The sequence below is a fragment of the Brachionichthys hirsutus genome, unplaced genomic scaffold (genome assembly GCF_040956055.1).
Source record: "Brachionichthys hirsutus isolate HB-005 unplaced genomic scaffold, CSIRO-AGI_Bhir_v1 contig_289, whole genome shotgun sequence".
NCBI classification, from domain to species: Eukaryota; Metazoa; Chordata; class Actinopteri; order Lophiiformes; family Brachionichthyidae; genus Brachionichthys; species Brachionichthys hirsutus.
In genome coordinates, this window is record NW_027180510.1 from 1 (window position 1) to 108708 (window position 108708).

The 108708-nt window shown below is 43.3% G+C and overlaps 6 protein-coding genes and 1 pseudogene across 8 annotated transcripts; 4 read left to right on the forward strand and 3 right to left on the reverse strand.

Moving 5' to 3' along the window:
* Window positions 1-9445: 9445 nt before the first annotated feature.
* On the reverse strand, window positions 9446-12158 carry LOC137915730 (histamine H3 receptor-like). The gene is made up of 3 exons (XM_068758849.1): window positions 11924-12158; window positions 11439-11605; window positions 9446-10186 (listed from the first exon to the last, which is right to left on the reverse strand). The coding sequence occupies exons 1-3, from the start codon at window positions 12156-12158 to the stop codon at window positions 9446-9448; spliced, it is 1143 nt and encodes a 380-aa protein (XP_068614950.1).
* A 270-nt stretch (window positions 12159-12428) lies between these two features.
* Window positions 12429-29286, forward strand: LOC137915726 (oxysterol-binding protein-related protein 2-like). Its single transcript, XM_068758844.1, has 19 exons — window positions 12429-12493; window positions 19396-19533; window positions 19617-19645; window positions 19896-19994; window positions 20069-20147; window positions 20219-20375; window positions 20587-20694; window positions 23900-24021; window positions 25548-25623; window positions 26383-26517; window positions 26604-26701; window positions 26788-26970; window positions 27055-27162; window positions 27387-27476; window positions 27628-27754; window positions 27845-27961; window positions 28038-28161; window positions 28255-28345; window positions 29184-29286. Exons 1-19 carry the CDS (start codon window positions 12429-12431, stop codon window positions 29284-29286), a joined length of 2049 nt encoding a protein of 682 aa, XP_068614945.1.
* A 1404-nt stretch (window positions 29287-30690) lies between these two features.
* On the reverse strand, window positions 30691-36066 carry LOC137915729 (tetratricopeptide repeat protein 39C-like). Its single transcript, XM_068758848.1, has 14 exons — window positions 35846-36066; window positions 34917-34965; window positions 34221-34349; window positions 34005-34119; window positions 33554-33932; window positions 33016-33184; window positions 32816-32909; window positions 32626-32733; window positions 32442-32551; window positions 32238-32361; window positions 32065-32162; window positions 31861-31965; window positions 31735-31773; window positions 30691-31386 (listed from the first exon to the last, which is right to left on the reverse strand). The coding sequence occupies exons 1-14, from the start codon at window positions 35986-35988 to the stop codon at window positions 31297-31299; spliced, it is 1752 nt and encodes a 583-aa protein (XP_068614949.1). The 5' UTR covers window positions 35989-36066; the 3' UTR covers window positions 30691-31296.
* Window positions 36067-38207: 2141 nt separating this feature from the next.
* LOC137915725 (laminin subunit alpha-3-like) lies at window positions 38208-90260 on the reverse strand. The gene is made up of 77 exons (XM_068758843.1): window positions 89997-90260; window positions 89359-89511; window positions 81067-81184; window positions 80339-80457; window positions 80081-80251; window positions 79612-79712; window positions 78811-78926; window positions 77994-78112; window positions 77482-77572; window positions 66133-66264; window positions 65124-65174; window positions 64945-64992; window positions 63965-64099; window positions 63164-63298; window positions 62916-62968; window positions 62427-62526; window positions 61670-61722; window positions 61490-61595; window positions 61308-61407; window positions 61057-61213; window positions 60336-60474; window positions 60213-60215; window positions 59973-60115; window positions 59722-59825; window positions 58944-59100; window positions 58592-58755; window positions 58362-58470; window positions 58176-58273; window positions 57467-57647; window positions 57191-57317; window positions 56809-56957; window positions 56226-56341; window positions 55848-56059; window positions 55303-55507; window positions 54799-54943; window positions 54563-54703; window positions 54186-54347; window positions 53629-53730; window positions 53445-53528; window positions 52899-53129; window positions 50511-50624; window positions 49923-50041; window positions 49751-49831; window positions 49564-49664; window positions 49390-49443; window positions 49144-49295; window positions 48848-48958; window positions 48634-48745; window positions 48336-48503; window positions 48035-48231; window positions 47800-47916; window positions 47358-47512; window positions 47088-47229; window positions 46860-46959; window positions 46655-46771; window positions 46401-46571; window positions 46161-46312; window positions 45884-46078; window positions 45653-45801; window positions 45384-45546; window positions 45157-45284; window positions 44806-44950; window positions 44595-44690; window positions 44348-44502; window positions 44122-44239; window positions 43881-44021; window positions 43663-43793; window positions 43381-43515; window positions 43170-43290; window positions 40814-40941; window positions 40486-40666; window positions 40219-40377; window positions 39954-40119; window positions 39373-39527; window positions 39033-39126; window positions 38809-38928; window positions 38208-38353 (listed from the first exon to the last, which is right to left on the reverse strand). Exons 1-77 carry the CDS (start codon window positions 90258-90260, stop codon window positions 38208-38210), a joined length of 10083 nt encoding a protein of 3360 aa, XP_068614944.1.
* Window positions 90261-91176: 916 nt separating this feature from the next.
* On the forward strand, window positions 91177-98096 carry LOC137915727 (vacuolar protein sorting-associated protein 4B-like). Of its 3 annotated transcripts, none has more exons than XM_068758845.1 (13): window positions 91177-91324; window positions 92153-92264; window positions 92964-93064; window positions 94370-94481; window positions 94689-94833; window positions 94923-94981; window positions 95087-95206; window positions 95350-95506; window positions 95593-95741; window positions 96617-96698; window positions 96783-97002; window positions 97112-97252; window positions 97340-98096. In XM_068758845.1, exons 1-13 carry the CDS (start codon window positions 91304-91306, stop codon window positions 97439-97441), a joined length of 1521 nt encoding a protein of 506 aa, XP_068614946.1. In that variant the 5' UTR covers window positions 91177-91303; the 3' UTR covers window positions 97442-98096. The 3 variants fall into 3 exon arrangements, with proteins under 3 accessions (XP_068614946.1, XP_068614948.1, XP_068614947.1); XM_068758847.1 differs by having other exon boundaries at window positions 91299-91324; window positions 92964-93125; window positions 94374-94481; XM_068758846.1 differs by lacking the exons at window positions 91177-91324; window positions 92153-92264; window positions 92964-93064 and adding an exon at window positions 93435-93580.
* Window positions 98097-99592: 1496 nt separating this feature from the next.
* Window positions 99593-102416, forward strand: LOC137915732 (3-dehydrosphinganine reductase). Its single transcript, XM_068758851.1, has 10 exons — window positions 99593-99733; window positions 100152-100241; window positions 100440-100496; window positions 100603-100668; window positions 100760-100855; window positions 101047-101238; window positions 101742-101825; window positions 101927-102010; window positions 102119-102220; window positions 102297-102416. Exons 1-10 carry the CDS (start codon window positions 99623-99625, stop codon window positions 102414-102416), a joined length of 1002 nt encoding a protein of 333 aa, XP_068614952.1. The 5' UTR covers window positions 99593-99622.
* A 2712-nt stretch (window positions 102417-105128) lies between these two features.
* Window positions 105129-105876, forward strand: LOC137915731 (apoptosis regulator Bcl-2 pseudogene; annotated as a pseudogene).
* The last annotated feature ends 2832 nt before the right edge of the window (window positions 105877-108708 follow it).

Below are 108708 nucleotides of genomic sequence, written 5' to 3' on the forward strand. Positions count from 1 at the left end.
CCTGCAACTAAAGTGTTTCTCGACTTTTGTTTCCTGCGCTGTATTGTTGCAGAATATTTAATGCGTTTGATGCCGGATAAGCAAAGTTCCATCAGACATGTCAGTCCACCCTCGTGGATTTTGTTAGCGGTGATTAGCTTTTTGGTTGGTTCGGAAGTATTTCTAAGGAACGTTGTCTCTGTGGTCCCGTCTTTGAAAATTAGTAAAGCTTTGGAAATAATCCAAAGCCGATTGCTCTCGATCAGCACAAATATTTGACGTGTTTGAAGCTGAAAAGCTCATTTCTTTTCTAAAACTGACGAAGTTCATTCTTAGGATAAACAAAAGACGATGATTGCGAATTGAATTTCAAGGCGTGGCGCTTCGGTGTCCTTCGTATTGGAAGATGAGTGATTTCTCCAATACCCTTTTAAATAAAGGAAAAAGAAAATGATGTTTGTTGTATGTGATCATAATGTTTCCCCCGCTTTTTTTTGTGTGTGTGTGTGTGTCTTTGCAGAACCACACGTTGACTCAGCACAGCAGCTAACGTGGCAAAGATCAGCGAGAACAAGGATCACATGACGCGGAGAATAATGCCTAACCGCCAATTACTGTCAGTGCAGTTTCCCCACTGACCGGCTTGCAATGAGCTTTCAATTCAGTCACACCACAAGGAACCGTGCCACAGAACGAAAAAAGCAAAGCAAAGAAAAATAAAAGAAACAGGGGGAGAGCGCATAAAAGAACGCCTCTCCGTTCTTCACTAACCATTATCTCAGAATGAAAGGAAAGCCAACTTCTTTGTACATAGACTTCTTCGTGTGTTGCTTACCTACTACAGCTATATCGCAAAAATCTTATACAGTATTTGCCAATGTACAGTTTGAAATGTTTGTCCATGAACAAGAGGGAACAAAGATCAATCAATGACAATGTCAATCAGAGCAGATGGGGACCCCACCAGCTGTGTGAAGGAGAAACGGGGCGCCGCTGGGAGCGCGGCAAGCTGTAGGAGCCGGCAAGTGTTGTCAGGAGGACTCTTTTCATCAGCGCGGCTCCTACGGCGCGGCGCATCAGGCCGTACCCTGACATGGTCAATCATTATTTAGAAGAGCTCGCTTCGCCCACGTAAGCTGGGTTCTCGCGCGTCCGTGGCAAACACGGTCGCCCGAGGAGAACGGTTGTGTGTGAGACTGTTCTGCACCGCCTCTGCTGGAGTTCAGATGAGGGGTGGTGGGGGGATGGGGGGGGGGGGGAAGAAACAAGCGACAGAGAACAGAAAAACAGGACAGGATGCTGATACATGCAAACTCAGTGACACAGATTTGGAAAAGGCTAGTTCCTCTGGTTGGCTCGTGAACAGAGGCGTGAAGCTCCCATGTGGCTCTCAGAGCGTGGGGGGGGGGGGTCTCCGGCCCACTGACTCAACCTGTACATTTCTGTTGTTAATGTTTACTGCTCGTTGAAGCCTGGAGATTACTGGAATATTTTTGTCTTTATATTTAGCTTTCTTTTTTTCCTCTTGCAGTGTTGGAATTAATCCATTAAATTTTTTTGGGGGTGGGGGAGGGGGGTTACGATGATGCCTGAATACACTTTCAGTCCGTCTCGGGGTTAAACCGTAGTTGAACTCCATCCCTGGCTCTCCTGGAGAGTGCCCGAGTACCCCTCTCTTGTCGCTTTGCGGCTGTCCCATTGCTCTCTGCTCAAGCTGGAAGCCACTGCGGCGCCACACAAAACTTTACAACTATTCTGTCATGTAAATGTTTTGCATTCATTGAACCTGAGATGCACTTTTGTATAAAACTTTTAATGTTTTGACATTTTGATTGAGAATTGTTCGTACACAGTTTACAGGAAATCACCACCTCCTGCAGCGAAAAGGACATTTAACTGATGTTATTCAAATGTATTGTACAAATATGGAGTTCTGTATTTGGCAGACCTCGGGTTTTTTTGTGTTGCACATGTGATGGAAATATTAAATACTGTATGAGAACATGGCTTCACTGTCTCGTCATTGTTCTGTTTGTGTGCAGGTGTGTGCATAATGGATACCGGGTGGGGGGGGGGGGGGGGGGGGCACACACACGACCAATTAACCCATCAGACAAGATCAATGACGGCAGAAACACAATCATCAAAAGCTTACACCGCTTTTTTTTTCTTTTCTTCTGTGCATCAAATTGGGTCCTATTTTTCTCCCTCGCTAACAAACATCTGAGCATCTTCAGGGAGGTCTGTGTTATTAATGACTCCATTACCCATCACCCTGTGCGGTCCCCATTCTGCACACCCTTGTGCTCGGTCTATTTAGGGAGCCTCCAGCGCTCCGAGAGACTGAGGAAGAGATCCTTCTGCCATTGTGGAACGGGACAAATCCCGTGCAACAACATCTGTCCGTCCACACAAATGATTCATCAGCGGTGACACGAGAGCAGCGCAACATTTGTCGAAGCCTTCGGTTTTGTTTTAAAATGCCTCAGCCCTGCAGATCATCTCACTGTAACTGGGTTAAACTGCAAGGAGCAAATGATGGCAGATACTGTGTTTTATTACACTTATAAATATCACTTATCTGTGTATATTTCAAATATGCAAGAATATTGCTGCATGTACTTGTTTCATCCATTCTGCACAGTGTGTATGAAAACATAAATGAATTCCCTGTGGGTGTTACTATAGAGATGCCAATTTGTCTCTGATAATGATTTTAAAGTAAATCAGGTTCTTATTAAATTTTACTTGTTTCAATCAAATGTGCATGTCGTTGGCTCAGATTAGCTTTTATTACATTACTTTTAACATGAATCGGTTGAAGAACGCATACGGGGCCTTTCCCCTCCAAGTCAGCGATGGTACGGTCCAACGTTAACTGTCATTCTGAATGCAAGCTGGGCATCCATTAAACAACTTTGCTAGCATCTCCCTGTGCCAGGCACTTTTAATAAGCTTCAAGGGCATTAGAACGGGTCCAGAACTTTGCTTTGCCAGAGATGGACTGGCCCACATCATCCATTACATTAAATTGGGTGGCGGCCTCCAGCTCATATTTATGATTTAATTAAATTCACTTGTGAGGCGTATCAGAAGCACTGCGGCCTCCCTTTTAACGCCAGCCTAAGCAGCAATACACACGCGCACGCACACACACACATGCATGCAGCTACACATATGAGTGCATACCCAATCGCTCTGACAGTCGCCCAAGTGTGAGACATTGTGGGCGCTTTGGCAGGGGCTTTCTCAAGGGCTCATTTAAAGCAATATAATTACACGCCCCCCCCCCCCCCCCCCCCCAAGTAAGTTCTTCCATCAGAAAGGAGCAGAATGGATGGCATTTTCTGAGCGAACCCAGCCAGGCTCATCCTCTCAGGTGTCGTCATCGGAACATCAACTCAATGCAAGTTCTGCGATCGGAGGCTGGCCAGCTCTTCGGCGGGAGCGGACGGTCACGCCAGATGTTTGGGAGTAAGTGGGAACACTCTTCTTCCTCTTCAGGAAGTTTCAGGAAGTTTCCTCTAAAGGAAAAGAGGCGCAGACTGTCTGACTTCCCGAGGACCTGCTGAACCTGCGTTGTGTATCGCTAACCTAGAAGTCACAACGCAATGTAAGTGTGCATCCAGCCTTCGTCCTTCGTGTCCCCCCCCCGTCCCCCCCCCCTTGCCGTAACTCATCTTTGGTGCAAAATTTAGTTTGGTGAAAACTCCACATTGTTAGCCGTGCATTGCTCCCACTGAAGGAGACCGCAGAGACCTCTTATGGCATTCAATATGTGCGCCCAAGCATGAGATCCAGATCCATTTGGCTGGGAGATCCACTGGGAGTGTCTGTGGGTAACCCAATCTCTCACACCGGCACTCCACAGCCCGAGCCATCTTTTCACTTTAGAACTGTGTCAGCAAAATGGACGCCTTAACCTCAGAATGCAGAACCGCCGCAGCGTCTATGGATCGAGGACAAATGCGGTTTATTTGTCTTTTGTGTATGTCCTTTTGGACACATTCTTATTCTGCGGTGGTTTTAGGAGTAAGAATGGCAATAAAACAGTAAAAAGGCCATATCTTAAATTGTCTTGCACAGAGGAAAGTTACTTTAAGGGCATTTCCTTACGAATGTAAAAAGGAGCTGTGTATATTATTTTTAACCCTTTTAGACCCTTCCATCTCTAGGAACAAAACTAGAATGCGTGTAAAGTAGTTTAGAAAATGTAATCATTCACAGTTGGATTATTATTTGTTTCTCTATTCATATTTTAAGCCGCTTTCCCAGCTCAGGGTCACATGGGACTGCTAGGCCTATCCCAGCAGGGCACACCCTGGACAAGGCATGAATCTATAACCAGGCTAACACACAAACAGAGAAATAAGAAACAGATTCACGCTCTTCCTTTCTATACGGCCCCTCATAATGATGCCCTCTGCCTGCCGAGCCGAGGGCTGAAGGTGAGTACACCCCTCCAGTCATCTCCCTCTGCCTCGCCAAGACAAACACTTGAAGTTAGAAATAAAGGCACCAGATTCTTTTTTTTTGTTTTTTTCTTGGACGGGATGGAACAGGGTTTTCAAACATGTATTAAACACCAGGCAATAAAATATAAACCAGCTGGTGTCAAATTCACTACGACTCTCCAGGCTCCACAGCCAGTGTGGCCGGCGTGATGATACAAATACAAGCGCAAGGGAAGAGACTAAAAAAGAGGAGAAGAAATATCAATAATGCAGCAACACCGTATCCAGTAAAAGTGAAACACACACACTGGCTGCAAAAGGAAGCGAGCACAACACATTCTGGGTCCTTTGTTTTTAGGTGCCAAAACATGAAACTGTGGCCGAAACGCCTTGAGTGTATTTTATATCCTAACATCAGTTTAATGACTTTAGTTTTATGTTTTACAATCAGCTGAAATATGCACATCTGAGAAATGACTTTCTTCTTCGCTGGGCATCTGCCATTTATTTATTTAATGAACATGTGGTCCTGCAACGCTCACGTTCGTTGTGAGAAATCTGCCCACGCCGGGCCAAAGGAGAAGATGAAGAGGGATTGTTGTTGCGTTATTTCATTCAAATCATTAACTTCCAGATTGCTCATTAAATAATGTCTGTTTTAGGTTCATTTTCTTCTCATTGGTAATTAACTGAAAACCCGCTCCATAATGGAGCCCCATGAGAGAAGGTGGTTCCCCGCTACCTTCCGTCTCCTCCTTTTTTCCCAGTTCATTCCCGCTCTTTTTTTTTATTTTAAGGGCTCTTACCCCTCCACCACCCCTCTTTTCCCCTTTGCATCCCTTGTATTGTAAATAGCTCACAATAGCATGACAAAAGTCTACGCTCGTGTTCCCCCCCCCGCCTCTTTTCTCTGTTTTCCCGTCTATTTGCTATTGTCTCCCCGCTATCGTGTGTTTGTCTCCATCACGCATTCTTTATTCTGTTTCTCCTCCGCGTCAGAAATGCAAAAGTTAATTAAATATGGGACGAGATGGAGCAGCATCTCTTTAAACCATCATGTCATTAAAATGGCATCCCTGGGAGATCAGCTTAAAAGGAGTCAGAGAACAATGTCTTCTCCGTCAGATATTTATGGGCCTGGTTATGTAAACATGTTCCCTTTATTCTCTATGTATATTTCATGTAATTATCACTTTTTGTAGCATCCCGCCCGCCCCCCCTGAGATTTGTACAGGCAAGAAGTTACCAGAGGAAAGTCATTACTATTGTTAGTGCTTCTATAAAACGGCACCCAGAAAAAGGCGGCATTCGATTCCTGCTAAAGCCTTTTATCTTCAACATATAAACATTAGCATTGTCTAGTTACTGTGAATCTACAGCTGAGACTAAACACTCGATTCATTTAGGAAACAGGGGGCACCTGGGTTTCAGGAGAAGGGGGTCAAGTATCAATCGCTACTCATCTGTTTTGCACAGGCGGGACTAGATCGTGCTCCAGCGCTATGCCACGTTGCACTCTTTCAATTGAGCGTAATGTCGAATGTGCCCCCCTCCCCTCCGACCCCTCCCTTTCCTGCGCACCCGTCTCCCAGCTTCTTGGCCATCACAGAGGGAGATGTTATTGCATGGCATGATGAAACTCTACATGTCAAGGTGCATTTCATTCAGACAAAAGGCTCTTCAGCATCACACACACCTACACACACACAGGACCTGGGCTCCCACATGCATAACTTAATGTCCCCCTTCTACTTATTGTTCTTTGCTGTGGGGTCGAAGTGTCTCTGAGTAATCTAACTCGCCCTGTCTTAGGGGACGATATAGGGTCTGCTATGAGTTCTGTCATTACTGTTTTACCCACCACAGCCAGACCACTCAACCACCACTGAACCTGCCATATTGCTATCCCAACCTGACCCCCCCACCCCCCCAGATGCAGCAAACCTGAGTGAACCACATAGTTTCCAAAGTCGACAGCAATAACCACTGCAGAATTGCTTTTAATCAACGTCTGAAATGAGGGTGACTTGAAGCGTCGCCCCATGCTGATTAAATGTAATTGTTTAATTGCCAAGTGCTGGGAACTCATCCTAAGAGGATTCCAATGGAATTATTTAAGCTCCAGTCAGGAAGTACACGGCAGGAAAAGACAGAGGGAAGAACGGAAGGGGGGGGGGGGCACAAGCAAAAAATATTTTGTTTTTCTTTTGGAGTTTGTCTCTCATTAATTATTGACTGTGGTTTACATTTGATTCGCTGAGAATGTGAACAGCGACTTCAGAGGAGGCCACAGCTTTGACCTCTCGCTGCAGAAAGACTGAAGTGATTCGCGCTTGTCTGACGGTTCACTTTTAAATTCCAGATGTTAGTGCGGTGTGTTGGTCATCGTTGTGTGGCAAAGACTACTGGCACGTGAAAACGCCGTCGTCTTCTGTTGCCTGCCCAAAGCCAAAACTTCAGCTCATTCATCTGCGACGCAGGTTTGAGGTGTTGCCCAGCTTCAAAACAAGATGCTTGAGCATTAAGTCATTTTTTTACAAAGTGTTGAGGACTGGGGGGGCTCAAAGAGTTTGACTATTAGAAGTCTCTCATGGGGGAGTTATATATATCTCCTCTTTCCCACTGACTGAATCATTGCTAATGGGACTCTATAAACTTAAGAAGCACAGGTGCACTCTCTTTAGGTTCACAACTTTTTAGATACATTACTTTGGGGGTCACAGACACAGACGTCCACACCCACTAGAACCACATTCGCTTGCTAGAATTAGCAGTTGAAGGATGCGTGCACCTTTGCGTGCACACATAATTGAAACCCTCATTTGTATTTTGCATGCCTCCATCCCTCCTTGACCAATTTAAGATGGCACGATTCCCAATACAGGCCCCATCTGTTAGCCAGTCAGTTTGGCACACGGGCCATGACATTTCAATCTATCAACAAAATCAATAGCAGTAGTCCTCCCTTAACTGCACACAGCGCAAGCGCTCCTCGCTGTCGCATTTAGATACACAGGGAGTAAACCGGCGCTTGCTATTCTGCTGATGAATGTTGTTCTGTCACACCTTGGGAAATGTGCCTGCATCCCTCTGGTCAAGACGTGTGTATCTGTACCCCATCTCACCCCGACACACACACACACCACCATGCCTTGGGCAGAGAGGGGCTGAGGGGAGAGCACAGGCCTGTTCCCTGCAGCTGTGGCCTTATTCCCAGCACCTGACCCGGGGGGGGGCCAGATGTGCGCACAAGCAAAAGCACCAATGTGAGCAATGTGAGTCCCCAGTGGGACCCAGGCACCTGCAAACAGAACCCCACTATCTAACATGATGGCGTAATTACATGTCTAATAAGTATACATCTGGAAAGAACTCGTTTAATCTATCAAATCAAACCTGCCCAGACTGGGGAACAATATAAAAAGGGTATTGCACTCTCAGCATTTCATCTGCACATCAAACAAAAGCCACTTGGAGCTGACCCAGTTTGCCATCAGGTTTAAAGACGGAACCAACAAGGCACAATTTTGCCATTTCAAAAGCATTTCATGTCGCAACATGAACTAAAATAATTTATTTTATGATTTGCACAAAGATCAGTAAGCATTTCAATTCATTTGCAAAATTAGATTTTACTTGTATTTACTTACAATAGGTACAAAAAGTAGTTATTATTATTGTTGTTGTTGATGTTGTTATTCTTGTTATGCCGTCATTATGCAGTAGCCTTACTCCGAAACAAGAGGACAACCTGTAAGCTACGGTAATAGACCTTCTGTAATAAGGCTTCACGAGCAAAAAAATAAATAGAAAATAAATATGCAGTAACATATGAAACATTTGCTAAAGTACAGAATAGACTTTTCACATTCTGCAAGTACACATAACACTATAGGCGACAATTAAAAGACTCACAGACAGACATCGATCCAGTTCAATAGAGCTTTGATTATAAGGTTTACGTTCCTCCGGGACAAAAATATCGCATGCATTTAGAAGCAATAAATGAACACAGTAAATGTGACCGTGGCCTGTCTCAAAGTCTGTCTTCATCCAAAGCTGACGCAAAGCTCCAACTCCAGCATTGCGCGTGCAAGAAGCTGCGCAGGTGAATGGTGACACCTATTGGCGGATAGGTATAAATACATGTACTGGTGATATTGCAAACAGGCTATAAACAGACCCGTTCCCTCTAACAAATCTGTATATCACATGTAATGCTAATAATCAGTCAATATGTGATAAATGTCAAAAAATAAATGTTTAGTGTTGATTGCGTTGCTTTACTCTAGTACAGTGAATCAACACTTAGATGACAACTGTGCAAAGAATGTACTCACTGAGTGTAAATATACAATCCATTATGAATTCGCCATTGAACTATGGATAAAACATTCCATTTTACAAACATTAATGCTTAATGGCACTTCATAGGCGTGTTTCATCAACGCCTTTCTGCGATATCAGCTGCTAAACACCCAAACAGCAGAAGGTGACAGCGCTCTGTGTCACTTCAGCTGAAGGAAAACTCACTTTGAGGTCGAGGATAAATATAAACCCTATATAGTCATGTTTCATTTGAATTTTCTGTGAATGCAAAGATACATTCAGGATGGAAGTCACAACTGGTTGATGTAATTGTTGCATCATCTCTGCATGGATTTGTCAAGCTGCCTATTTTACCCTCTCAACATGGTAAACGTTTAATAGCATGTCTATTACGTTAATCATCTTTTTATACTATTTAATCAAAGAGGTGACTTAAGTTCACTCCCTATAATAAATATGCAATACACAGTTTAGATGTGAACCGACTTCCAGCTGATGACACTATTCATATACTGTGCAGTACAAATACAACCAAACACCGAGAAGCAAAACTGTTATAATTAGTATTATTATGGTCTCTGTGAGATTGTGAAGCGAGAGTCGATCTTAATCTGCTGATACATGCAGCCTTAGTTTTTGGCACATTGTTTTAACCCCATCTAGCCATGGGTATATTTGCTTTGTTACTGGCAGTAGCGAAGCACAGATGATGGCGGGGGGGTGGTGTGACGCCTTGGGCAGAGGATCTTGCTGAAGGCTCTGCGGAAGCTGCTGTGACAAAGCGGGTACAACAATGGGTTAATGGCAGAGTTGAGCCACAGGAGCCAGAAGGTGACCTCGTACCAGTGGCGCTGGATGCACCGCCCTTTGCAGGCGGCGCGGATGATCATCAGCAGGGTGTACGGCGCCCAGCAGATGGCAAACACGCACACGATGATGGACAGGGACTTTGCAACTTTCCTGTCCCTGGACAGACGGCTGGGCTGCGCGGCCCTGCGGGTTGAGGGGTGCACTTTGCCCAAACTGGGAGAGGAGACGCTGGAGGGAATGGAGGCTCTGGTAGTCAGCTTTATCCCCAGAGGGACCCCTTCCCCCCCCTGCGCGGAGGCCGGTTCGCCCAGCTGGAGGTGCAGCTGGGACTCCCTGCTGCGGCGCCTTCTCCTCCGTATGTTGAGGTAAATGCTGAGGTTGAAGAAAGCCACCGAGATGAAGGGGGAGACGAACTCCAGCATGGAGGCACTCAGCAGGAAGTACCAAGAGTAGTAGAACTCCGCGAAGCACTCGTCCTTTGGCACGCGGCTCGTGCCCACCACGACATCCCAGAATATGATAGCCGGGCCGTACAGGATGAAGGCGAGCACCCAGACAGCGATCATCTTAATTACGGCGCGGTGCGTCATGCTCTGTCTGGCTCGGTAACTGACCTGCGGTGGTAGATGAGGAGACACGATATGGGTTTAATGTCATTTGAAGTGTGATCACTGCGTAATTACGCAAAAGAACAAAGGTGGAAGCTGCGTTCATAGAAAGACATGCAGCATCCTCAAACCCAGCAAAGATCTCCTTGAATTAATCACAGCGGCGCATTGAATACGAAGGAAAGCTTTCAATCAGCTGCCATGATTTTATTTAAACCACCATATATCTATATCTGTCCGGTGAAACGGCGCGTGAGACCCTCCAATCCCGGGGACACTGACGAGCTCATCAATTTTTACATGACAATCATGAATCTGGATATTAGCGCATGATTCCGATCTGACATTTGGAATTATCTTTTTAAATTCTTATAGATTCCTCCCTGGAGTTTCGTCGTGGTTTGCTCTGTATAATAACAAGAAGCGCGCAAATGGCTATATTTTCCCTCCAGTTCGTATTTCTGTCAATGCGCTGTTGTGTCAAACGTCAGAGTTCAACCTGACTTCATCTTTTCTTTTAAAAGGAACCCATTTTCAGCAGCCACATGACGAGCCTTTGTCTTTATTTGCTGCCAGTGGCCTGTCTCTGAAATGATAGAGCTCTCCTGGCTGGGAGGACCATTGCGCAGCAGCGGAGGATCTCTGCGATCAAAGTCTCTCTCTCTCTCCCCCCCCCCCCCCCCATTGGTCATGCAGAGAAACCCAGAAGAAGGTCAGATGGTCACACCAGCAGCAGAGGTCGTGTTAGATCAATTCCAAGAGATGCACAAAGTAGAGGCTTTGTTTCAGAAAAATAAATTATATCTCGACTCGAGGGATAAATTATTGATAAAGGATGATGATTACTATAGTTGTTGTCTGTGTGTTTTCTGACACCCAGTCTCTGCCAAATTCTAAAAGTGTCTTTTTTCATCTTCACCGTGGATATAATTAGGCATGGCACTGAGCCTTAAAGGTCAGGAATGATTAACCTCCAGCAGATGGGCATATTTGGGGAAAAATGGAGTGCCTCTGCACTACCAATGACTCGGGAGACTCACCAGTCACAGCAACATGCACGCAGTATCCACTGCCACAGACAACAAGCAAAGAATATATGTGTGGAAATGACTCTCCAAATTTGAACGTTACAATTTAAAAGTCTATATCCAGTGCATGCATAGAGTAACTTCACACAGCGTTAGACTTTCAGGATTAGTCATCTGCATGTGAGTCGATCAGAAATGCACTGATGCGAAGCGCAAGATGTTTCACTCACGGCTCTTGTCACAGACAGGAAGCGATCATAACTGATGAGGACGATGTTGAAGACGGATGCGGAACAGAGCAGGTAGTCCGTGACCAGCCACAGCTTGCACAGCCCTCGGCCCAGAGTCCACCTGCCTGTGAGGATGTAAGGGATGTAGACCGGGATGCAGAAAGCACCTGCAACAAACAGGTGTTGAAATGAAGCACACACCAAGTCATACGCAGCAAACGTCAGCGTCTTCTAAAAGCGTTCAGATATTGTATGACGTGAGCAGATATATCCATTCATAGAGGCAGGTGTATAAATAGAATACAAATAAGGTGATATATGATAATGAGTGAATGAATATTATTATTATATTATATTAAACTTAATATCAGATGTATCCGCATACAAACAGTAACATCTGCGACATTGAATTATGTTCTCTTATTATAGTGTCTGTAAAAAAAAACAATTCAATTAAAAAGAAATAAAGTGAAAGACTCACTCACCTACAAGAAAATCTGATATTGCCAAATTAAGGAAGTAATAATTGCACTGTCTCCTCAAACTCTTGTCCACTTTAAAAGCCAAAATGACCAGCGCGTTGCCAGAAACTATCACTGCGACCAAAGTCACCATCAGTACCATCAAAACGACAGACGTGGGTCCGGAAAACGCGAAGCTGCTCTGGATTTTACTGAAAGAGTAACGAGAGGAGTTCGAATCAGTTTCCTCCGCCGACATGGTCCTGATACATGAGCTGATCGATTCAGCCGCTAAATCCACAAAAGCAACAGGTGCGAAAGGGTTTTGCATCCATCAACCCTCATATCACCAAAAAAAAAAAAGCGCGTCGCAAGAGAGCGCGCAGCGACGCACCAAACCGAGTGGACGCTTCATGACTTCTGGCCAGCGGTACCTGAGGGACAGCTTTGCTGCTGATATCAGTGAGATTTATTGGGTTGATTGTGTTTTACTTATTTATTGTTTGTTTGTTTTTGTTTTTATGGCACAATGAGCGTGCACGCTGGAAACATCAAACGGAACCCGCCGTGTCCCATGCGTAAAAACAAGGCAAAGTAATCGCAGCGTGACGTCATAAAATGAGATAAATCATCTTGAAGTGTTGTTATTTTGTTTATTTTGTTTCTTTATGCTTTTTTTTAGAATTCTTATTCCTAATTGACTCTGGACGATAAACGGTCCACCAGTAACATTATTTTCATGTTAAATCACTATATTACAACCGGATCATTTTATTACTATTCTGTAATATTCCATCCTAATACAAGGTACATATCAACTTATAACAAAGTTTTAAAGTGAAACTTTTCCATCAGACTAACTCAAAGCTGCAGCAAACTGTTTTATTGTTATAGCACTGTGTCATTCCATTATAACATATAACTGTAAATGTTTTAGAACATAAAGATGATTTATTTTCTTGTGCGTCATAATTATGTGTCTGCATTGTGTCCAATAGTAAATCTTACTGCAACTATACTTTCAGCTTGTCCCGTGAAGGGTCGCTACAGCAAACCAACGTCCTCCACTTCACCCTGTCTCAGTTCCTCCCTCACCACATCCATGTATCTTCTCCTGGGTCGACCTCTAGCCCTGTTCCCTGGCAGTTCCATCCTCAGCATCCTTTCGACCGATATTGCCACTTTGGAAAATAAATTGTTTTTTTTTTTTAGTTAACTCCCTTCTCCTCTCCCCTCCACAATGAATGCTCCTTAAACTGGAATGACTGACATGCAGAAAGTCAGCAGCATTAAATGGAGGCCACACATGCCAGAGATTCTCTCAGCTCTCATCGACCGTGATTAAGACTTTTACCAAATGTTAATTAATGTCCGGTGCGTGACACTTTGCTCCGTGTACCTGCTGAGCTGTTAAGTGTGTGCATATATAACCCTCCTTCTGGGCACCCAGTGGAAGCTTTAGGTCTTATTTGCCTTCTGATAGCATCCTGCCAGTCCCCCAGCTGTGGTCCGAGAGAAATGAGAAACCCCGCAGAACAATATAAAGTGACTGAAGGGGCAAAGCTTGGATTACAGTTATTTTCTCACAAATGGAACCACCGCTGTCACTTTCTGCTTGTCACACTTTAGTTGCCAGATGGGAGGTACCCGAACTGCAACAGCAAGTATGAGAGTTCAAACACATTTAGACTGCTTAGCAGTGTTGTGCAAATGAAGCTTAAATAAGTATTCATTAATGTATTGCATATCCCTTTTTGTTCCCCTTTTAGGTAAAACAGAATATCTAGTTAGTTACAGGCTGTAAAAAATGGCAGCGATGATTTAAGTAGAATAAAATATCTGTTTGCTGCAAATGTTATTGAGTCCAGTGCTGAACGCTCTGGTGCCTTTAGCAACTTGTTTAAAAAAAAAAAAATCTATTACCGAGCATTAAGAGTGTTAAATATAAAACAAAGATCAAACAGCAAAGGTATCTCTGTATGGATCATTGCTGTCTAAAGGTCATGTCGTAAAGGAGCCTGCGGTAACATACAAAGCACAGCGATGAACTGCAGCCACAGATCAAAGGGCTAATTTATATGATCTAATTGGAATTATGATTTGCTTTTTGTCAAATATTCTAAGCTGCAGCGTGCATTGCATATTAAAGCAGTACGAGCACGATTCAGGGAAGCAAATTAGTTTCAGCAGGTGCATTGATGCTGGATTTTTGGAAATAAGGGTGCAATGATTCATCTGAAAATGGAGGGCACTCAGAAACAAAGCAGGGCACAGTCGACACAGACGATCCCGAGAGGCTCTAGTGCTGCCGATTACACAGTGGCCTGCTGTGGCTCGCTGTTACTCTTGTACTCGAGTGTTTGTGTGTGTGTGGATGTTGGGATGGACTCCCGATGCTATCATATTGTGACATCGTTCCTATATCAAGTAGTCACAGCTCAAATTGAGGAAAAAATGAATAGTGCATGCCCCAATTTTCCAGAGGGAGTCTTTGTAAGAAGGTTATGGGTTTTGTAAGAGGAAACCTTATCATAGAACTTTAGATTCTCTTCATATAAGGTGGATGTTACATTTAATCAAATGCTGCATAATATATATATATTATGTTGTATCGTCTTCACAATATTCTCAAGTCCTGACATTCAAATGATACTTTAGCTTTTCAGTTAGGAAGAATATTCCTTTGTATATTTATTCCACACTTTATTTCTCATTGTCTGAGGTTGTCATGGAGGATATCAGATATTATTATATTATTAGATAAATAATGTATCACCACTTTTAGTACCTCTATGATGCAAAGCCTACACCTTTTCACCAGCACCCAGTCAGATGCATGTTTCACCATTCTTTTTAAGTCTCAGCAGAATCATCAGCCACCACCACCGATGGGGAGGAAGTCTCAACAGTGAACACCAAAGACTTCCTGATGGTAATGTGAAAGAATTTTCCTTCAATAAACCGACTCGTTGAACTTTATTCAGATGAGTGTAATATAATGTGCCGAGGCTGATCTGTCTCTGGCTGAAGACAAGCTGACTCAAAGGGCTGATGAAGCAGACGGCGCTTACGAATGCAGCACACAGCACAGGTTTAGTTGTTAGAAATTAGTTTTGTTCATCGTTAATCCTCAATTAGACTGTAGTAATGCCGCTTAAGACATCACCCGTTCTCCCGAGGCCTTCCTGTCAAAGCTGCTAGCTGGGATTTCTTCACTGGCAGAACTTCAATTCAAACAGGGAGGATAAAACACCTGAAACATGCAAGTCAAAGAACATTGCACTTGTCTGATAAAGCTTTAACATTTGGTGATTGTGAGAATGAAGGGTGTTCCACTTGTCCAAGAGTAGGATCCTATTCCTATTATAAAAGAAGATTAAAAAAACGGTGGCACCTCCTGTAACAGTCGCCAGCGAGACGGCCCCATGTTGGTGTATCATAGGATGGGCCTAGAACTGTTCTAAAAACTCAGCCTGAGCCGTCGTTTCAAACACGACAGCCTCCATCACCATTGAAATAGTTTACATTCTAGCTGGCAATAATTAATGAGAGGATGGAACTCATAGTGTGCTTGCCAGAGCGGCTTGTGAGATGAAGGGTCCTGGCATTTACCTTATGCTCCTCATCCACGGGAACTCATTGAAATGCAGTGGGTGTGCCTTTCTTCGTGGCAGCATTCTGGCATGTTAAATTTTTCATTTCATTTTCAAAAGCTCCAAGCTGGTTAATCCTCTCTTGTTTGAAAATATATTGAGATGGGAAATATTGCGCAAGTTTGAAAAGCTAAAATGACGAGAATTTAACCATGCTTCAGCCATAAGAAAATTAAATTGTTGTCTCTGTTTTCAGCTTGTAAAAATTAAGGCTGTTACGTTAAATAACAGAATGGCAAATAAAATGTGCGATAAAGTTTTAATGACATGCAGATATTGCCTTTTAAATATATTTATTTCTGATGGGATCTTTTGAAAGATCCCATCAGAAATAAGTTCTTAAGAACTGGGTGGACTCCCAGTTCCCTCACAAAGTACAAGATAATAGAGGCAGAAAGATCCCATCAGATTCCTGCTTCCAGTTGTCTTTTTCGATACTTCCCTTATTGTAAATAAGCAAGAATGCATTACATTACTTCAAATTTTTTCTCAAAAAGGGGCGCAGACAAATAATTTAGGGTAATGCATTGCAAAATAGTGTCACGGCTATCCTTCAACATCAAGGAAGATTTAAGACAATTATTTTAGCGCAATATTCCTCCTGTGAATGCAAACAAGATCCTCACACACGTCTGTGCCCTGTGAAAATAATAGCTATAAACGACCCGCTGGGGTTCATTCAAAGAAGAGAGGACGCATTTGAGTGCATTTCAGGAAACAATGCAGGAGATGTGTGCCTTTAAAGTGAAAGTTTCCGATGTGAATCATTTGTAGAGTTTAAGGTAATTGTGACAATTTGGGCTCATTTCCATGTATCATACAAAAAGACGCACCAGCTTTTATTTGCACTGTGCATTTCTTAAAAGTGGAGCACGGCGCTATACCACAATGAGCTCCTTCCATGCAGATCTCTGGACGGGGTGCGATCTAAGCTTGACTGAATCGGCCGTGATGCACCTGTTTGGGGCGAGGCGTCCTGCACATCCTGTGTCTTCCTTATTAGTCGAGTTTGGTGACACAAAGCTCCTTCCAACTTCCGCCTGTCTCATCAACCAAGGTAATTGCTTACACCTGTGTGAATGTGCCTAACAATCAACGCCCCATTTAGTACCCAGTTATGACATGAGGCGTGTGTCTCGGTAAATTGCTTGCTAAAGCAATGGTCATGTGCCTGTGCAGATTGTGTTAGCATTCTTCTCGTTATCTCCCGTCAGACCACATTTCAATTCTGTCTGATTCAGAAATGCTGCACTTACCTATCTTTACAGTATTTATTTTTATTATTGGTTACATCGGAACTACAGAGATACCCAAAAAAGCACAACTGGTGACTTGTTAGCTGTGCCTCCATGACATACATCAAGAAGAAGCGGAGTCTAAATTAATCCATCTCACTGCATCTTTATTTTTTTTAAAGATGATGGGTTCAGAGGAGATCTGCTTCCTTTGTGACGAGTCACAGTTGTAGTGAAATGAGCCTCTCCTATTCAGATTGCTCTCTGCAAAGGGAATACATGGTGTACTTCTTTCCCCTACCTTCCTTTCACTCAACGCCTCTCTCCATGTCCCTAAAATATGCCTTTGGGGGATTCTATCTCCTGGTTCCTTTTGAAGCAGTGGCCTCTCTCTGCCTCTATTATCTTGTACTTTGTGAGGGATTATGCTCTGGAGCACACAGAGTCCACCCAGTCGCTTAAGAACTGTGACAGCTTACGATAATTGCCATGCTAATTGGACAGAACTATCCCACTGTGCTACTTCCCCTCGCCAGGCTTGATTTGATGAATACGGCTTGATTAATGTTACCATAACCAAGCCGCTATAATTTATTATGTCACTGACGGTAATGGCTGACTGATATATGCTGACAACTATAATAAATAGGCTGTTGTTTTTGAAACCGGCCAATGAAAAGGTGCGACTGAGATATTGGACCAGCGCGAGGAGCAATATAACTACCTATAACACCTTTATGATCTTATAATGCATTTATTAAATAATGACAGTGGATCTTTTCTGTTGGGGACCTGTATGAAGAGTATGGCGATATGTGCTGCTCATCCTCCACAACGTTCAACAATATAATTTACGTCTATATTCATATCAGGACAATGTTGTTTTGACACTGCAAACCTGTCAAATCTGCATTTTTTAGTGGAGCAGTTTGTCTTTGCTTGGCGTTATTGACATGATTTCTGAGCCTTGTTACCTTGTGGTGATGGATTCTGCAGATATTCTGACAGATGCAGCTGGGCTATAGGGACATGCGTGTCATTCTTTCTCGTGTTGCTCAGTGCATATAGGATAGCACTGATTGAATGACTTATTTTCCAGGTGATAAATTCTGCTATCCAAACCACAATGCTGTGCATTGCATGCATGTGATTTTGATTTTTCCACATTGGAGCCGTATTCTTTTTTTGGGGGGGGGGGTGTCTTGTGTCTTAATCAACCCATGGCAGCTCTGCTGTGCATCAACCTTGCTTGTGATAAAGGTTCCTGGTCATCAGCCGCTAAAATAAACACTTGTGTTTTTGCAGGTGACACAGTCACACGTCTGCAACCAGAACTGACCATATCTTTAACGTGTTTGCAGCTGCAGTTCTCCTCATAGAACAGCAGAGCTCAAAATATCCAAGATGAATGAAGTAAGGAGAAAATCATGTTGGAGGGTTGAAATATGGCCTCACCCAAATTTACTAATATTATTCTTTGTATCTTGAGTGCAACAGAACAATTAGGCTCTGACGAGTAACTAGATGGGAGATTCATTTACATTAATATATTTAATCATAATATATCCAAATATAATAATCATGGATGAAATCATTATTTTTTTATTGTAGTCGAGCTAAAGCAGTAAATGTGTCTACATTAAAATGTTTTACGGTTATAATAATCATTCATTATTACTACTATTCAGATAGGAGGAGGGCCATAATAGCATCATGTCCACTATTTGGTGGACGCCAAATGGAAACGGGAAGCATAAAATCAACCCTCCTCTGACTTCTATTCATAAATCAAAACTATTGATAAGAGAGAAGAAGAAAAAGCATATCAAGGTTGAAAAAGCGAGTGGATTTATGGTGAAGGCAACGCGGTGCGCTCGTGCGTAATTACGCACAGCTGATACGGTCTTCACGCAGCGAAAATCTACGTTGCGCACAAAACAAAATGTTTTTACGCATCTGATAGACGCCATTGTAATCGGAGTTCCAGGACTCTCGCGGGACCACAGTACACACATCCTTTGCTTGTTGATTTTATCTGTAGATTATTTATTTTTACACTATTGTGCACTTTGAGATTTGCTTTCAAATGTAAAGTGCGTTTAAAATAAAATGTATTATTATGATGTTGCTCAAAGTTGTCCAAGGGACTGCTCAGGGAGTTTGTGTGTTTGCTCAGACGCATGAAAAATTAGAGGGAACATTGGTTGAAGGTGCTTTAATAATACCGTTACAATATTTTCGAATGATTATTTTGTCATATTTGAGGGGCGTCCGCGCGTTTTGCATCCAGCAGCCAGCTGGTCCTGCGGAAACACCTGTTAACCAGCTGTCGGGTCACGTGACGGACACGGCTGTCAGCTGATTGACGCGCCCGAATGACCACTTCGGTGTGTGTGTGTGTGTGTGTGTGTGTGTTGCGTGTCTCAGCTCTGGCTCCGTGTATAACACGCTGTCGCCTCGGGTGCGCCGTTTTGATCATTTTAATGCTTTTCCTTCGGGTTTTAAGCTAAAAGACGGAGACCACGTTTTCATTGGTTCTTTTATTTTTATTTAACTCATTATTCGACAGTAAAAAAAAAAAAAAAAAGTGTCTCCTTGTTTTGGGCAGGGATTTACCGTTGGGCGTCCCTGGGTCCGGTGGTGATGGAGGAAAAGCTTCTCACATCCAGAGGCTGCTTCAGTCGAGGACCGAGCAAAGCGGTTCTCTCAATATCAACTGCAAATGTAAATGGAGAAATGAAAACTGGTGCTAAAAGGCGATAAAGGTGGGGAGCTTAACGTTCCTCTCTGTTCCTGCACCCTTCATCTGGCCTGTTGCTTTGCCCTCAGGGATGCTGTGCATGGAGGAGTTACTCAAGGTTGGAGCTGACGTTACTCTGATGGCTTCCGTTTGTCTTCAGCCAAAGAAATGTACCTTGAAGGAACTTCTTTTGCAGGCTGGAGCTAATGCGAACGTGCAGAATGATGCAGGTGACACTCCTCTACCTTTTTGGACAGCTTCATCTTTGCCAAACTAATATCAAAGACTTTTTATCTCAGTTAATTTTGGACGTGATGACAATCGATGCTCAAATTTGTCTTGTTCTTCTTCTCTTTGGGCCCCCTAAGGAGATTGTTCTGTTGATGCCTCTTCCAACGTAATCAATGGAACAGCTCCAATCCCTAAAGATGTGGCGGACGATGATGAAATCATTACCATGCTGGAGGGTATGAAATGGTTGGAGCCCCTCCCCTCTTCATAGTACTGTAAGGTATTTGCACTAGTGCTCAAACAGTGTTAGGATTGTGCAGCTGCAGAGAGGAGAGGCAAAAAGAGGAGAAGCTTCTGGATGCAACCAGAGAGGGAGACATTTTTTGTATGTGTTCTGGCATAGGTTTCTTTTGCAGTTGGATGCATTAAAGAGGTATCTGTGTAACTATATGATCTCCAGCTCTGTGGAAAAAGATGCTCCAGATATTCACTGCAGGGACTCGGCGGGCAAAGCGCCATTACACTGCGCAGTCTACAGAGGGCAGGAGCAGTGCGTTGTGAAGCTGCTGAAGTCTGGAGCCGGCGTCACAGTTAAAAAACAACAGTTTGCGTTTGAAGTAAAATATAATTTTGTCGATGCATCAGTTTTATCTGGTAATTGTGTTCCTCTGTTTTTCATGTGTTTTGCAACGCTGTCTTAAGAGATGCTCTGGCAGGAGTCTTCTTCTGAAATTGTCTTGCTTAAATGATTTAGGAATCACAATTCAATTTTAGAAATGACAAATGCAAATGTCTACACCTGCACTGTTGTTGTTGTTGTTTTTTAAGCCCTGCCAGCCCCCTCTGCGACTGAAAGCAAAGGAGACCAGTGAGCTTTCTAGTGAAGCCAGCGCTGCTCTCCGTCTGTGCCTCGAAATGCTGTCTAAACAAGAAGAGGTAGGCAAGCAGCATCTTTCCTCATTAAGCCTGTACCAGCATGCAATGTTTTCACGCCATCCAATTTAGACACGTCATGCTCATAATGAAAACTTGACCTAGAAAACAGAATATCTCGTGTATTTGAGTCATCGTTGTAGACTTTGTGATTCAAGACATTCTTGCAAAGGTGTGTTTTTTTTTTTAAATCTTTTTGTAAGCCAGGTTCATTTTCACTCATGAATATTATTACTTCCCACACCATCGTCCACATGCTTTGCTCCCAATAAATTACACAAACTGTCCCCGGGGGCTTTGCCGTGTCCTTGGACGTCCAGTGGGACCGTGCGGTTAATCAGTCTGCAGGAAGGACACAAGATCTGCTTTTATGCTTAGGTCTGCATTCAGCTCTCAGATCAGTATATAGACTCGCACAGATGCCGTCAGAGAAGGAGCCACACACTCCTGCTCGGGGGGGGGGGGGGGGGGGGGGCAGCGCATCGAGCGAGGGAACAGAAGTGTGTGCATATTAGAGATGCAAGCGTTCACCCTCACACAGTGAAAACACACGCTGGCAGGCACGCTTCCACATGCCGGAGCATCCGAGCTAGAGAAAGAGGAGACCGAGGCAGCACTCTCTTCCAGTGTCTGCACAGGTACGAGACAAATACTTGTTCTTCTGTCTTCTTGTATCTTGTTTGGTAATACTTTGGTGGGTTTGCCGCGTCCCCTGATGATGTATTTGAAGTTTCAGCTGTGATTTAGTCTCGTGTTCGGCGTCTTGTGAATATGATGTGAAGGCTGATCTAAAATAGTGGGGTTGCAGGAGCCTGTCCCAGCTCGCTACAGGGCGAGAGGCGGTCTACACCCCGTCTGTGTCGCCAGCTCAATTCTGTGAAAGTCAGAAAAAAAAAAAAAAAATTAAATTTGTGGGTCGAACCATTTCCGTTTCATGTTCCATTAGACTGCAGCTTGTTAAGGAAAAGGAGATGCTAAACTAGTGTCTCACTTTTTGTCTCATTACAAATGAATTTTTAGTTGTTTTATGTCACGACACACCAAAAAAATATCTATCCTCATCATAACAGAAGCTGAAGAGAAACAATTTGATGAGATATTATATAAGAGAAGAAAATGTCTCAACAAGCATGTTTAGATCCACTGGTCACATCCTAATCTTGTGCTACTACAAGTACTAATGGGATTATATTTAACCCGGTGCTGAGATTGGCTCCATCAGACAGTATTAACTCTAATTCCACAATCATTAATTCCCTCCATGTCCAATCCCAGATGCCTCTATTTGCAGTTTACGTACTTTAAATCTAGTATCTTTTTAGTGGTAATAGGTTGTCCAGACGAGATGTGAAATAGTACTGCAGCAATTACAGTGTTCAGCATAACAGTATATACATTAGCCCTGACCCGGTTCAGCAGCTGCTACAGAACTGTAATATTCCCGGCTAGGTTGCCTCATTTATACAGTCGATGCAGCCCGATATGACTGCATGTTGGTGACACGGCATTTAGTGCACGACAGAAACTCCCCAGCAGGTTCTGACGGTGACACATTTCTAGGCCCAACTGAGGCAGCAGGCTTCCACACCTGTCAAGAAAACAAATGGAGGCTAACGGCATGAAACCACTTAGTGATGACAGGCGGATAAACAGGTCTGTCAGTCTCTTTTGCTCTGATAGCAGGAGAATGTCATCATGGTAAAAAAAAATAAAGTCCTCCATGTAAGAAAGCAGGCTTGGGAATCGGAGGGAACACGCAGTCGGGTTTCACCTTTACTTCAACGCAGCATGGATAACTGGGCATTGCTAAATGTTCATCGTCCCTGCACGGACTGACTTCTTTGAGGGGTCAAGTGAGAGCTATAGATACGAGGAGGATTTTAGAGGAGGGTATATGTGTGTGGATGGGAATAGTGGGAATATTATTATGTATTTGAATGCTGCTTTTCTGCCCAAGTACTTGTCGCGCTTGGATGATAAATATGGATTGAGTATATTCTGTGGAACCCTAATAAGCCTCCTTCTGAGTGTTGCTTCCCTTCCAGCAGGGAAAACGCGTTTCGGAACATTGTTCTACTTTTTGGGGGGGTATTGGCCAAGGAGACGCGTCCCTCCCAGGCATCGGCAACTGCTACCTCACACAGCCTCGGCAGCAGGTCTCAAAATAGCAGCGCTCCTTCTCAGGCGAGGGGAAGCAGCGAGCGCCAAAGTGCTCGCCATGAATGAGCTGTTAATCAAAACGGCTGACAAACACACTGAGCTCGCTCACTAATCACCACACATGAAAGACACACAGCATTTTATCTGCTTCTTTAACATGCATTGTTTGCATTGTTACATTGCCTTTCATGTTGTTGCATTGCCCATCTTCTGTGCTGTTGGTGGAGAACATCCTAACAGCAGCAGACGGTGGTAAACACCATTCTGGTCTGGCTTGCCCCACAGTCCCCTGGCTCGGGTTGCTCTGGAGCGACACTCAATCCTGGGCTACGACGCTCTCTGAGACTGGGGTGTTTGGTTCCAGGGGGGGGGGGGGGGGCAGGTTTAGAACAATGACCTGCTATTAGAACCACAAAGAAATGCATCCTATCGCAGCAGCAGATTGCTGCGTCAGATTTTGGTTATTCAGAGCTATGACTTTGTACAGTGTTGTCATAACAGCATGATTTATACTTGAGACATACTTGTCAAATGTCCTTTGTTTTATAACTTAAGTCTTTCCTATTTTGTGCAGTCTTTCTCAATCATTGAATAATTTATATTCTGCTTTGCTATCTGCTAGAGACTCTATAATCTACTCGGCGTGTGTGTGTGTGTGTGTGTGTGTGTGTGTGTGTGTGTGTGTGTGTGTGTGTGTGTGTGTGTAGGTGTGTGTGCGCGTGTGTGTGACAGTAATCGTAGTGTCACTGATGGGGCTGTGTAGGGGAGGAGCGCCGTCCAGTCGGTGTTGAGCAAACAGTGCTGAATGAAAAGAAGCCTCTCATTGGAACACAATCCCCAGGTGGGAGGGAGGAGGGGGGCAGGTGGAGAGGAACTGGAGTGCTTATTTGTGGACAGATTAGTGTTCCGGCGGCAGCTTTTCGAAACCGGGCGTGCATTTGTGAGCGTTGACCCGAGGACTCTTGGCATGACCTGGCGTCTTCACTTGTCTTCATCCCTCAGATTCGTGGTCTGATCGGTCTCTGAGCGACTTCCTGTCTGTGGCCAGGACGAGGGGAGAGATACCCAGCTTCTCTGCCATCCTAGCACACACGGGGGGCCTTCCGGAATGTCAGGGGAGGGTGACCATGGCAACCAACTGCCACAGTACAATGGAGTCAAGACGCACAGGTGGGACATGCTCCACTTAAGATGTCACGTTCTTTTGCTGCCTTAAACAAAAGGGAAAAACAGCGCTTGTCTATTTGATCTATTCTACTCTTCAGCATGTGTTTCCATTCAATCTAATCTGTAGGACTCGACTGCACGTAACTATTCATTCTGCGGGTTTCCATATAAATTGTACAATTGGCTATACAAGTGTGTGTGTGATGGCAGATTTGTAGATCTTCTCCAGCAAGATGATTGTCCAGTAAGAGCTGGAGAAACAGGATACTGCCTTTCTACTCCGATCTGTTTTTGTTGCCGGGTGTTTCTGTTGAGCACCACAACCCATAGACTGTTGTATCCTCCGTGACAGATCAACTCTCTGAGAGAACAATCAACATGCAGTGTTGTGTTTGGGGGGGGGCGGGGGGGGGACTACCTTTTGATTTCCATGGATGCTGATTTTGACTTGGCCTCACTTCCGTAATCCAACAAGTGAACCATGAATAATTTAGCGTGTCATGGCTCAGAGTGGAGTTGGAAGACGGGACCAGTTGGCCGGCTAGCTCTGTGTGTAAGTGTGTGTGTGTGTGTGTGTGTGTGTGTGTGTGTTGTGCATTAAAGATGTATGAGGTGGTGTTTATTTGGAATTACTCCTGTCATTCAAATACATCTCCCTGGGTGCATGTCGACAGGAGTAAGTGTAAATGTACCTCATTTGTTGCCTTTCAAATGCACCACTCTACAATAAATTTCTTTCTAAATGTCTTTCGATTAAGACCACAAGAATTCAAAATATATATTTTCCTTATGTATTTTCCTTACGGCAGCCATTAATAGTGTTGGTTTTAGGTCATGCGTGTTCATACGTATGGGTTTGCTTCCCTTTTACTAGCCTGTGTTGAACAATGCAGTTTTTTTTTCCACATTGCATTTCAGAAAACTCAATCACAAAAATGAGGATTTCTTTCTCATCTGGGGGGGAAAAATGTGTGATTTGTCGAACGAGCAGAAACTAGAGTTGTACGTTTTGAGGCAGTGTTTGATGGAGCTGGCCCAAATTATATTTGGCTGTACATCACTGTTATCCTCATCCTACAGACATGGCAGCCCCCACCGCCGCCTGTGTTTATTTAGCTGAAGTGTAATGGCTTTTATTTGAGCGGTTGCCGCAGCAGTCTGTTTTAAACAAGGACACCATCTGCCTTCAGCCAGCATACCTGTAAAACGGTCCACACTGCAGTCGTCGTCAGGACAGGATGGACTCAGCCCTGATCAGAAGTAGTAGAAATATCATCGGTCACGATTAGTCTGTGCAAATATATAATTTGTCATTTAAGGTTTTGTGCATTGCTTAATATGTAACTAACTCTCAAACAGACTTGAAAGCCAGCACATCTGCACATGCAGATGTGCTGGCTTTCATTGCATGTGATCAGCTGGAAGCTCGTTACAAACAATCAAATTACTTTAACATGGATTATTTATATTTATGGACGTCACTAGAAATCCCCTTCAATAATCTAACGAGTGTTTCTGTCTTTACACAGAACGTGTTTACCGGCTCCTATGTTCTCCAGGAATGACGTCAGCATCTGGAGCATCCTGAAGAAATGCATCGGCATGGTGAGAACGGAAATCATTCTGACTTAGGAGGAGAACTGCTGAGTTAAGTCTAAACTAAATTCAGCAGTCTGTTAATGAATATCCTTAATTTCAGTGGGACAGGCTGAAATGCTGTCAAACAAGTCAATATGGATATTTTATGGTATAGTTAAAGATGGAGCAAATAATTTTAGCATCTCCCTTTTGCTAGTGTTTGGTGTATTGCAAAGAAAAGAAAATTCCGTATGCAGAATATTTTACGTCAGCGGATTTTACTTCAGTATCTCCAACTTCTGAAACATGCATATTTTATGCATGAGCCACGGCAAAATATCTTTATGATCATTGAATCCTCCGGACAACAGGATCAGATCGAGTCCTTCTAGGTTCTTCTCTCATTCCGGGAGGAAGCGCTAATAAATCCTTATCGCCATCAAAGCTGTCTTAAAATATTAATTCATCTTCTGAACAGCTTTGTCTGCTACCGGGTCACGGGTCGTGCTGGAGCCTATCCCAGCGGTCAACGGGCGAAAGGCGGGATCACCCTGGACAAGCCGCCAGTTTAATGCAGGGCCTAAAATATATATTTGTTTTGTCTCATCAAACATCTAACAACACTATTGTTTTTTTTTTCTTGCACTATGTAAGCCCCTTAGAAAGCTGGTATTTAACTCTACAGTATTGGATGGCATCAGATTTCATTGCTGTGCCTTTCTGAGTTGCTCAATAAGTCTCATCATTCTCCCACGCTGCATTCTTGGTCTCCTGCATCTTTTCCAGGAGCTGTCAAAGATCGCCATGCCTGTCATATTTAACGAGCCACTGAGTTTCCTCCAGCGCTTAACGGAATACATGGAGCACACCCACCTCATCCACCAGGCCAACGCCACAACCGACTCCGTGGAGAGGATGAAGGTATCCCTGCTTTGCCTTTTTTTTTAAATCACAGCATAGACTCAGTAGCTGAATTACAGTCATCGTAATAAGTCCGTGTTCTGTAGTGTGTCGCAGCATTTGCTGTGTCAGCTGTAGCATCACAGTGGGAGAGAACTGGCAAACCATTCAACCCACTACTGGGGGAGACCTATGAGCTCATCAGGTAAGTTTTTTGCATTTGGTGGAGACTTTTTTTCCAATTTTGGTGGGCTTTCCTGCAATCCTAAACATGTCCCTCCTCTCTATCAGAGAAGATTTGGGCTTTAGGTGGATGTCGGAGCAAGTTAGTCACCATCCTCCTGTCAGTGCCTTTCAAGCTGAGGGCATCGGGGAGGATTTTGTATTCCATGGTTCCATCTACCCCAAAGTCAAGTTTTGGGGGAAGAGCATAGAAGCTGAGCCCAAGGGAGTCATCACCCTGGAGCTGCCCAAGTAGGCGTATAATCCCGTGATTGGGATTGGGATTTTACTCCTGGGAAGTTTGCATCATCTTATGTCACTTGTCTGTCTCTCCAGATATAATGAAGCCTACACCTGGACAAACCCCACCTGCTGCGTCCACAATATTATTGTCGGCCAGCTTTGGATCGAGCAGTACGGCAACGTGGAAGTGATCAATCACAGGTAATAGGATTCCCCTTCTCTTTGTGTGGAGAGAAAGTGCCCCCCCCCTCCTCCTTTTTTTTTTTTTTTTGTTGTGCTCTGCAGTAAAGTGCTGGTCTATTTAGATTCACCTTATTGATCATAGAAGCAGAACTGAGAACAGTTTCTATTAGAATGGAAGGACAGGATGAATCATGCTTTACGGCCTCATATCAAAGAGAATTTGTGTGATTGTCGTGTGGTAGGACTGGAGAAAGGTGCAGCATGACGTTCAAGCCCTGTGGCCTCTTTGGGAAAGAGCTGCATAAGGTAGAGGGATACATCGTAGATAAAAGGTACAGTGATCTTTTAATTGGCAATGATTTGGCATGATCTGATGTTTAGTGCTTGCAAAGTAATGCAAATCCTCTGTAATAACTAACATAATGTAAATGGTTGAATTGTAATATAAAAAGCTGCCATGTTTTCTGCTTTTTGTGGTTGCAGTAAAAAGAAGCTCTGTGCAATATATGGTAAATGGACTGAATGCCTCTACACGGTGGATTCAGCCGCGTTTGACACCCACAAAAAGACGGATAGGAAGAATTCAGATGAAAAAAAGGGTAATAAACAGGTAAATGATTCAAACTCTTCTTCTCTCCTTCCTTTTGCTCCATGGTAACCTGGTATGTGTGTGTGTGTGTGTATGTGTGTGTGGTCTTAGAGCAGTATGGATGAGGAGCCAGAGGAGGTTCCTCTACCGGATGCTGAGACCGTCCAGGTCATCCCAGGGAGCGAGCTGATCTGGAAGATAACGCCTCGACCAGACAACTCGGCAAAGGTGCGATGGGAGGTGGAGGTGACGGGTTTGTTGCTCTGCCTGAGAGCTGGAATGATAATAAGATTCTCCCTGGCAGTTCTATGCATTCTCCACGTTTGCCCTGCATCTGAATGAGCTGGAGAAGAGCATGGAGGGAGCCATTCCCTCGACGGACAGCCGTCTCAGGCCTGACATTCACGCTATGGAGAATGGAGACATGGGTACAGTCTATCAATTTAATTTATGGAGCTATTATACCTTAAAACCCATCTCTGGTGGGATTCGGGGTTCTTTATCCGTGCCCTTCTTTGTAGAATTGGCAAGTGCGGAAAAGAAGAGACTCGAGGAAAAACAGAGAACAGCCCGGAAAAACCGAACCAAATCGACAGGCGAATGGAAAACAAGGTTAGTCTCTGAATCCTGTGGTTTCTGAATCGCTGTTTTAATAATCACCTCACTATTATCTTGCAAATGCATTCAGACAAGACGCCAGCTCTCATGTGGCTGCTGGTGACTGATGCTGAATATCTAGTTTGAGCAGTGAATTTGAACTGAGCCAAATGGACAAAAAATATTAAGACACATCTCTCAATCGCTGGATTTGGGTGCGAGCTTGACATCACAGGCGCGACGCCACCACCAGATTCTGGGGCCGTGAAAAGCAGGTTCTGTGGGGAGATGAATTGTGTGCTCCTGTCTGGCAGTCTGACGGACCAGTTTGGGTTGGGCAGGTGCCAGGAGAACGTTACCGACCTGACTGCATTGTGCAAACTGTAGCTGCAATGTTAGCTGGAGGAAGGATCGTGGTATGAAGTTGTTTTTGATACGCTTTTAGTTCCACTGAAGGGAAATGTTTTTAACAGTTCTGTACTTCCAAAACGATGCTCTTTGGGCGCAGTTTGGGGAAAGGCCTTTTCTTTTCCAGCGTGACCGTGTGCCAGTGCACAAAGTAAAAACGTGGGTTTGGCGACGTCAGACACATTTGAGATGGACTGGAGTGGAGATTGCGAGCTGGGCTTTCTGGCCCAACAATTCAAACACCTCACAGAAGAGTTGGAGCTACAAACGGGCCAACGCCATATTAATGACTTTAGGATGGGCTGTCATAAAGGTCTCCTTAGGTCTAAGGGATAGATGTCCTAATACTTTAGTTCACGCGTGGCATGTGATGTCCGGGTGTTTTTCGTCTTGTTTCTCAAATGCTCTAGTTTTGACATATTAAATACTTGTTGACATTTTGCAGGTGGTTCCAGCAAGGACCCAATCCCCACAATAAAGCTCAGGACTGGCTCAGCCTGAAAGGTTACTGGGACAGGAACTACACTCACCTACCTAATATCTACTGATAGAAATGCACCCGGAGACCTACTTTTAGCACTTTTTGCACTTGATCTGCTGTACTGGGGTTTGTGCTGGGGCTCCCACACAAGAATCAATCAGTGTCTTATTGGCAATAAAACAGTTCGTGAATCCAGAGATGTATAATCAATAGACGCGTGAACAACAAAGCACAAACATGTTTTTGCTTATTTTGCTTATTTACTGTGGTGCGTGACCATTTAAGTATGGTATAGGCATGCTTTTAGAAGACTAGAATGTATTTTAGAAAAACTAAATGTAGTGTTTTAAACAGCAGCCTTGTTTTTCTGGTTGGTAGTTTGTCCATCATTCCTGTTGCACGTTTTACTCAGCAGCTTCATCAGAGGCACCAGAACAAACCCGCTGCAACGGGGTGCATGATTAACATTTATTTTTTCTACTCATAGTCGTGATTTAATGTGGTGCAAATAGTATTAAAATAGGTCAAATCTGGACGTATTTAAAATCTGCTCCTTGGATTGGATGGATGTCTTGTTTCTCTGCAATGATAATGGAAAGTAAAATGCTAAATCTGGCATGAATCACGGCCAATACTCCAATGAGTTTTGGCTTTTCACAGTAAAAGACGTCCCTGACTGTCTTGTATGGACGTAATCGGAGACTAACAGCATTGCACACACATCAAGTCCAGCGGACTTTGATACAGTAGTACTTTTTTCTAACTATACTAAAGCAGGGATCCTGACTCTGCACTGATTGGTGTGTGTGTCTGTGTGTGTATAAATAGCTACAACTCTTGTGCTGTTGATGTAACGCATGTGCATCTATGCAAACTTTACCTCCATCACAATCAATCATTGACTTTTCTCATGTTTTGGACCGCCGCTTCACGTTTTAGTATTTTCCTGGATAAATGCAGTTTTTTTCTGTCATCACTCTTTTGGGTAACACGTTTTTTTTTTATTGTTGCTTAATAAAAGCTTAATGTTTGTTGAACTTTTGCAGTTTGCTTTAATTGTGAGAACATGTGTGCATCAATTGGCTGTGATGGATGACCGCATTCCAAACATGCATTGGAATCTATTTTTACTTTGGCCATGTCTGATGTATATCTTTTATAGTAAAACAATCTGTTGGCTTTTTCTATTGAAGTGATTTGCAATGAGATATTATTACTATTCCTCATCAGAATGAATGCATTGATCTTTAAATTGAGTCATGCTTAGCTTTGACGAATGCGCCCAGCTAACAGCTGATTATGTACACACTGAGGGTTTTATTTGGCTCCTGCCATTTATGTAATTGAGGTGAAAACTCTTCCACTGCTGCGCCATTAGCGCTCAGTTTTGTGCAATCAGATTTGTTGCGCAACGCAGTGAACATTCATCTCGCATACCTCCAATATGACTTCAAATCAGATTAGAACATTTAGAACATTCATTTTATTACCTTTAAATGATATAAATAACTGGTTTACAGCAAGGTAGCACTGTGTGCACAGACCGCTCTGTTGGCACAGCGAAAGCTGCGAGACGTATTTACACCGATAACGGTTTTAAACAAAAAAGGGACTATGCATTTAAAAAAAATAAAAACAGTTTGGTTCTCATGCCAATGAATTAGCACATTCTGAACACAAATGTCGACAACAGACAGTGATAAAAAATAAAACAAGCTCCAAATCTTAGACCGTCATACATTTTAATTGCTTCATCGATGAATCCTTGATTAGTGCCTTTATTCTACCGGACGAGACTTTTTCTCCCGAGAGGAAAAGCTGCTCCTCTGTGGAAGCAACATGATTGATGCTTTTCAAAATGAATCGTGTAACCAAAACTCCAGTTTGTTTTTAAGTAACAGAAGTCACAAAACTCTAAACTGTTCTCCTGTAGATTGTTCAATATTGTGCATGATTATAATGGTACAACAGTTTAGATAAAAAAAATCTAACAAAACCGTGTAACATTAGTACCAAAATGGCGGTGCAGCTGCATCAGACTTCCCTTGCAGCTTCTTGTAAGTGTCCAGATAAAATATCAGGGCTGGTCTTCGGTCTTCATGGAGGCGAGCGCAGAATGAATGCGAACATGGAGCCTGTTTTCAAAGTCGTAGCCGGCGTAGTCCTCCTGAAATAGATCAGAAAAATAGTCACCAAAATGCTTCATTTAGTTTGCAGTCGAACGCATCCATCAGACTAATATTCAGACTTTGCCGAGCCGAGCAGCAGGTTCGTCAGAATAAGTGTTCGTATGCTGGCTTTTACAAGACCTCAAAAAGTTTAAAAGTGGAAACAAGATTGGTTTTGAAAATGAAATAAAGCAACAGTTTTAGTTTTTTTACAGGGAAGTCAATAATAAAGCATTTGAGAGGAGGCCCGGTAACGGCTACAGATCATATTAAGTCAATGAAAACAAGGATAAAATACAAATCTTAAAATGTCAGGCAGAAAAATGTAATAAAGGAGCACACGGTACCTTCGCCTGGAGCATTAGAGTTTTCCCATTCCCAACAGACTGGAAAAGACAGAATAAAAATATTTAGACTTTGTGACTCCATCTCTCTCTCTCTCTCTCTCTCTCTATCAACACACAAAAACTTGCCTCTGGGTTATTCAGCAGCACACACCCCAGCTCATAGCAGGCGTACGGCTGCACGTAGGAGTTGCTCAGGCAGCCCACCTCGTCTCTAACAGCCAGCTGGAAATACTGCAAAAAAATAATAACACAACAGACGTCCATCAGCTGTACAGCTACCAGGCGACGGCGGTGCATTTTAAAGTTACTATGAGACACGGAAGCAAGTACCTGAACGGCATCTTTGGTATTTTGAAGACATTTGTTAATGGCACCGAGCAGCAGATTTTTTAGACCAACACACGAGGCATCATGAATCCCCTGCAAGACTAAAAACAAAACAAAGATAAAAGTAGCCCCATTTAGACAACACAGCGTTCTGTAGATTGGCGAACTAAATCTACCTTGTATCATCGTCTGCAGCTTGGCGGCGGAGCTGTTGGCCAGAGCTTTCCACAGATACAGAATTTCAATCACAGACAGGATGCAGAGCTCTTTGCACAGACTGGCGCTCTTCAGCTTCTCCGCCTGACAAAACGAGCACACGCTTTCTGTAACCATGCCGATCCGTTCCCGCGACAGAACATCGCATCTGGATGCAGACTCACCCTCTTCATGGAAAATATCTCGATCTGGTTATTCTTGCGTTTAAAAAGTCTTTGTACGTCCTTGAAGACAGAAGTCGCCCCCTCCAGGTCACCTGCGGATCCTTGGCAAACTGTGCAACATGCAAATACGAATGAGGAATCAATGGCGACGCTCACAAAGCCGTGTTCGTTCGCAGTCACCTACCTCCATTTAAATAGGCGTAGTAGCACTGGGACCAGCGAGACTCGGTCTTCAGGCGCTCAAAAGCTCTGTAAGCTTCCGTGTAGTTCAGTTCGATCATGCTGCACCAACCTAAAACAAAAAAGAATAGTCAAATCACGGTGCAGACAGGAGCCGAGGAGGATGGGACCAAATATTAGCAGGAACTTGATACCTATTTCATATAAACACACGTGCTGAATCTCCCTCTGGTCCGAGGCCAGATCTAAGGCAACATGGAAGGACATCAAGGCACTGCTGATCTGGCACTGGACAGGGAATAATACGGAATAATGATCTCCGGGACAACAGGCCACGTACTCTAGTACTAGGTAGTAATATATAGTAGTACTAGGTATGTAATATATAGTTTACCTCAAGGCGTTGAACTCTGCCTTTAAAAAACATGAAGAGGGAGGAGTTTGGGTAGATGGCCTCTCTTTTTTTAAGAATGGATTTGGCTTCGAGGAGGCCCGCCTGCGTGTCCGTGCCATTCAGAGCGAAGAAGGGCTGCACTACTGTGTGATACCACAAGAGGGCCAAGCTGTGAGAGAAGCGTGGAGACGAGTCAGAGGGGCTTTCCTCGACAGCAAAATGTATATAAAAAAATAAACAGAAAGTTTAAATGGCCTTCAAGTACTTTTATTTTCTATATTTGCCTGAACTTACACGTGTTGCGTATTTAAGCAATTCCAAATGGACCGAGAGACGCCGTCATTTCCCAGTAATGAAAATCAAAGTAGCTTTCGGTCAGTATTTAGCATTTACTGACAGAATGCGGAGTTTACCTCACATGGAGAACACATGGAGATTGCACTTATTACTCCGTAATATCGTCTAAAACTGAACGAGTCGGCTCGGGTTTGGCTACGACCAGAATGCAGATACGCAAAGTACTCCCACTCATACTCACGTTGCTAAGGGGGCCTTCATGTCCTTACTCTCACTGGCGTACGCGAGCGCCGACAGGCCTTGCAGGCGGTCGCCAGGAAAGCCCAGCAGGTTGACTATCTTCAGGAGGTGCGGCGGCACCATGGAGATGCAGAGGTGGAACAGGCCGTAGCCGAAGCTGACCGAACCCTTCAGCCGATCCAGAGCCTCCGGGCTGATGCCTCGCAGTCTCCGGGATGGGCTCGAGCGGCGCGAAGACGAGCGACTGTGGTGGGACAGAGGCGACGCCTCTGGCTGCTCCAACGCCCTCCTGCTGCCCTCCTGCATGTGTGATATGTCGCCGTAACACTTGTTGTACATCTTCCAGGCTTTACGAAGGATCCAGCCTCCTTTGATGTACGCTGCCGGGAGATGAAACAGGGATCAGCCAAGCGTAGTGTGTATCCTTTGTAGTATTTAAAAACTTCCCTTACATGACAGCTCCTGTTTGATGAAGGACAGCACTGCAAGGTAAACCTGGCAGTCCGCGATGATGATCTGCCGCTGCAGCCGGTCCAGCACGGCCACGCCCGTCCTCTGTGACTCCATCTGAGCGCACAAACGCCTCGCACTTACAGCCTGGCGCGGCTAGCAGACGCTTTGGGAGGCTAACGACACCGAAGGTCATGAAACGCTAGAAAGTTACTCACGTTCCTCTTGATCTTGTTTTTAATGGTTTCAATGACGCTGGCGTTTTCACTCTCACACAGCTTCTCTGTCGCTCTGAGATCCTCGAAGGCCATTTGCATTTTCTCTTCTTCAAACGTCATCATGGCGTTCTGCAAAAAAAGGGGTTAGCACGATGGATGAATCTGTTGCTCACACGCAAACCGCTCCACGATAAGGGGGGCTCCCTTTTAAAGGAATAACCCCTCCCTCCCTCTCTCCCTCCCTCCCGGCGCTGCAGCCAAAACGGTATGTAAATGATACAGAAGTGTGTTAAATTAACTTTTATTAAGCTTTAGTTTTTTGTACTATTTACACCTTTATGTGTTATCTGTTGTTTAGATACTCGTAGTTACATATTAATACCACTGTAGGCATGTAAACGGGCTTCTATCACTTATCCGGTGCGTAGGAACGGATTCATCTAGTTTCCATTATTTCTTATGGGAAATACAGTTTTGGTTTTCACAGTACTGCAAAACGTCTTTGCGCTGTTCATACTTTCCGCTGACAGTTGGCTCTAGAGGCTTTAGACAAAGGAACGCAATGTCGAATCCAGAGCGGCAAACTGCTCCCAGTGAAAGCAAACCCTGACTCGAGAGCTCATCGGCCGGTCAGACCCGTTTCTGAGACGTGCCTGGCTTTGCGTCAGATTTCGATTCATTTCCCTTTTGACTCACCAGAAAACTCACAAAACTGGCCCCGAAACTCATTAAAGGGCTGTGGTTCCTGAAAGAGAAGAGAGAGAGTGTGAACAAGTCACATGTCTAGAGGGCTCTTTTGTAGCTTTGTGTTAAGGGTGGTAAAAAAAAAGAAAAATGTGTTAAATCCAGTTTCATGCAGTATGACAGGAAGGTGAGGCACAAGAGAACAGTTACAGCATTCAGGTTAGAATAAAGACGTTTCAGTGGTTACAGACATTTATTACATGCTGGGGGAGGGGAGGGGGAGGGGGGGGGGGGGTGATTTAAAACACCAAATCCAAGTCACAAGTTCATTCTCCCTGTTTTTTTTTTTTTTTTGTCTTTCACTTCCCTTCGTTTGCTCTCTGCTGAGACAATCATCACAGGATAACACCCAGAGCTTTCGCACAATTAGTGGAAGAGGTGACCTTTAGTTTTCACCGGGGGTTCGGGCCCCACGTGGGGGTTTGCCGGCTCCCTTCCCGTGGCATCAACACAAAGCCAGACGAAAGCCAACCTTTCCAAGAGATAATCAGCCCTTATAATGGAGTCACGGCGTGGCTGATGGGTGTGCATAAAGCCTTTGCCCACCAGCGAGAGGAATACGATGGGAATGTGTGGATTGGAGCAGGAGTTCCAAACCTGTTCAACTTGCGTCACTCCATGTTACTTTTTCCTCATTCCATTTGAATGAGATGTATATTATTTATTTATTTTAAATAAAGCCATAAAATCCCACATACATTCAAATAAATATTTTAAAGCAAAGCAGTCTTTGTTTATTTCACCTTTCCTATCCTGCCAACAAAATATTGAATGATATTGATCATTCACCACAAACAAAGAGCAACATTAGGCTCGACTCAAACCATGTTGCGTTTGCGTCTCATTCAGCTTGGGGACTCGACCGTATGTACCACACGTACCTGTACGCCCTGAACAGCTCGTCGCTCTCCTTGAATCCGTTGTTGAGCAGCATATTGATTCCTTTCAGCGCCAGCTCTGCGTCGTTGACGCGGTCCGTGTTATCCTCCACGCATCCCGGCGTCGGTTCAATCGGGTCCGCCATTGATCTCGCCCGAATACCGGAGGCGAGGAACCGTAGGAGGCGACAGTGAACGCGAGGCGTCTGTAATTAGTCAACCGATGTCGCAGTTTTTTTGAGCAAGCGTAATCATATTCACAGTCTGAGACGCGGGGAGCGAGAGGCGGGCAAACATGAGTGTTGATGCGGGAGCACGGGTCGATTCTCGCGTCTTCCTTATTCCGCCGACAGGAAATGTGATGCGTTCAAGCACTGTCAGAAATATTAACTTCTTCAAAGCTTCCATGAAGATGATGATTGGTAGTAAAAGTAGTAGTAGTAGTAGTACACCAAATTAAACAGGCCTTTGTCACATAATAGTCAAAACATGAAATGTAAATTAAAAAAATATTATGACACTGACATTGGAAATTAATTTGTCACAAATCATTCGTGATGCTTTTGGCTACATTAGGAGCTGTCCAGTGCTGATCCTGAAGGGGAACTTCAGCACTGGACAGCTCCACTGGACATATGGCGTCAAGTACCGGTATCATTCGTGATACTTTTTAATGAAGTGAAACATCTTCAAAATCCTTAGCTATAATAAAATATTTATTCCAGCTGTTCTTTGAAACCTGTACTTCTCACACTTGTCGTGCTCCTTCTTCTTGGTATTAGTCATCAGATGTTTTGCCACATCAATTACGGCTGCATAAAGATTTGCCAACCAACATTATATCCGGTTGATTAACTGGCAGCTGTTTGTCAGTCTGGAATTTGAATCATTCTCCAGCAATGATAAGTCGCCGTGAATCAGCCATTATCTCAATCTGACATTGATACATGCCTTCATGTCATCCTCTTCAGCATCATTGGCTTTGTGCTTATTTTTTTCCCCTCAATGAGCATTGGATCTTTATCTGTGTAATATTTCAAATTAAAAAACTGTCAGCTATAATAAAATAAAATAAAATAAATTAAAAAACAAGATGCGTGATTATAGTATCAAAATGTCTTAAACATCCATGTGGGGAGGCACACAGAATAACAAATTAGTATTAAATGCAAGACATATTCCAAAAATATTAATTATATTATATTTGTTTAATTATCCAATCAAGTTAGTTTGCTGAGTTTTCCCATAATTAATCCCAAATATCTGGCAAAATGTCTTAATAGATAAAATAATGTGAGTTGTCACCATCATCACAAGACATATTTATGGTGCTGAGAAGTATTTACAAACAGCATGAATTGAACAGATTACAAAAGGGTTTACAACTCTGTGGTCACAAGATAGGAATGCATGTAAAAAAAAAAAATGTCCAAGTATGAATATTTGTTCTCCTATTCCGCATATTTCTATAGATATACATAACATGGAAGTAAACACTTGCTTGGGGAATTTAAATCCGTTTATAAAATACTTTTTTGTCAGTGTTTTTTATTTCAACTTTTTGGTAGCGTGGGCTAAATGGTCCCAAATTTTCCAATGCTGCAAAAAATTCAGTAGGTGTTATATTCTGATATTGCTCAACTCATTTCTGACAGCGCCACGGAATATCCTCATGAACACGACAGGAATGCAAGTGATATGTAGTAGGAAAAAAAAAAAAAGATTTCATAGCCTGTTTGAAGGTTCTCTACAATTAAATCAGTCAAAAATCCAGATTTCTGCTTGCTGGCATCTAAAAATAAATATAAAATGGCTGGACGACCCCTGAAATGTAACTGGACTGAGCACCATAGGTGTAAACAAAATAATTCAAGAATACATTTTCAGTCCAACGAACAAAACAAACAAAAAAATTCAACAAATAATGTAGAGCGCCCTAAAAGCACCATCAAAAAAAAAAAGAAGCATCACTTGTTTTCTTAAAGTGCTGGGCTGCTCAGACTGCAGCCCTGGCCAATCAGAAACACGTTTAGTAGCATTTGATTGGTTGAGAGAAAATTATTGAACCGTTACATCACACTGCGGAAGCTTCTGAGTAAATATGAATTTTGTGAATTGGTGGCGCGACGCAAGATTTTACCTCAAAATAAATACAGAAATGTAAAAACCAAGCAGCAAATATCACGAGCTTGTAAGCCGCTGCTCATTTCTCTATTGTACACACACACACACACACACACACACTCGTCATTATATACACATTCTGTCACGCAAACACATTCTCTGTCCCGGTAGCGGATTGCACATGGTTGACGGTGGGCGTGGTCCCAAGGAATTGCTCAATGTCGACGCAGCGAAACGTTGCTCAGCCCGGACACTCCCTGAGGTTGACCGGACCGAACACACCGGACAGCTTGTCGAACGAGATCGGTTCGCCGTTGATCCTCGTGTCCTGGATGCAGCCCACGAAGGATGACGTGACGGGAAGTCTCTGCTGCTGCGCTGCCGCATCTGCAGGGAGACGAACATGCACAAAAAAATACACAACAGTTATTGATATGACAGACAACCAAAGTGGGCAAGATAAAGAACATTCCCCGCGTCAATGTCGCGGAAAAGACGTGACTTTCAGGATCAGCACTGGACAGCTACATATATTGCCGACTCCCTATGGAGCTGTCCAGTGCTGATCCTGAGCGCATATGTTGCCGGGGTCAACATGCCAGCACATGCTGGAAAAAACAAAAAAGTTCAAATAACTTGCAATAGTCACCGCCAGCAGATTATTCATTTCCTGACTGCAGCGTGTTGCTATTGTTATTGCCATGTTGCTGAATTTTTCCGTTTGATCAGTTCACTACTTAAGTTACAAACATTACATATTACAGTCCTGCTCCAGTGAGCAGGACTGTTGGTTCACACTTGGATGAACACGCTCAATGTCAGATTAACAAGTTCACACTCACCAGGAATGCCGGCCACATACAGGGAGTTTTTGGTCAGCGTTGGAGTGGACAACGGCGGTCCAATCTTGTAGTTGTCTACTGTATCCACGTGCAGTTGCACGACATTTTTCCTCTTGATTACTGGAAGACAGTGATTTAATTCAAAAACCTGGTGTTCTGATTGGCTCTTTAAGAGATTTTTCTGAATTTGGTCTTTCATGAACCCGCTTTGTGTTGCATTGTACCTGAAATCTTATGAAACATTCCATCACATAAAGATGTTTTTGGCTTCACCGACACCATGAATTCCCCTTTGCCATTGTTTACTCGTGCCACCATCTGTAAACCACATCCAAATATATGTGCTTTTATTCTCATGTACACGGAAAAGCACCAATTCAGCATGTAGATTAAATACACAATCCTGTTCTGCTATTTTAAGGCTCTGACAACAACCAAATAGAGAGTAACGTCTAACTAATTTAGTATATGTTTATTCAAATTCACTGAATCTGATTTTTGTTTTGTTTTATATAAACTTAAAGTTTTGGCGAGAGCAGGAAACTAGAACGGATCGGGCCTCACTTCTCCTCTGAGCATGTAGACACTCAGATAGTGGCCCATCGAAGGCCCGTGCCGGCTCCTGCTGGAGTCGCTGACGTGCAGCAGGAGTCCAGTCGGGTTCCGTGGACGGACACTGAACAGCAGCTCAAAGCTGGAGCCGACAACAAAGGAGTCATCTGAAATACAGACAACAGGATACCATCATGGGGCCGTCGGAAATGTAAAGAAAATGAAACAGCCGTGAAAATGATAAACCAAGAAAGATTTTCTTAAGGTCTCATCATTTCTTAGCAGGAACTGACGTCTAATTAATTTCCCAGGAAATGTCTTTTGAAAGGTTTATTTAATTTAGAACTAATTACAGGTTAATTAATTCTCTGATATTACAGAGAAGCTTGAGATGCTGCTCTGTGATTAATTAGTTCCAATTAAATATCTGATGTGTCATTTTAGAGGAGGCTTCACTCTGTTGCACAGAAGACGTAACAGAGAGAGGTCAAAGGACATAAAAAAAAAAAAACACGACAATGATTGTTGGCTTTTCAAGTTTGCAGACAGAACAGATCAAAACAGTCATTAGAAATGCTTGAGCTTGTACTCACTGACAATGACATGCCCTCCGTCCCCTGAGAAATAAGCCCCTCTCTGGGTCTGCCCCTCAAAGCAGGGCCCGGCGCCGTGGTTTGAGGTCGGATTCAACATCGGCGCTCCATTCATTTTGAAATGGCGGATGCATCCAGACACGCTTTGCTTTGGAAGGCCCTTTGACTAAAAGTAGAAGAAATAAGAAATGACAGTACGTTCAAACTATAGAGTTGGAATTATTTGTGTTCAGCCTTTATTCCATTTCATTTTTTCTTCTTCTACCTTTAACTCCTTGTGGAAGGACTCTGGGGCACTGCCGAGGTACACAGGTGACATAAAGTGCTGCATAGATGTCAACTCAGCGTTTGTCAGCTGACCGTCCAGTGCTCTGATCCCATCCACAACCAATCGGAACTTCTTCTTTTCCAGACTGAACATAATCTGCAACAGTCATGTACATAAAGAAGGATAACGTGTTTTGCTCTGGCAGTAGCATTTAAATACAATTTTAATCAAATACAATTTAAATGTGAGTATGAGTCCACTGACCGAGTGCCACTTTCCGTCATTGTACTTCTCCCTGTTGAAGATCTCCTTCTGTTTGCCCACAGACATTCTGATCCTTCCTTTGGATATGTGTAAAGCGAGGTGCGAGCGCCCTCCTCTGGTGGCAGCGAAGAACAGCAGGCCCTCAGCAGCTCTGGTTCTGATATCCAGAGAGAAGTGGGGCCTGCAGGGGATACAACTTCCTCTTCAGTAACGTTGGCTCTGCTATAACTGTGGGATTATTTTAGTGATTTAAGAACTCATTGTTTGCTTTAACACTATTCTGAGCATTCAGGTCTATTTTGAAATGCTGCAACGTCTAGTGGCTCACCTGGGCTGCAGGACCTGCAGTGGAAGGCCAAAGGTCAGGCTGCTGGGGCCGCCCATGCGGTAAGCGTTCTGAACCAGGGCTGGTAACACGCACACTGATGATGCACTGTCATTTATGGCCTGCATCGCCTAAAACAACACAAACATGAACAAACACTCAACAGGAAGAACTATGCTGGCTCTCTGTTGTTCCGTCTTTGGAAGTGGATCTTCTAGTAGAGGAAGTGCAGAAGTAATGACATCTCAACGTGAACAAAAATACTGTGCGTGTACTAAAGGAAGGCTGAACAAATGGATGACACAAAAATCCAAGTTCGTCATCAAATGGGGGGAAATGTGGCTGCGATTTGAGCTTTAGGATCTCAGTCAATCTGCTTGTTTAAGGGTTGTAGAATAATCAATCAATGGTTTGGTGAGGAAACAGAAAAACTTTAACTTAAATGAACCTGTTTAAATTGACTGTTTTGGGCAAAACTCAAATAATTCAATTGTACTATAATGGAAGATGAATGGGAAAACATCAGCTGTCAGTCACAAGGCTGGAACTGAAATGTTTACTTCTGATTTCACCATGGCCTCACATTACAGCACGGTGGTTATGATTTCATAGCTAGTGGGTTTAAGCAGCGGTTCCACCTGACGGCGCAGTGGCACAACATGAGACATAAGATGCTCGATTTCAGCTACAGTTCATGTTGGGTGTTTGAACTTTGCGTTGAGCTCTTTTTATGCACCGTGCAGGAAAGTGGCTGCGTGTTTTTACCCTCAGGCCATCAGCAGTAACAGGAGTGAACTTGTAAGGGAAGCGCAGAGATTATAAAAACACAGCTCGCGGATATGAGGGCTGGCTTAAAGTGAAATCAATCACATGACACACCGATGTTACGTAATGCAGCACGACGCCACTAAGTTCACTGCGCCTTTCCTTGTGGCGTTTGCACAGTAGTCTCAGCAGGTTATAACACTTTTATGACCACATGCAGCAGCTGATATTTAAGCCATCTATTTTGTGTTAAAGCACATAGAATGGGATGAATAATTCTGGACTCCTTTAGTCAGATGTTTATGATGGGCATGCAAGATCTACAGTGATCTGAAGGAATGGTGTGATCATGCTTTTGAGGTGAAAGAACGGAAACGCGTGAAAAACCAACACATCCCGTCAGGAAAGGCTTTAAAACATCTCAATGGCTTCCTAATTTATTATAATTCAGCTCCGTGCTACTCTACTTTGTTAAGGCAAGCAGCCCAGACGTGAAAATAACATCTCACAGGACTTTTGCTGGATCACAACAGGGAGTTTTAATGCAACACAATTTATCATGTTTCCCTCTGTGTTAATCAAAGGTGAATATAAAACAATGTACAAGGTCAGAAAGTCAGATACAGACCTTTGATGTTTATTGGTCATTAACCATGACTGTATTTTTTATTTAATAGTGAGCTCGACGTGTTATTCATCATTGCATGATGTCATGTGATGAGTGTTTCCATTAGGTGCCAAAGTGACGAGTTAGCAGACACATGCTTGGAAATGACGATGGGAAAGTGGTTCATTGAAAGAAAGAAAAGAGACGTGGTTGATTTCAAGCTTGTTATTCACAACATTTGGTTTGTACTTACTGGATTACAACAGACAGACACACAATGCATTTAGTAAATATTGTGATTACTGTGAATGATCATGCAAATGTTTTTTTTTTTTTATTAAAGTACACTGCAGTTGAACTTGCGCTTAAACAACACAGCATTATGGTGCTTATATTAGATTCTTGTCAGCATCAGCGGATCTTAGGGCTCCTTTCGTCTTCATCTCTGGAAATAAGGCAGCAAAATAAAATGTGAACAGCATCAACACAAAATAAACTAATGTGTAATTACAGTGTAATTACTATTTCATGCTCAAAAACTGTTACGTCGCTGTTGTTTCACAAGATAAAAGTACGTATGACAATCATTAACTCACCGTTTTCATAATGTACGTGCTAGTTTTGAACCTGACAAACAAAGGGTTCATCTGCTGAGAGTTTTTGCTCATTGAAAACGGAATTTTTTGAAGTGAGCCTGATTTGTGACATCATTTTATATATATATATATATATATATATATATATATATATTTTGTAGTCAATTCTTGTATAAAAATAGAACTTTTATCGGCACAATTATATAGAACAGTTGGACTTTGGAAATGAAAAATTGTGTCTTCACCATTTGTGGAGGTTTAAATGATGGAGAAGGAGAAGATGTTATTCTAAGGATTTTAACAGGCTCACTGACTTTGTTACAGCGGGGTTATCCATCTTATTACATGTCTGTGGGTTACGTTATGCGTGATGTGCAGCGCCAACACTCACTTTCTTAACGGCGCGGTCCAGCATCAGCTGAGCCAGACTGTCGGCGGAGCACACGTCGAGTAGGACGTCTCCAGTCGCGTGGAAGTTGCTGAGGTCCTCGGCCTTGTAGAGATTCTCAGGCCTACAAACATGGAGGAACATGAACACCGTAGCTTACATTGAAATCCTCCAGCTACGTGAGGCACACAGCAGAGCGCGAGGCCGATCGTACCGTCTCGTGTAGAGGTTGGAAATGCAGCCTTTGTACGTGTTTTGCCCCAGAAACAAGGAGCCACCTGTGTCAGGTATGGAAGAGCCGCCGCTCTGCTCCTGACCCTCGTCTTCATCGTCAATCATCAGCCCAATCCTGTTGGGAAAAATCCCAGAGGCATTTTCGTATTTATTTTTTTACACGCTAGCTTCAGTTTCAATTTATGAATACGATTGAGTACCTGAGGTCACGCCTAGTTGTCGAAACAATGTGAGCTATTTACGGACGTTAACATTATCATACCTTCCAGCTCTTCTTTTTACTGTCAAATAATGCCACTGGTCGTCATGATACTGTTTGTTTGATTTCCACATTTTGCCGTTGAAATTCAGGATCACATAGCCATTTTCCAAAAGGAGATTCAACCCGTTAGCCTGAAAAAAAACCCAGCAAAAAAAAGAAAAAGATTTAGCATCTGACCGTCTGTCTTACCACAGATCCATTCCTACAAATAAACCAACCAGCTGTTTGTTCTGCAGGATGAGACCCTGACTCTCCGTGCTCTTGAATCCAAGGGAGACGGTGACGTCGTCAGCCAAGCTGAAGCCCGCGAGGTCAGCTGACAGGGAGCTCCCCGTGCTGAACTCAGCTTTACGGACAGCCTAGACAAGAACACAGACGCCGCACGTCAGTGAGATGGTCCTTCCCTGTAGCCTACGCGCGAGCTGGACGTTGGTAACGATGCAGAGGCGAATGTCTTACCATGGAATCGCTGGGACAACCTTTGCTGACGCCCACTTGCTCAGCAACTGGTTTAAAGCCTTTATTCAGCTTCAGATTCTTGAGGCATCCTTTGAACGGCTGTATGGTGATGTTATATCTGTGGGGGGGGGGGGAGCCAAATCTCAAGTTGTCAGAGAAAAGGCTTGAAAGCGTTCGGCCGCCTAACTCACGACACAGACCGATTAAAGGGAAACGAGATCAGCACCTCTCTCGCAGGTCTTGCGGGGCACCCCCAACATAGTACTCCTTAAAGTCGTCATTCTTGAACGAAGCTTCGCCCGTGACCACGTCTTTACTGGCTATTCGGACGGTCATCTTCCCTTGGACTGCGATGATGAGGATGTCGGTCCAGTCATTTGTCTGAAGAAGGTTTGATGGAATTATTATTATAATTATTTTTAAATATAATCGGGTTGATTGATGACAGAAGAACTTGGAAAGAATTGAATTACCGGGAACTTTTTCTCGTTTTTCGTTACTGGCCCTGTGAGCAAATTACTGTGCAGGAAAATGAAGCCCTTCTCCGTCGTCACAGTGAAGTAATAATTCTATGTTGAAGAGGACATGTAAGACTTAAGTTCTTGAAAATTGCACATGTAATTATTCCAAAGATGCCTAAAAATGTCAGATTTATGACATGAACATAGGAACAATAAACTATACCTCAGATCCTATGTATAAGAGGAGGCCATTTTCTGAACGAGAATGGACAGACATGCTGATGAGGAGGACGGGATACTTTTTATCTATAATGACTTTGCTGTATCCACTGCCTTCATAGTAGTCAGAATCCACTGGCGGTACATATCTGGACAGAGAGGAGAAAAGTCAGATTAAGATTTTTTTGTTTTCTTCTATCCCCTACATTCGGCATCATAGGAAGTCTGGAGCCGAGCATCCGCTCAGATAGCGGTGGGGGGGGGGGGGGGGAGAGTCCGACAAACACCAGCAATGTCATTGTTGCAATGCACAATAATTTATCTTGTATAATAGTTTGAGCACTCTATGACCGACCTCTTGCACGGCGTCTTCAAATTGATCCTCTCTGCGTTTTGGAAGTTATAGAGACTGACGGCTTTGTCGTTTATGGAGGAGAACTCAATGCAGCCCTTGTACATGGGGTAGTTGAGAGGAGCTGGCGGCTGAGGAGAGAAGAAGCGGAGAGAGTTGTCAAAAAAAACCAAAAAAACCCATGCTCATTATTAATGACATTAGATGATGTTTATTTCCTTGCTGCTTACGGTGAAATTGGCGGGGTAGCCTCCGACATAGACAACGATATCGCTGGGGCTCAGATCCAGGAGGTTCTTGTTCTCCTCTCCTTGCTTGCTGCCCACAATTGGCACGCTGGGAGTCTTTGAGGCGAAACCTTTCGTCAGGACAATCTTTGCATCTTGATAAATTCTAGATTGTAGACAGGGTGGGGGGGGGGGGGGGGGGAGGGAAGATCCATATTTACCTCTACACTAAAAACAGGCAAATCAAAAGAGGATCAAGGTGCTGCTTTTACCTGTGTAGGTCCACTTTGTCAAACTTTGACGGCTCAGATGCAGACTTGGTGATGTAGCCCGCCTTCATTTCGTAGCTGTACCCGTTGAGCTTGTACACGCCATACAGCACGTTGTCCCTCAGAACCAAACCTATGTAGTTCTTAGAGGGCTACAACAAGACACAGTTTGTCAATACCTTATGTATATATATGTAAAATTCTCAACGTGAAGAAGAATACGGAGTAACTTACGTCTCTGTTTCCGAGGTACATCACAAACATGTCCTCTTTCTCTCTGGTCTGTCTGCGTCGGCGTCTTCCGTCTCCCCTGCCTTCAGGTCTCTGCAGAGAGAGAGACGTGGACGTGTAGGCCTTCAGGTCATCCAGGTCCTTTGGCGGACGCATTTCCACGTGGCCGTCCCCCGTGAACTTCATCGGGATCACAATCTGGAGAAATAACGTTATAGGATGGAAATTTGAACCATCACCGGAAAAATCTGGGATGAGATTTACAAAGCAGGATCGTCACCCTGTTGGCTGCGTCCCGGGCTTGTTCGATAAGCTCTTTGATTTTTTTGATGTTCTCAGTTATGTTGTTGATGGAGGAGAACTGCGAGGTCAGGTTCTCCACCTCTGAGATCTTGCCATTCAGCGATGGGATGGTTTTCCACAAATCCTTCACTGCAATCAGAATGTATGCAAAAAAAATAAATAATCATTTGGACTACAGAGACTTCAAATGAGCTGAACGTCTTGTTCACAATCTCACCTGTCTTGTTGACATCATCCAATATTTTGTTCAGGTTGGAGTCCGTAGGAGTGACGTTGACCTTCGCAATTTCCTTTTTGATGGCATTCAGCTTATCTATAGTGTTGCGCGCCGTGTCATTGGCCGAAGCCGCCTTATTCTTGGCGTCATCGATCATGTCACCAATGTCATCTGATTTGAAGAAGGTTGAAGAGGAAATAAGGACTCCATAGTCATCGATGGATATAATTCCAATGCTAATTTACTGGCTCTACCTCTCTTGATGGCATTTAACTGGTTCTGTGCATCAAGTAGATCTTTGTGGAGATCTTTCTTCTGCTGCTCAGCATCCATCAGACGCGTTTTTAGATCATCAAGGTCGTCTGCAGCATCTACCAATGGAAAAAAGAAAAAAAAAGACCGAGTGACTAATGTTTTAGATCATTTTAAAAACAAGAATTTATTTGCAGGCTGACTCGCCTTGCAGGTCTTGAGTCGCAGCATTTGCATTCTGCACGAGGTCTTCACCGGTCTCTTTCAGCCGTTTTGCTTTTTCTGTCAGCTTCTTCTTTTTAATATTCTATAGGAATAAAAAAAACAACACTTTGATTTACTTTAAGGGCTATTCTAAAATACAATGAAATATTTCGTTAACGTGACACGGTGCCACGCATGCACAGTAAGTTGCCAGGTGAAGGCATTAAGTACATTCAAAGCGTTGCCTGCTGCAGCTTTGGCCTCATTAGCTGCAGCCTCCGCAGCAATAACCGCATCTGTGATGTTCTTGTAGGCATCGATGGCATCTTTGGCGTTGCGCACTTCACTGCGTCCGCTCAAGTTCCGCACAGCGCTGCAATTCACAACAGCGTGAGAGGAAAATACGCGAGTACCGTATAGTAAAACACAGCAGAACAGCACCAGTGTTTTCTTGAATTAGACACAGGTCATATCGAGCTTGTGAGTCTTCAAAAGACCTACTCTTCAAGGTAATTTCCTATCTTGACGAGGTTCTTGGCGTGTTCCTCTGCAGCCACCACCAAGGCCTCCTTGGCCGCCGCCTTGGAAACGTCGTTCACCTTCTTGGTCAAGTCGGTCTTGGCACCGTCCAGCTGTGCTGCCAAATGTTCGTATTCCTACAGAGGAGAGGTTCAGGTGAAGAGGGGTAAGTTATTCATGAGAGCAGGAAATTCCATTTACCGCACCTTAGGGTACGGCGAACAAAAAAACAAAGAAACTGCAGATCGTTATCTGTGTGGACATGTTAGGACACGAGTGCTCGCTGGCGTGGCGTCAGAGATGAGGCCATGTATTATAACTTTGTGTGTCAAAATGGTTTGGTTCACACTGAGAAGCAGCAGGAGTCGTGCACAGCGAATGATTTCAGGCGAGGAACACACGGACCACTGTTTGTCGAGCGGACCTTTTTGCTGTCGGATAACATTTTCGCCAAATCCTCTGCTTTCTGCAGCTCATCCTTCGACATGGATATTTGGTCCTCGACCGTCTTGCGCTCCTTTTTTAGCTCGTCGATACGTTTCTGTAGGAGCAAAAAAGAGTTTGAATTACACCCATGTATGGTGTTTCCTATCCATAAAAAAAAAAAAAAAAAAAGTCACATGTTTCGCATAGCTGATGAACTACTTGTGTGTCGGTACCTGCAGATCTCCCAGTGCCTGGGCGCTGAGTCCGTTTTGGGCGTTGGCTTTTCTGAGGAAGTCGGTTGCCTCCTTCAGAGCCTTGTCCAGATCCTTTAGCTTGGCATGGTAGTCCTTCAGAAGGCCCTGAATCTTGTCTGCTGCCGCCTTATTGTCATCATACTGCTTAGTTACATTAGCCTTGATGTAGTCTAGCACTAAATAATAGAATAGATACAGTCAACGTCAGGTTTAATGAACTACTGTGGAGGAAAAGAGAAGTGTAGTCAGGTTTATGCCTGACTAAAACCGGCTATCTTACATTCCTTGGCCTCGTCTCTCTCTTTCTCTGCAGCCGTCTTCTGAGGAGTGAAATTCCTGCTCTCCATCTCCTTCACCATGCGCTGAGCATCTTCCAGTATTTTATCCAGGTTTTCATTTGGCACCATGTCGCCACTCGTGGCCGACCCTCTCAGTTGATCCAGAAGTGCTTCAAGCACACAGAAAACACACAAACACCAAGTCAAGCAAACACTTCAGATCCAACAGTCGGTGCTGTTTCTAGCATCAAGTCAGATAAAGACACTAAAGATCAGTTGTGAATGGAATGGTCCCTTTACCTTTGATTTTTTTAAGAACGTTGTTAATCTCAGAGTCCAGATCTTTTGCCCTTTTGTGGGTTTTTTCGACATCTTGCACAGCCTTGTTAGCATCAGCAGCCCTTCTTTTTGCCTAAATATATAAATGCATACCCACAAAGTACATTTACATTTACATGCATTACACACGTATACTTATTATGACATGTCCGTATTACATAACGCTGCACCCTACCTTGTCCTGAAGAGAGATGACATCGTCTGAGAAGCTGTTTGCATCCTCCTCCAGCTGATTGACTCTGGACTTTTGCGTGTCGATGGCAGAACCAAATTTGTTGACAAGAATCTGCACAAAGCAGAAACAGAAATTAAGGTGCACAAAGGCAACAAACCGTAGGTCTCAAAACAAGCACTTTGCCTTCACCTGGTGCTAAGATCATTACTTGTTTTGCATCTCACGAATGCATTAAATACTGTTTACGATCTATTCATCTCTATCTGTACCCTTTCATGGTTACAGCGACGTGTTACCTTGGTGTCTGACACGGCCTTTTCCAGCTTCTTCAGCCTGTCTTTAGAGGAGGCGCTGGCAGTGGCGTTGTCCAGTTGAGACTTTATCCTTTCCAGGTCATCGTCCAGAATCTCCAGATCGTGCAATAAAGTGTGGGAGCAATTATCACACTCTGGAATACAACAGAGAATCGGATCAGCAAAGGTCACACATGAGTGTTAAATGCATGTCACTGTGCCAGAACTCTTTTTTTTTTGTCAATTCACCTAGGCAGTGCTCATCGGTATTTGTGTCTCCAGGCTCCAGTGCGTTCTTGCAGACTGTAGAAACCAGTTTGTTAAATAATAATTTAGGCTTGTTGATGAGAATTTAAAAATGACTATGTCTGAGTTGAACTAATTAAATGGTGGGTTAATGCATTGCTGAACTCAGAATCTAACCTCCAGTCCTGGGATCACAGTTGTTACCGTTGCCATTGCAATTACAGGGCTGACAACTTCCTCCCGGTGCCAGTGGATCTCCAAAGTAACTAGGAGCACAGCTGTGGAAAAGAAATAAGAACGAGAACGTGGCAAATCAGCAATAAGCTCGCAGCATCCTGAACGTAGAGCACGAGTCCACACTGACCTCTCACACTTGTCTCCAGTGTAGCCAGCTCTGCATATACACTGGAAAGCATCAAAGACTTCTCTGCAGCCTATAGCAAAACTGCACATTGATGCAGAGATTATAATTTAATTCTCAACATACTTATTCTCATTTAATTACAGTTAGCTGGAGGGGGGGGGGTTACACCCACCTGTTCCCGGGCAGGCTCAATGGGCACGGGCAAACTCTGCACGTCCTCAGAGCCGCGTTTCCATAGTATCCGTCTACACAGCGTTCACATCTGTCCCCGGCTGTGTTGAACTTACAATTCTGAAAATGCAGAAATACATGAATTAAACGTCTTGTAACGTTTTAGGGGCAAAGCACCGAACAGAAAACTATTCAAGCAGAGCATGTGTTCTGGACTCGCAAGTTGGCTTTGCTAGGGTTTGGATCCTTACATACTTTACACACAGGTCTGGTCCTGACTGTTTTGCAGAGCATTAATGCGATAGAGATTAATAAGATTTCCAAATGTGTTGAAAGGCTCATCGTACCATCAAGGAGAAAAATGAGCAAGAGGGAAACCATAACAGGAAACCATATCAAACGACGCTTTTGATGCTGTGATGTTAAAAATGTGAAACTATGCTGATTGGAGCAAATGCGTCTAGACTCTGTCTAAGCTGCAGTACACTCGCTTTTTTGTTTATTTATTGTGAGCAGGTATCCGAACTGCATCTATGTGATTATTACAGTGTTAATAAAGGAGGGTTAAGCGAGTGTGTGTGTTTATTACCAGGCATCTCCCCGTCTTCTCTTCGCACTCGTCGGCCAGACCGTTGCACTCGCAGGGAACACATCGGCCCAAGAAAGGCCCCTGACCGTCCCTGTGGTAACCAGGAGCGCATTTCTGGAAAATAAAATCATAAAGATATGATTACGTAACCTAAAATCGCTGCTTAAAAATACAAATCATTACCCCTCTATCAGTAGATTTCATTTCATAAGCAATATCTAATTAGAACAGTGATGTGTATATCACTAGATGGATAGATGACAGATTTATATTTGAGAAAAAACCTTTTTGATGGATTAAATAACAAGATATTGTTATTTTTTTCCTCTTTCTTAGTTTTAACTCTTTAGAAAACACATTACAATTCATTACAATGATGTTAAAAGAAATCATGCTTTTTGGTTATTCCTGTAAATGCAAATATTATCAGCATAAATATGAATTAGCCCCTCATAAATCACATATTATATCCTATATTAGATCATTTTTCTACTTTTAATAATCACTGATTTTCCCTGCAGTTTAGCTGAACTTTTAAGCATTTTAGAGAACATTGGCTACACTCCCAAAGAGCACTTCTGCTCTGTGATCGTTTGCAGAGCACTCAGCAATGAACTGGACCTTGACTTAATGTCACTCGTTCAGCACTGAGGAGCAAAAGGGCACCCTTTGCTTACAGAGATAAAGTGTCCAAGTCACAACAGTCCACGCCTGAGACGTGGACAACCCACAGCTACGTTGAAACGATATCCCTTCAGCGAGATGAGAGATTTTTTTTTACCTGAATCTGAGCACTGGCATCACTGTCATTCACAGAAGGGTATCGAATGGCCTGTCCGCTGTCATGTACCGAGGGACGGCGTAGCGCCGGGCTACCTTCGTCGTTCACTGAGGGATACATGATCTCCTGAGTTCCCTGATTGTGAACTGAAGGGTACTGTATCCTCTGAGTCCATCCTTCGTGATGCTTCGAGCGACGAGATCTCTCTCCTCTCTTGTAGGGCCTGTGGCCGGCGTGGCAAAGCGCAACCAACGTCCAGCAAATCAAGATCTGCAGCAAGACCCCCGTGCACCGCGGCGTATCCATACGTGTGTATGGCATTCCTAACATTTAGTCTGTGTGAAATAATGCTTCCCTCGTCCCTGCCTCAGCCTCTTAAGTGCACACACTCACAGTTACTCACATGCACACAAAGAGGACCCGCCCTATGTCCTACCTGAGTCAGTCTTGCAGATCAGCGTGAGTGTATGCAGGCGCACAAGCACACACATGTAAGGGTTACTTTAGATGCTTGCACTCTCACCTCTTCTCTCTTTCTAGTGTATGCAAACACGCAGCCTTAGATGTAACTAGACAGGCGCACACATAGGAAAGTAAATTGTGTTAGTATTCTGTAATGATTTGTATATTTGAGTGTGTGTGTGTGGGTGCCTTAAAACGGCGTTTGCACAACTTGTGCAACCGAACGGAAAGTCGGACCCCACCAGACAACAAACTCACCCCTGACTCACGCGTCCAGACACAACTTTGTGACACAACAGACACGCATGCAGCCTGCAGGAGTGCCAGGTGAACGTGAACATGCAGGTTTATGAATAACGGCATGTGGGCTAACTACCACACCTCGCCCGTCAAGGCACGGCACCTTATCACGTAGCCTCTGGGCACACATAATGAAACACTCCCAGTCAGACGATGGCTCACGTATAATAAAAAAGAGAGGTAAAGGGCAACCATGGCAACGGCACTCTCTGGAGAACATTTAAATGTTTGACTCTTTTCGCTGTTTTCCTATAAAAGGTTGTGTTTTCAGGCAATCAAATCAGATTTTAGCAGGACATTCTGAGGATGAAGGGAGCTGAAGTGAAGGTTTTAGTGCAGCTAAATCACATTCTTCACCATCACTCGGTCTCTGTGAGTTGCAGCCATGCCGGTGATTATAGCTGTAAAATCACAAATAGTATGTCTGCGTGATTGTGCATCATAACTCAGCCTGGGGTGAGACGATTTGTCTGCACAGCTCTCCTCCGATGAGGAATTCTTCCTTTAAGAAAAGGGTGCGGCGCTTGGTTCAGGCGTGTCGGGACACCCCTAAAAATATGAGGATGTCCAGCGCCTTAAAGATGCCTCTACAGTCAACACCTTGCCCCCACCCTGCTTGTTGGCTCCTCCGTTTGAGCGAACAAATGTGGTGCTCTTTATTTTCCCACCCTGTCACCATATTTACTACAAGTTCATCTCCACATTGTGTGCAGATGTTAGCTTTTATCTCCAAACAAGACAGGATTCATCGGCATGGTAACCTTCTAATGATGCTACACTTGAACTTCATTCTTAAAGTATCTAAAATTAATCTGAGAAGTGCCGAGGGGTTTCTAATTCCTCACCTCACAGGAGTCTCCAGCGTACTGAGGCGGGCAGGAGCAAACTTCCACAGTGTTTCCTGGGCTGCCACTCCCGGTGTCAGTTACTTCCTCCAGGCCCACCTCCCCTAAGCTGAGTCGCTGGCTCTGAGAGAAATACAGGGCTCGGATCCTCAAACCAACCAGACCAGCGAGGACCATCATCAGTTCCTGTCTGGAGACGGGCCGGTTGGAGATGGCGTGGCGCCAGTTTCCCTGAAAATTACGCAACATTCCTTTTGAGATTGATGCTGATTGATCCATAAGTGAGAATATTCTCCAAAAATCACATTTCACCAGAATTCATGAGATGCAATGAGAACGGTTTGATTATATCCACACTTGGTAAAACTTTTACGGTCCTCTAAGGGTTAATCAAAAAGCCTTTGGTGAGTCTGGCTGTTAATCTAGCACCACTATCGGAATAGAAATTCCCCTTTAAGCCAAAAATAACAACTTTAAACTTCAGTCTAAATGGGTAGTTCCTGGTGTAGCCTTAGACTAAAATTGATGTGCTGGTGTGTATTTTACCTCCAAGAGCTGCACTCTGCCCTGATACAGCCTGTCTGGAAGAGGGGTGTGAGGAGCCTCGTGGATCAAAGTCATATCCTGACCCTAAGGAAGAATGTTGAGCTGGATAAATTGTGTGTTTTTAAAAGAGGAGAGGTCTAAAGTTAAAAAATTGTTTTTAATTAAATCTAGTAACACTACGCACAGACAGCACAACATCAGGTCTTCTATCCATGCGATTCATGCCCTGACTGGGAATCCCAAAGGATTTGGATTGGTAGGTGAGGAAACCCCCATAAGATGAAATCTAAGATAGAAGATGGAGAAATAAAAAAATATATCAGCTCATCTGAAAGGACTGAAAAAAAACTGGGAAGCAGAGCATGAGGCAAAAGAGTGAAGTGCATGTATGAAACGTCTGTCTGATTTCACAACAGATTATATTCTAATTTTCTTTGCACATTGAAATATGTCAAACATTGTTACATTCATAGTCTATAATTGCTAAAGACTTAAAATAAGAGATAAGAAGTTCATTAAATTCCTCGACATCAAGAGCGTTCAGTGGGGTAGTAGTGTAGGTCAACACTGAGAGGAAGTAGTGAGTATCTTAACTTCATTAACAACCAAGACATTAATGAGTTTTACTTTAATATTAACTCTAAACGATAACTTTTGGCCTCTCAGCATGCTGTGAATGAACCATTTCATGGCAGAGTTTTTTTCCAATTATCATGATTTCCTCTACTTTTTCCAACTTACCCGGTTTCCCAGATAGGATGAGGGTGCCACCCAGTGTAAAGCCTGGACTGTGGAGGGAAGCTCCTGGACATCTGCCAGCACGGTGTTAGCGGCGGCATTCAACACAGAGGACACCTCCTCCTGGTCGGGGGTTTCCAAACGCCAAGCCTGCATTTCCACAAACTAATAACAGGAAGGGTTTGTGGGTTCAAGCGGAAAATACATCTTAAAATGTTCTGTGATCTCAGTTCAGAGGTGATAACTTAAAATTTTCAAAGATTTGACTCCAGAGGCAGCCAGAAAAAAAATACGGTTCACCACAAAACTACTATCAGTTGTGACATTTGGAAGATATGACATTTCCACAGACATGCAGGAACAGAAAAGGTTGAAGGCACCTTCCCCCTGCGTCTGCTGGAGCTCTGACACTGGTCGTTTGCGCCGAAGCAGAAGCAGGCGGTGCAGCCGCGAGGGTTGACGGGGTCGAAATAGAAGGAGCCTTCCTGACAAGCGTCACACTTGGCGCCGGCGATGTTTCTCTGCAAACATGACAGGAATAACGGAGAGATTCAATCCGACAACAGAGCAAGCAATCAATCAGAAATGGGTTTTCACATGATTAAATTAGAGTCACCTTGCAGAGACACCTCCCCGTGTCTGGATGGCACACATCAGGTGCGACGCCGCCGTGGTTGCAGTCACAAGGAATGCAATCAGGGAAGCGATAATAACCCGCAGCACAGCGATCACACTGTCGGCCTCCAATCCTAGGCTTACAGCTACACATAAATGCACAAAAGAGTTCAAATTAATGTAAAATAATCACAGACATAAGCTAGTTATCATTATGTTTCATAGTTAATAACAATAACACTGTAAAAAGTATACTAACTGGCATTTTTTAACCTGTTTTCTTCACAAATTGAATTTTCCTGCACCATTTCCTTTGTCTTTAAAAGAGTAGGTTATGTTTGAAATTGTATTTTTCAGCTTGAGGCTCATTGCATTCATTCAGGTTGAACGTCAGATCCAAGGAAAAGCTTTAAATCAATCCAAATTGCTTGCACGACACACATGTCCCTCGGAAACAATGAACCCTCTGCTTGCTTAGCCTTATAGGTAGGAGGTTTCCACTTACATGCACTGTCCGGTGACGTGGTCACAGTCAGGCCCTGCATTGGTTTTGATGCCGTTTGGAGAGCATTCACAGCCCTCGCAGCCCAACAAAGGGTGATAGCTGAAGGTTTGAGCCTGGCATGCGTCACAGGCCGGTTTGACTGTCTGAGGGGGGCAAATGCAGCTTCCTGTTACCTCGTCACACAGCCGGCGGCCACATTCACATGCTGCAGAGTGAAAAGAGATGGGATTGCATTACGACAAATGCATTTGAAATTCATACCTTTGTCAAGGCTCAACAATCCCTTTTAATCAGGATGTCACTGTGTAATTTTTGATGAAGCATTGTAGGCTTTATTATAATCCAGATGTTAATCCACGTCACTATTAAAGTCTAGTAGATGTAATCTGAGGCCAAACTCTACAAATACAAAAAAACAATTATTATAAAAATGTATTTGGCGATTTTGGAGTTGAGAAATGGACTCCAACAGAAACGTCCTCCTCGGTGGAGGACTTTAGAAGCCGACTTTGTGTCATAACAGGAAGCTGTTACTATTGACTCACGTCTGCAGTAGGGGAATCCAAAGTATCCCGTGGCACACCTTGTGCACTGACGGCCAATGACGTGCTGCCTGCAGGCACACTGCCCTCCCACAGGATCACAAGTGGTCCCTGTCGAGCCAGACTTGTCACAGCCGCAAGCCACAGCTCCATCATTATAGGCCGCTACGAGAGAGCGGGAAGAGTCTCTGCAAAACTGCGAAGATGTTCTTGGGCTGGAGAAGAAAGCCAAAAAAGAGTTTCAAATACAGATGCGGTTCATATTTCACTATCACAGCTAGAGGGAACCATTTCCCTGAAAAGTGATGTGCTGGTGAATTTATCAAACAAGCGCCAACATTAAAGCGTCGTTTGATTTCACAGATCATGACGGACACCTACTCTATATAGAAACCTTCTCCTCTACACTGTTGAACGAAATCTTCAGATTTATCCAGCGGCCTCTCTTTCAAGAGATCCGGAGTGTAGCTGCTATCAGGAATCAGCATGATATAATCCTGTGCATAAAAAAAGAAAAGTCATAACAACAGCTTTGGCTTGTTTTGTGCTTAGAGCATATTTATCAGTGTGATACCGCGATAAGCTAAGCATTTAAAATGTTTGTCTGTTTAGTTTTAACTCAAGAAGGAAGCGTAAAGCAGGTGAACAGCGGGGTATCAAAGTACAACCTGCCCTCTTATACAGAGGGTGGAAGCGCGGGCTTTATTAAGCTGTGTGGGGCTGCCAAGTTAAACACAGTCCCTCCATTGTTGTTGTTGTTATGGATACGGCATAACGCTGAAGAGAGACGACATCAGCATGTCGAGAACATGAACTACTGTAATATAAAACAGAGACCTCAAACCTGCGGGTTTTACACGGATACTGGAGTCTTTTCTTTTTTCTTTTTTTAACTTTCTGTTGTTACATTCTGACTTAATTCACCGGGGAAACATAATTCAAAAGGATTACATCAACCACTGACCAGAATAAGGGTCTTTCTTGGTGGAACAGTCAGAGTGATGGTGGGCTGCTGCCGAGAACTCTGATCAAAGTCAAAGACGATGTGGCCACCAGTGATCACAACCTCCCTGCAGCCTGAGACCGCAGGGCAGAAGGAGGCATTTATAGAACCTACGAGAGAAGTTACAGGAGTCAATGTTTAAAAAACAAAAGAGTAGAAAGTTCAACATGTGGCATGATAATCCCTCCTTTAAAGTCACACAAGTCATGTTTAGCCTTGAGCCTGGGAACGTCCTCCTCACTGAAGGAGGAATCATCCTCCAGCTGAGAAGGGATATCTATTCCTATATGCAAAGGGGAGTAAAGTCAGAAGGGAGTAAATCAACAGTCTCAAACGCACTCACCCTTCAATTCACGGCCCGTATCGACTCGGACATCCACGGGAAAGGAGGTATGCTCAGGTTGGCGATAATGCACCACGGCCACATATCTGCCCGTTAGTGGCACCTTGGGAGTCAAAGAGATCTCAGTCTGGAAGAAATGTGAGAGGAAAGCTTTAGTGTCAAACAGTTGATGTGAAATTAAAAGTTAATATCAGGCTGATCAAGTCTCAAACGCCCAGCAGAAGGATCCAGAAAGTCCTCAAATTGCTCAACAAGGTTAGTAAAGACAGTTTTTACCTGAGGGTATTTAAGCAGTATCCCATCAGTCTGGACGTCTCGGGCAACGGATGTCCCCGTCTGTCGTCTCCTTCTCCAATCCTCAGACGCAGCTGGTGCCGGAGACAGCTGTCCATCACGGGCAGCAGACAAGAGCAATGCAGAGGCTGGCTTGTTGAATTGTCTCAGAATGCAATGCCGACTGCAAACATTTAAAAGCAAAAAGACGGTGTTACATAAAGCCCACTGAAAGTATTTGAGGTGTTGGCTGAGCGTTATCGTAGAGAGATTGTGGACAAAACTACAGAGAAGTAGCGGAACCTGATGGAAATGTATGTCACTGAAGCCCGAAGCACAATCTCTGCATGCGTGGAATAAATGTTTGTTCATACATATCTGCAGCAAAGGCTGTAGTGGGAGTATGAGTGGCATTATTTATGACAGAGATAAGTGAGAAATATGAATTAAACCTGAAACAGCTGAAGGCCAAATGGAGGTTAGAAGGTCCGGCTGTCCAAATAGTTTCATATCAGTCCACAAATCAGAGCAGAGGGACAATCCGATGGAGGTTTAATCAGCTACGTGTGGCGTGATGAGCAGCCAGACAAAATGACTGCATGGTTATGTAAATGTGAAAATGTTTCTCTTTAAGGAGACGCCAGCTTATGTGAAACGACCTCACCTTTCAGTATTCAAAACCATGCACATGGGTTCCTTTAAGGTGGGGTACCTGTCTTCGGTGAAGCGGCCATGGGTTGAGACACAGAGTACTTTGGGGTCCACTAACTCAATGGAGAACTCTTCTGCAGGGACTGCATACACTTTATACTAGAGAGAGCAATTACTGAATTATGAAATGCACGCTGATTGCCTACAGTAGATATTGAGCTGTTAGAAACCGTTCTGTTTCCCTCACCAGCAGGAATGATGCCGAGGAAGTTTGCAGAAGAACTTCATTCTTGTGAGAAAGCTGCAACACTGTCACGCGGTTATTACTGTCCACTGCCACACTCCGGCACAAAAAGCTGCAGGGGTTGGAAGAGGCAACCGCCGAGAAGCAAACATGTTGTGCAGCTTTCAAGTCTCATAGAAATTAAAATGACAGTGTTAAAAATGTTTTGAATTGTCAATCAAAAAGACACTTACCTGTAGGCACAACTGTAAATGTTGGCCCTGGCTGGGATCAGCCCATCTGACTGGCCATCGATGAGAATGTTGACATTCTGGACAGAGTCTGCATCACTTGCATATTCCAGGACCAGGGAATACAGTCCAGGATGAGGCACACGCAGACTTAGCTGGAGCTGTGACTACAGAATTGCAACAGTTTGTTTGAGCTAAGTAAAGTTTAGTTCCACAGTGTGGACACAAAATCTAAAAGTTTTGCTTCTCTTCTAGACTTAAACAACATTGCGTTAAGGGCAATTAGCCAAACTCTGAATCCAACAGTTCTATATTACACACAGCAATCGACATAGACTCCAGTATTCTATCGTACCTGTCTGCCACTGAGAGCAACCATCTCAGGGTGATTTGGACTGGGACGCCGCAAACGATCCTGCCTTCTCCTGCGCCCTCTGCGACTGGAGAGTTTTCCTCGTGAGCCCAGTGCAGAGCTGAATCCATCCATTGCCACGTGCTTATACAACAGGCAGCTGGGACAGAAAGACACAGGCAAAGTCAGCAAGACAGATGAGATGGTCTTTCTATATTGAAACAATAAGCTCTACATGCCTCATTCATCATCAGCATAAAAGTGGATCCTTGCATTGAGAACATTTTGATCACTGCATGTGATCAATGATAATATATGATAAATATCAAAAGTCCCAGGACAGATCCCTGGGGTACTCACTCAGAAATACCACACTGAACATACTGAGATCTACCTGGTAATTATGAAGCACTAATCCCCATCAGAGATGATTTTGGGACAGAGAAATGTCTAGCTGGTTACAAGACTAGTCCATGTCAGCCTGAGATTAAAACAATACCTAAAAACCGATGCAGAACCCAAGTGGTGAAAAAATCGCACTCACAGTTTTTACTGAAACAGTGACTAACACCCGGTTAACAATAGAACAGTCACACAGACATACAGACATGCAAAGACGTGCTGCCATCTTGGATATCTCTTGCATTTACACAGCTTCAAGAAGCTTCTTGAGTTCAGTGAGAAGGAAAAAGCTGGATGGCAAAAACAAAAACTATTGCTGTAATGCATGACGACTCAGACTACTCGTACTGAATGCTGGAAAGAAATCTTTCAGATTTACTTGGTCTCCCTGTTGGCAGTGGGTAGATATGTGCAAGGCTGGGAGATCTTTTCCTGCAGCAAAGGCGCCTCGTAGTAATCCCGGGGCAGCAGCACTAAGTAGTCCTGGAGAGTGACATTGGTCAAAGTGTACTTAAGTAATGGGACAATAATGAAATGAAATACTGGAACATTACACAAGTAGATTGAATTTTTTTTCTTTCAAATATTTATGTGATCATTTTCATGTCTTTATCTATCTTGAAAACTCACCAGCAGCACTCCCTGTGCCCGAATGTGAATGATCCATTTCCCAGGGGTCAATCCAAAGGGCTCTGCGAAGCCCTCTCCTGGGACTGTGAGGAAGGACGGGGAGGGACTCGGGGGGAATATAACTTCCGTACTCTGCTCAGACCCTGCCGAGCATCAAAACAAAATCTTTCACATTCACAACTGTATGCACGGAAAACAATAATTTGGGCATCATCAGTGTGCAAGCAAGACACGTCACACCAGCTGGTGTGGAGGGAGAACACTGGTTCCTCATTCCATTCATTCAATGAGTGGTTAGGTTTGTTGATGGTCCAAACTGTACATGAAATGAAAGAAGGGACTCAACGTTACATGCAGCCTTACCTGCAGTCCCTCTATTATTGGTAGCCTTGATGCTACCCATCACACTGGCGCTGCTCGGGTTAGTGAACCTCAGAACCACGCGGTACAAATGCTGCCTCCCATTCTTTGGTTCAACATGCACTGTTACTCTGACCACACTCTGCAGGGATGAGAGCAACACGTAGCTGACTGCAATGGCACCGGTTTGAGTGGATGATGTGGGTCTAATGCTACGAGAAATCATGTCAGGTGGCGGAGGATTTGAGCAAAGAGCAGGCTAATGAACAGAGAGCAAGCAAAGTAGGAGCAGAAAATACAGCCAAAGGCATGCAGGCCCTTCACTTACAGTCACAGCAGGACTGAAAGCCAGCTTCATCCACCACCAAGATCCTTGCTCTCACCCGTGCGCGCCTCTTTTTTCGAGGGGTGAGGTATCGCATTACAATATGGAAAGGGCCAGGAAAGCCAAGGGTAAGCATAAGGATCACCTCCGGCTGAAGAGAGATAATGTTAGTTCTAAGAGAGATGTGGCGACCGCATTCCAGCATCAGCTTGTTTGGCTGCGGTGGTGTGCTTTAAAATCGAAAATATTCACGGTGGTATCAGAACAGGTTGAAAAGGGAATTTATAGAGTTATTGAAGTGATATAAAAATAAAAACAAAAATTCTCAGCCATAGCATCATTTATTGGAATAGCCCTACACTCAATTCATCAGCGTGCCGACGTGGATATATTACTAACCTGTGCAGGAGACATCACAGCGTAGCCTCTCCAGCTGAATTCTGGGAACTCTTGAGGGTTATAGCCAAAGCGCACTGGCCTGGCATTTGGCGTGATGCCATCCTCAACCTCGTACTTTAATTGGTGGAGAGCGGGAAAATAGTAGTTTGGTTCTGACCTGACAACACAAACAAATATTTAAATCAAAACTATGTAGCTTTATGTGCATAACATTGGAAAAACAGACAATCACTAAGGCGGCCATATCTTACTCGGTGCATTTGCGTCCAACTACATTTTCCCGGCACTGACATTGCCCTGAGGTCTCGTCACACGCCGTGCTGATTGCTCCACCTACATCGCACTGACAGCCTGACAGAGGCAAACAGCTTGATCAATTTTTCTATTGATTGTACAGCCTAGCCCTAGAACATAAGACGTTTGGTCATGTTACCCTGACAGCCTAAATACATCTTCTTCTGCAGCAGGAAGTGTCCATCTTTGCAGGCGTTACATGCATCTCCACATGCATTCGGCTTGCAGTGGCACCGCCCATTTTTCTAGACCAAACAGAAAACCAGGAGAAATAAATACATTTTGGCTTCTAAAATGAATGACTGTTGAATATTCTTACCTTTTCGCACTCCCCAACGCCACTCAGGGTCCCTTTCAAATCACAGTGACACTCTGGTAGGGAAGAGAGGGGGGGGGGGGGGGGGGGTAAATAGAAAGGGCGATCTGCAGCGAATAGAATTTGATTACAAGACTTCATCACTTCCACGGGTGAAATGGAACGGCACAGAAACATCTGAGGTCCAGACAAGATTTACAGCCACAGCGGAAGAAAACATTTCCCTCAATCAGAGCCGTTCTTATGATATTCAAAGCTCTCTCTTTTTTCCAGGCCTACCTGTGCAGGTAGTGTGATAGTGAGAACATTATTGTTACACAGCAGATGTGTAGAATTAGACAAGCAAAATGAGAAAACCCTGAGGCTTCAGTATTCCCAGTGGATCAGGCTAGAGATGTTCTTTGTGGTGCTGGAGAAGCTTTGCCTTTAATGTGTCGGTGTGTATTCATTACTGAGAAGACACTGCAAAAAATGTCAGTTCCACGCTCAGAGCAGTTCGCAGGAATTTGTCTGCATTTGTATTATTCTTCAGCTTTTATTATTCATTTCGCCTTGTTGAGAGGGTTATGTTGACATATCAACTGTTTAAGCGGGGCCAGGACCTTGTCAGATTGCTACTTGTAAAAATAAATGGGATCAGTGATTGGAGCTAATGCTGCAGGAGAAGAAATATCAGATGGGGCACTACCGGCTGATAGGAGATCAACGTAATGAATTGATTAATTCAGCAGTTTTTTCTTTCTGTTGAGACCTCTCTTACCGATACACCCATGAGTGTTCCCTGCAGAGAGATTCCAGTAGAGAGGTTTACACTTGTCACACAGGGTCCCCTCGACGTTTGATAGGCAGCGGCAGGAGCCCTGAAACAGCAGATAACGAATCTATGGATTGTTGTCGAGGCTGGTAGCGAAGACTGGTACAATCAGGGTTGTTGTTTTTTCACCACAGCGCAAATGGCCTTGCATGAAATCATTGTTTTTCTTCCTCTTCCAAATGGAAGGAAGTCTCATTTCCTTTATTTTAATTGCATTTACATTGCAGGGGAAAACACTTCCTTTCAAAAATCCACTGGTAGACTTCAAGCAGCACAGCTGCGATATCAGTCATGCAGCTTCGAGAGTGTATAAATCCACACACCCACAGGGCTGGTGTATTTAGACTGTCTCCACTGTTATCAATAAAACATGAATAAATCAAACGGTTGAACTTTGGAAGACAGAAAACTGAAGTGTGCTTGAAAGTGAAATACCGTTTGGGCATCAGCGATGTCAGTTCCTGCACGGTTGCACGCGCTGATGGAGGCTGGAATTACAATTTGAATACACAACTATGTAAAAAAAAACATATGGAAATAAGTTACTGGTAATTAATTCTCAGTTTCTAGCTGTGAAACACGGTAGACAAATCTTTAAATTTAAGCTTGCTTGAAAACAGAATTAAACATTCAATAATGGGACAATGCCAAAAATGGCGTGTGGTGCTTCCCAGTGTGCTCACCTGAGCACTGTGGAAACCTGAGTCCGGAGGCACAGCGGTCGCACTGCTGGCCCACCACCCCAGGGAGACACAGGCACTGACCCGACAGTGGGTTGCATGCGTTACCATACGAGCCCTCCTCTGAGCATCGGCATGCTAGGAACAAGAAACAAGAACTTCAAAAGCAAGCATACAGGGTTATACTTCCAGTTCATTGGGGAATGGTTTGAGTGGTTTTTGTTTTATATTCAGATTCCCAGTTGTGTATTTTGGGGAATAGGACTCCCAAAAGGAAGAATCCATATGTGTGTGTGTGTGTGTGTGTGGATGGCAAGGGAGTCACACGCCACTGTGGGAAAATGAGGATGTTTGTCCCCTTCAAGTCATGAGAAGAGACCACAGCACGCCCAGTGAAACCAGTCGTGCTTCCTTCAGTGACGGGGAGGTGCTGAGCCGACTCACCGGCACACTCCGGGTAGCCATAGTATCCAGGTGCACATTCATCGCACTCCTGCCCGCCATAGTTGGGATAGCAGAAACACTGGCCAGTCGGACTGCACGCACTCTCAGCCACACCGGCACCATCACAGAGACACGCTGGAGGAAGCAAGGAGGGTCATGAGCCGCTTGATATTTTAAATAAATAAATAAAAAACATTCTAAAGCACAGGCTGGCTGGTTAAACCCTAATTCTATAAGCATTTCCTGTTAGCCCAAAATATCCCTAGCAGCGTACTGCTACTGCCCGTTTCCTCCTCTGGAGCTCTGCCTTTGTTTTACAGCCCGGGCTGAATTTTCATTGACACGCTGACTCTTTCTCACCCTGGCAGTTTGGGAAGGAGTGGTATCCTGGTCGGCAACGGTCGCATCGCTCCCCCACCACACCCTGACGGCACAGGCAGCGTCCGGAAGCATCACACACCTTGTTCACCGTCGCTCGGTAGTCGCATGTACACTCTGTGTGCAAACGCATTAAACAACTGAAATCTTTACTACCAGATATTCTTATCTGCTCACTAATGCAAGTGACTTCTTTATTTAGTCCAACAATGATATGAGCTATTCTTCCTTTCTCCTGTGGCACACAGTGGAACGGCCACACGAGTGTCTTCTGGCACTGACACGCAACACTCGGCACTAAGACTCAACAGCCAGAAGAAAAGCTGCCCAAATTCTCTTTCACTAAAACAGTAAAATATGTTTTGTATTTTGTCTTGAGGTAAGTTCAATTCAATCGTTTGCCAACATTCTTAAAAAGCGTGGAGGAAACCAGAAAAGGAAGTTTAAAACAGAGCTGTAACTAATAATAGTGTGGTTACTGCAATCCCAGCTGACTATTCCTATCAGGGAACTACTTTAACTTAAATATCCCAAAAGTAGCATAACGTAATCTGAGAGCATCACGGTGCAACAACTGCAAGAGGGGCGCATTCACTCATTTCCACAATATGCTGCACATTTTAACCATTACATACCGTACCAGCAGTTTTGTTGCTCTGAGGGAAACCTGCATGGTCTGACCTTTTCTCCTACATACATTGAGGCTTTTCTTGACTGACCTCTGCTCTGTGTTCTTAACTTTTAGCTCTGCAGGAGAGCATATCAGACGCCGTGGTGCCTTGCATGCTCATCTAAAGCCCTGGGATCCCTGTACGTTAATGATACCAGGGTTGATAGGGCTGCTCTTCAAGAACAAGGACGCGTGACCCACAGTTTAAAATATAGAAAAAAGAAGTAATAAAAACTTTACATTAACATTGTAGATGGCCCTATAATAGAATATAAGTGATAATCTCACTCACGCTGACAGCTTCGTGAGCCAAAATAACCTGGAGGACAGGTGGTAGGCACTGTAGAGAGAGAAAGATTGGGAAAATGTCAAGAAAAAAAGACTAACAGCATTTTAAGTAGTTGTTTAAAACCAAATGTGAAGCTGAATTAAGGTAAGACACCTTGCAAAATATTTGTTTACTGAGCTTACCAACGATTGGTCCTGCTGATGCTTTAGTGGTCGTCTGGTAAACAGGATATCCTGGTGGTAAAAGAATGAAATTAAGACCCCCAGTGACGGGAAAATGTTATCAATAATAATAAAACAAAACAATAATAATATAATTCATAATGTCTTAAATCCACACTATTTCATTCTTATCCTCTTGTTTTTGTACATATCAAATCTTAGAGGTGTTGGTAGGTAGATTTAGGTGTGAGCCAGGTCAGCTGGTTCCTCTTGTTAGCAGTTTTACACTAAGATAATTGAATTTTGTGTCTGGCTCCAGCTGCATATCTAGTCTCACTATACAGATGTAAGAATAATATAGATAGATATATTTTATTAATCCCCAAATGGGGAAATTAAAATTAAAATGCCATGGATTCCCAAAATTCATCACATAGTACCATGAATATATATATAGATGAATATATTTAAGAGAAATGCAGGAGACCTGTCATACAGTGACACAAAACAGCAGTGAAGAATGAGTGGAAACCTTGACAGCCCCTGAATGACGGTCAACATGTACTGACGATTATTCTAATTCCTGGAACGCAGCTGCTGTGAGCTGTAGCAAGTTCATGCAGAGACCTCGGAAAGATTTATTAAGTCAGCCTTAAGACAAGAAAAAAGGGGAAAAGATGAAAGCGCATTAAGCTAAACAATGCACCCTGTTAGATTAGAATCAGAAGCGAGACAGGTGTGGAATGTGCATTCGTCGATAATGCAGCATGTGCATGCACCCTCCTGCATGTACCATTGTGGAATAAAAGGGATATATTTTTTGTGTACTGATAGGATTATCAGTCTCTATCAAAATAGTTTTATTCTTCCCTTGAGGAGGAAAAGTGACAGATTGAAACAAAACAGGCTAAAGAAAAGCATGAGAACAACATATTTATCGTATTGCATGTATGAACAAACTGCAGTTTATTGCTCACATCTATCAATTAAACAATGTACCCATACATGATGAGAGAAAAACTAAACTTACGACTGCACTGAGGGTAGTAATAATATCCGGATGCACAGCGATCGCAGTTTTCTCCAGTAAACTGTGGTTTGCAGATACATCTTCCAGATCCCATTTCACATCCAGCTGTAGTCCTTTCTTCACACCTGCAGGCTGGTTATTTGTTATACGGTTATTACCTTATAATGACAAAAATAACAAACAAGCTAATATGGCGATACAGCCAACATTTACTGAGCATAGCTAAGCAGCACTCAGAGAACACAAACCTTCGCCAAGGCAACTCAGTTTGCCCATTATGTCATTGCATGTGAAAGCAACAGGCTCGTGATACGAGTTATTGATCCTGAAAACCTGCCCCGAGAATTTGGAATCACATTGTTAGTTTATAGTTATTCAAAAATAGCAATGTTTCAGTAATGGCAACTTTTTCAGGATGCAGCTGCCAAATTAGCTGATTTCTATCATTAATCAACCAATTTTATGGTAATTCTTCAAGCAGTTTAAAAAAAACTAGAAAAGCACTCAGAGAGCGCAGGCCTCCTCCAAGCTGCTCATTCCCCTGGTAATTGGATTTACATCATCCACATGGTGATCTGGATCATCATCTAGAGCAGACCTGGACATTGTACGGCCCTTTGGTCGACTCTGACCGGCCCGTGTAAGTTCAATATGATGCAGCTTTCTTAATGAGCACAAAGACAATATTGTGATGTCTTTAGGGTGCTAAGAACCTTCACACAACTTTCCTAAAGTATATTAAACTCAAAATCTGTTTTAGAGTGAATGTGTAACGTAAGTCACAAATGGTAAAATGTTCACATTTATTTTACCATTGTTTTGAGAAATGTAATTGAATAAATGAAATATTTTGTAAGGCAACCGCAATTTTTCATTGCTTAATTATAACATACTCTTACAAGCTTGGCAAGGTGTTGGCTCAACACCTTGATATTTGTCTGGAGTTGTATGTATGAGCTCTCACAAATCCCTTACAAAAAAATTGAAACGTTGATGGTTAAACAGTTTTCTACTCCCACCCTGCACACAGCTCAGGTGATTTCCTCTGCACTGTGGTACCACTATTTGACCTTGTCCAAAAGCTGAGTTATGCTTGTTAAGTTACCAATATTTTTGCCTTACATCGGCTTTGTCTCCATACTCCTTGAGACATACTCCTGAAACACTTGACAAGGTAGTGGACCTCGGACCATGATTTTCCTCTGGTCTCTTTTGGTTTTGAACCAGTACAGCACATGTTTACCCTTGCACAGTCCAGCCTAACCCAGTGCCAGGTAACGATCTGGATACCTGTCTAGATACCAAAAAAAAGGTCCAACCTCTGTTGTCCAATCACAGCCGTCCATCACGGATCAAAGGCACAAAGAAAGGGTGATGGAGATCAAAGGCCCTGAGCCATCAAAAAGATCTTAGGATCAAAGGAAGCAAAATTATATATGTGTGTAATTTCACAGATCAAACTATCCAGGGTTTCGGACCGTGTACAAGCGGAAAGGGGATGCTTTATATGTTATATAAAGGAACACCACAGAGAGCTAAGCACCACAGTTTGTGTTTCATGGTTGAGAACAAAGACATCAACCATTGTGTTGCTAGACGGGGACATGTTGTATCACCATTTACAGCACACAAAGGCATTATCAGCTGAAGGGGTTCACTGTGGGGAACCCTGATGGGACAAGCTGAAAGAGGAAGAAAAATAATAGCCTTGATTTTACAAACTGTGGCGCTAAGCTCTTCTGTGGTGTTCCTTTCTATAATATTAAAGCGATCCCTGACTGTTTGGACAAATTGATCGAAAATATGTATCATTATTTCTTATTAAGCTATAAAATTCATTTTGTTAGGAGCCGCCAATACTGGCATTCTGGGTGTGATATTAAATGGTTGCACCACCAAGCTCTGCTGTTGTGGACAATAGCAGCGATCCGTTGGCAGCTATCAGCTCCTCTGGTCGGCCTTTGCAGTCTGACCCACAGCATCAGCAAAAACGAGAGGAAAGTAGGGAGAAGCCAGAGATTAAAATGGAGATTAAAATCAACGGCAGGTCTCAAGATTTGGTCGCTGTGTTTGGTGTCTCTGGCCTGTGTAGCCGTGGCGACAGAGATTGTCTGATGTAAAGAGCTCCATTTGATTTCTGACGGAGTCCATGGTAAGTATTCGTTTCATATAAACGGTACTTCACGATATATTTGTATTTAATATAAACTAATGTCCGCAGTGTGTTTGTGTGCGTGAACGGTTGTTTGTCTCTGTAGCACCCGCCGCGTGCCGGAGGTGCAGCCGAGGTCTTCAATAACTGATATTCACTTTCTAATGCTTTCTCTGCAACAACTGACTGGCAATTTCCCTAATCTCTGTAGAGGGATTAGGGAAATTGCCGTCTGTGTTGCAACAGACAGACTCTGGCAACCCCTAATCTCTGTAGAGGATTAGGGAAATTGCCGTCTGTCTGTTGCAACAGACAGACTCTGTCAACCCCTAATCTCTGTAGAGGATTAGAGATTGCGTTAGAAAATGAATAGAAGCTATTGAAGACCTCGGCTGCACCTCCGGCACACGGCGGGTAGACAAACAACCGTTCAAGCACACAAACACACTGCAGACATTAGTTTACAGTAAATACCAATATATCGGAAGTAACGTTAATACGAAACAAATAATTACCATGGACTGTGGCAGAAATAAAATGGAGTTTCTTACATCTCTTCGGCATGGCTGCACAGGCCAGACACGAAACATGACCAAATCTAGTCCTTCCGTCGATTCTCATCTCCATTTCCATCTCTGGTTCTTCCTCACTTTCCCCTCGTCTTTGCTGACGCTGTGGGTCAGACTGAAAAGGCGGAACAGATGAGCTCATCGCTGCTAACAGATCGCTGCTATAACAGCAGTGAGCTGGGTTTGCAACCATTTGACATCACACCCAGAATGCCTTGCGGCCGGCCCCCCAAACAAAATGGATTTTGTAGTTTGTAAGAAATAATTATATATATTTAGACCAATTTGTCAGAAGCCCTGGATCGGTTCGGTGGTTATGGTTCGAGGATTTGTGAATCCTCAAACCATAACCACCGAACCTAGGCGAACAGGTAAGTACTTCAGATAATAGTTTAAAATTTGTAACCTTTTCTTTTTCAGGTCTCCCGACAGGAAGCAAGTCAACCTACATAGACAGGTAAGTATTTCTAAATAAACTCTACATGCATTCTTAAAATTTAAATGCTTTGTTTACATTTTATTCTACATAGACAGGCAAGTATTTCTAAATAAACTCTACATGCATTCTTAAAATATAAATACAAAAATGTGTGTGTGGCGCCCTAAAGAGGATGTCGGTGGTAAACGGCCAAAACATCAGATGATCTTGGGGTACCCTGCAAAGGACACACACTTTAACAATCATAGGGTCCCCAGGTTCTGTTCAATGCCCAATTGAATTGGATTTTGCGGGTTAGGCCCCTAACTGTTAAGTTATCTCCTAATCTTCATTCTCTGGCTTGTCCCCGTCAGGGAATCGCCATAGCAAATCAACCTTCTAGTCCATCCAAAGGGCCGCATAAGGCCCTTTGGTTGACTGACCGGCCTGTGCAAGGTTAATTGAAAATTACAAAATAAACACATTTTCTAATTTTACTTCATGCGTGGACTAAAACTGCATTCAGTGACAGTTCAATATTATGTATCTTTCTTAATGAGCACAAACACAGACAATATTGTGATGTCTTTAGGATGCTAAGAACCTTCACACAACTTTCCAAAAGTATATTAAATGTCAAAATGTGTTTTTGAGTGAATGTGACTGAAAATGTTCACTAATATGAGTCACAAATGGTAAAACGTTCACATTTATTTTACCATTGTTTTGAGAAATGTAATTGAATAAATGAAATTTTTTGTAAGGCAACCGCAATTTTTCATTGCTTAATAATAACATACTCTTACAAGCTTGTCAGGGATAGTTGGCTCAACACCTTGATATTTGTCTGGAGTTGTATGTATGCGCTCTCACAAATCCCTTACAAAAAAATTGAAACGTTGATGGTTAAACAGTTTTCTACTCCCACCCTGCACACAGCTCAGGTGATTTCCTCTGCACTGTGGTACCACTATTTGACCTTGTCCAAAAGCTGAGTTATGCTTGTTAAGTTACCAATATTTTTGCCTTACATCGGCTTTGTCTCCATACTCCTTGAGACATACTCCTGAAACACTTGACAAGGTAGTGGACCTCGGACCATGATCTTCCTCTGGTCTCTTTTGGTTTTGAACCAGTACAGCACATGTTTACCCATGCACAGTCCAACCTAACCCAGTGCCAGGTAACGATCTGGATACCTGTCTAGATACCAAAAAAAAGGTCCAACCTCTGTTGTCCAATCACAGCCGTCCGTCACGGATCAAAGGCACAAAGAAAGGGTGATGGAGATCAAAGGCCCTGAGCCATCAAAAAGATCTTAGGATCAAAGGAAGCAAAATTATATATGTGTGTAATTTCACAGATCAAACTATCCAGGGTTTCGGACCGTGTACAAGCGGAAAGGGGATGCTTTATATGTTATATAAAGGAACACCACAGAGAGCTAAGCACCACAGTTTGTGTTTCATGGTTGAGAACAAAGACATCAACCATTGTGTTGCTAGACGGGGACATGTTGTATCACCATTTACAGCACACAAAGGCATTATCAGCTGAAGGGGTTCACTGTGGGGAACCCTGATGGGACAAGCTGAAAGAGGAAGAAAAATAATAGCCTTGATTTTACAAACTGTGGCGCTAAGCTCTTCTGTGGTGTTCCTTTCTATAACATTAAAGCGATCCCTGACTGTTTGGACAAATTGATCGAAAATATGTATCATTATTTCTTATTAAGCTATAAAATTCATTTTGTTAGGAGCCGCCAATATTGGCATTCTGGGTGTGATATCAAATGGTTGCACCACCAAGCTCTGCTGTTGTGGAGAATAGCAGCGATCCGTTGGCAGCTATCAGCTCCTCTGGTCGGCCTTTGCAGTCTGACCCACAGCATCAGCAAAAACGAGAGGAAAGTGAGGAGAAGCCAGAGATTAAAATGGAGATTAAAATCAACGGCAGGTCTCAAGATTTGGTCGCTGTGTTTGGTGTCTCTGGCCTGTGTAGCCGTGGCGACAGAGATTGTCTGATGTAAAGAGCTCCATTTGATTTCTGACGGAGTCCATGGTAATTATTCGTTTCATATTAACGGTACTTCACGATATATTTGTATTTAATGTAAACTAATGTCCGCAGTGTGTTTGTGTGCGTGAACGGTTGTTGGTCTCTGTAGCACCCGCCGCGTGCCGGAGGTGCAGCCGAGGTCTTCAATAACTGATATTCACTTTCTAATGCTTTCTCTGCAACAACTGACTGGCAATTTCCCGAATCTCTGTAGAGGGATTAGGGAAATTGCCGTCTGTGTTGCAACAGACAGACTCTGGCAACCCCTAATCTCTGTAGAGGATTAGGGAAATTGCCGTCTGTCTGTTGCAACACAGACGGCAATTTCCCTAATCCTCTACAGAGATTAGGGAAATTGCCGTCTGTGTTGCAACAGACAGACTCTGGCAACCCCTAATCTCTGTAGAGGATTAGAGATTGCGTTAGAAAATGAATAGAAGCTATTGAAGACCTCGGCTGCACCTCCGGCACACGGCGGGTAGACAAACAACCGTTCAAGCACACAAACACACTGCAGACATTAGTTTAGAGTAAATACCAATATATCGGAAGTAACGTTAATACGAAACAAATAATTACCATGGACTGTGGCAGAAATAAAATGGAGTTTCTTACATCTCTTCGGCATGGCTGCACAGGCCAGACACGAAACATGACCAAATCTAGTCCTTCCGTCGATTCTCATCTCCATTTCCATCTCTGGTTCTTCCTCACTTTCCCCTCGTCTTTGCTGACGCTGTGGGTCATGACGACTGAAAAGGCGGAACAGATGAGCTCATCGCTGCTAACAGATCGCTGCTATAACAGCAGTGAGCTGGGTTTGCAACCATTTGACATCACACCCAGAATGCCTTGCGGCCGGCCCCCCAAACAAAATGGATTTTGTAGTTTATAAGAAATAATTATATATATTTAGACCAATTTGTCAGAAGCCCTGGATCGGTTCGGTGGTTATGGTTGGAGGATTTGTGAATCCTCCAACCATAACCACCGAACCTAGGCGAACAGGTAAGTACTTCAGATAATAGTTTAAAATTTGTAACCTTTTCTTTTTCAGGTCTCCCGACAGGAAGCAAGTCAACCTACATAGACAGGTAAGTATTTCTAAATAAACTCTACATGCATTCTTAAAATTTAAATGCTTTGTTCACATTTTATTCTACATAGACAGGCAAGTATTTCTAAATAAACTCTACATGCATTCTTAAAATATAAATACAAAAATGTGTGTGTGGCGCCCTAAAGAGGATGTCGGTGGTAAACGGCCAAAACATCAGATGATCTTGGGGTACCCTGCAAAGGACACACACTTTAACAATCATAGGGTCACCAGGTTCTGTTCAATGCCCAATTGAATTGGATTTTGCGGGTTAGGCCCCTAACTGTTAAGTTATCTCCTAATCTTCATTCTCTGGCTTGTCCCCGTCAGGGGATCGCCATAGCAAATCAACCTTCTAGTCCAACCAAAGGGCCTTATGCGGCCCTTTGGTTGACTCTGACCGGCCTGTGCAAGGTTAATTGAAAATGACAAAATAAACACATTTTCTAATTTTACTTCATGCGTGGACTAAAACTGCATTCAGTGACAGTTCAATATTATGTATCTTTCTTAATGAGCACAAACACAGACAATATTGTGATGTCTTTAGGATGCTAAGAACCTTCACACAACTTTCCAAAAGTATATTAAATGTCAAAATGTGTTTTTGAGTGAATGTGACTGAAAATGTTCACTAATATGAGTCACAAATGGTAAAACGTTCACATTTATTTTACCATTGTTTTGAGAGATGTAATTGAACAAATGAAATTTTTTGTAAGGCAACCGCAATTTTTCATTGCTTAATTATAACATACTCTTACAAGCTTGGCAAGGTGTTGGCTCAACACCTTGATATTTGTCTGGAGTTGTATGTATGCGCTCTCACAAATCCCTTACAAAAAAATTGAAACGTTGATGGTTAAACAGTTTTCTACTCCCACCCTGCACACAGCTCAGGTGATTTCCTCTGCACTGTGGTACCACTATTTGACCTTGGCCAAAAGCAAAGTTATGCTTGTTAAGTTACCAATATTTTTGCCTTACATCGGCTTTGTCTCCATACTCCTTGAGACATACTCCTGAAACACTTGACAAGGTAGTGGACCTCGGACCATGATCTTCCTCTGGTCTCTTTTGGTTTTGAACCAGTACAGCACATGTTTACCCTTGCACAGTCCAGCCTAACCCAGTGCCAGGTAACGATCTGGATACCTGTCTGGATACCAAAAAAAAGGTCCAACCTCTGTTGTCCAATCACAGCCGTCCATCACGGATCAAAGGCACAAAGAAAGGGTGATGGAGATCAAAGGCCCTGAGCCATCAAAAAGATCTTAGGATCAAAGGAAGCAAAATTATATATGTGTGTAATTTCACAGATCAAACTATCCAGGGTTTCGGACCGTGTACAAGCGGAAAGGGGATGCTTTATATGTTATATAAAGGAACACCACAGACAGCTAAGCACCACAGTTTGTGTTTCATGGTTGAGAACAAAGACATCAACCATTGTGTTGCTAGACGGGGACATGTTGTATCACCATTTACAGCACACAAAGGCATTATCAGCTGAAGGGGTTCACTGTGGGGAACCCTGATGGGACAAGCTGAAAGAGGAAGAAAAATAATAGCCTTGATTTTACAAACTGTGGCGCTAAGCTCTTCTGTGGTGTTCCTTTCTATAACATTAAAGCGATCCCTGACTGTTTGGACAAATTGATCGAAAATATGTATCATTATTTCTTATTAAGCTATAAAATTCATTTTGTTAGGAGCCGCCAATATTGGCATTCTGGGTGTGATATCAAATGGTTGCACCACCAAGCTCTGCTGTTGTGGAGAATAGCAGCGATCCGTTGGCAGCTATCAGCTCCTCTGGTCGGCCTTTGCAGTCTGACCCACAGCATCAGCAAAAACGAGAGGAAAGTGAGGAGAAGCCAGAGATTAAAATGGAGATTAAAATCAACGGCAGGTCTCAAGATTTGGTCGCTGTGTTTGGTGTCTCTGGCCTGTGTAGCCGTGGCGACAGAGATTGTCTGATGTAAAGAGCTCCATTTGATTTCTGACGGAGTCCATGGTAATTATTCGTTTCATATTAACGGTACTTCACGATATATTTGTATTTAATATAAACTAATGTCCGCAGTGTGTTTGTGTGCGTGAACGGTTGTTTGTCTCTGTAGCACCCGCCGCGTGCCGGAGGTGCAGCCGAGGTCTTCAATAACTGATATTCACTTTCGAATGCTTTCTCTGCAACAACTGACTGGCAATTTCCCTAATCTCTGTAGAGGGATTAGGGAAATTGCCGTCTGTGTTGCAACAGACAGACTCTGGCAACCCCTAATCTCTGTAGAGGATTAGGGAAATTGCCGTCTGTCTGTTGCAACAGACAGACTCTGTCAACCCCTAATCTCTGTAGAGGATTAGAGATTGCGTTAGAAAATGAATAGAAGCTATTGAAGACCTCGGCTGCACCTCCCGTCACACGGCGGGTAGACAAACAACCGTTCAAGCACACAAACACACTGCAGACATTAGTTTACAGTAAATACCAATATATCGGAAGTAACGTTAATATGAAACAAATAATTACCATGGACTGTGGCAGAAATAAAATGGAGTTTCTTACATCTCTTCGGCATGGCTGCACAGGCCAGACACGAAACATGACCAAATCTAGTCCTTCCGTCGATTCTCATCTCCATTTCCATCTCTGGTTCTTCCTCACTTTCCCCTCGTCTTTGCTGACGCTGTGGGTCAGACTGAAAAGGCGGAACAGATGAGCTCATCGCTGCTAACAGATCGCTGCTATAACAGCAGTGAGCTGGGTTTGCAACCATTTGACATCACACCCAGAATGCCTTGCGGCCGGCCCCCCAAACAAAATGGATTTTGTAGTTTGTAAGAAATAATTATATATATTTAGACCAATTTGTCAGAAGCCCTGGATCGGTTCGGTGGTTATGGTTCGAGGATTTGTGAATCCTCGAACCATAACCACCGAACCTAGGCGAACAGGTAAGTACTTCAGATAATAGTTTAAAATTTGTAACCTTTACTTTTTCAGGTCTCCCGACAGGAAGCAAGTCAACCTACATTGACAGGTAAGTATTTCTAAATAAACTCTACATGCATTCTTAAAATTTAAATGCTTTGTTTACATTTTATTCTACATAGACAGGCAAGTATTTCTAAATAAACTCTACATGCATTCTTAAAATATAAATACAAAAATGTGTGTGTGGCGCCCTAAAGAGGATGTCGGTGGTAAACGGCCAAAACATCAGATGATCTTGGGGTACCCTGCAAAGGACACACACTTTAACAATCATAGGGTCCCCAGGTTCTGTTCAATGCCCAATTGAATTGGATTTTGCGGGTTAGGCCCCTAACTGTTAAGTTATCTCCTAATCTTCATTCTCTGGCTTGTCCCCGTCAGGGGATCGCCATAGCAAATCAACCTTCTAGTCCAACCAAAGGGCCTTATGCGGCCCTTTGGTTGACTCTGACCGGCCTGTGCAAGGTTAATTGAAAATTACAAAATAAACACATTTTCTAATTTTACTTCATGCGTGGACTAAAACTGCATTCAGTGACAGTTCAATATTATGTATCTTTCTAAATGAGCACAAACACAGACAATATTGTGATGTCTTTAGGATGCTAAGAACCTTCACACAACTTTCCAAAAGTATATTAAATGTCAAAATGTGTTTTTGAGTGAATGTGACTGAAAATGTTCACTAATATGAGTCACAAATGGTAAAACGTTCACATTTATTTTACCATTGTTTTGAGAAATTGAATTGAATAAATGACGTTTTTGTAAGGCAACCTCAATTTTTCATCGCTTAATTATAACATATACTCTTACAAGCTTGTCAAAACAATGCAATTTACTGCTTTTTTTTAAATAAAGAAATACAATTAATATTATGCAGAATTGAGTTTAGCCTTTTGGCCGGCCCCTCCAGAATATTTTTTCTTTCTCATATGGCCCCATAGAAAAAATAATTGCCCACCCATGATCTAGGGTTCTAATTGTTCTTGGTATCGGAGTTAGATTTCTGAATCCATAAATGGAGTTTTAATGTTAAAATGTAATATTCTTTCCTGACCTGATTCTGGATCAGATCCAGAAGACATTTTACATGATAGTTCATATCGGACGCCCTTTATGACTGTGATTTTTGGTGAGTGAATTGAATGCATAGACAGGATTTTTTATTGTTTTTTAAAGCCTCCATTATAAGTAAATGGAAAAACTTTTCTTGTATCCAGACGTGTATCTGGATCGCTCTCAAAATTGAATGACCCAGGCAGACAAATGCCATCACAAACATAACCTCCTTGGCGGAGATAAAAAAAATAAAAATAAAATAAAAAGTCCCACATAACAAAGAAAACAACATTCCTTAATCCGCCCACTTAGCTTTATCCACATCAACATTTGGTGGGATCTTCCTTGAAATATACCCAACCCTCCCACGAAGATTCATGAAAATCTGATGAGTAGTTCTTTGTGTAATCCTGAAAACAAGTAAAACAAACCGACGGCAGCTTAAACATTACCCGCTTGGCAGAGGTAATAATGATTATTGGGTCTCCGTCTCTGTTTTCATAGTTTACTTTTTCAAAGCACTCAGGGCACCAGGTTTAATTCTGCTGCTTTTTTTAATGTCCAAACAACTACTGCCAGATATTTATACAGTGAGGAGCAGCCACGGGCCATTACATTAATGTAAACCAAAGCAGAGCCTCGTTTAGCACGGTTCTCTTTGTAACGGTGTCATTTGTGTCTGTCTCAAACAGGACGCCTCTTGCTCAATGCAACCCCACTTTGGCTATCCACAATATCGCATAACTATCTGATGAGACGTTGTCTAGTTCTCGCGTTTATTTGTTGTGGCAGAAATTTGGAAAATGTGTTCAACCCAAGCAATTTTGCAATATCCATTCTTCAGGTTATTAAACCAGGTGCAGAAATTGATTTGAGGCATATTTTGCTCGTGATTTCACAAGGTAAAACCATGCGTTTAATAGCATTGTCTTATTTTAACCATGCGGTAAGACAGTAATTAAGTACCGGTACACAGATGAAAATGCTACTCACGTATGCATCCATTTGGAGACTCGGGGGGGACTCCAAAGGGTCTGTAGAAACCCTCAAGGCATCGCTCGCAGTTCACACCAGCAGTGTTGTGCTGAAGGACATGAAAATAATGCAGTGAGATAGAAGATGATGCTGAACGAGTCTTCTTTAGGGCAGAATCTATAAATTAAAATGCAGTTTGATGCACGTGATGGGATGCAACGCTTTCAATCCCGTAGTATAATATTCCAGAGGTATATTATATTACCAACACAACAACAAAGGAAGAAATTGGCAACATGTTGTCTTTTTTGGAGTAGGAGGAGGGACATTTTGCATAAATGGTTTTGCTTTGGCCCCAAAATCCAACTTTCACAGATTACAGAGTAGCTGGTGCAGAATCAAATGCTCCATGGATGATGAACATACACAGGAGGGAATTTTCCCCCCCCTTTTTTAATACTCTTCTCCACAACAACAACAGCATACATTCACTCACAGGAATCAGTTTAGACTTGACGTGCATTTCATACCTGGCAGTTGCTGCACACTCCTCCTCCATTGTACCTGCCGAAGGTGTCTAAACTTGCTCCCTTTCTTTCCACCTCTGGATCGTAATAACAGTCGAAAGCATGGGAGAAACACTGGCAGGCTGCGGAGAAAAAAAACCCCAGAGATAAACAAAAAGACAGACAGACAGGCAGACACACACACACACTCCTTAAGATGCTTCAGCTACTCATTCGCCAAGAAGGAAGGAATTAGGCGTCTGGTTGTTAACTATTCAGAGACGCGTTAAAATCGAAACCAAACAAGTGGACAGGTCCTCTTTCTGCACGCTGCCCCCCCCCCCTCTCATAAATGCTGGTGACAGGATATACTGTACTCTGTTGCACTGATTGAATTACAAGTCGTCTACATCTTTCTCTCCGCTTTTGTTGTCGCAACGAGGCCGTGCTTCACTGAGAATCGATGTGCCAACACTCAAAAGTCATTAGCCTCCGGCTGAAACATGACCGATTGGCTGGCCTTTAAACTGGCGTGGAGGGCTATCTGGTAAGATGCCAGGCCCGGCTCCCCAGTTGACTCGCCGACTAAGACAAAGAACAGTTATCCTGCAGCTAGTTGTGCGCCGTGTTGTTCATCTCACACACCATATGAGGAATGTCCTCTCATCTCCTCACTGAGGCTCCCTACAATACCATATGAGGGCATCCACAACAGGGCTTAGATATCAGGACACTTCAATCCACTCCGCGGGGTCGTAATTCAAGGAAGCTGCAGCACAGGGAGTGACAAACCACTGGTTTGGTTTACACATCGAATAAACCATTGTACACCAACACTTACGGTGACACTCATTAGGGCTGTCAACAGTCGCCGCGCGCCATGGCTTCTGGTTGAAGCCCGGGCAGCAGCGGTCACATGACTCGCCGCAGGTGTTGTGTTGGCAATCGCACCGGAGTCTGCAGAGAGGACAAGACGCACCCGAGATTAGGAATGCTCAGATTATTATTCTAAGCACAAACCCAAAAAGTGCTTTTAAATTCACATTAGCTATTTACCAATTATTAACGCAATAATAGTTTTCCTTTAAACAGACAGCACATAGCAACATTAGCACTAAAAACTGCTACATATATATATATATTTATTATATACATCAGTGAGATAAAACATGCTAAAGACGTGCTGCAGAGACGAAGGCAGCTTTAATCCACTGGGAACTTTCTCTTACAATTTCCAAGCAAACAATATAACACAATGAAGCATTCATCCGTTGTGTTCTTCTGCTGTTTCGAGGTCCGCAATACAAAAGGCAACTGTAATTCAAGGCAGCACTTTATCAGGCATCTTCCCCTTTTAACAAGCCTCTACAATGACACAGTTATCAGAGTAAAATACAGTAACATGCTTCCTTTACTGTGATGTCACCGCACAAACATATGAGGCAATCCTTCCTGCAAAACAATTCAAGATCAGTAGATTTGGCGCTGTCCCTGTGGTCTTCGTTTCATCATCTTCAACTTTAAGTCATGCCCAAAGACACACTTTAACGTTAAAAATGCTTATAAGGTATCAGTTTAGGCTTTGATGTAAAGAACATGGAAATTATTTTAAGATTGCAGAAGTAAAAGGGGCTTCACCGACCTGTTTGAGGCTTCCTGATGGCGCCCCCCACCACACACCTGTGCATGCCCATGACAAACACACCGTCCACCGATGCTGACGTCTTTGATACTGTAGTAGTACTATCATGACATATGGAGAAAACGTTATCAACACCACCTTTAAAAAGTGACAACTCAAAAAAACATCATGCAACCGGAGTCAAAGTCAATTCAATCTTGAATCATTATAGTTACGGTGCGACCACTGCATCATATAAAAAAAAATAAAAAAAACTGCCACTAAGGCATGCACAATCGCATGCATGCTGTCTCTTCCATGATGACTGGATGGACAGATCTCGCATTGGGCCTTTGACAAAGATGAATGTGTCGGCAGGTGGGAGATGGTCAGTGTTTGAGTCAGCAAACGGGAAGCTCGAGTGTAGGTGGAACGGATGTTTGTCCAAATGCATGACACCTCTGTGTGAGGTTCTACATAAGAGCATCACCCTGCGTGTGACGGTGGGATCTCTCTGGGCCTTGGAGATCAGGTGACCCAGCAGGGTGCTGGTGCGGAGGAAGCGCAGGCGGATGTTGGTGGCCTTCGTGAAGTCTCGCAGGACTGGTGAGTAGGTGAAGTTTCTGGCCCCCGGTCGACCGTTTACCAGAGAAACAACGATCTGAATAACAAACACTCATTAAAAAAAAAAAAAGAAAATCCGCTTTTGAGGTGTAATAAAAGGAATGCAGTTGCTAAAATATCTTACTTCTCCATTCTCCAGAGGAACGATCCGGGAGTACTCTGTGGTGCAGAGCTGGTCGTCGTCGTGTAATATCCGAGCATTCGGCTGCTTTCCAAACCTTTCAATGCACTCATGCTTTGAATCTGCCAAAAACAAAATAAAAAATCTCTTAACATCTCACCTGTATTCTCTTCATTTTGTTTTTCATTTTAGACAGGAACAATATCATCATTACACAGGCATTTTTACTTGTCGTAGCAGGAAAGACACATGTAATGCATTTTTTAATAGGGGGTGCATCCCATTCAGAAACAACAGTTACTGCTCACGTGCACACACACTTGCACGGAAACGAGCGAACGTGTTGTTCTCTTATCCGTGTTGTTCTGGTTTAAGTGGATTTTGTAAATGAGCGGTTGCTGCTTTTGTTTTTGAACTGCAGGTTCTCAGAAATCACTTTCTGTTTATTGCAAACATGTTACTAACAATGTGGTTGAAAAAATATAGAATGATTAAAAAACACAAACACACATTCCATCTTTACCAGACTTCACTAACAGTCGCGGGACTGCACGTGGAGCGGACTTCATATTTTTATTTACAGCCCACAATATAACAAAATCCAGAAGGGAATTCAATCATAATGTTTCAACATTTTATTTCAGCCTTTAGTCACTGTGCAGGAAGTGTTGTTCTGTTTAGAATACAATAAAAAAGCACATTTCACACAATAAAATCACTTGGGAACTTACGTGCAAAATACTGCCAGGGAGTGAAGGTTCTGCCATTGTCCACGGAGCGCTCGAGGACCCAGAGGTCAGGACGGGGTGAGTTTGCAAACTTGATGAGGACATATGCCACGTGAAAGAGCTAAAAAAAAATACAAAAAACAGAATAGAAGATGTACAAATAAAAATACATCACTGTTTGAAAATGTTTTGGCATAAGTCGTAGCTTCAGGTACTCTACATGTTATTTCAGGTAAGCCCCAGTCTTGGCAGACATCGCCGACAACACTTTTATTTTCTTTCAGAGCACAACTTCTGATCAATGTTCTACATCTTGCCACAAAACAAACTAGAAAAGCACTCAGATAGCGCAGACCTCCGCCGAGCAGCTCATTCCCCTCCTAATTGGATTTACACCGTCCACATGGTGATCTGGATCATCATCAAAAGGTCCTATATTGCTCTTGGTGTCTTTATACAACAACTATGAAAAGTGAATTGGAGTTGGGGTTTTCAATGTTCAAATGTAATATTTTTTCCTGACCTCCTTCGAGATCAGATCCAGATGTGATTCAGTGGTGAGATAGAGGCCCTCACCCTACATGACTATGTCAAATTCCATAAACATCGGTCAATAATCAACTGAGATATTGAGAAACAAATTTTGAAACGCCATTGACTGCAATGTTAAAGAAAATATCAAAAAGTGATCCATAATCCAAGATCTCTTCTGGATCATCACCAGAATTTAATTATCTGTTCCTGGTAACATTCCCAACATTTCCTTCAAACTTCATCCAGATCCGTCTGTAACCTCTTGCTAACAGACAGACAGACAAACGAACGCAGGCGATCACGGAGGAGGAGGTACTAACTTTAATGCATGCGTCCACACGACTGAATCAAGGCCAAGGCTTCCCCTCCTGGCCTTTTATTCTGTGCAGAATTGCATTCTGTGTGGCCAGACAGGAACGCACAAACAATTTGCCAACATTTGTCAGCACGGAGTCAATAAAAGTGGTGCAGGTGCAGCCAGGTTAGTGAAAAGACCCGAGCTAAGCCCACATGATCCACGTCTGTTCTCTGAACTCACTATCTCCTCCTTCCATCAGAATATGCATTCCATACAAGTAACGAGTAACACTGAGCTTTCTGTCAGACCTATGATTGTTAGAGGACTGTGTGTCCTTTGCACTTCGTCAACATCCTCATCAGCCCCTGAAAGCGGGCGACTTCAGCTTGATTGAACATTGTGCAACGGTAAGATAATCGGTGGAAATCAATGCCCTCTTTGTTAAGGCGTGGAATGGACTCGGTGTGGCTTGGAATTTAAACCCTGTGACATCAAACCTGCACGTGACACCTGCAGTGTCAACAGAAAGTCTGGCGTGCACCTGACCGCCACGCCCGTCTTGTTTTTATCAGGCACAGTTCATCTGTTCAGTGCCGGAATAGATCCTAAACCAACGTTTAACATGTTTGAAAAGCAACACTAAAGGCATATTTACTGAATGAAAGACACCTGCATTCAGGGTTGCAGCGATTCTATGAAAACTGGAGCTGAGGAATGTGTTGCCTATTCGAATAAAAGCTGGTCTTCGTTTTGGGAAAGATGAATGCAGGCCCACACTCGTCCGGCATCCATCAGCTCCTTTACGAATGCCCCCAGGGGCATTTGAAACAGTCAAGGTGGTAGTTCTCCTTGCACGGGGCAGGCTAGTCTAACAGCCGTATCAAAAGCTAAGCAAAGCATGCTAAAGGCTAAAGGTGGGGAGTCGCTAACCCAACCATCAAAAGGATAGGCCTTAAGTTCATGTGGAACTTGGGTTGATGGACTGTGAGAGGGGTCAGAGGTCAAATGGGGAACTGTCTGGCTTCGTTCTCTGAAAACGATCAAAAATCAATGGCAACTAAGAACAAAGTCATTAGTTTGCAAATATTCCAGAATAGATTTTTCGAGAATAGATTTCTGTCAGTAAATAAGTAATTTTGTTTTTGAAAGGCCTCCTGCTTGCCTCAAACTTAGGTGGGGTGTGACTTAAAATTAATCAGGGAACACTTCCACTCGTATGCCACAGGATGTGCGGGAAAAAAAAGAAAGAAGAAGAATGGCGCACACACAACAAGGCGTGGGCTGCCATCCAGCTAAAAACAGAAGCAAGTTTCAGTCATTGCTACTGAGGATCAGGAGGAAGTTTACTTCGCACAGGCTGTGATGACATTGAGGGAACTAGAGGAAGGCAGGCTGGGGGGGGGGGGGGGGGGGGGGGGGGGGAGTAGAGACGTGCAGGCTGGCATGCAGACCCATCTCAGATTCCAAACATAGCGTCACATTCCCTCTCCCTATTAATGCCCTCAAAGCAGCGCATGCCACTGCTTTCAGGAACTGGTTTCTGACACCAATGCAAGGCAGTGAAAATCTCCTCAACAATTTGTCCCGGGTACAGACAGATATGGGGTTTATTAAACGAGGGGTTTCTCGTAAATATTCTATTCTGTTCTGTTCTAAACAGAAAAACGTATTCTAATACACCTGACCAGATTCTGTCAGACTGGATTATTGTGTTCACACTTTAACAAGGAGGGCTATTAAGTACAGTTTGGCATTGCTAGAAATAGTGTTACCACTATCACTATCTAGTCAGCGTCATCATCCAAGGCTGGCAAAGTTTCTGAGTCAGCTAAACATTCCTGGAGCTTCAAAAGAAAAGAAAAAAAAGGAAACATAAAAGGATTCCATGCAGCTCATGCTGAGAAATCCAGCGTCTCAAATTGGTTTGATTTGACTATGATGCAATGAGTCTTCACTCCAGTCTCCGAGTTAAAAGGTTTTGCACAGCCTTAGGAGTTTGCAGGAGCTCAAATGTGTGTGCCACCAAAACATGCTCTCTTTTGCACACTTGTTTTATTATGTTTAGTCCTCGACTTCTACAGTTGTACAGGAGAATCATGCCAAACTTATTTTTTACTGTGAAGCCCAGGAATGATTTTTGAACAAAACAAAAAAAGTCCCCTTGCTTTCCACCGATGTAGCTCTTAGTAAATAATGTTCATTTTTAGATGTACCACTCCACCACCATTTGTGACAAAAACATGGGATGACAAATTTTAAGACTTCAGTTAACACCAAAAAAACCAGAATGACACTTGACACCAAGGTCTGCTGATGTAGAACCAATGCTGACATTGCTCTGTATTTTACAGTATTATACAGACGGTGTAAAATGGTATAATAATATGAACACAGTTTAATCAGAAAAGACTGAAATAACACACCTTTGATTATTCTCACTCCAGTGAATATGGTGCAAGCTAAGCTCTCATCAAGTCTGAATGGTGTGAGGTCATTCGTTGGGTTTCTGACTGGATGCCAGTAACCCAATCATGTTGGAAAGAATCATCTGGAAAACAACCCAGTCAGAAACAGACAGGATGATTCTGGAAGACTGGGCCTGTCCTGGCATGGCTTTCCTTAGCTTCAATTCTGTCTCTCCAGCTATGTCCTGCCAGTCTAAACACACTCCTGAAATATGCCCAGTGCCAACACATTGTTTGCAGAGAGGATAAAATGTTGTGATGGCAGCGGCGGAGGATTGCGGTGGCGCACGAAGACATGAATCAGATTGACGAGCTCGTGGCAAATAACACTTGGAATAACCCTTGAGCGGAGCGCTCCTCTGGCCCTGCCTGCATCTGCAGCCCCAGGGCCTGGCTAAAGCCCCGGTGTCGTTCCAGGAGCTTTTGTGTAGAAGGCTGTGGGTGTGTGGGTGTCAAAAAGGTCAAGGGTTGAGCTGTGGCAGGTATAGACTGTTTGACATCTACCCTCTTTGCCTTCCTACCCCATCTCAAATTCTTGACCTCAACCCCTTATAATATTGTATACAAGGTATAAAGTATCCAGATCTCCATAAACCCTCTAATTAACGCTGCAAACAATATTATAACATCAGCACAGTAACATTTTCCCTTTCATTACATTCAAAGCAACACATAAATGCAGTTTGACAGCACACACACAGCGTATTATTCTTATTATTCTTTCTGGATTATTGACCCCGAGTTAATCCCTGTTAATGTGAATGTGACACCTTAAAAGCTCCATGTTGCAAAGCTCCAGGCCGGCATTTAACACTCACAGAACGATTAGAGTTCTCTGAAAACGGATGTGGCTCTTTGTCATTACCATCTCTGCGTGTTGTGAAATGGACAGTTCAGGGATTTCTCACAGCTTCTCAGAAATTGTAATCAATACATCCATTTTCTTGTAGCTGAGACAACCTCGATCGACTCGCCTGCAGCACTTTACGAGTGCCGCTATCCCAGCGGACTACGGGCGAGAGGCGGGGTACGCCCCGGACACGTTGCCACCTCACCTCACAGCTTCAGTTTTTATGACTGACAAGAAAGCTGGACACACAAACCACGACACTCAGTCAGAAGTCACCATATACGTATTTTACACTGAATTAGATTTAATCACCACTCACAACTCATCTTAACAGCTTTTTTTTTATTAGGTTCTTCGTTTTGACAGCGGTGGAGTTAACCATATACAAGCTTGCAAGCATTGTTGGGTATGTTTTAAGCAAGCGCGGTCAAGAAGCAGATCACAGAATTTTCTAATCCTGAATTCCAAGCTGAGGGCACTGCATGGCCATGATGACTTAAATCTGCAGTGGGATCAGAATCTTGACAGCGTGAAGCCATCTGAGCCAGCCGCTGAGAGGCTGCCGCAAAGATCAGAGGAATTCAGAGGAGGAGACGGCATCACCTTCTGTGGGAGTAAATCAGCCCTGCCAGACAAAGCAAACTGGAGCAGTTGCTCTCCAGTTTGAAACAATGAAATGTACAACTGTTTGTCTATGTGCAGCAGGTGTGGGGGGGGGGGGGGGGCAGTCTGGTGTATTTTGCTCTGTCTCCATGACAGAATTAGTATTATACTAACAAAGAAAGGCCAAAGGTTACAAGAGAACAGCAGGCGTAACTGTAAACACGAAATATATTGAAGTTTTTACGTGTTGGGGCCTTAGTGTGAAAGCATGAAATGCAGCTGCTCAAAAAATTCCAATAATCATCTGTATCAATGACCCTGATCAATCAACACCTGGTTTGCAAAACAACAAAGACATTGCCTCAATGCCTGCGTCAGTAAACATGTGATTGCTTATGTATGCATTGACGGCAAAGGCCTTGAGAAGGTGGAGAGATTCCACGCTAACCCCCTAGAAGTCTTTCCACAACTCAGCTCCAGAGTTATGAGACGCTGCAGCCTTCAGTCGCGTGCGACGTGCTCGCCGACCTATAGCGCTATGCAGCGAACTCGTATGTGGTGGCTGTTGGAGGAGCAGCAAATATCTGCTGGATCGGCCTGGCGCCTCAGGCACTGGCTAAAGACAGGCACTTACATCACCTCCATCGTCACCACAACATTCGTGGCATGTCTAACGACCAATCTTGTCCCCACGGCAAAACTGAGCCAGCTGCACAAATATTTATCACGGGGCACTAGATTTTTTAACTGCAGTTTAATCTACTGTTTATTAAATGTTTTTTTTTTTTTATTAAATACTAACAACATTAGAGTATATCCTCTATTTAATAAGCAATTGTTGCTCGGTTTGCACAGATGCACCATGATCTACTAATGTGCATGCATGCATGCAACATCTGCTTCCTCTGGATGTAGGGCAGATGTAAATGGAAAATACTTTGTCCTTTCAGACTTGGATGGTGTGCATTTTGTCGTTTCTATGCATTTATCGAAGTGAAAAGAGAGGCCTGGGTCACATTCAGGGCGACTTAGAAAGAAGCAGCCTGTGTGGCAGCGTGAGAACACAGAAAGGATGTCACACAATACCGCCTGGAAGAATTCGAACACAAAAGGGGGCGACAACTACAAATAAAACTTTCAAACCAACTTCAGTGGGGAAAAAGAGGGATTATGTTTCAGACAAATGTCTCTTAAAATTAACTTCTTGAAAGCTTTTGTCTCTGGCCGATTGTAGAATCGTACGCAGCATCAAAACCGATGCAATAAATTGAACCGGATCACCCCCCCCCCCCTCCCCCCGGCCAACTTCCCCAACCAAAGTAATTGCTCTTGCACTCATTCACATCCTGAACAAAAGGAAAAGCTTGCATACCCGCCATCACTGCCTGATAAGGAGCCAAGTTCTAAATCACAGATTGAAAATGAAATCTGCACAGTTTAAAGCTTCAATCCCACCACTCCAAGCTCCAATATAAATACGATAAACACCCGCCACCCACAGATATACTTAAGATAACTGTTTCAGAAAGTCCAACATCAATCCAGCCACAGATCTTATAGTTTAAACCACTTATATTTGATGTAAATTCACTGTCAGAAACCAGCCAATCAAAGGCAGCTCAGCATCATCAGATGAGACAGTCAGAGGTAAGCCCCAGTATGTTTGCCCCACGTGGTCGACTCTGGGTTCACTCGGGCAGATAAGCGCATGTGGTAAGGCCTCCTAAAATACATTCCCCGGGAAAAAAAAGGAGCGACTGGAAGTCTGATACGTGGTGTTCATATTTACCAGAACAATGACTGGCCTGCTGCGTCCTGTACATAGTTCAACATGCTGGAGAAGTAGCTGGTCTTTGGTTGTCATGGTGAAGGTAAAATTGAGGATTGAATAATATTGAGTTAAAAGTTCCTCGAGTCACGTAAAATGTTGATGAATGTGTCACACTAAAAACTATCAGTACATTTACAATTCACATTATTTTACTCAGTCCAATTAATTATTGGATTGTCCAATAAGATTGTGATGAATTTAGCTTTTGGGAACTAAATGTTTACTCTTCACAACTCTATTTCCATCACCAGCATCAATACTGTAGCCTGTATTTCTGGTATATTTTAAGAAAATATCTTATAAGGTTTCCTTTCTGTTATTACTCAAATCGACATTTTAAGTTCATGATCAGTATCTGGGAAAACCACTGAGCGTAGTTTAAACTTTAACTTGGCAGAGCTCTCGCTTCAAACAACCATCTTCACAGGAAAAGGGGAAATAGTTCTGTCAAAAAAAAAAACATCCTCTCGCTTTGAACCTCACAATTATATCACAAACATCAGCTGTGTCATTATCCAAAATACCCACTGACAGATATACAGATAAGAGCAGAACAGCCACCTGTGCTGGTTTAAGAAGAAACCACAAAGCCCTATCAAGGGGTCGAGCCTGCATATTTCATTGAAAAAGAAAAATATCATCTATTCTGATCTGCAAAGCCTCACATGGACCAGTCAAAGAACGTAACAGCTCCAGTCCTGTCTTGGATAAAGCATCGAGATTCCACTTGTAGGATAAAGGAGTAACACACTCTGCCAAGCAAAACAAATAATAATAATAAATAAATAAATAATCCTTTCAATTACAGTTTTAAAATATCTCAGCTATAATAAGTGATCTCATCCCCACAATTTCCTTTTTCTTCCATTTATAGAGTTGCCAGTGATATAACAACTGCATGACTGGCAGGTGAGGTTTGTTTACACTGTCATGGTTGCATCAGATGCCACAAAAAGAAAAAATGTGTGCGACAGGTGTGTGTGCGAATGTGGTTGAGGTGTGGGGAGGGGGAGGGGTGTGTGTGTGTTTGTAGTAAGGGAGGGCAGGGTATCTAGCGGCTGGACGTCACCGGGATCTAGTCGTGCTATCTTTAGCACACCATAATGCAATAATGCGGCTTTCCTTGCTCGCGAATAAACTGAGCTTTACCAGATATTGGAGTCAGACGTGTACAGAGGCCCCGCCTGTGTCCATCCTCTTCTAATTGTGGACTATATTAAGCTGTGCGGGATCTTTGCTCAGCTCAGTCCGTCTAAATGCAGAGATAGAAAAGCGAACACCCATTGTCTGACACAGTGTTCGCCGGGAGCCAAATATGCAACACGTGTGGGACTGGAGCGCTGTTGTTGTTCTATACTCATCTAACCCGACTCCAAAACCATCCTACTTCTGATCCCTGATCTCAAGATAGAATTCCGCTCTTTCCCACCAGTGGATAATTGAGCATTAGGTGCAATTTCATGGGGCTGTGAACCAAACTCCTGTACGAGACACGGGGTCACGGTAGAAGAATATTCGCCAACCAGGGAATCCGATTCCTGGCAAGCATGCAAGCAAGCAGCACATTATCCACATGACCACTGCAGACTGATGTGATGAAGATGAAACGGTGCATATAATTACAATCAAGGAGGAAATCTCAACTTATTTCATTGTCACCACGCAACCATCACGACTCAAGCTTCAGGTAGCGACGGTTCAAAGCAAATCTCACCTGTCCAAGGTCCACGGAAACATTCACCTCATTGTGACCCAGCCCCGTGGAGAGAGGGGGGCTCTGCCACCAGCGCTCTGTCCCATCGATGGCGTTGGTCACCGGATGGGCTTTGTTTGGGTCAGCAGAGTTGCAGTAGTCACAAAACTGACCCTAAATGGTGTCAAATTGATTGTGTTTAGACATGGAGCAAAACCAGGTGCCAAAAGTCACGTGTGAACTTTATGTCAAAGCGCAGGCAAAGGCATAAAAGTATAATGCAGAGAAAACTATACTGCACCAACAAGTGAGTCTAAAGTGTCGGGAAACGTTTTGGGATGTCAGGGTCATTTATTTATTCAGTGTGAAAGCAGAACAAACACGTTCCATATAAATCCGGCCCATAGATTTCCTGAGTCCCAACCTTTACTCCCCTCTCACGGTTTCTCGGTCAGGCGGGCGGAATTTTCGGGGCTTTCACGCCTTTATGAGGCGGCAGGTTCATATAAAAAGCTAAACATACTTAATAAAATAGTTTGCTGACTACAAATTACTATTCACTAAAAGTAATTCCCTGTTTCAGTGCCTGCGTATGGACGTTCTTCCGATTTTTACGCACGGACCGAAAGCTTTGCTGAGACCATCCTGCGTTACCTTACCTGGATATTTTGAGGAGAAGCTCCAGCAGAAGGACCTCCGACAAGTTTACAGTATAAATCGTACCTGGGTCTCCCAGACGCATCCTGACCGCAGGTCGCCGTAGCAGATACACTAGACCCCTCGGCGAGGTTGAAATATGGAGGATTCAAAGTAAAGCCAGTTGAGCCATCAGATATTTCTACTCCATCTGCGTCCGTCGAGATCGATAGTGAAAAGGTGAAAAGTACAGCGAGGAGATGAGTCCCTCTCATCCCTCTCGCCATGCTCGACATCAGGGATTCCAGTAGATGCTGAGAGCAACGCGCCGCGCGCAGGACTCCGTCATCCGAAGATCTCCATGAACTGAGTTACGCGAGTTACGCGCGGAGCTCCCGTAACATGAAGAGACGTTCGCTTGTCAGTGAGCAAAACCTGAACTGCACTGAACTCTCTCCGCCGCATGTTTCCAAAGGTTCCCGTCTTCTGACCGAACTGGGGGTTAATCGGAAACGCTGAAGGGGGCCAAAGGTCTCGTCTTACGTCCAGATGTAACGTCTTTATTCACGGGTTTGTTTGTTTTTGTGTGTTTGTTTTTTTACACTCTACAAATTCCCTCCCTAATGAGGGGGTCATTAAAAGCACGAGTAAAACATGCGTAAAGACAAACAATGTTGGATTTTGATAGTCAGATATATAGAATGAAATATAATCGCCTCAGCTGGTGCATTAAATATAAAAAATTGATCTATAGCTTCGATATTCTGCTGAATAATTGCATTTTTAAAGCATCATTTAATGTATTCATTGTTGTATTCCTATGATTGATATATTATTATGTATATATTAATTGATTTAACAGTACTGGATCACCTCTTACGTCAAAGTCCTGAAATAGCCCGATCTCTTGGGGACGTCCTCCCACCAGAAGATTTCTTTCAACGATCTTAGACTGACCTCTAGTGGGACGCAGGTTCACGCACCAGTACAAAATACAAAAACACAAAAACAAACAAAGTTCTGCACCAGAAGGAATCAGCTGGTTCTATATCTGCACGCCGACTCTTCTGCGTCTCATTTGACATGTCACTGTGTATTTGACGCGTTTCTGTTCTGACGACGCAAAAGCTCAGCCGTGTGTGTGACGCGCTCCGCAGCAATTTACGTGAGTCACTGGCAACAGGACTTTCCGCGTCCCATTCCAGCGGTGGCTGAACAAGGCTGTCTTCAGTTCTGAGGGAGTGACCGTGTAAAAGAAACAGAAACTTTTGCGCTGCCAGAGATCACCTTGTCTCGAGTCTCGACTCTCTCGTGTTTCTGAAGACTCCAAATGGAGCCGACAAATCTACAGGTGAGATCAAACAGCAATCCAAGGAGCCTCTTTGAGTGGAGAGAAAGTTGGTCAGATTATTGGAACAAATGCAACTAACGTCGTGAGTGTGGACAAAGGAGTCAACATATTTAATGGAAGTTTGAAACTATTTATTGTCATGAGCACCAATTTAGAATTATATTATGTCTGTGGGGCTCGATTAAAGCCGCATGATTCTACAGTGTTAAACGTCTGGGCAGGATTCTGCTGTATTAATACCATAAACAGTCATTTAATCAAGGATCAATAATACAGTATTGCAACATGGATGGCATCTGAATGGCATTATTGCAGTAATATATTGTAAATTCAAGTATGTTATTAGAATTGATTTAATTAATTGTGCAGCTAAATTTTGAAAATGAAACAGGCACACAACAGAACCTTTTTACACAGCTGTCCAGAGATATAATGATACGATGGCCTTTGCATGAGTAACCTGTCAAATGCACCATATCCCCCGATAGGGGATGTCTATCTGCATCACTTCAAACACAGAAATATGGAATTAAATTAAATGTCACACATACAATATCTTAAAAAAAATATATGTGAATCTTATAATTGGTATTTCAATGTTTCTTATTTTTCACATTGTGAGGCGCATTTCAGTTTTAAGTCATTATACTATTATTATTGGACCTTGCTTATGATCCACCCACAGCAGTATTTCCCAGTAGCAGCATTTACCCTTACTTTGTTTTACAGAGATTACAAAGAGGAGACCTGTTTTTACAGTGATCATTTTTATAAACAAAAATTAAAGCAAGAGTATCTTAAATATGATTTCCTTTCCTGCTCTTTCAGAAAGCTATTGCTGTAGCACAGAAGGCCGCACAGGAAGACCAAAATGGGAAATACGAGGAGGCCATCCTCTCCTACCAACATGCTGTCAAGTACTTTCTGCACATTTTAAAACGTATGTCACCACAGTCTATAGATAGAAACAAATGTATTAGATGTCACACTGACACACTGCACTCACAATAAATGGGACATTTCGGGTTATCTAGCCACTCTGCAGATTGATTTCCATCCCTGTCAATGCCTGATGGACCAGTTGGTACCTAAAAGGGAAATTACTCAAACATTAATATCTTTAAAGGGCAGCTGAGGCTAGTAGCTTCACCACCACCAAGTATGGAGTGAATGAATAATGCACAATGTAAAGCGTCTTTGAGTGTCCAGAAAAGCGCTATATAAGACCGACGCATTATTATTATATTAAAGTCCTGGTGTGTAAGATTTAATATCATCTAGCATCTGATAGTTGTAAATTGCAACCAAATTATATAAAAATTGCCCTTTAGAGCTTATGCTTGATTTATATTTTCTGCGCTATTGCATGAATATGGCAGTGCATCATGTCAAACTCCATTGAACAATACCAAAATAAAACAGATTTTTTTTTCTTAATAGTACATTATTTTACACAAATAGATACACAATACATATTATGTTCTATTTGCATCAGTAAATTCCCCTGTCTTGAACCACGGACCTCTATGTTGTGCTGTTCTTTGAATTTTTGAATTTGGTCAAATGGATTACAAAAATTCTGAACAAAAATCAATAATATTACAAAATTGTCTTAAAGGAATGCTCTCATTCCCATCAGGTGAACCCCAGGGCAAAGACGGCAACCAGAAGATCAGAGATACATGCAAACAGTACCTGGACAGAGTGGAAGAACTACGGGAGTACCTAGTGAATAAGGAGGTTGCTATGGAAATGCGTGTTTATTTTTTATGTAACATCACTGCGCATGTGGATGAAAGAGGTGTGGACTTTGGGTTAAACGCATAACAAGCCACGTGACGCACAAATTAAATGGCATAGCAGAAAAAAGTACTTGAATATAACAAGGGAGACCATTTTGTCAAAACCAGGAGGAAAATGTTATTTATAATTGTGAGTTTTTTTTTTTTTTTTAAATAGAATAAATCAATCAATACGTGACTTTAAAAAAACGGCAGTGACTGTATCGAGGCTGCGTCTTGACGTCATTGCATTCCGTAAACAGGAGTATCGACTTTTAATGCGGAAGTTCCCTCTTCGTTCTTGCTCGGGAGCGATTCTAAGAGACAAAAACAAGGCTCACGTAACGCTCGACTGTCGTTTGGTGGCGTTAAATTGTGTAGTTGAGTCTTTACAAGTTGTTTTGTTCGCTGAGGCGTCGCCGTCGTTTCGATTAGTGGACAAGTAACCAGCTTTATGGCTACCAACAATTTACAGGTAAGCTGAGAAACAGCCGAACGGCTAGCTAAAAGGGTCAAATAAATGAGCGAGGAAAGTTATTCATGTCAAATTCTAAACGATAAAAAAAAAAAAAACAGCCATGGCAGTCGCTTACAGAGCTAACCGTGTTAGCTGCTGTTAGCTACAAACGATTCCGACTGTCTAAAATAATGCTGTTTGCGAGATTAGCTGCTAAAGGTAACTAGCATGGTTAGCTAACTTTGCTAATTCAGGTCGGAATTCGGCAGGCAGCTGGCGGCGATAAACAAAACCACAAATAGAAGGTGACTGTGGCCCAAATGTATTATTATTTTTTTTAGACTACGCGGAGACGAGGCAACTGCTGTTTGACATTAGCACGATCAGAAAGCTAACTGCGCTTTGTGGCCTGTGAAAGCCGCCCGCGTCACGCTGGAAGCAGAACTGTCAACTTCACTTTCTGTAGCGACAGCAAGCGCGATTTCATGGCTAGTTGCTAAAAGGAAACTGCCGCCGCGTAGGGCAGGCTTGGGATTTAGTTCGATCTGTATCATGTTGGATTACGTCAAGTGAAAGGCTGCCTGAGACCGACGTTCCCTCTAAGGTGCGATCGTGCGTAATTACGCACAGCTGATACTGTCTTCACGCAGCGACAATTTACGTTGCGCACAAAAAAAAAAAACTTACCTAAATTGAAAATAACATAAACACGTAAAAATTAATTCTGTGCTATTTTCCACTGTGACTGTTTTAGACATTCCAGGATTGCAGTGTCACAAATAACATTGCTCTCTGTTGTTGTCGCAGAAAGGCATTGATCTTGCTAGCAAGGCGGCCCAGGAGGATAAAGCCCAGAACTATGCCGAGGCTCTCCATCTGTACCAATCTGCTGTTACGTACTTCCTTCATGTGGTAAAATGTAAGGCAGTATTTTGGTACTGAACGTATACGTGCCAAAACGTATGCTACAGTATAATAAAAAATAATTATTGCTGACATTGCTGCTGATTTCATGTTTAAAAAAATAACATCCAAATCTAATTGTTTAGTTGTTTAAATGTTAGTTTTATGTTGTCGTTATTTTTGTGGGAACAAAGACTAACTTCTGTGTCCTTGCTCCTCACAGATGAAGCGCATGGTGAGAAAGCCAGACAGAGCATCCGGGAAAAATGTGCTGAATATCTGGACAGAGCAGAGAAGCTAAAGGAGTATCTCAAGAAAAAAGAGAAAAGCCCTCCTGCAAAGCCAGTCAAAGAGTCCGACGACAAAGGGTGTGTTGATTGATGGGTGTGGTAATGCATTGTGTGTGTGTGTTTGTGTGTGTACTGCGGAACAAGGCATTATTTATGTGTGTTTCTAGGAATGAAAGCGATGAAGGAGACGATCCAGAGAAAAAGAAGTTCCAAAGTCAACTCTCAGGTTTGTAATGTATGAATTTATATTTGTTCATTATGAACTTGTGGTAATATTTTCAATAATTATGCTACTCTTTAAGCTCCTCACTAATGCGTTGTGCGCTTTCAGGTGCCATTGTGATGGAGAAACCAAACATCCAATGGAATGATGTCGCTGGATTGGAGGGCGCCAAGGAGGCACTGAAAGAGGCCGTTATTCTTCCAATCAAATTCCCCCACCTGTTCACAGGTGTTGGATTTTATTCAATATAATTTCCTATTAAAAGCTACAAGCCGACATCTATGTTGCAATAGGACCAGTTGTGTCACAATTCAGTTGAGGGATTTTGGTGATATTAGTAGAGACAACAATATATTTTTGCCGACTCACAGGAAAGAGAACTCCATGGAGAGGGATCTTGCTCTTCGGCCCTCCGGGTACGGGGAAGTCATATCTGGCTAAAGCTGTTGCTACAGAGGCGAACAACTCCACCTTTTTCTCCATCTCCTCATCTGACCTTGTCTCCAAATGGCTGGGAGAGAGTGAAAAGTAAATCGTATCAACAACTATCCAACTGGCTTAAAACATTTACTACTTGCATTTTAATGTTTTTTAAACCCTCTTTTACTTCCCAGGTTGGTTAAGAATCTGTTTACCCTTGCAAGGGAGCACAAGCCTTCCATCATCTTCATCGATGAGATTGACTCTCTGTGTGGCTCAAGAAGTGAGAACGAGAGTGAGGCTGCTCGCCGTATCAAGACGGAGTTCCTGGTTCAGATGCAGGGTACGTTTGATTAACTAAAACCTATGAGATTTATAGTGAAGGGAAAATAAAAACTAATCATAAAATTTCCATTACATTTTAATGTGTACCAAAGCTCTTGTTATGTTTTTAAATATCAGTTTCGGGGGAGGGAAGTATCTTCAAGCTCCAACTTGTGCAAAAAATGTCAGGTTCTAGACCATCTCTCCTAAAATAAAATAATCTTTACATTTAAATTTGAGCTGTGGGCTGTAGAAAATCATGTTACAAGTTAACCTCAGTTTACTTCTGGCCAGCCTCAAATATTTTATAATTTTTCTGCCAAAACATTTTGATTATTGTCATGTCTGCTTCAGCTGGGAGATGGTGATGTAGGAGGGAAAAATGTCTTTTGTGAGGTGTGAAAGTGCAGCATGTTTTTTTTTTTTTGTGGAACCCTCTTAGAGCAGTGATCTTAATGAGTAAATGGAACTTTGAGCCGTTTTCCACTATTAAACCTAAAGTAAATTATGAAACTGCATCAGTGTTCAAGCCTGTAATATATCTCATAGATCTGCGCTTCAACATGTTATCCAGATAGAAGCTGATTCTGGAGTCACAATCATGTGAATTGTAAAATATAATTTAGTATTTTATCCAGTATTCATGCAATACATTTTGTGTAATCTACAATTTTTCATGATTATTCATTTTGTATATCAAGTACCTTAAATATATATATATATTGGTACTAATCCATATTTTTTTGCTTGTGAATTACATTTTTTGAGCTATTTATCAGCAGCTTTACTTCTTGTGTAAACATACTAAGTTTGCAATCGCGTGGTATTGTATCAGGAATAGAGCTCATGTGACGCAGCGCACAGAATAAAGACGGAGTATATTTTGTATTACAGGTGTCGGAAATGACAACGAGGGGATTTTGGTACTTGGAGCCACAAACATCCCGTGGACCCTCGATTCAGCCATCAGGAGAAGGTAATTGCTATTTCTCAAAGAAAGCTGACAGTAACTATGCCTTTGCCGACGTGTAACCTCTGCACACCAATAATACTTTGTCAGATTTGAGAAAAGGATCTATATCCCGCTTCCTGAGGAGCATGCACGCTCATTCATGTTCAAGCTCCATCTGGGCAGCACCCCTAACAGTCTCACAGAATCTGACTTTGTCACTCTGGGGAAGAAGACGGAAGGATACTCGGGTGCAGACATCAGTGTCATTGTCAGGGATGCTCTTATGCAGCCTGTTCGAAAGGTGCAGTCAGCGACCCACTTCAAACGGGTATGTCCTTTTTTTTTTTTTACGATTTTTGTTTGTTTTATGCTTATGTTTAACATATTAGAGCTGAAGTGTCCCTGCTGCTTTCTTTCTGTATTTTCATTCAAATAAGGTAAGAGGACCTTCGAGGAATGACCCCAATGCTATTGTAGATGACCTCTTGACTCCTTGCTCACCTGGTGATCCCAATGCATTTGAGATGACATGGATGGAGGTCTCTGGGGATAAACTGCAGGAACCTGTAGTATGCATGGTAAGAGATATATATATATATTACTAGGTGACATTATAAATACACATTACAGCTTAGTATTGCATGACCTTTGTTTCATCTTTTCAGGCTGATATGGGGAGGTCTTTGACAACCACAAAGCCAACAGTCAATGAGCAAGATCTGGATAAACTGAGAAAATTCACAGAAGACTTTGGGCAGGAGGGCTAGGTGGGATGATCGAGCCGAGCCAAACCAAAGCAAATGAATTGTGGTTGTCTCGCTACACTGCCCTTGTCCTACCCCCCCCCCCACCACCCAAAATCTTTCTGTCCTGTTATAATCATTCATTCAACATTGTGGTTTAACTTAAATGGGCATGATTAGTGCTCCAATTTGCCATTGTCTAACCACATGAAGGGTATTTTCTTATTGAATATGCCATTCAAGATGTGGTAAAATAATCAATACAGCTTAATAGAATAGAATACCCAAGCCAGTAAACTTGTGGCAGACATGCACATCAAGTTAATAATTTGGGCTGTTGACCTTAAAGTTAATGCTTCTGTGTCCAGCTCTTCTGTTATTTTCTTATCAGAATACACTTCACCAAAATAATAAATGCCTGTTTATACATATTTGTGATGGGGGGAGGGGGGGGGGGGCAAACATTTTTCAAATGTGTACTGTACTACATGAGACATGTTTATCTTCAGTAGAAGTGGGTTCAAATGATTTCTAGTGGTGAAATGTCTGCTGTCTCAAGGTGATGGAAATGTAAAACAATTCTAGCAGAAAATCAGGACAAGAACTTCAATATGCCCGATAGAAATAGCAGTCCTGCTTGTTCCTTTTGCCTTTTGAATTAAACGCAACTATTAGTGTGGATCACCATCGGTTTTCTCTTAAGGATTCACTGGCTTTAATGTTCATCCCTCCACTTGCAAAATGCAACCCAGTCAGTAGTCTTTAAACAGCTACTGTATATTTTTCCATTTGTTATATGCAGGCTTTACTGATTATCCTAGAGTTAAACCACAAAAAAAATCTAAGCCTTATACCAAGATAAACTCGTATGTGTATTTCTATTAAATAGTACTGAGGTGTTAGTTGGATAGTAATGGCTCAGGTGAGATCACAAATGCATCTCCAATTATGTTTCGCCATACTTGGCAGTGTGCACAGTGTGCCTTTTTGAAAAGCTGCAAGTTTTTTGGAGGAGGTTGGGTTGTTCCTAAATTGGTCATATTGCATATATCCAGTGATTCGTCACAGTTCTGAAGTGTATAATATTTGCACATTTCATGTAAACTCTAGCAATTGTACACAACTGTCTTTTAGGGTGTGCAAGCTGTCTATTTTGAGTTTTTATGGGGAGCGTTTATTTTACTTTGCATTTCTTTACATATAAGCGACTCAAGCCTTTCTTTGTAAAGATATTACCTGTAGATCTTCTGTTTATCACTTTCATAATGTAAATAAAAGTTATAGAAACGTCAATGAAAGATGTTTACTGTTGGGTAACAATTTCACGACGATTTACAGTGGAGCTGTAGGTTCATGAATGAAGACGACTTAAAAGTAGTTAGCGTTTACAAAAATGTGGTTATTTTCAGCAGAAAAAAATTACTTAAAATGCTTTCATTTAAAAAAAGAATGTGACATAATTTGTATACATGTTAGGGTTAAGGTTATATTTCAAATTAAAGCATAGCCACACTGTACTCTATATTTTGTTGCCAGTTGCTATAAAGTAATATAACTGGACTAAGAATCACACATTATACCTCATTAAAAGTAATATGAGGCAAGAAAAGGATGATCATAGAGGTCACTCACACAGGAACCAAACAGTTGGTGTTAGGATTCAGCATTACATTCTAGACTCAAATCCAGCTTTTGTTTTTTTGGGGTTTTTTTTTTTTTTTTTGCCTTAATGGAACTGCTTAATTACTGACATGACTAGTAAGTATGAATTACTATTCGGACACCATAAAGTTGTCCTTTGTTATTCTATTATTTACGTGATTGTATTCTGGTTTTACAATCTCGGCAAAGAAGCTATTTAAAAAAAAAAGCACTAAATGTGTATTATATTATTATTATTATTATATTCGCCGTTAGTTAAAGAGTAAAGTTAAAAAGTATTTAAAATATTTCATCGTGTGCATTGGCTGTCTTGTATCTGGGACGTGAACCCAGAGTTTACGTCAGCAGCACAACAGCCAATGGTCGTCTGATCCGTTACTGACGTCACTGACGGATCAGACGACCATTGGCTGCTGAGCGGTTAGGGTTAGGGTCCCTCAGTCAATGGTGTCCGACACTCAGAAGCGTCCGTGAGGAAACTCGTCTAGGACTTCAGTTCCGTACGCGCTTTTCATCAGTTCCTGGTGGCTCCTTTTGCCATTCATGATGCTCCTTGTCGTGGCTGCCTTCATTGTCGCGTTTGTGTTGCTGTTATATATGATATCGCCTCTTATTAGCCCCAAACCGCTGAAACTTAACGGGGCCCACGTCGTGGTAAGTGCAGCGCAGCGCTAACTACAACGCAGCTAACATCTACTCTATTACATTGGTCAGAATGTACTTAAGCTAACGCTAATCACTAGTTTTTCCTCTGGCTAAGTTTGTATACCTAGCCTATATTTACAATAATTCACTATCCACTATTGAAACATTGGAACCACTGATAACAAACACATTATTCCTAATGCTAGGAGGAGGGTTTGCCAGCTCAAGCAATTCGGTGTTACCATTTAACTTTAGGCGGATTCTACTACAGAGATGTGTGCTATGGGGCAACGCAATGGTCGTTGATCTTAACGGCACACTCACAAGACTGGCAGGACTGACCCGCATAGCTGTAGTTCTGTCTTTATATATATATGTATTTACCTGCATCACAGCCTATTGCTGGTCTGCTCCTTTGCGTTCACAGGTGACCGGGGGCTCCAGCGGAATTGGGAAGTCCATTGCAATTGAGTGCTGTAAGCAGGGAGCATTCATCACTTTGGTGGCGAGAGACGAGGTCAGAACAAACCGTTGTTACGGTCGATTCAGTGTAGTGGTAAATAATAACTTAAGGTACATTTGCTCTTTGTCAGGCGAAAGATGCTAAGTTTACTTTATTTTGCATTAAACGGCTGACCTGCATGCGAGCTAGCATCGGTTTTTGAAAGTGAATCATTCACGCTAAAACCACTCACACATGCAATTTCTTCCTTAGGCTAAATTGCTTCAAGCAAAGAAAGAGGTGGAGAAGTTTACCATCAATGATAAACAGGTATGCGTCGAGCATTCCTTTCAGGACTTATTTTTAAGACGCACGTTTGTAGAAGACAACTATTGTCTATAACGCATTTAAATGTCATTATGTCTTGTACAAATAGGTGGTACTCTGCATCTCGGTGGATGTCTCCAGCGATTACAGCCAGGTGGAAAGCGTGATAAAGCAGGTAGCGTTGCCTCCACAGCAACAGCAAAGCATCTCGGATTCGTTTTAATAATTCAACTGAAGCAGCGCGGTGGCTTCCCCTTGTCTTCCAGGCTCAAGAGAAGCTGGGACCCGTCGATATGTTGGTGAACTGTGCCGGAATGTCCGTTTCTGGAAAGTTTGAGGAATTGGAAGTTGATCGTTTCAAAGTAGGTATCAGGGAGTTGACGTTTTAAAAATGGCAAATGAGTAATGAAGCACTATTGCTAGTTATTGTCAGGGTTTTGACGGTCTTCGTGTTTTGAAATGTTTGGCTGCATTCATTTCTTTTTTTTTTTTTGCAGAGCTGCGCTGCAAATGTCATTTCAATATGTTTGACCTCTGCCCTGTTCTCCTACAGAGGCAGATGGAAGTGAACTACCTGGGCAGTGTTTACCCGACACGGGCCGTCATAACGACAATGAAGGAACGAAGAATGGGCCGGATCATGTTCGTGTCCTCCCAAGCAGGCCAGATCGGCCTGTTCGGATACACCGCCTACTCCCCATCCAAGTTTGCCCTGCGAGGCTTAGCAGAGTCTCTGCAGATGGAGGTGAGCGTTTAGGCTGTCGCGCTTTATTATGCTTTACGACAGATTTTCACAGTACTACAAGCAGCAGTAAGTCAGTTTTACCGTAGAGACCTTCAACACTTTGCTGCTCAGGGCTCCCAAGCTAGGCTACAGAATAATATGTACCAGGTTTTTTATTTGTTTATTTATTTAGTTTGTTTCAAGCAGAATAAAAATTAAAAAACAAAACAATATAATACCTTTTCGTGTACAAGAAACCATATAGCAACCAAAAAGAAAAACCCAACAATATGTCCAAAGCAAACACCAAAGTTCATGTACACAAAAATAGCAAATAATACATTACATAGTGCTTGAAAAGGAGTGGGAAGGTTATATTTGTATTCTGAAAATATTTGAAACAATACATTGTTTATGTCCTGTAGTTTCACAAATCTTTTTTGTATTGACCTGTGAGTCTGTTTATCATCCAGCTCATGTGGTGGAAATGATTCTGAGTGATGGTTGCTGTTCTTGTATTTCAGATAAAGCCATACAATATCTATGTGACTGTGGCTTACCCCCCTGACACGGAAACTCCAGGACTGGCGGAAGAAAATAAGATGAAGGTCTTCTTTTTAAAAGATTTTGATCATTCAGAGTTGCGTAACTTTTGCTTCCATTTTCCCCACAGTGAAAGCACCATTCTGTATTTTCTTTCCTTTACTAGCCTCTGGAGACCAAATTAATCTCCGAAACCTCTGGCGTTTGCCAACCAGACCAAGTGGCCAAAGTCCTAGTTCGGGATGCAGTGGTAAGAAAGGCTTTTGAGTGGCTACTAAACCTTAAACGTTTTTTTTTTTAATATAGGAAAATGGTAAATCTGCCGTAAATCTTCCTTCCTGTTCCTCCACCCTTGCAGCAGGGGAACTTCAACAGCTCCGTGGGACCCGATGGTTACATGCTATCGGCCCTGACCTGTGGAATGTCGCCTGTCACGTCAATCACAGAGGGTCTCCAGCAGGTAACGCCGAGCGCACGATGTCGTCACGCTGTGTTATATGGATGTACAGATTCCAACCTCAATCAATTCTTCCCAGATTGTTACCATGGGGTTGTTCCGTACCATCGCCCTCTTCTACCTGGGGAGCTTCGACAGCATCGTGCGCCGCTGCATGATTCAGAGAGAGCAGTTGAAAGCAGCGGACAAGAGAGAGTAATACATGCGTGTACGCGGGGAGGAAGGCCACACTTTAGTCTGTTTCTGGTGTTAAAGAAAGGGGCAGATGTTTATGCTTGATGTAACACTTCTGTTGAGTTTAGCTGTTTTATCTTTTTCCTCAGAGGATGAGCATTCTTGTTTCTACTTGGACAGATTACAACATCTCACGGCCTTGTTTTAAAGTAGGCAAACCACTAACACTGCAGATATTCCTCCCTCTGCTGTTTTTTTTTTTTTTTTTTTTTTAATCTGACCGGTGGTGCAAATCCTAACTTTAAAGGTACGATGGTGAAAACCAGAACGGAAAGGCTCAGATTTTGTCGTGACGTCTCTTGTACCACAAAAATAATCCGTTATTTCAAGATTTTTTGCATTTTTCCCCTCAAACCAAACCAAACCTCCCCCTCTACCCTTTTTCATACCACCGAGTCTTTGCAGGCAAAGCATGTTCCAGTTTGAATGAATAAGCTCTGCATCTGAAACCAGTTGTGTGGCCCTTTCGATTGTTCAATTTTTACCAGTATAGAAAAAAACAACTATAATTCTCAGAATATATTTCCAGCGTTAGACTAAGCATCGAGGCAAAGATGTCTGGGTGAACTGTGACTGAGCCAAACCCTCGGGGACAGAAAAGCCATCAGTTGGTATTTTCTATGGAAAAACACACCAAATTATTTTCTCAATGTTCCATTAAATTTCCTTAAGATTGAGAAACGTGTATTATGGGTTAAAGCCATGGTAGGAGGGGGGGAGGAGAGAGGGGGGGGGGGCAGTTGTTTCACTTCTCACCTGTACATTTAACTGAGCTGAATACAGATTTTCACTAAATGCGTGAACGTAAACGTTTTAATATTCAACACATATTTTTTTATAGTCACACTAAAGAGGACTCGCCGGGGTTCGCTCATGGACAGGGAGAGACCAAGTCATGTCCATGTAAGTCTAGTGGGGGCGCTAGAGATCTGTTTTTACATGCAGGCCAAGATAGCAAGGAGGGAATCGCATGGAACTGATCCCCTCTGCTGTCATGGACAGTTGGGACTTTACCCCCCCCCCTAATATCGATTCCCTCCTGATTTCTGTCTTGCTCTGCATGTTTTTTCCTCTAACTTTAGCATAAAAGAGGAGAGAAGTACTGTGTTGACTCTAAAGTCTTCCTTCGGTCAATCACAAACGGGGAGAATGTACTTTAATAACGCAAATAATTCAGAACATGGGAATACTATTTTTAAATACGCAAATATTTCAATGCCAAAATGTGTTTGAAGAATTTCTGTAAATGTAATGAACTTATCTGAGGTTGGTGATGTTGTGGGGGGGGGGCGTTCTAAGCTTTAAGGTGAGACGACTGATGAGGTGATGCTATGAGAATGGATCTGCCCACATGTTTACCAGTTCATTTAATACTTACTCTTTAGTATGTGTAAATGTAAAAACAAAACAAACAATCTGCTTTGTGTTTTGTCAATGTCCGGTGTGTGTATGACAAAAGAAGCCTTACTGGGATCCAACGTATGAAAGTGAGAATCAATGACCCACGCCGGAGGATGCTCTCGTTTGACATTGGGTCAAGGCATCCGGTTCTGCACTCGAGAGCTTCTCTTCATTGTACATGTATTACCTTCAAAGGTTCTCTCTTACCTGGAGGCAGCAACGTGGATTCATTTTGTTTTTTTTACCCTTAAGCTATGCAAAATCAAGCCGTTGCTTACCGTGCGCTTGAACGCAGTCGAGATCGAGGTTCTGCGCTAGCTTTTTTTTTGTTTTGTGCTGAACATGGAATTTGAAATGCACTCTTAGTTTATCTTTGCTCGTTATTATATGTATCAACCCCCCCGCCCCAAAAGAACCTTAACCTTAACTTAACACCTTCACCTTGCGTGCCATCGAAAGGCAATGTGGAAAGTAGAACATGTCCTATTTTCTTACATGATAAACAATGTGAATAAAAAAAAAACATGTTATTCTGTGTTGAATGTTTGTTGAACTTTCCAGAGCAGCATCTTTCTGATTGTTGCCACATGTTAGGAGATTTGAGTCTCGATATGAGCTCGGGGAAACAGACGCTTATTGTATCGCGTCCACTCCGGATTTCGATCATATAATCGATCGTTTTACAGATGAAGTCATGAGACTTGAAGGCTCTCATCGACTTTCGGGGTGCAGTTCTCCTTGCGCACTCTTACGCGTCTCTGAGCGCAGCCAAAGAAACTACTTTGCGTTGGTGACGTCAGAAGCAGCAGAGTGCGGGGAGCGACCGAGGAAGAGGAGACCCAGTCCGACCTTGTCTGGCTCCCGCAGCCGCGCGCAGAGTTGTGCGTAAAAGCGGCCAAAAACCGCTCGTGCTTGTGAATCGCGGGGAAACTTCCACGGCTCGTGGTTTTTTTTTTTTTTCCTTCTTCCCGCAACATATCCACGCCTGGGTGTGATGTGCACAGGAATAGATCCACACTGCTCCAACCTCTTCCGCATATTGGATTTCCACGCAGAGAGAAGGTCGCCGCCGTCCCTGCAAGGATCCGGGGGAATGAAAACTGCGGCTGAAACGGACTCGATGCATCTCGGCGCTTAAAACTTTTTTTTTTGCGCAGTTTTATTTTATATATTTTAAAAGGGGGGAGGGTTCTGCAACTCTCGACGCGTTTCCTCTCTGCGTGGGTTTATCGCCGCGCTGCTTGTAAATCAACCAACTATAACCGAGTTTGGGGATAATCCCGCGCTGCGCATGCTACAGTGCAGAAAAACAACAAAATGCATTTTATTTAGGTCGACCGGAGAGCCGATTTAAACCGGAATGGCGAACGACTGTAATCGCGTCATCGTTGAAGACTACATCTGCCACAAACTCACCAAGCACGGCTACGTCTGGACGTCCGACGATGACCGCGATGAAGACGCCGCGACTAATGGCTCGATAGTTGCCCCTCCACCGACCCTGGTCCGTCGGTGCCGCGGGGCCAGCGCCACCGGGGCCCCCCACGCGAACAACCGGACCCCCGAGCCCCCCCACGTGGAGGCCATCCACAGGGTCCTCCGCGAGGCTGGGGACGAACTCGAGCGGCTCTACCGGCCGGACTTCGCGGAGATGTCGCGCCAGCTCTATCTCACCTCCACCACGGCGCAGCTGAGGTTCGCCGAGGTGATCGACGAACTGTTCCGGGACGGGGTGAACTGGGGCCGGATTATCGCTTTCTTTGAGTTCGGGAGCGTAGTGTGCGTGGAGTGCGTGGCGAAGGAGGAGATGACGGCTCAGGTGGACAACATCGTGGAGTGGATGACGGAGTATTTAAACGGGCACCTGAACAGCTGGATAGAAGATAACGGGGGATGGGTAGGTCTGATTTCGTGTAAAAAAAAAAAAAAGTCCTCCTTCCGGTGTGCGTGGCGCCGTTTACTGTGATTTCCGGTGGAATGCACGTGTTTTGAGCGAGATCCGATCGATCTGGTTGTAAATAAATCCCCACGTAGGTGGGCGATAGTCGTTTAAAAAAAAAAAATCAATTTCTGTAGATGCGCCCATTACGCAGAGAAGGGCTCGAGATGGACGCGCTTCGCTGAAGAGCCGCGCTGATTGGATCGCTCGGGTGACACTTAAACGCGCTCGGCCAATGAGAAGGCCTGTTTCTGTCACACCTCCCGACGCTCCAGAATAAAGCCCGCCCCTGCCAAACGCACAGCCCGTCCTGCAGAGTGGACGAGGAGGAAGTGGGGGCCAATTAAAAACACGCAAATAATGAATTACGCCAGAGGAATTTGATGACGCAATAAAATAATGTATCTTTAAAGATTAGTAGCGGAGGGGAAGAGGCTGGTCTCACATCAGCCGACAGGAAACTAAATGGACAAAATGCAGATGGGTCTGGCTGTCAGTGCTCTGTAATCCATAATGACACGCAGATTTACCATGGGCCTCTACGCTGTCCTTTCACCTACACGCACGCGCACACACACACACACACACACACACACACTATACAGTGCAATGAAAAGAGATTTGAATCAGAAAAATCATGCAATAAAAGCTCCTTTCCTGTGATTCTATCTATTGAACCCATCGGCCATGAATTAGCCTCTGACAGTCAGAGGCATTCTTAATGAGATCATAACATTTGTGCTGCCGGGTTACTGGATGTGTGTGTGTGTGTGTGTGAGTGTGTGCACTGAGGTCATCAATGATTCACATTGAACATTTCGCCTAAACGGAAAGGGGCCGTTTAACATTCCCCATTGAGGTGCAGGGAACGGCCCCGTAGGAGCGGCGCAGTGCTGACCTGCTGCTCCGACCTCCATCTGTCCAGGCCGGAGCTCTTTTGTCTGCTTTTTGTAGACCTTGTGCCTTGAAGGCAGCTGGTTGGGCTGCTGCTGCGCCCACTGTACAATAATGTAGGTCATCCGAATCTGTGCTTCCCAGCCGGGTAGTGCTGCTCTGTACCTATACTTGTATAGAGAGAGCCAACAATCCTTTAATCCAAAGGATTATTCAGGATGATTTGAATGAATATGCTTCCACTTTGGGTCATTTGGTGAGCTTTCTTCCCTCTGGACTGAGGAACCCCCCCCCCCCTGTCCAGCTGATTTTGGTTCCAAGTAATTGAATAGAATCTTGTATCAACATTTGCGTTAGTTAATACTTGGCGTGTGTGAGCCTCATCCCAGACAGATGGGAGTCTAACTGACACTGGCGATGATTTGTGGAATGCTTTGAGTGTCGCTCAGGTGGGGGGATTTCCTGAGATGTGTGTGTGTTTGTGTTTGACATTTCAATAAATGGCGCTGCAGACACAGAACTTTAGATTTCAGATTCTTCATTTTCAGTGGCTTGCTGATAAAAGGAGCTTCTGGGTCTGACACCAATTTGTTCTAGTGTGAGAGCTTGGGGGGAAATTATTACGATGCACATGTGGGTCCATGTTTATGTCCAAACGTACCCACTGTGAACATCTCTGAGGGGCTTTTCCTTTCATTTTGAGTTTGTGCAGTTCTTAAGTTCCGTTGGGGGTTCTCTAAATGATTTGTTCTTCTCTTCCTGAGGTTCTCTGTGCCGCTGTGAGGACACAGACCGTCTGAATGAAGACTTTGGGTAAACTTATATTTAAACGTGTGTTTAGACAGGTTGTGTGTTGAGTCGCCTCCACTCTCTCTTGTGTTCTACACTGTTTAAACAAAGTTGGGGTTAATCGACCTACTGGTGACATTCTGACATGAGAATGGTGTGGAAACAACGATCTGTCAGCCACCTTCTGTTTCCTGTTGTTTCTTAGAGACGCTTTGAGCTAAAATAGAAGTCCCCACTTAATGTCTGTTGAGTCTCGGCTTCACCAGCGAAGTCAAACGCACTTTAGTCAAACTAAACTATCTGCCCTTTAGAAATAACAAAGCAATCACGCCATTTTTTCCCCCCAAAGCCCGACTGAGGTCGGAGTGGCTGTGTCTCACGGCCCACACTCCTCCTGGGTGTGGAACACTGTCCTTTCATTGTCCTCTGCAGTCAGCCCCCCCCACCCCCACCCCCTCACCTGTATGAATTCACCCTTTGTGGTCGCAGAAATTGCAGTCATTAAGGCACGATTGCAATTTTGGCTGCAGCCTCACCCACGCGGGGTGCACGTTGTGTTTATTCATACACACTCACAGCGAGCGCCAAAGCGTCCGACGGCCGGAGCTCATGCATGTAATCCACTGGAGGAGATTGGATGCATCGTCCCGCAGCATTTTCTGCTTGGGGGGGGGGGGGGGTCCTTTGACTTTCCAGTTAGCATCGTGCTAATTCATCCCGTCATTGTGGGATAACCAGCTGACACTGACGAAAGAGGAAGGAGTTCAACCAGTCTGAGGATCATTTATAGCCAGGTGGCCTATTTCTTGTGTGGGTGTGTGAAAACAACGTTAGTTGCCGTGGGTTGGGTCCATCCTGTTGGGAATTCCCTGCTCGCAGTCTGCGCCTGTGAGTTGTGACTGTATTGCATGCGTGTGGAGGTGACCCCCCCATTTCCTCCAGCTCCTCCTCCTCCGTTGCTGAGACTGGGTGGATGTGGGACAGCGATAGAGTCTCTCACAAAGGAGGCGCCTGCAGCATCTCACAACAAAACATCCGGATGGGGCCTCACTTACGTCCGATTTATGTCTCGTAGAGGCAAAGTCGATCTACTGCAGACAAAAAAAACAAATAACCGAGGCGACGATCTGGAAACGTTTATGGCTTTCCCATTATTATTATTCTAAATATGTTTTTAACAAAGGAAAGGAATCACGACCCGTTCCGAGCTGGAAAACTTCAGTTCATTAAATGG

Bases quoted from the DNA above. Each gene is read 5' to 3' on its own strand.
- LOC137915730 (XM_068758849.1), bottom strand. From the start codon at position 12,158: ATGTCGGCGGAGGAAACTGATTCGAACTCCTCTCGTTACTCTTTCAGT. The intron at 11,606-11,923 runs GTGAGTGAGTCT...TGTTTGTTGCAG, and splicing joins AATATCAGATTTTCTTGTAG to GTGCTTTCTGCATCCCGGTC. The intron at 10,187-11,438 runs GTGAGTGAAACA...CTACCACCGCAG, and splicing joins TCCTGTCTGTGACAAGAGCC to GTCAGTTACCGAGCCAGACA.
- LOC137915726 (XM_068758844.1), top strand. From the start codon at position 12,429: ATGAGCGTGCACGCTGGAAACATCAAACGGAACCCGCCGTGTCCCATG. The intron at 19,646-19,895 runs GTTGGAGCTGAC...GGGCCCCCTAAG, and splicing joins GCATGGAGGAGTTACTCAAG to GAGATTGTTCTGTTGATGCC. The intron at 20,148-20,218 runs GTGTTCTGGCAT...TATGATCTCCAG, and splicing joins GAGGGAGACATTTTTTGTAT to CTCTGTGGAAAAAGATGCTC.
- LOC137915729 (XM_068758848.1), bottom strand. From the start codon at position 35,988: ATGGCGGACCCGATTGAACCGACGCCGGGATGCGTGGAGGATAACACG. The intron at 33,185-33,553 runs GTGAGTATGAGT...CTTCTCTCACAG, and splicing joins ATGAAGGCCCCCTTAGCAAC to CTTGGCCCTCTTGTGGTATC. The intron at 31,966-32,064 runs GTACTTGCTTCC...ATTTTTTTGCAG, and splicing joins ATACCAAAGATGCCGTTCAG to TATTTCCAGCTGGCTGTTAG.
- LOC137915725 (XM_068758843.1), bottom strand. From the start codon at position 90,260: ATGGCGAGAGGGATGAGAGGGACTCATCTCCTCGCTGTACTTTTCACC. The intron at 49,832-49,922 runs GTGGGTGTAACC...ATCAATGTGCAG, and splicing joins TTGAGCCTGCCCGGGAACAG to TTTTGCTATAGGCTGCAGAG. The intron at 40,120-40,218 runs GTAGAAGAAGAA...TTCTACTTTTAG, and splicing joins CCTTCCACAAGGAGTTAAAG to TCAAAGGGCCTTCCAAAGCA.
- LOC137915727 (XM_068758847.1), top strand. From the start codon at position 91,304: ATGGAGCCGACAAATCTACAG. The intron at 93,126-94,373 runs GTGTGGACTTTG...TGTCGCAGAAAG, and splicing joins TGCGCATGTGGATGAAAGAG to GCATTGATCTTGCTAGCAAG. The intron at 94,834-94,922 runs GTGTGTTGATTG...GTGTGTTTCTAG, and splicing joins AAAGAGTCCGACGACAAAGG to GAATGAAAGCGATGAAGGAG.
- LOC137915732 (XM_068758851.1), top strand. From the start codon at position 99,623: ATGATGCTCCTTGTCGTGGCTGCCTTCATTGTCGCGTTTGTGTTGCTG. The intron at 99,734-100,151 runs GTAAGTGCAGCG...TTGCGTTCACAG, and splicing joins TTAACGGGGCCCACGTCGTG to GTGACCGGGGGCTCCAGCGG. The intron at 100,242-100,439 runs GTCAGAACAAAC...TTTCTTCCTTAG, and splicing joins CTTTGGTGGCGAGAGACGAG to GCTAAATTGCTTCAAGCAAA.